At 45.5% G+C, this 141618-nt stretch overlaps 1 protein-coding gene and 1 non-coding gene across 2 annotated transcripts; one reads left to right on the top strand and one right to left on the bottom strand.

Annotated features, from left to right (window-relative positions):
* Positions 1-24389: 24389 nt before the first annotated feature.
* Positions 24390-141406, bottom strand: SLC35D4 (solute carrier family 35 member D4). Its single transcript, XM_028098421.2, has 15 exons — positions 141263-141406; positions 138226-138272; positions 130811-130888; positions 116836-116917; positions 103762-103839; positions 95784-95809; positions 93653-93704; positions 91757-91805; positions 90959-91004; positions 89824-89859; positions 85835-85869; positions 71894-71963; positions 68033-68126; positions 34945-35009; positions 24390-28193 (listed from the first exon to the last, which is right to left on the bottom strand). The coding sequence occupies exons 1-15, from the start codon at positions 141332-141334 to the stop codon at positions 28133-28135; spliced, it is 891 nt and encodes a 296-aa protein (XP_027954222.1). The 5' UTR covers positions 141335-141406; the 3' UTR covers positions 24390-28132.
* On the top strand, positions 52508-52611 carry LOC114205133 (U6 spliceosomal RNA). Its single transcript, XR_003608331.1, has one exon. It is a non-coding gene; the product is annotated as a U6 spliceosomal RNA (small nuclear RNA).
* Positions 141407-141618: the final 212 nt, after the last annotated feature.

The following is a 141618-nucleotide window of genomic DNA, read 5'->3' as shown; positions in this document are numbered from 1 at the left end:
CAGTCGCTTAACCAACTGAGCCACCCAGGCGCCCCCCACCCTCGTTTTTAACTTAAAAATTCCCCTGCTACAATTTCTGTGGTCTTCACGCAGCTGGCCCATTGTGGGGTGGTCCCTTACTGCACATAACCCACTCCGCACAGGCCCTGCCCTGCTGTTGTGGGAGAGGCGACCCTGGAGAGCCTTCCCTCCTCCTCATTACTCTCTTCTGTCCCCTTCATTCCCCCAACAGCAAAAAATAAAACTGTTTCCAGCCCCTGCTGCCGAATTGTTTCTCTCTGACATTTCTGGTTCAGGCGTGAACGGCCGGCCTCTCCCTCCGGCCGGCCTCTCCCTCCGGCTGCCTCGCTAGCTCCTCAGAGCCTGAGGCCGCCTTGCCGCCCTCGCCGGCTGCTGGAGAACATTTGAGCCAGGTAGTTTTGTTACCTGTTAATGAAATATCGGTGCATTGCTAGGGAAAGTTCTTCAAAGAAAGGGGGCTTGGAGGGGGGGGTGGCCCGAGTTCCTCTTCCGGGGAGAGGGGGGCTCTGAGAACCCTCTGGTTAAGGACGGTGCTGGCCAGGTCACAGCAGGGCCAGGTAGGAGCGCTGGCGGCCTGGGAAAGGAGGAAACATGACGACTATAAATCCCAAGTCACATGTCGTTAACGCCAACTTAAAAGGCGTCTTCCAGGAGGGCAACTGTGAGGCATAACTGAAGTAAAAAGCTATAAAAGAAAATAACCCATGAAAGGAGCGGTCTTACTGCCCAAGGAACTCACTGCAGCATGGGAGAGGGCTAATTCAGAGCCCCCCTCATAAAGGACCATTCAGACTTCTAAATAGATGTTCCAGAAAGTCTGCAAACACGGCTGGTCACGGCATGAAAACACGCCTGGCGAGTATGGCGCTGGCCTCCTCCGTCGCCTGCCGCCGTCGCCTGACTCTGAGTGTGGTCCCACCCCCAGCAGCACCTGGGGACTTGTTACCAGTGCAGAATCTGCATCTTCAGATTTCATGAAGACTTGGGTACATTAAAATCTTAGAGGCACTGTTCCTCTGAATAAGCACAAGAAATAAAGTTTTTGTCTAAAAAAACAAAAACCCCAGAGTTGTCTAAAATAGAAATGCAGAAACACTGTAAATGGTTTTTAATAACCCCCCCCCCCAAAAAATAGCACCAGTCTCTCACTGAAAGGTAGTTTTGACATTATACAGCCACCACTTCTAACATTATCTGGAAGCACCTGGCCAGAAAGATTTAAACCGGACTGAGCTATAGCTCACGTATTGTAAATCACAGCTGGTCCACAATAGATGGCCTCATCCAGGGTTGACTGGGTTCGCTGTTCAGGTGAGGCCTGTGTCCCAGGTGTCGGGCCCAGGCGGGGGAGAGTTGTAGTTGGTGGGGGACCAGGGCTGCTGAGGGCTGCACACTCATGACCTTGGAGACCTCATGAATGAGCAGTCTTCCCCTTTTGCTTTTTCACTGGGGTCCACCTACCATTTTTAAATAGGTCTTACGTTAGGTTCTGTGGGTGACAACAGGAACCCCAAGGGCCTGTCCCTGAAGGGCTTCCAGATGTTGAGGAGGGACCACTGGGAGGGTGGGGTAGAAGGCATCTTTCCCAGGTGCCATGATACTAATCTCCAGAGGGAGCTCTGAATGCAGAAGCTCGGAAGCGCAGGGCAGGCCAGATTCTCCAGCTGGGCCTGGAGCGGAGGAGTCCGAGGCAGCAGGCTGGTAAATGCTGCTCAGGAGTCAGCCTGGCACACGATGACAAGGCAGGCCAAGTTAGGGCCATCGTTTGGCCCTAGGAGTAAAGACCAAAAAGATTGGCAAGTTGAAATCAGGGACAACTTACCAAGGCACGCAGCTGGCTCCGTGAGAAGCCAGAGACACGAACTGTGATAGGCAGATAAGCCCTTGGACATTGTTGGCAGAGCTGGGAGGACGGCGTACTCACCGAGCAGATACCACACACCACACCTGTGCTGGGCACTCCGAGCACAGGTTCTTATGTATCTCTTAAACCGTAAAACTACGGATCCCACTCCCACTTGATAGCTGAAGGAACAGGCTCTGAAAAACACTTTCCTAAGAGCTCACAGTTATAAAGTAGGAAAGGCAGGCTTCAAATCCAGGTCTGATTCCAAAGCCCAACCAGCCCTCCTGCCTCAAGCTGTGGGTCACCCCAGAGAAGCTAAGAATGTGGAAGGCCTGAGCCAGCCTGACCTCAGCTGTCCCCCTCGACCTGCTGCCCGGATGGCCCCTCGGGTTAGCTGGGGCCCTCTCCCCACCCACACGGCAGCCACCGGCCCTTTCTATAGAGGAGGAAGGGATCTAGAGCTGCAAAGTCCATGGCTTTGACCTCTGGGATACGAGCAGCCTTCACAGCAGATGTGGGACACACTTCTGGGCCCTGGGAGAACATGGGCTTTTCGGAAAACATGCTTCTGCCACAGGTGAGCTAAGGGGCTTTTGTAACTAAGTGGAAGATCACGTGAAACACGCCAGTGTTGGTGGCCACCAACATTCATCCCATCAGGTTCTCATCGCTGACGTATGGGTTTTCCACTGTGTTCTAGTGATCACAAATTCCCTTTGCTTCATGACTGCACATTCCCTGGCTGCTAGTCCTCCATCAGTACGTGACCGGCAAATGCACACTCGTTTTTCTCTACGACGAGGCCAAGTACACATCCGGCAGGCAGTCCATTGGCACGAAAAGCCATAGCACCATGGAGTCCAGAGAACAGCTTAGGGATTATGAGCTGCTTGAGACATCACACCTCGGCCCCCAAATGTCCCTTGCAGAACACAGGCCTCGTCAGATGGGCACAGAGACACTTTCACGGTCACTAACTGCTACTCTCGACCACAGAGCTCAGGAGGACAGGAACTGTATCCACCACCATATCCGCAAGCACTCAGCACCGTGCGTGGTGCACAGAACTCACCAAATCATTGTTAGTCAAGTCTAATGAGCCATAATCGCAAAACAATCACCCCATCGGGTGAATGATCAATCAGGTCTCTGCTCTGGTCTTTCTCAGCTCGGACCCCACAGACCACGCCACCCAAGCCCCCTTGCCCTCCAGCTGCCACTTCGGCTCTGCCAAAGGGAGAATAAGAGCAGGAGAAGGAGGTCCAGCTCTGTGGTCCCACAGCCCAACCCCCACCCACCCAAGGGACCCTGCTAGTCCTGAGGTCACTCGGCCTCCTTGGTCCCCTAACCTGTCCACACCTTCCATAAGTCACTTCTTCACTGAACTCACTTTAATCGCCCCACCCCCCACCCTTTGCAAGGGCCAACCCCACCTGGCACACCCAGCTGGCAGACCAGAACACAGTGTTTCATCAAGCATGAGCAATTGGAAAAACAAGCATTCTAGATTTCCAAGTCACTCTGGAAACAAACAGTGGAAATTGTCCCACAAAACCATCAAGAATGAGTGAAAACAGTCAAGATCACAGGCCGTTAAAAAAAAAAAAAAAAAAGTTTGGCTTCAATGAATCTGACCATAAAAACAGCCTTCCTCAAGGTGCTGGTGGTATCCAGGCCCCCTCCCCACCAAACGGACATTCCTTTGGAACCCAAAAGTTCTTGGTCATTCCCCTCTGAGGGGCTTTGATCAATCCTAAAAGTTGACCAAAAAGAGAAAAAAAACCCAGGGGGTCCAATGGGGAGGCTGATGGCATCTTCTGCCAGAACCACTCACTTTAAAGCATTTTTGTAAAAACCCTGCGTTCCAGACCCCACCCACCAGCCCAGCCCTAGTCCTGTTGGGGTGCAGTGGGGTGAGGTGGGGGGCACTGCGTCGGTCTTCCCAAAGGTACCCCTCGGGCCTGATGGGACGGACACGGATGCTGCTCGGGCCACGAGGGATTCCAGCCCAGACAGGACATCCTAAGTTTTTAAGAGTACAACTCCAGGAGGCCCAAGGGGCCAGGCCGTTGTGTGAAGGTATAAAGAGAACAGAAATAACTGTTGGTGAGAAGCCTATGGCCCTGAGCCCTAGGACGGCTGGGATGAGGAGCAGCGGGGAGCTACATGGGTGATGATGAGGCAGAGCCCCCACGCTGCTCTCCTGGCTGAGCGGGCGCCTCCGCCGTCTCGCCCCGGAGGAGACACAGGGAGCACGGCCCTGCGGGGGCGGCCTGGGCGCCTGCTTGCCCACCCGATGCCAGCGGCTGAGCCCGTTCCTCCCGTCGGCCGGGCCAAGACGGGTCCCCCACCGGGACCAGAGGCCTCTCCTGCCTCTACGCGCTCACACAGTCACACTCACAGACGTGCTTACACACACACACACACAGCATTTGCCATCATTTTCTCAGAACCCACAAACCATCCACTGGCACACGGTCACATGAGGCAGGTGGCAGTGTGGCAGGGGGCGGGGGGCACCGATTCTGCGATCCTGTCTGCCCGGCCCCGGTCACCTGCTGTCAGCCCGAGCTGGCCTGAGAATTCCACCTTTCCAGGCAGAGGCTGTGGTATTTCACTCATGTACCCCCCGCCCCCGTGACTCGCACCCCAGGAAGCGCCCCTCCGTCCCATCCCCGTGGCTGGGTGTGCAGAGGTGCCAGCCGCCCCTCAGGGACCCGAGAGCCGGCGGGCCATGGTGATGGCCGCGGCCAGGAGGCAGCTCCCACACCTGTGGGCCCTTACTGCTGCCTTTAGCCCAAAGGACCCCCAAGTGCTGACTGCAGGATCCTGGGGAGACCAGGGGGCCTGCCCGTCTGCTCTCCCCCCGCCACGGCCCCCACCACAAAGTGGGAGTTCCACGGCTCTGGCCAAACTCACCTGCACTGATGTCCTTGTAGGGGTCCCCCTGCCAGATGGAGCTGGCTGATGGCTTCTCTCCCCCTTGTCTGCTCCCTTCTAGAGGCTTCCCACGTGCAGGCCCAGGAAGGCTCGAGCAGCGTGGGCCCGGCTGCCTGGCCTGCTAGTGTGGGCACCCCCCACCCAGTCTGGGGAAGGGCGTTGTGACAAACGGCCTAGAGCGTGGGGACATCCTGCCCCTCAGCCCCGCAGCTGCGTCTGCACAGAGCCCAGGTGCCAACTCTCACATGAAGAACCCAGGCCCCCCGTCTAGTGAATGGCTCCGCAGCCAGTGCTCATCACAACACCCCCTGCAGGAAGAGGGGCTGCCTTCTCAGCCTTCACTGCTGTCCCCCACTCCTCCCTCTCCACCCTCCTGCTGCCCAGCAGACCGCCCCAGGACACACGGAATATCGCAGGTGCATTCCATACAGCCCCAGCCCCCCAACAACAGACAGTCTGTTGCTCACCGTTATGGAGGCTGGAAGCCCAAGAGGGAGGTGTCGGCAGTGTTGGCTTCCTCTGGGGTCTCTCCCTCTGCCTCATCTTTCTTTTCTTTGCGCCTGCGCATCCCCGGCCTCTCTTTGCGGGTGTGGATTCCCTCTTCTTATAAGGACAGCCGACTGGACGAGCTCTCTCCCAGATGGGCCTCATTGACCCTTCCCTGCCTCTTTAAAGGCCCCATCTCCAAACAGGGTGACCTTCTGAACTCTGGGGGTTAGGGCTTCCACACAGCACTTTAAGGGGCACACAGTCCAGCTCAGAACACTCAGAGTGGGCATGACATGCCACCAAGCCAAGGCCATTCACACGTCCACTCAGCTTCCACACACCTGTCAGATCCAAATGCAAACAGGCTCTTTGGATGGGATGCTTCCTGCCCTCTATCCAGCCCTGCTGTCAGCTCCCAGGTGGGTTTCCTGAGGTCCTAGATTGTTCTGTGTTCTTTCTACCCCAGCCCACTTCCAGCCCCTAGTCTTCTGCTCTCAGAAAGGGTTTGCTTTCCGGGCAGCACATATACTAAAAAGAAGGGAAGGAGAGGGGAGGGAAGGAGGAGGGAGGAAGGAAAGAAAGATGGAAGGAAGGAAGGAGTGAGTTGTTTTCCTCTTCCCTACCAGGACACTCCTTAGCTTCCCAGTCTTTGCAATGCAGTCACTTTCCTCACTGGCTCATCCCCCAGTTGCCTTTGTCACAAGCTCTCCGGGCTGTCCCACACCCTGCAGTCAACCCATAGCCTGCTTTTCCTCCTTCCTGTCTAGCTGCACCTCTGCTGCACATCTGGGATCTCCTGCCCCACCCGAGCCTCAAAGCTCCCTCTGGTCCTTGGCTACCATCTCTCCTTCTGGCCCAGCAAGGGGCCTCCTGCTTCCAGACCTGTCACACAGCCCCCCTCTCCCTTTCCAGGCTTCCTCAGCATCTTAGTACACACCCCTGCCTCACAGCCACTGAACACAGATGACCTCTCTAAGCACACCGACCGTCCTACAGAGTCAATTTCGCCGAAACCTCTGGCCATCCCAAGTTTGGGAAGTCCCTTTAATTCCCAATCACCTTTTGGCGATGGGGATTTTCTGGAGCTGTCTGTGGTCATTGGAGTCCCTGAGGTCTCACTTTTAAGAGAGCTTATTTGCTCTGCAGGATTCCCAGAGTTCACATGCCACAGCAATTTGCTCTCCCCAAGTGATCTAAGAAGGTGTGCCAACTCAACCATCCTGAAAGAGCCAGCACGAGCTTTTTATTTTTGCAGAATGATTAAAATGACTCTCAGCAAGTCTCTACCCCAGTTCTAAATCAAAGCATGAGCCCCAGCTGCTGAGGACTGAATAGGAATCAGACACGAATGGAGAGGCAGAGGAGAATTAGGTATTTATTATTTAGACTTCCCCAAACGGAAACAGTTCTCTCAGTTCCAATTAAGACAAGATCTGGGCTTCTGTTGTTGCTAAAAGAAGTTTCCAGAGCCCAGGTACTATTAAGGACACATTTTCTGCTGGGAAACTAAAGATCTGACGAGTGCTTGTCAAAGGACGGTGTCCTAGTAGGACCAGATGCATCAGAATCACCTGGCATGCCTTTTAGAAATGAAAAAGCCTGGGAATTCTAGAATCTCTGGGAGCGAGATGCCGGAATCCGTATTTGCAGCAAGTTCCCCAGTGGTTCTTCTACATTTAGAAGTTTGAGAATCGTAACTGTTAGTGTGAGGGGTCACCACAAGTAACAGATGGAAGGCCAGGCTGACCCTGGCAGGCCTTCTCAAGCTTCGATACGCATGTGAGCTTGTTAAAAAGCAGATGCTGAGTCGTTGGGTCGAGGAGGGCACTCGAGATTCTAGGGACAGTGTTGCTGGGCCGCAAGTCACATTTTTAGTATTTTTAGTAGCACGGATCTGGAAAGCATGTTTCCCTTGCATTGTCTGTGTGTGTGCGCGCGCGCGCGTGCATATATTACGGTAATTAACAGCATAGCACTCTCACGTGCTTTATCTCCCCTAGTGAAATATAATGAGGCTAGTTTTAATAATGATTCTAAACCTTATTTAAACAAACCACTGCCCTCTCAAGCAGTCACTTGGTTCGCAGCGCACAGGAGTGGTTCAAAGAAAGGCTCTGATGTCAGAGGGGAAAGTTCTTGTAACGGGTGCTCTCGGCCCGTCACCAGCGAGTGAGCCAGGGCCAGGGTGGGAACCTTCCCGAGCTTCAGACCTTAGCTGTAAAATGGGGTTGACTCCGGCTTTTTCTCTCAGGAAGTGGTGAGGGGCACACCAGATAATGAATAGAAAGTATATAGGTGGCACCTGACACACAGCTGCTCTCACGCCTAGCCTCGTAGCAGTAAGTCCTGGGAGAAAGCACGTGGGGGATGCCTCGTCCAGGTCTGGCCTTGGGGGCCAGTTTGTAAGTGGGATAAGAAATCAGTCTCTTTGGATGCCTGGGTGGCTCAATCATAAGCGTCTGCCTTCGGCTCTGGTCATGGTCCCGGGGTCCTGGGATCGAGCCCTGTGTCGGGCTCCCTGCTCAGGCAGGAAGCCTGCTTCTCCCTCTCACTCCCCCTGCTTGTGTTCCTTCTCTCGCTGTGTCTCTTTCTGTCAAATAAATAAATAAAATGTTAAAAAAAATCAGTCTCCGAAAGACACCCCTTCCCCTCCATTTTGACCTGAAATACTATCATTTACTGAGCCATCACCTATTCCAGTCACTTTGGGCACCAAATGACTTCTGGCATTTTCAAGAAATAAAATCCAGCTTTGTCTAAGTCTGCTTCGTCTGCTATAACAAAAATGCCACAGCCCGGGCGGCTTGAACCACAGACGTTTCTTTCTCAGGTCTGGGGGTGGGGAAGTCCAAGATCAACGCACCTGCAGAGCTGGTGGCTGGTGAGGCCCACATCTTCTTATTGTATCTTCACGTGGCAGAGAACAAAGAGAGGGGCAAGTTCTCCTGTGGGGTTGTTTGTTTTTGTTTTTTTGAAAGAGAGAGAGAGTGTGCAGGTGAGGGGAAGGTGGGGAGGGGCAAAGGGAGAGGGAAAATCTCAAGCAGGCTCCACCCTCAGCATTCAGCCCGGAGCCCGACATACGGCCCGATCTCACGACCCCGAGATCATGACCTGAGCTGAAATCAAGAGTTGGAGGCTTAACTGACTGAGCCACCCCGGTGCCTCTCTTGTGTTTCTTCCTATAAGGGCACTAGTCCCCTCATGGGGGCTCTACCTTCATGACCCAATTACCCTCAAAGGCTCCATCTCTAAATACCATTGCACTGAGGATAAGGGTTTCAATATATGAACTTTGCAGGGACACAACAATCCAGTCCATAACAAGCCTTAAAGAGAGAAAATGGTTAATTCCAGAAGATTTGTTCCAGTGTTGCTCTGAGGGATGCCCGTGTCCTTGGAGCAATTGTGTGGCATCTGTCTTGACTGGCCCCCAGCCTCCCTTCTGCCTCCATTCTGACTGGCTGCCCTTGCGGTGGAGGTGACAGGTCCCCATAGAGAAACCCTGGCATGGAAGCCATCTATTCTTCACCTGTCTCTTCCCCCTTTCCCAACCCAGGACAGGGATAACTGTCTATCACGGCTCTGGATCATGCCTGGTATGTGTTCCAAGTAGACATTCCCCCAAAATGGTGGCAAAACTCAATCCACACATTCTTTTGGCCAGGCACTGTGCTAGGTGCTGGGGCACAGTAGTGAGGAGTAGTTACTACAGACGAGGTGACTATCTTGCTGCAGCTTACAGGCTATAGGCAAGACAGACTGTCAAATGGCTACATAACTTTGACAAGTCCTTCGGTGGAGGGGTTCATTGTGTGTTAATGAGCATCTCGTTGAGAGCTCTGACCTGGTCAAGGAAATCAGGGAAGAAGTGATTCTTGACCCAAGATAGGAAAAATGAATAGCAGTAAAATGGACAAGGCGAGAAGGAAGAGATTTTCTAGGAGGGAGAGCACATGCAAAGCCCCAGCATCAGGAGGCAGTGTGGTGTGTGGCTCTGGACCAGACCAGAGAGATAGGTAGGTTCAATGTATTAGTCAGGGTTCTCCAGAGGAACAGAACCAAGAGGGAGGATGGAGAGGTAGGTAGGTAGATAGATTGATGATAGATAGATAGATAGATAGATAGATAGATAGATAGATAGATAGGCAGGCTTATATGCCTGTGGAGGCTGAGAAGTCCCCAGATATGCAGTCAGAAAGCTGGACACCCAGGAGAGCCAAAGGTGTAAGCTCTAGTCTGAAAGCCACCAGGCTCAAGACCCAAGAAGAGTGGATCTTTCCATTTGAGTCTGAAGGCAGAAAGATCAGTGTCCCAGCTCAGACTATCGGGCAGGAGGATTTCCCTCTTACTCAGCCTTTTTGTTCTATTCAGGTCTTCGGTTGATTGGATGGGACCCAGCAACATTAGAAAGGGCAACCTGCCTTTTGAAGTCTACCAATTCAAATACTGATCTCATTCAGAAACACCCTCACAGACACACCTAGAATAATGTTTGGCCAAATGTCTGGGCACTTTATGGCCCAGTCAAGTTGATACATCAAATGAACCGTCACAATTGGACTATGAAGGGCCTTGTTGACCACGAGGAATTTATCTTTATCCTCTGGACAATATAACAACTTTAACGCATTTAAATAGGATCATGACATAAGCAGATTTGAGATTTGGAAACTAAATTCAGGCAGGAGTCTCAGGGGAAGCTCAGCAAGAAATAAGCACGGGCAAGGGCTGACCAGTCAGGAGTCTTCTGCAGTGATCAGGACATGGGGTGTCAGCTTGGGGAGTGGGTGGTGAGAGACCCCAGAGATTTTTAGGACTTGGTAGTGGATATGGGAGGAGAGGAAGAAGGAGAGGTCATGGTTGAACCCAAGTTTCTAGCCTGGACAACTACAAGGAGGGGGGTGCCCACACTAAGGTAAGAAGCACCCAAAGAGGTCCAGGAGTGGGAGGGAAGAGGGTGAGTTCAGGCTTCCATCTCGTGACAGAAGCCCTTCAGCAGGATGGAGTTTTCACCATCCTGTGAAATGTGGGACTACGTTTCCTCTCGTATCCAGGTATGGCCAAGTGTATTGGTTTTCTGTGGCTGCAGTAACAAAGTACCACAAACTGAATGACTTGACATACATTTATTGTCTCATAGCTCTGGAGCCTGGAAGTCCAAAATGGAGGTGGTGGCTAGGTCAGTTCTTTCTAGAGGCTCTGAGAGAAAATCTGTTCCATAGTTCTCTCTCAGCTTCTGATGGTGGCTGGCAATTCTTGGTGTCCCTTGGTTTGTAGAGGGATCACTCCAATCTCTGCCCCTGTCTTCACAGAGCATTCTCTCCTGTGTCTCAGTGTCTTCACATGGTCACCTTCTCCCCATGAATATCTGCATGCTCAACTTTCTAACATCTTATAAGGGCACCAGTCACGTGATTAGGACCCACCCTAAGTCAGTGTGATCTCATCGTAACTGGATTATATGTACAAAGACTCTATTTCTAAATAAGGTCACATGCATAGGTACTTATCCCTAAGATTTGAACATATCTTTTGGGGGGGATGGTAGGCAACAATCCAACCCATAATATCACATGACTGATTTTGTCTGTTTGTTTTGTCAGTGGAACATGAGTCGAAGCGATATTTCCCAGGCCAAAGCTTTTAAAACTCAGGTGTGGCTTTTACACTCCCCTTTCCCCTCCCAAAGGAGTTCAGGACATGTCACCCCAATATGTGCCACGTTGGCATACTGGTTACTTTGAGCTGAAGGCACTAGAAAAACAACAAATGCAGTGGGAAGCTTTCTCTGCACTCTCCCTACCTGCCTAAAGTTGGATCCTCCGAAAGGAGCTCGGTTGTCATAGATTCCCCTCCTGGGGAGTTTCATCAACGGGGAAGACTGACTCTCACCGCAGGAGAGGAGACTGGAAGCCAGCGCCACAGCCAGACAAGCTTTGTTACACACTGTCCCCCCTCGTCCTTCCTAAAAATCATTTCCTCTTTCCTGGGTTGTCTTTACCTCCCCCGCCTTCCTCTGTAAGACAGTATATAAGCTCTCAATTCTCACCACTTTGTTGGGGGGGGGTTGGTATTCACTTTGTTTTTTTTCTGTGATGCCCACAGGCATGTAATAGTAAAAACAAATGCACTTGTATAGTTTTCTCCTATTAATCTGCCTGTTGTCAGTTTGTTTCATAGACCCAGCTATTAAATCTAGGAGGGCAGAGGGAAAGCATTTCTTGCCTCCTCCCTATACTACCCGCTGGATAAATGCAGTGGAGTCTGAGGATACAGCAGGTGGCAGAGCAGCTGGTGGGAGGAACCGGGACCTTTGATTCACCGTGTGAGAGAAGCAACCAGCGGAGCAGGAACTCTGCTCTGGACTGGTGTACTGGAGAGGCGTAAGCTTTTACTATGCTAAGCCCCTGAAATTCGCGGGTTGGTCTGTCACAGTGCTAACTTCACTTCTACAGAGATTTTGGCCTGCAAAGGCTTGGGGACAGTCAGAGGAGATGTCATGTAGACATCGAGCTCCAAAGGCAGGTCGGGCTAGAGGCGGACGTTTCTAAATGATGTGTGCATAGACGGTAGCTGGGGCTACTCGAAGGCACGGCATTGCCACGGGAGCAAGCCTAGAGGGAGGAGGGACGCCCCAGGCCCAGGCCTGGGGGGACAATCATGTTTAATACCTGGATAGACTAGAATGAGTCTGCAAAGAAGAGAAAGAGCAGGGTGAGAGAGGTAGCAGGACTCCCGGGGCGCGTAGGCTCACGGGCACCAAGGAGCGGGAGACCCAGGCCCTGAGATGCCGTGTGTGACGAGGCTTGCAAAGGATCAACCGGATTGAAAGACGGGATGGTCGCTGAGGATGAGCACTGTTGTAGAAGGGGCTTGAGGTCAGGCTAGAGAGTGGAGGAGTGAGAAGGAGGCAAGAAGATGGCATCAGCAAGCAGAGAAAATTCTCGACGAGTTGAGTTGTGGGAGGAAGGAACTGGGGCTGAAGCTCAAAGCTGAGAACCAAAACCTTCTAGTCCACACTCAGCCTGGACGCAGAGAAGTGAAGCCACCCCTGATGCCCAGTTAGCCAACGTGGCTATTCTACTGTCTTCATTAGCATTTCTTTACTCTTTGGGGACTGTCCTCCAAGCAAATAGTGCGATTGTTTACTACAGAAACGCCCCCAAAGACCCTTCAACTCTTGAGCCTGAAGATGCTTTGAGTCCTTCCCCGGCCACCCCCACCAACCCTGGGCTGTGGGGCGGTGCTTGTGACCCAGTCCTGGACCCCCACATTGGAAGACTCACCTCAAAGCAAACTTCCAATTCTTGACGCATCCTGAGTTTGTGTTCCCAGCTCTGAAAACCACGCTGCGCTCGCTTCCCGACGGCCTGCCTGCCGCAGCAAGGCCAGTGGCTCCGTCTTATCCGTGGCCATGTTGGTATGTGGGAAGCCAGCTCCCGGCAACGGGAGGAAGAAAGAAGTCAAGTTCAGCATTTTTTTTCTTGGTTTCTGTTTTGTTGTTGTTAAGAAAGACTTGAGGGTGTTTAAAGCCAGTTGAAAAAGAGGGGTCAATTAATGAAGAGGGAGATGTGGTTAGGTTCCCGAGGTGGCAGGAGGAGCTGGAATCCAAATGAGCAGAGAAGGAGGGATTGATGCTAAGCCGGAGAGGAGGCACCCCTCAGCCATGAAAGGAAGGGGAGAGAGGTGCCGATGAGAGCTGGTTTGTGTGGATGTGATGGGAAGGTGAAGTTCTCATCTGGCAGCTTCTACTTTCCCTTCAGGAGGAGCTGAGGCCCAGCTACCCTGGAGAGGGGAGGGCAAACAAGGGGAAAGGGGTTTGGAGAGAGTGAAAGTGTTTGGAACAGTCACGGAGATCCGGGAAAGTGAACCTGCCTGAGAAAGGACCGGTTGCTTGAGTACAGAGTGCCATTTTTTTTTTTTAAAGATTTTATTTATTTATTTGAGAGAGAGAGAGAATGAGAGATAGAGAGCACGAGAGGGAAGAGGGTCAGAGGGAGAAGCAGACTCCCCGCCGAGCAGGAAGCCCGATGAGGGACTCGATCCCAGGGCTCCAGGATCATGACCTGAGCCAAAGGCAGTCGCCCAACCAACTGAGCCACCCAGGCGCCCTACAGAGTGCCATTTGAGACTGGTGTTTATGGGCGCCTGGAGAATGTAATGTACCCTGTTCTGTGACCCCTGAATGGGGACCTCTGGGGTGCCTGCATGTTCCACGCTCACCTGGATATGTAAGTGCTAATAGACGTAAAAGTCACTTTACTTTATTGCCACATACCATTTATTCCAAGTCTCCTGCCACCTAAAGCCAACCACCATGGAAAGCCATCATGGATGAGTATAAAGATATTGATAGTAATATTTACTGCTTGTCATGTGCTCCATACTGCACCATGTGCACATACATACACATACATGCTATATGTACCCAGACGCATGTACATAAATACATGGTGAATATATACACACATATCATTTACATATATATGTATCTTTTTCCCATTTAATTATTTCAACAAACCTATGAAGGGGTTCTTGTCCATGTTAAAGACAGGAGGACAGGGGCTGGGGGGCGGGGGGGGTGTTCCTCACCTCACCAGAGCCTCCCCAGGCTCTGCAGACCTCGACACAGGCAGCACTAGACCTGCCTGACCAAGGGACCCGGGGAGGGAGGTAGGGGATTCTTGATAATGGAGAATCTCCTTTGCCACAGGATAAAAATAAATTCCGTGCCTAGGACAGGGTGGAATTTTCTGTCTGGTGCCCCCCTTGTGGGCAAAGTTGATCAAAGGCAACCTGAGAGCCCCCGGGGGGAATCACACATGGTAACAAGCTGACCATACTTCCCCTTCTCCCTCCCGACTTCCTCTGCCCCCTTGGGTGCCCACAGTCTCCCAGGGCAGCTTCCCCACCTCAAGCGCCACCACTGTCCCATCTACTGGCCCCCGGTAATGTTCTATGCTGTCTTTAACTTGCCAAAAGGCCAGGGCAGTGCTAAGTTCTCAAAAAAGGGAGAGAAAAAGACCCCCTCTCCCTCTCAGTTTCACCTTTGATCCCACTGCCCATGGCCCCCAGGGTCTTCTGGAAATACTTCCTTGGACTTATGTCTGGAGCACCCTTCCCATCTCAGGCCTGAAAAACATGAGTCCCTGAGGTAGATGTGTGTGTGTGTGTGTGTGTGTGTGTGTGTGTGTGAGCATGTGTACGGTGGGGGTGTGGCAACAGTGGGTGGAAACGTAGCAATATTCTGCATTTCCCTCATCATCCTCTTTACCTCACCCACTTGTGCACACAGGCTGCCTGCAGACTTCAGGCTCCACGAGATTGCTCCGGGCCCATAGGACTGGTCTGATTCCAATTTACCTCAAGCCAGGGGCCTCTTGCTGTTAAAGCGATATATATTTGTTAAGCTTTTGGCCTCAAACTGGGTGGGGCACCTTGGGGCCACTCCAGACATATGGACCTTGCCCTCTGCGGGTTGGTGAGATAAACCTGAGGCCCATAGTGCCCTTAGAGGACCATGGCTTCCCCGTCGTACTAGAGCAGGGACAAGCTGGTGGCTCAGCGCAGAGGGAGACCGGCTGGACGCACAAGGTGGAAAGGAAAATGCAGGGCGGGGTGTCCTCATGGCCCCTGTCAGGAGCTTGGTCAGGAGGAGTGACTTGTTTTGTTTTGTGGGGAGATCTGATGAGGACACCCACACCCCAAGGTCACGGTCATGCAGCCCAGCTCTTGCAGGGGCCACGGGAGGGGGGATGGGTATTAAGGAAAGTGTTGATCCCTGGTGGGCTGCTTTTCAGATGTCTAAAAACAGAACTTGTGGTTTTGACCATAAAGAGCGGAGAGATGCAAAAGAACAAATTTATGACTCCACTTCCATGAGGTACCTAGCTTCAGCGAATTCATGCGCACAGGAAGTAGACTCGAGGTTCCCAGGGGCTGCGGGAAAGAAGGGATCGGGGTACTGTCCGTTGGGTACTGAATTTCCATCTGGGATGATGAAAAGTTCCAGAAATGACGGTGATAGTGGTACAACACTGTGAATGTACCTAATGCCACGGAAACAGACACTGAAAATGGTCAAAATAGTACATTTAATGTTAGACGTATTTTACCACAATATTTAAAGATACAAAAATAAAGAAATGGCTGAGGAGGCAAGAGACACTGTGTGGGAGCAGAACAGGCCTGGGGCAGGGTGGAGCCCAGAACCGGGCCGGAGAATATTCCAGAAGAGGACTCCAGCGTGCAGTGTGTTCAGTGCCGATATTTCAGTGTTCTTCAGCCTGCTACTCATAGCTCGGTCTCCTTGCGTTCACTCGAAGTGATGTGGAACATAGGACTCAGTTGTTCTCCATCGTTCCCCAGCCAGCATGGACCGCAGAGGCCACCCCAGCGCCCGCCAGCCCCTCCCTGCCTCGAGGCTCCGTCCTCCTTGGCCTCGGGTTGTTGCCCTGTGACTGCAGGATGCACACACTCAGCTGCAGCCCCACCCCTGCCTCCTCCTTCTGGGGTGCGGTAGCCGAAGAGATAGGGCTGGACTCGCTAATGCGGGGGGAACCACCTGATATGAACTCTGCAGGCCCCAAGGAGCTCAGGGCAGCAGTTCTTTCCAAATGTCCTTCTGCTCTGCCTCTCACTTTTTCCTTCTCCCCTGTACCCATCGTCACCTGTATTGACTACAATATCGCCGCAAACCAGGCCACCCCCAGTGGCAGCAGAATAAGCTAACAGACATTCCTGATTTCTCGTGCCCCTCGGGGTCGGTTGGACAGTTCTGCTTACCGAAGCCGAGCTCAGCGGGTCTCCGCCGGGCTCATTTAGGTGTCCGCAGCCGGCTAAGGGCAAGCTGGTCTGGGATGGCCTTGCAGGGAGGACTTAGCCCTGCTCCACGTGGTCTCTTAGCGTCCAGCAGGCAAGTCCGGGCTTGTTCTCATGGTGGAAGCTGTCAAAGAAACATGCCCTGGACAGAGTTAAACAGGCAAGGAAATCTACTCAAGACTATTGCAAGAGAGGTAAAGGTCATTGTAACGGGACAGAGACTGCACTCAACTCCGAATCCAACAGAGAGCTGGGGACGTATAGCCAGTGGGCAGGGTGAGGGAGTCAGTGGATGGAAAAATACCAGGAACTCGGTTAGGTATGGGGGAGAAGGGAGGGATGTTTGCTAAACTGGCTGGGCAGGAATCTTGCTGAGCTGAACTCAGCAGCCAAGGAAAAGGCCTGGTGGGGAGGAGGGCTCTGAGAAGAGTCCCAGAGAGCAAGTGCAAGGTACAAGGCTTCTTAAGGCCTTAGCTCAAAACTGGGACTGTCACTTCCACTGCCTTTATAAGCCAAACAAGTCCCAAGGCTGGCTCAGATGCAAGCAGTGGTGAAATGGCTCCATCGAGTTGCAAATGGCAGGGGCACAAGGAAGGGTGAACCCTGGCACCATCTTTGCAACAGATTCCCTACTGTTTTCACGGGAAGACCCTCTTCACTCACCAAGACCCTTGGGCAGAATGTATAGCCCCCAACCCTTCCCGTATTCTGACTTAGCTGGTAAGCTGGCTGAGCATGGAAGGCTTACCTGCACTAGAGGGGACAGACTGGAAGGTGCCAGAATTGGAACCGAGGCAACCGAGGGACTCATGTACTAAGGAGGTTCTCAAGGCCAAAAGAATAAGATGGGAACCTCGTGAACACAATGTGTGTAAATCAGAGACTTGGTCTTAGGGAAAAGTAAACTCTGGTTGTCAGAAGGTAAGTGGAGCCTCACACGGGGACTAGAACAAGATTTCTTTTATAGAAAATCGTAATATTAATAATCACCACCCTTCCTTGGGCATCCAATGTGTGCTAGGCATTGTGCGAAATGCTATACATTTAACTGTGCTTTGTTTTTAAATCAGCCCTGGTATTATACCCTCCATTTTTATCATTACACAAATTAAGACTCAGAGTCCAAGACCACAGAATTGGCAAGTGTAGAGGATTTAAAGAGCATTCAGGCCAACACACCCAGAACACCTTCTGAGGGCAGGCTCTGTGTAAGGCACTGAGGAACCAGTGACGAACAGACGTGGCCCTGTCTTCCAGGAGCTTACGACATCAGGGGCAGGGCAGATAGCAGGGAGGTCATTTTTATGTTGTGAGGTAACTGTGTGTATAAAGAGATCGGAGGAGAGGCATTCATTCAGGTATGTCTTGCGCCCCAGTTTTCCCACATGCCTTTCCCACTGCACCGTACGGCTCCTTGGAGGCTCTTTACATTAGGGTTGCCTTTGGCAACCTGGTAACAGAGACCGGAAATAACAAAGGAGAACTTAATTATTTTCTCCCACTTAAAACGGTTGGAGGTGGCTCCACTGTCTTGTCAGAAGCCCAAGCTCCTTCCAACTTCTGCCCCACTGTCCTTAGAACACAGTTTCCAACTTGAAGGTCGGAAGTGCCCAAGATATATGCTAGAACTCTAGCTATCATGACCTCAACCTAAGAAAGAAGCTGGAAGAAGGCAGGAGGTCTACCTCTCTGAGCTCTTTGAAGGAACTATCCCCAAGTGTCACCCACCAAATTCTGCTTACATCTCCTTGGCCTGAACCCAGTCAAATAAGCTGCATGGGCTACACAGGAGGTGTGTGTGTGGGGGGGGTGCATCTATTACCTGTATACACAGCCTCTCAACTAAAACTGATTGCTATGACTGCTATTACCAAGTGTCACGGGTTGAACTGTGGCCCCCATATAAAGGTATGTTGGAGTCCTCACCCCCAGTACCTCAGAATGTGATCTTATTTGGAGATGAGGTCTCTACAGAGGTAATCAAGTTACAATGAGGTCGTTAGGCTGGGTCCTAATCCAGAATGTCTGGTGTTCTTATAAAAAGAGGGAATTTGGACACAAAGACATGCATAGAGGGGAGACCATGTGAAGAGATACAGGGACGAGAGGCGTGGGACGGACTGCTCCCTCTCAGCCCTCAGAACCAACCCCGCCCAAACCCCATCTCTGACTTCCAGCCTCCAGCACTGTGAGGCAATACATTGTTGTTTAAGCCACTCGGTCTGTGGCACTTTGTTACTGCAGGCCTAGCAAACAAATACACTAAGGAAGAAGAAGAGATGTACATTGGGTAAGCAATTAGCCCGTTCCACACCAGCATCCTGGAGCTGTGCCTCAGAGCTCCAACACGCCACTGAGGGAAGGCCAACCGTGGGGACCCCGAGCAGGGGTGGTAGACAGGGATGGGGACGTGGGGGCTGCAGAGGAGGGAACCACCCCCAGCCCAGGCCTACAGCCCCTCTGTCCGTCAGGTCTGTTCCCCTCACCCATGGTGAGGTTACAAACAGGCCTCTACTGGGCCTCCACCAAGGCTGTGGCCAGGAAACTTGAGAAGGAAGCTCCCCATGATGCTCTCCATTCTCTGCCTCCTGATCCATGTCCTCATGTCATGTGCCCCTGAATCGGTTGTGTCAGAGTGCAAACTCCCACAACGGCCATGTTTGTTTTTCCCTTTTGCCCAGGACAGAGTGCTTGACTTAGACGAGACATGATAAGCAGTAGATAGAAACACAAACAGAAAGCACACGTTTGACTCAGTTGTACCTTCAAGACCCTCAGGGGGAACAGCAGCTGGGAGCTGAAAGCTTCAAGTGCTGCCACCTGACCTGAGAGTGGTGACCAGTCCTCCTCTCCCCTGTCCAACTTCCCCACACGCAGGAGACCCAGACCTCTGTTCCCCACACGCAGGAGACCCAGACCTCTGTTCCCCAAAGCGCAGCCAACACCAGCATGTCTTGCAATAACAGACTTGACCGAAGGCCTGAGGATCAAACGGGGCATTGCTGAAAAATAAACTGAGACCAGAGCCCCCGGGGCTCTGGAAGAGTGTTGCCCACGCCCCCTCCTGCTGCCTCTCTCCTGAGCTCCCTCACCTGCCTCCAGGTGCTGGGGGTCCCTTATTCCTAACCCCACCCCTCAGTTTTTCCACGGCCCATGTTCTCCCACCCCGGGCCGAGATGCGGCTGCTATGGAAAGCAGCCTTGGAGAGTAGTACATGAACTACTTAAAAACCTGAGTCTAACACAAAAGACCCCATATTGCATGATCCCCATTCACACGAAATCTCCAGAACAGACAAACCTGTAGATGTAGAAAGCAAACTGCCCGGTCAGCAGGAGCAGGGGAGGGAGGAATGACCATGAGTGCAGGGTTTCTTTCTGGAGTGATGAAATGTTCTCAAATTAGATAGTGTGATGGTTGCAGAATCATGTGAACATACTAAAACCCACGGAATTGTACACTTTAAATGGATACATTGTAGGGCATGTGAATTACATGGAGGTAAAGCTGCATTTTTAAAGAACAGCTCTGTCTGCTGTTCTTCTTAAAGGCTCAGGGCCTCTGTGAGGACGGGGAATGGATACAGTGACCCTTGAATGACATAGCTTTGAACTGATCAGGTCCACTTATACGTGGATTTTTTTCCAAAAAATATACCTAAAGTACTATCCATGCATTTCCTCTTCCTTACCATCTTAATAGCATTTTCTTTTCTCTAGCTTAAATTGTTATAAGAATATAGTATATAATACATATAACATACAAAATACATGTCATCAACTGTTGATGTTATCAGTAAGGCTTCTGGTCAACAGGCTATTTGTAATTAAGTTTTTGGGGAGTTAGAGGTTCTATGTGGGTTTTCGACTGTGTGGGGGGTCAGCACCCTTCTCCCCTGCATTGTACCAGGGTCAACTGTATTTGCTTTCCATCTCCGGTCACACAGAAAGTCCCTCGGAGCTGCTCCTGCCAGAACGAGGGAGATTGGGCCTCGGGGACAACCTCGATCATCCCCATGGGTGGCAGGATGTGCCCACAGCCTCACCTACGTGAGGAGCCAGGCCCACCTTCAGCAATGGAGTGCACAGAAGCACCTGTGACCAAGACCAGCCCCCGGGCATTCAGCGCGTGTGTGAAGAATGAAGGATTGAGGAGAAAATGAAGGAATGATGGACATCACTTGCCAGGGCACAGAGAGAGCCTGGACAGGCCCTGGGATTCTACCTCTGACTTAGCGTCTTCTCCCCCAGCTCCCCGTAACTTTCTGCCCCCACACACCCCCTGGCCCTGGGAACCAGGCCTGGATTAATCCCTGGCCTCCCAAGTCTCCCCTGCTCTCCCTGAGGCTCACTCGGAATGACGGTGTGAAGACAAATGGGCGCGAAGGCCCAGCCTCGCCAGCCCCGCGGACCCTTTCACACTGCAGGCCAGAAATAAATGACTCAAATGTTCCTTTTAGCTCAGGCACGTGTTGAAATGGGATTCCACTCTCAGCTGCCAAGGGCGGGGAGCTGAGGGGGTGACAGGGACGTGGCTCTTCAGACCCCTCCCCAGCAGATCCTGGATGGAGCCACACAAAGCTTTATACACCACTGTTTGTTTTACGAAGGGCAGGCCACCAAAAATCAGCTCCCTGCAGGAGCAAAGAACCCCTCATTTCACTGGGAGCTTGGGGTGTCTGCTGCCTTCTGAAAGGTTCCAGAACAGAGGGAGCCTTATGCAGTCTCCGGAATGGGCTCGGCCTCCCAGGCCGTTCGCCACCCCTGTTCAGAGGACCCAGGGGCTGCCCGGCAGGTGGCTGGCGCAGGGGCTGGGCGGTGAGCAGCACCCACCTTGCGAGAGGGCCGCCAGCGCGGGGCTCGCTCCTCTGGTTTGCTCAGAACCCAGCCATCTGGTGAGGGGGCTGAGGGGGTGGGCAATGCCCATGGACAACCCAGAGCATGGGGAGGGGCCAGGGAGACGGGTAGTGAAAACATTCTGGAGTCTGGGCTGAGGAGCAGGGAGCTTGGGGAGGTTTCCTGTCCTGTCAAAGTCTCCGATGCCTCCTCTAGAGGTCGGACCTTCAGGGCTGTAAACAGTTGATGATAGAACGTATCGGGAGCACCTGCACCCTGTAAGGAGCATCCTGGGCACTCCGAAGCCTAAGCTCTCCCATCCCAGCACCCAGCCTCCCTCCCCGGCCTCCCACAGGCTTTGGCCTTGGCCCTCGGCCGCCACTCCCTGCAGACGGTCAGACTTGCCTGCCTCCGACTGGGCTCCATCTGCTCTCTCAGGTCCGGGCCCCCTGTCCCTTGGCATGGGGAGGGCCCGCAAGCAGGGCCATGAGCTCAGGCGGCCTCCTTCAAGATCTCACACCCCCTCTAACTAGCCCCAGGGCCTCAGGGGAGTTACTCACCTTCTCTGTGGCTGCCTTCTCCTCTGCAAAACGGAGCCACTGGCAAGCCCTCCACCAGAGGCTCCTTGTGAGGACACAGGGAGATGCCTCACGAGTGGAGCACTTTGAGCAGCTCTGCTCGGCGCAGGGTCAGCCTCAGCGCGGGGCCACGCAGCACGCCAGCCCCCCAGCTGCATGCCCAAGTGTGCCTGAGATCCCGCACATCGTGGAAGAGAAATTCCTTACTACTCAGGAGATGCTCGAAGAGTCTGAGTTTCCCTTCTCGGCTTTATTTTCTTAAAGGCCCTTAAATCTCTGAAATTCCATTATTTACTCGTTTGCCGTCTGTCTCCATCACTACCAGAAAGCAAGCTTCAGGAAGGCCAAACAGCCTGAAACGTAGTGGACTCTCGATACGTTTCAGATGAACGAATGAATGAAGGAGGACTTTAGCCCAGAGTACAGATCTGCCCTGTAATGGGCTCTGGGCAAGCCTGGGACCGTCAGCTGGGGCCCTGCTCCCCGGGGCTAGAGGTCAGTTGGAGCAGTGACTCCTTCTCCTGGAGCAACAGTCTCTTCTGGGGAGGAGCTCAGAGTGCTCAGATTGGAGCCACGTAAGAGGACCAGCGTTCCAGAACCTCTGCTCTATTATCTATTGCTGTGTGACAGACTTTCCCTGAAACCTAGTGGCTTAACACAGTTTCTCATAATTTTGTGGTCAGGAATTCACGCAGGTGCGGTGGGGCTGGGTGACTCTTCTGCTCCATGTGGCATCCACTGAGGTCACCTGATGGCAGTCAGCTGGAAGATGGGCTGGTCCAGGGGGTTCAGGACAGCTTCCCTCACAGTCTGGTGGCCTGGTGTGGTGTCTAGAAGGGGGTGCTCAGTAGGGCCTGTCTACCAGAGCACCTGCACCTGGTCTCTGCAGCACAGAATCCTCAGTGTGGCCAGACTTCCGCATGTCAGCCCAGGGCTCCCAGAGCTTGTTCTAGAAGACTAAGGCAGATGCTGCAAAGTTGCTCTTGACTTGACCTTGGAAGTCATGTAGCATCACTTCCACTATGTCCTACTGGCGGAAGCAAGTCACCGAGCTAGCCAAGGTTCAAGAGAAAGGGCCAGAAACCACACAGGGGAGTGAATACCCTCAGGGTGGGGGTGTGGGCATCTTGGGAACAAGCTAGCACAGCCTCCCTCTGGGTGGGGTAGAGGTTACAGAACCTGAAGCCAGGGCAGGGCCGGGAGAAGCTCAAGAGCCTCACTCCTTACTGGCCTTCCCCGGAACAAGAATCAAAGGACCACAGACTCCCAAAGAGTCCCAACCCCTTGAGCTTCCAAATGATTCCATATTCTATTTCAGTACTTTGCCCAAGCCAGCCACTCAAGAAAGATACCACGTTCTAAGCGTTCCTAACCACCTACTGCATTCGTATGTGCTTACGTTTTCAGCCAGATCTGTAACTGTACCCGCTTTGGTGGGCCTGCAGACCAAGTGCACGGTCACCTAGGCTCCTTCAACCTTCAGACTCCGCAGCCACCAGAACATGCCAGTCCCTGAGAAACCGAGCCTGAGCACTCAGCGGTGACTGCTCGTTCTGGAAACGGTAAGAGCTATAGTTCAGATGGGAGCAGCACGACTCCCAAAGGGCTGCTGGTCACTCCAACCCCATGCAGGGAGGATCTCAGACACAGCCCGAGGGAGGAGGCTGGTGGGACCAATGGGGACACAGGGAAGGCGGCTGGGACGCAGACCATAGGCCTCACCCTTTGGTAAAGACGTGGCCTCCAGGGAGAAAGCCACAAGTGACCTCACTGATGTCAGGCATCCACACGGAAGCACTTAAGTGCAGAATGGACAACTCCCTGTAAAATGTGAGGGGCTTCCTTTCTCCTTCACAACAGAACTCTCTCGGGTGAGGGTGGACAGGCTTCATCAGAGAGACCTGGCTTCGAGCTCTCACTGGGTGACCCTGGAAAAGTTACTGAACCTCTCTGAATCTCCCTGGTAAAACAGGGGGAAATGCTGCCTGCCACACGAAATGATGTGATACGTAGAAAGTGCCCAGCACACAGCGGCCTTTGATAAGCATTCAATAACTCAGTGTCTTAGATATTGTTATGGGGTCGGTATCTCCAGCAGCTTCTGCTAACACCTCTTCTTCACCACTTCCCTGGCTCAGTGTAGGTGAACTGCTCCAGATTAGCACTGACCAACAGACACATCATGCGAGCCAAATCTATAGACTGCAGTTTTCTAGCAGGCCCATTAAAAAAGGTAAAAAGAGGGTGCCTGGGTGGCTCAGTTGGTTAAGCGACTGCCTTCGGCTCAGGTCATGATCCTGGAGTCCCGGGATCGAGTCCCACATCGGGCTCCCTGCTCGGCAGGGAGTCTGCTTCTCCCTCTGACCCACTTCCCTCTCGTGCTCTCTATCTCTCATTCTCTCTCTCAGATAAATAAATAAAATCTTTAAAAAAAAAGGTAAAAAGAAATGAGAAATTCTTTTTGATAATATGTTTTATTTAATCTAACATATCAACATATTATTTCAATCCATAACCAGTATAAAAATTATTACAAAATATTTTACATCCTTTTTTTATACTAAATCTTTCAAATCAGCATATACTTACACTTATTTACGGCACGTCTGAATTTGGATGCTTACCCTTTTGGTGCTCAATGGTCACACATGGCTACGTCGAGTCACCCTGCTGGACCGCACAGGCCCAGTAGAAGGAGCTGGGTCACCCTCCCTGTTCAGAGCTAAGTAGCCTGGATGTTGGTAGAAGTTTGGGCCTGTGTTTAAGATGCAAGAACTCTCCCCCTGGCCCCCATTCCCAAGGATAACAACTGTTTTTGCAATACTCTCCAGGCGAGTTTGAAGAGAAGAGAAAGGCAAATTACCACAAAAACAAACGGTTTATTTATTTATTTTTTCTATCCATAGCAAATTGGTAACAATACACAATTACACAGAACCTTGCCTCTCCGGATGGAAAGCATACTCTTTATTTATACAAATGAAAAAACCAAGCACCTTGGCTTTGACCTCGGGCCAGCAAGGTCATCGGGATCATCAGGACCCTGACAGGACATGGCGAAACGGATCATTTTCGACAGAAGGGAGTGCTGGTGTTACCTGGGGATTCCCACCCCCAGAGGGGCCCAGAGAGCCACAGATAATGAGAGCTAAGGAGGCTGCAGTAATCTGGGCCAGCCCCCGGATCTACAGAGCTCTGGGCTCACCTGCATTCAGAGCTGAGCATGTGAACTTGGGTATAAAACAGACGTTAAGGCTTGGGGAGAAAAAAAAAAGCCCTAGAAAAGATGGAAGCTGAAGGAAACAGAACAGTCTATTGAAGAAACACCTTATCCTCTGCCTCATGCTAGTGTCAAAGTAAGAAAAGACCTGAGACTTTAAAACAATGAAACTGGACCACTTTCTTACACCATACACAAAAATAAACTCAACACAGATTAAAGACCTAAATGTGAGACCTGAAACCATACAAATCCTAGAAGACAGCACAGGCAGTAATCATTCTGACATCAGCTGTAGCAACATTGTTCTAGCTATGTCTCCTGAGGCAAGGGAATAAAACACAAAAATAAACTAGTGGGACTACATCAAAATAAAAAGCCCTGCACCATCAACAAAGCAAAAAGACAACCTACTGAATGGGAGAAGATATTTGCAAATGATATATTCAATAGGGGTTAGTATCCAAAATTTATAAAGAATTTATACAACTCAACACCAAAAAAAGCAAATGATCTAATTAAAACAATGGGCAGAGGACCTGAACAGACATTTCTCCAAAGAAGACCTACAGATGGCCAACAGACACATGGAAAGGTGCTCAACATCACTCATCCTCAGGGAAATGCAAGTCAAAACCACTAAGAGGTATCACCTCACACCTGTCAGAATGGCTAAACTAAAGAAGACAAGAAACAAGTGCTGGTGAGGATGTGGGGAAAAAGGAACCCTCATGCACTGTTGGTGGGAATGCAAACTGCTGCAGCCACTGTGGAGAACAGTATGGAGGTTCCTCAAAAAGTTAAAAATAGAGCTACCCTATGATCCAGTAATTCCACCATTGGGTATTTACCCAGGGAAAATGAAAACACTAACTTGAAAAGACATATGCACCCCTATGTTTATTGCAGCGTTATTTACAATAGCTTTATGGGTAAAGAAAATGTGTACACACACACACAATGGAATATTAAACAGCCATAAAAAAGAGATGAGATCATGCCATGTCAGATAACGTAAATAGACCTAGAGGGTATTATGCTAAGTGAAATGTCGTCAGAGAGAGACAAATACTATATGACTCCACTTATAAACAGAATCTAAAAAAAAATGAATAAACAAAAAGCAGAATCAAAACTAGAAGTACAGAGAACAAACTGATGATTGCCAGAGAGGTTGGGGGTACAAGGTTGGGCAAAACAGGGGAAGGGGGAGAGGGAATGAGTTACGGAATGAGTAAGGCACGGCAATAAAAGGCACAGCAAAAGGAATACAGTCAATATTATAACAATGTATGGGGACAGATGGTACACTTGTGGTGAGCACAGCACAATGTATAAACTTGTCAAGTCACCAAGTTGTACACCTGAAATCAATATAATGTGTGTGTCAACTCTAGTCAAATTAAAAAATTAAAATAAAAAAATAAAAACAATGGGACTCTGGAATGCCAATTAAAAAAAATCAAATGAACAAAAATTTAAAAATCCTCAATAGAGATTCTTTTAAGAAGAGGTCTCCTTGGGGCGCCTGGGTGGCTCAGTGGGTTAAGTGTCTGCCTTCAGCTCAGGTCATGATCTCAGGGTCCTGGGATCAAGTCCCGTGTTGGGCTCCTTGCTCAGCGGGAGTCTGCTTCTCCCTCTGCCCCTTCCCCCTGCTCATGCTCTCTTTCTCTCTCAAATAAATAAATAAAATCTTAAAAAAAAAAAAAAAGAACAGGTCTCCTGGAAACCAGAGATGGGCCCATTAACTGTGCATGATTCTTTCCAGACTTAGGAATCTCCACTTGCCCTAATGGCACTTGGAAAGACAGGCTTATGATGACATTTGGCCATATGCCACTTTCCACAAAAGAAGAACTCAGTTGTACAGAGAGTTTTGTGGGGGCAAAAGAACGGCAATTCTAAACTCACTTTTCTACTTGATCCTCAGCCTCTATACAGTTTAACGCCCCAGATGAAGAACAAAAAGCAAACTGAAACAGTATCTATGTCCGGGTCACTCTGAACATCTTTACCTTAAATGACACGCAGAGACCAGGAAAAGACAAGGAAATGGATTTAAGGTACCCAAGTTCCAAATACACGAATCCATTCCCATCTGTGTCATTTTCTGTTTGTTTTTTCAACAAGCTGGAGAGAACGTGCAGGAAGAATGGCCCCTGACTGAGCTAACCTTATTCTTCACAGAGCCGAGAATGGACAGGCTCATTTCCTAGATGCTAAAGATGGTTCTCCCTCGACGCGCACGTCCAACACCGCAACCCTGGCTTCCTGCCTGGGGAAGACTCACCATGACTTCACTACCTTCTATATCTCTAAATGACCAAAACCAACACCCGGCAGAATAGTTAAGGTATTGAGAACCTGTCATGAGCAGAAATATTGGGAGTTAGACACTATTCTCTGAAACCTTCATTGTGGGTTCAGAATCAAGTTACCATTTCATGCATATTCATTCCTTTTGACTCCCCCAGAGGCAAGGTTTAGAGTTTTTTTGTTTTTTTAGGTTTAGAGTTTTAATCCAATTTTTAATCTAGCCTGAAATATATACTTCAGTGTTCAATGATTTGAAACCTCCTCTGAGCCATCAGGGAATTAAATGGATTAAAAGCTTTAAGGAATATGAATATAAATGTGTGTGCTTGTGTGTATCCATATGTTCTATGTTTGTTTCACTGTCCAGGGAGCATCAGGAATTATAATCCCTATTCCCTTTGGTGCTCATTGAGGAGCAAGTGAACCTAATAGTGGGCAAAGAAAGTGTGTACAGAATTCAACACAACACAATACACCGTCACCAAAAGGCTTCAGCACTCAATCCGGAGTAACAGTGTCCTTGCTGGTGTCTTACTTGGCTCAGAACTTTGGTTCAACCCTCATCTCTGCCCTCCTGGGGAATTCTGTCTGTGCTCGTAAGCCAGTGAGGGTAGGCTCCAGGCAAGCCCATGAGAGCAAGGGAAGGACGTCCCCAGAAGAGTCTCTAAGGTTGTAAAAACACAAAACAGAAAGTGCCAGGAAATGCCTTGAGCCCACCATCAAATAGTCAAAGCAGTGTTTGGTGACAGGTGTTTAATAAGGAGGCCTGCATATCCATCCAGGTGAGCAGAGCCATCCCTGTACAGGGGGACTACCATAGCTGAGTCTGCACCACTGGGCATGGTGTGGTCAGCAGGACCTGAGGGAGCCTCTCGGAGCAGGAAGACACAACACAGTCCATTCTCTACAGCAGCCCAGAGACCCATGGAGAGAGTTCTCCTTCATGCTGTGAGAAGCGGTGGCCTCACTGTCCCTGCTTTCTTCCCTCTAACACACTTGACAGGGAGGTCCGACGTCCAGAGGCTGTGTACCCCAGCTGGCACCTGTGAGTCGACTCTTCCTGCCCTTAGGAGCCCTTCCGCTCTGAGAAAACCAGCAAGGCCTCTCCAAGTCCACCGAGCAAGAGGCTGCAAAAAACAGCAAGAGGTCAGCTTTCCTGTCCCTTGAGCCTGGAAGCCGTGGACCCACCGAGCTGCCCAGCACCCACCTGCAGCAGGGCAAGGGATCCCTCATTCTGTGGCGGGGACTCTCTCGTCCCCCCCATCCCCCAAGCCTGCCCTGCTGCTGGGTCTGGCCCTGTAACTGCCTGGTCGTCCCAAGTGAACGCCAGAGGTGAGCCAGGAGGGGGAGTGGGCTGCAAGGTGGGGTTTGATCCTTCCCCCTGGGAAGAAGGTGGTGTGTCTCACTCATCCTGATCCAGTGGAGCTGACTGTGCTCCAGCAAATGTTCTGCCGCAGACACAGAGGGGAGAGGGTGTCCCATGTAGCCACCGGGGGCTTTCTGCTGGTGAGGGTTGATGACAGAACACCACGCAGGTATCCATAACCTTATCGTTATTGAGGTGACAGTCTCCAAACCCTGTTATTTCATTGAAACTAACAGAACATTTAGAGATGAAAATACTAAAGGCGAATCACGAATTTCCCGTCAGAGCAGAAAGAAATATGGTCAGCGATTTGAAAATGAAAAGGTAGTGGGAAAACTGCAGACGGGAAGAAGGAGGAGTTAGAATATTTTAACATGCCTCAAATTGAGTACATCCAAAGGTCTGTACATTTTCTGTTTTAAACTTCTCTGTAGACAATCTGCTGTCTGTCTGAATCCCCAGCTTCTCCCCACAAAGCCTTCTGGTCACTGGGCTGGGCCATCCCTGCAGGATTATGACGGGAGGTCCCTGGTGATGGAATGCCCTTGGTCAGAGGTGCCAAGAGCCTGTCAGTTCTACGTGTGCGACCCGTCTTCTCCCACCTCCCCCATGTACCCATACGCCACACACTCACATTTAGCGAATGGTGTCCTTATGTTTCTGACGTATGCCCGGGGTACCGACTCTATGAAACACACGGAGGCTGTGCACACTACATTCCCAGTGAGAAACGTCACCTATGTGATGACTCCAACATAAAGCTAACTTTACCGTTTGCCCCGTTCGGCACAGGAATGAACTGAGTGTGAGACTATTGAAACAATACACTGGGTTCAAACTGTGGCTCAGGCACTGATTAGCTACATGATCCCGTGCATGCTTTTCAGCTTTCGCCTCATTCGGGCCACGGGAGGTGGTCACATCCAGCAGTCTCTGTGAGGCTGAAAGGGATATACATGAAGCCATCAGCCCCCACACTTGGCCTATAATGGACAAGCGATAAAATACTATCCTGTTGACTAGTTGACCGCCGCCCACCCTGAGAGCTGACCTCCCGACTCTGCTTGAAGACTTCACATGAGGGGCACGGCCCGCTGTTGAGCAGCCGGCCACGGGGTTCAAGCCAGCCTCGATGGGCATCTTACTCATGGAAGACCCTGGGCAAATGGTACGCCCTCCAGGCGTAAGTCCTTCCTCAGACTAACCCAGCAGCTGCTTCTTACAACCTCACCTCTGAGTCCAAGTTCTGCTTTCTAGAGCACCAGAGACCAGATCTATGCCCTTACCCCCATCAACCCTAGAGAGCGGGGGACAAGCCCCAAACCACCATCCTCTCCTGTCCCTGTGACTGAAGCCTCCAGGGGAGAGCAGAGGCACTCGCCAAGCAGCCAGTCACTGGGGAAGGGGGCCAGGAGGGTGTCCCACCCCCCAGGGGAACAGCTGGGATGGAAAGGCAAAGGGCGTGAGGGGGATGTGTGCCTGATATCCGAAGCTCCAAGTTGGAATGTACTTTCTTCTTTGTACAGAAATATTAGAAATAGTGACAAGAAGCCGATAAATTCTCTTGAACGCGCATTTAACTCATAATAATGTAACTGAGGTTAGTATCTACGTTATAAGCAAAGCAAATGTCTGAGGACCTTCCTAGATCTATAATCACTGTTTACAGGATTGTTTCTGTGAGAAACTGGGGTCCAAGTTCCAAAAGACCATATTTGGAAACACGACCCATTTGTGCTGGGCCCTGGTCTAGTTCCGGGACGTGGGAGGGCCCTATCGCCTCTTCTCTTTGGATGAAGAAGTAACTGTGAAGGGGGAAGCCATTCTTCTGGTACAGAGGCTCCTTTTATGCAGATCTACTGTTCCTTTCAACATCCCTTAAGGAACACACACACATACACACACACACACACAGTCGTCTTAAACCCCTCCGGGGCAAGTGCGGAGTCATGGTGACCTGGCGCAAAGGCTGCACAGGCCCTTGGGCTGGGGAGGGGCTTATTTCTGCAACATAACCGGGGGCTCAGTCATTTCTACAGCTTCCAGTAATCCTCCTTAGTCACCAGGGAGAAGTACAGGCCATGGGCTGGCTGGTTGCCCCTTCTCCCCCCACAGCCTTAGAACAATGCCCAAGTGTAATAACCTTGCATCTCATCCGTTGGGCTTAGCTATTGCATGAAACACCAAAGCAGCTTAGTGAAGGCTCAGAAAGGAAAGGAACCTTGGTTCAGTTTACTGGCAAGAGAGCCAGGGAGGTGAGCTTTGATGTTGTTTTCTAAACAGCAGGAGAAGCTGACACAGGGTGCAAGAATCTTAACAGCATTACAACTATTTAAGTCAGAGCCTCACTGAACTGTTTGCAAGTCTTGTAATCCCCACCATTCCTGAAGTGAACACACTTCAAGCAACTAAGGCATACACATCAGGGTAGAGAGCACACCCAGCCAGAAATATTCAGCACTAGCTTCTCTTCCGGGGAAGGGGAGGTTATTCTCAGCACCCCTCCAATCCTTCTCTGTCCTCCCATCAGAAGAGGCTCAATTTTACATTCGCTACCGTGCTTATTCAAGCACCTACTGACCCCATGAGATGGGGGTCACTGTACCCTTTGCCGGCTGGAGGCCCAGTACTTCATGCAGCACCCGATACATATTTTCTCAATGAATGACGATAAATTCTTATCCTTGCTCGCCCTCCTCCCGTCTATATTCCAAACGATTTTGGCTTTTTCTCTTTTCCTCACCAAAAGATATCTGCCTAATGTACCACTCCCTTGGAGACTTGCTGAGGGACAGTTCATATTCTGATAAATTATTCTGCGTTGAGAGGTAATTAGTGATAGTTATGTAGAAAGCCCTTCTTGGCACTTTAGAGTTTTTAACTAAAGTGGAAAACTGATAAATTTCAGTCACTGTGACCCTGGCTGCACTCTGGGATGCACTTGGGGGAGTACTTCCTTCACCCCTAAATTCACTCTTCCAATAAAGGGGTTTGGGCAGTCTCCACGCAGTGTCCTGAACTTAAAGGCATGAGACATCGTTACTCAAAGATGGTATGAGACCACTTTCTAAAGACTGCTGGTGTTAGTGAGGTTTGTGCTAAGATCGAGCATGACGGTAACCCATGATCAACGGCAGGCTCCGTGAATGATTGGCAAAGGTGAGAAGTGATCACAGAATCCTCAGAACAAAGAAGTTGTGTTTTGGTTATTTGTTTTCTCTTCTTGTACCTAAACTATTGCAAAGACAAGACAGTCTCTCCTGGTCCAAAAAGGATTCAAAGAAGGGGTACCCACAACTAACTCTACTCAACAGGGACACTGCTCATAGTTCAGAATTTTTTCTTTTGTATGTCTTAGATCCCCTTTGTTGAAATTTTGGTTTAGAGGAAATTCATATCGATATATACCATAAAACTCTGTTAATTAAAAGTGAATAATTAAATATTAATCGGGATATTTAAATTCGGGGCTTGCAGTAGATTGTTTTTGTAATTAAAAACAAGGTAATTTGCTGGACAAGAGCAGTTGCTTTTAAGAAAAGACTTTAAGGGGCGCCTGGGTGGCTCAGCCGTTAAGCGTCTGCCTTTGGCTCAGGTCATGATCCCAGGGTCCTGGGATCGAGCCCCACATCGGGCTCCCTGCTCAGCAGGAAGCCTGCTTCTCCCTCTTCCTCTCCCCCTGCTTGTGTTCCCTCTCTCTCTGTCTCTCTCTCTCTGTCAAAATAAATAAAATCTTAAAAAAAAAAAGACTTTAAAAATTGACCAGCATCGGTACTTAGGTTTATAATTTTTCTTGCATACAGGAATTAGAAGGCTGGCCACGCATTTATTCAGCCCTTAGGGCTAGGTGGAAAGATGCACAGGGGCAGGACTATGGTTCCCCTCCTGGAGGAGCTCACAGCAGCAGGCAGATGGGGTGTGCACACCCACCTGTCACTCAGCATGGTGCGAGCTGATGGGGCTGTGCGCAGAGAGGGTGGGAGGGGCTGCCGAGGACCTGAATTATCTGGTCCCAAATGTCAACAGTGCTGAGGTGAAAAACCCTAATTTTATTTTATTTTAAAGATTTTTATTTATTTGAGAGAGAGAGAGAGAGAGAGATTGAGCATGAGCAGGGTGAGGAGCAGACGGAGAAGCAGGCTGCCGTATGGGCAGGGAGCCCGATGTGGGGCCCCACCCCAGGCCCCTGGAATCATGACCTGAGCCGAAGGCAGAGGATTAACCAACTGAGCCACCCAGGTGCCCCAAAAAACCCTACTTTAAGATCATGAGCTGTTCTGTGCAGCTCAAGCTGCTGCTGCCCCTGCCCCCCAGAAGGCAGATAATGATGCATCGTGCACTCATTTCCTGGATGGTGACCTCGCTGGGGCCACAGACTGTGTCGATAGCCTCAGAGCCCATCAAACACTTTTTTGTGAAATGAATGGATAAACGAGCAAATGGAGGTTGGGATGTAGCTGATACAGGGTCCGCCAGCCTGGCGTGGGGGAGGCTGTGCTGACTTCGATAGTCCATGCCCACATAAGGGGGCCGCCTCTACCTATTCCAGCAACCAGTGCCATGCGGAAGTACAGGCCCAACGTAACTGTTGGTCCCCATTTTCAAAAGAATCTGGAAATCTGGACCCTTATGGGGAAATCACCTGATTTCTCACCGTTAACTAATTTAAAATTTGCGACCCAAAAATCAAGAAACAATGACGATACAGGCAAACATGGTAGGTCCCAACAAAACAGTTCTGCGGTGCCTGCCCTTTGTGACTTCTGATCAGTCTAAGCTCCCACAAGCCAGAGGGCAGCCCCACCTGGGCCGCAGCTCCGGGAGCTGGTCACCCAGTCTCAGCCTGAGCACACCGCTATATGGCCAGTGCAGACTAGCTCTGTGCAAAAGACAGAATGTCTGAAATATGGTCTGACACTCCTCTTCTGGTGGCTCACTCTGTGGTTGGAAAATTCTTTGAGGCTGAAAACACACCATCCTTAAACTCAAGAGTTCTCAAAAATCAGGAAATTCCAAAGTCAAGGTTCCTTTTGCAATAATCACACATGCTGTTTCCTTGATTTGAGTACACACAGCCTTTCTTTCCATTTTGTGCAGGGCATACCATAAAGCTCACAGGATGTGAAAGAGCCTGGAGGCTTGGCTTCTTACAGACTGCTGCTGAGATACTCGAGCTTAGCACGTCCCCCCTGCCGGAGAGCCATCTGACTCCGCTAGTTCTCACACTCACTTCCACAACTGGGTTCTTAAAAGTTCATTCTGAAATTCTGGACAAAACAGAGTTGGTGGAGGCTCATCTGTGAGAAAGAAAACCACCGTCAAGAATCTAGACTACCACCATGAAAGTGAAGATACAGACATTTGGGGAAGAGTCTCAAGAATGTAGCAGGTATCTTGGCAGTTGGGTGTCTGGACGTCACCTGCCCGCTGTGGGTGTCAGGCCTTCCTGGAAGGACAGGTGCAGGGGAAGAAGGAGGGGGCACAGGATTAGCTCCCTGCCCCACAGCCCCAGCTCTGGTTCCAAATCACTGACTCTCACCATGGGCACCTCCTGCCTCTCCAGCCTTCCCTGTCTTCCCGGGGCCAGAGGGCCCAAACCTTCTTCCCCCCATAGCCTCACTAAGCCTCTCTGTTCTGCATAAGGTCCACGTCAGGCCAGTTCGACAGCCCTCTGATGGCCCGTCCTCTCTCCTTCCTTCGGCCCTCGCGTTTGCTGTGCATTCAGACCACGGCTCTCTTATCCCACAAATTATCTTTATGATTTCCCTGCCCCTTCGCCTCCTTGAGGGCTGAATGATGACTTATTTTGCATGCAGTAGTCACTCAATAAATATTTTTAGCTAACCGATAGAATTATATAGTATTAAAAAACCTAAGACAATGAGATCTTTTTCCTATCATTTCACTGGACATTCTTAGTTCACCATGTCAGCCCTTGAACAAGAAATAGAGCTGTCTCGCCCTGGGTAACGCTCCTTCTGTGTTGCTGTCGAATTATCTAGAAGTTCTTTATAGATGGTCATACTGGTGAGAAGAGGAATATATAGGCTAACTTCTCTTATAACTCCACTGCTGGTAAATCCTTGGTGTTTGCCTAGTCAGTCGTAAGGAGGTACATGAAGGTTATGGGACTTTGGACACACACAGGTCTGCTTTTGAATCCTCGTCCAATCATAGTAGCTATAAAATCTTGGAAAAATAACAATATATATAAAACTAGTGGTTCACCAGTAGTGCTTACGCTCATGTGGACGAGTGGCTGAAAGGTATGCGGGTGATGTTCTGTTTCTTGATCTGGGTGCTGGCTATAGTAGGTTCGGGATAATCAGTTTGTGGAAATTCATAAAATTGCATATTCATGATATATATGTACTCCTCGGAATGTATATTTACAAGTCAATAAAATATAGACCCCAAACACCCTTTCTTCAACATTTGAGAGAAAAAAAATAGTATCCTGATGAAACCCAAACAATGAATTTGTTTTTCCTCTCTCTGTGCAAAAGACTTACCATCCCACCGTTGCACTGGTCAGGGTCATATCAAACAGCAATACTGATGAGCCAGCTGTGATGACCTGCAGAAATAATTTCAACAAAAGGCCATCAGACCAGCAGGACTTGGGTAACCTTCTCCAGAGTCCTTGTTTACAAGCAGAGTTCATGTTAGTTCAGATGCCAGACATAACCCGTTTCTACTTCACGTCCTTTCCCCCCACACACTTGTTAGGCCGCTGTATTTAGTGCTCCCTCTGAGGTAAGTGTTTGGTGGAAAAAATGCTAAATCCTAGTCTATTTGGGAGGTGAGAATCTTCAAAGAAACATTTAACTTCCCAACTCTCCAAAAGAGGAGGCACATAGCCAACATCTCACCCAACTCTCTCCAGGGCAGGGAGCTAGTAAGAATATGCATTTCCATCTTGTCTCAATGTGCAGACATAATCCCCAAGGCCAGTTGTGCTCATCTACCTGTTCCCACATCCTCCAGATAAGAGGATGTCACCCTGCCTTTGCCCACAGCACCAACTCTCACCCTGTCCTTACTAATGCCCCATCTTTCTGGCCCATGATAGAAGTTTTAAGAAACCAGGTGTTTCCTGGGCGAGGGAACAATTAAATCATTAATTAATTATTTGCAGGGGCACCTGGCTGGCTCAGTTGGAGAAGCGTGTGACTCTTGATCTCAGGGTAGAGTTGGAGCCCCACGTTGGGTGCAGAGATTACTAAAAAAATAAACTTAAAAAAAATATTTGCAAATACCTAGAGGCCAAAAGAGAGGGAAGAGGTTACCCCCACATCTCTCAAAGCTAGAAATGACAGAAAAGTCTCTTCGGAATGGCAGTAATGGGACTCACACTCCTACAGTTATCACTAAACAGGCAGCACAGAGAGTGTGGGTGAACCAAAGACCCAACTTTGTTACCAGTTGGAATGCCGGCTCAGGAAAAGATGTTTTTTTCCCAGAATCCTGTATTCTAAAATCCAAGACAGCTTCCATTGGGAAGGTGAGCCTACGGACTTGCTTTCTTGCAATGGGAAGCAGAAGCAGGCTGTCGTGGGATGGGTTGCTCAGTCTGGACACCCTGGGAAATGTGAAAAGCCATCATGCTGTCCTGGAGGCCTCTTCAGGTCTCCAGTCTGGGAACCAGGCAGCAAGCAGGTGGCCAGAAGGAAGGAGAATGGTTACATGAATCTCATCCTTATTCGTGTACCATCTCAAAAAGGAGTTTGGAAATACAAACCAGGAACCTTCAGTACAGAAACTCTGCGAGGTTTCAGAACCCGTGTAATTTACCCACTTGAGGTCCCTCTCTGTTTGCTTCTTTTATGGATTTCCAGCAAAAACCCTGACAACAAAACAGACCTGTGTTGTCTTCAGGAAAAAAAATGAGGTGGCAACCAGGTCAGTGAGACAGCTGTAAAGCAGAACCCGAAGACCAAGGGGAGAGAGATTTGTCAGTGCTGGGGGGAGGGGGGCAGGATGAATGGCAGTGGATCTCCTACCCTCCCCTTGTTTCACTTAACATTATACTTAGGACATTGCATCTATGGAGGGGGCCTAAAATTTTATTAGCTTGCCACGCAACTGTCTGGTTTTGGAAACAAGGTTATACTGACCACATAAGTTAGTGCTTCTGCTTCCCTGCTTACCTTCCTATAAAGGATGAAGGTGATCTTTACTGCGGACGTTAACTCTGACTTCAACCCCTTTGGGCCTTGGCCTTCTAGTTGGGACTGGCCTTTAACGGCCACCGTCCTAATCAAATCTGCTCTTTCTCCCCGATTCAAGTTTGTCATTTTCCCTTTTTCCAAAAATGTGTTTCGTCTAGGTTTTCCAACTCAACATATCGCTATTTGGAAAAAAAATAGTTTTTTTCCTCATTTGTGCCCACTTTTATTACCTTCCCTTTTATTCTTACTTTACTGTCATTTTCTCTTTCTTTTTTTTTTTCCTTCCTTAGTCTTAACCAAAACTCAGCTTGTTAATCCCTCTTTACTTTTGCCACTTCTTGGGTATTTCCTGGGATGGAGCCAATGGGGATTTCTTAGAACTGCCGAAACAGGCTCCGTTCTACTGATGGATGGCCGTGATGTTGGCAGCTTGGCGTTAACAGAACACCTCCCTACATTTATGAAGGGCCCAAGTGGCCTTTCCTCATTCTTCACCATTGTCTTCAGGTTCTCCCCTTTTCACCAGCTCTTCACGGCCTTCTCTGATGGGCTTCGTCCCTTACTCTCTGATTGCGTCTCTCACACAGCTTTCCATCTAGCATGGGAGGCCGCCACCCCCACATGGCCTGCAGTCCTCACGGGCTGGGAGGCGCGCCTCCCTTCCTCCGAGCACCTCTCTAGCACAGGAGGAGTCCCATCTGCCGTGAGACAGACAACCGGCCTGTTTATTCCTATTAACCGCACCTTTTGCCAAGAAAAACACATCTTAAAACTTCCAAACCAGCCCTTACTTAAACTCACATTGGTTGAGTAGCCACACTGGAGCCTCGGCCATGTGCTGCTTCCTGGAAATGTTTGTACAGTCTCCTGCCTTTCTCCCGGGGCACTTTTTCAGACTTCTCTAAAGTTTTATCTCTCAATGAGCACCTTTTCGGCTGGCTGAGACACTCACTAAAATGTCACAAAGAGGTGTGTCTTATTTCTGTAATGAATGTATGGTGAAGTTGTCTACACTACGGAGCTACTGTAAAGCTCAAGAGGCCACCCCGTGATCTCTTCAGTAAGAACCATCAGTTTCTGGGGCTTCTCTACTTTCTTTTGCTTCCATTGCCAGCCCTAGCAGTCAGCACTGGAGGCATTTTCTCTCTCTCTCTCTCACACACACACGCACACACACACTCACCAAAGTTCTACCACTTCACAAAAGTCACTGCCGAAGATGGGAAGAGTAGCGGCCAACAACGCCTCGCTAAGAGGCAGACACTGGGCAGTCGGCTAGCCTGACTTGCCCACTAAGTGACTTGCACCCACACATCAACCTCACCATGTGTGAGGTTCAAATTCCTCCCTCAGCAAAGTGGAAGATTTCTATATGCCCTGGGCTGCTCAAGAACACTCAAAAGTGGGAATGATACACCTGCTCATGCCAAGGGTCCAGTCCACTTCCAGTTCCACTGAGGAACAAACAGAAGCCAGGAGTAGCTGAGGGTGCATGGCTGGGTGCAGAGTGTCCTACGCACGGTCACCTAGAGGCAGGACCTGAGAGGGGGAAGGGGCTCCCCAAGATCAAAGGTGGGGGAACTGTGACCGAGAGAGGGAGGCTCCAGGGGCCTGGGACCCTCACAGCAGGTTAGCCTCCTCTCACAGCCAGAAGCTCAAGAAAGGGCCCACACCAGCTCCATACAGCTTTTTGTTTTTTTTTAAGATTTTATTTTTTAAGTAATCTCTACACCCAACATGGGGCTCGAACTCACAACCCTGAGACCAAGAGTCGCATGCTCTACCGACTGAGCCAGCCAGGCGCCCCTTCATATGGCTTTTTTAGAAAATAAGAATCCACTGAAAGCAGGAACTCAAACAGATTTGTACACCCGTGTTCGTAGCAGTATTATTCACAATAGCCCAGATTTGGAAGCAACCCAAGTATCCATCAATGGATGAATGGATCAGCAAAATGTGGTACATTCAGCCTTTAAAAGGAAGGCAATTCAGACACATGCTACAGCATGGATGAACCTGAAAGACATACTAGGTGAAATAAGCCAGATACAGAAATACAAAATACAAATGTTGTAGGATTCCACTTATATTAGGTACCTAGAGTCATCACATTCATAGAGACAGAAAGTAGAATGGAAGTTACCAGGGCTTGGGGGGAACTGGGAGTGGGGAGTTAGTGTGAATGGGGACAGAGTTTCAGGTTTGGATGACGAAAAAGTTCTGGTGACGAATGTTAGTAAACGTGTAAACTTTTTTTTTTAAGCCTTTAAAATGGCTAAAATGTGCTCAAGAAACAGACTTTGAGTTACTCCTAGAACTTGCCATTCAAGAGACTTCAGTAGCAGCCCTTAAATAGCAATTGTTGTTCTTGCTTTCAGAAAGCATGTTTAAAAATACAAATTCTCCCCCCCAGAAGAAAGAGTCCTGTGGTCTGAGGAATGTCTCAGTCGTACACACAGATCTGAACAACAAACACCAGGACCAGCCGCGGGCTGAGGGATGCCAACAACAGCAGAGCTCAATACATCGTGCCGGCCAACGGGCCTTTGAACTTCCTGGCTTTGTCAGCGGATGTCACAACCTCTGTTATTGAAGCAGATTTTGGTATTTAAAGCAGATCAGGCTTGTTTTTTAAACATGCATTCCGATCCTAAGACAAATTTTCTGTTTGTCCAAAGTGAAAGGGGAGTGGTGGTTGGTGGGAACCTGCCAGACAATCATGCATTTAGGGGGGGATCAGAGAGTTGGGCTTGTTGTTTGTGACTGCTTTGTTGTTGTTGTTTAAACACATGCGACTTAAGAAGAAAGGGACCGAATGCAGCACAGAGAAAAGGCCTTGCACTGTCACTGCCTCAGGGACCGCCCGCACCTCCCACTTAAACTCATTGTAGTGTTTCTAACACGGTTTCACACCATCATGTTTGCTCAGCAAAGACCTTCTGCCTGGAACAACTTCACACAATTGGCCTCCCCACACTATTCCTGCTCGCTTTTGAAAATCCATTTCTAGAAAACTTCTACAGCTTTAAAAAAAAATAAAAGATTTATTTATTTTAGAGAGAGGGAGAGCGCACAAGAGCATGGGGGGGAGGGGGAGAGAGAGAGAGTGGGAGAGAGAATCCTCAAGCAGACTCCCTGCTGAGCACAGAGCTGACAAGGGGCTCGATCCCAGGACCCTGAGATCATGACCTTAGCCAAAACCAAGAGTTAGATGCTTAACCGACTGAGCGACGCAGGCGCCCCTAGAAAACTTCTATGAACCTGACCCCCCCCACCCCATCCACACATCTGGGTGGATCAGGCACCTCTTCCAGAGGCTTCCATACCCCTTGGCACTGCACGCGCCAAACTATGGAAATGTGTGGTCTCCCCCACCAGGGCCTATTATGTTCCTCTCTGTATGTTCTACAGAGACCCACACACAGTAAGTGGCCGATACACTTCACTGGAGCTGGCAAGTCACAGTCTTGTTTATTTTTAAATCCCTTTTCATACATTAGGGGCAGTTGGAAGCCAGACTGGAGAACAACAGAGACACTCTGCTGCTCCTCCTCTGTGCTTCTTTCCCCACTTACCTCCAGGAGGCTAGAAAGAGCTCCGCAGGGAGGATTCACGACTGGCTCACTCTGGCTTCAAGTCCAAACATGTCAGGAAAGATTCTGATTGTCTCCTGAACCAACTGACCATGCCTGGGGTGGGGGTGGGGGTGTGGGTGTGTGTGTGTGTGGGGGGGGAGAATAATGTAAAAACGCGGAAGTTCAACCCTGAACTTCAGGGTTGGAATGAAGGAAGGCACATTTCCCTGGAGGAAGGAGGGGAAGTGCTGGGCAGACAGAAGAAGAGATGTCTTGCATGCCCTTGCCATTAACACCACCTGGGAGCCCGTAGGAAATGCAGAGTATCAGGCCCCACTTCAGACCTACTGAACAACATCTACATTTGAACAGCCAGCCAGGTGATAGGCTTTCATATTCAGACGTGAGGAGTTCTGCTCTACACCTTCCAACTCCAGCCCTGTCTCAAGAACTACTCTGTGCAGCTGGTACGGACGGCTTGACGTGGCCACATCTCCAAGGAAAGGGAGGCTCTAACTCCTTCCCAGGCCACGGAGCAGGAGGTATATGTCAGTTTGTCCTGCAGTCCATCTGTGTTGTAGGCTCACCTATGAATGTTACTAATAGGCCTTTTTAGGGTAAAGAGTAAAACCATAAAAATTTATAAACCGAGAGCAGATTATCTCTTTTTCACCCAAGACCCAAGGAACTATTCCAAATCCACCAGACACCAACCACAGCTACGGCTGAGAACTCTATTTGGCAATTTAAAAACATTCAATTTAACCCTTACTATCAATCCTCTGATTTATTATAATGATCAGTGTAATTATTAACGACAGACAGCTCAAGCTAAACTGGGCGTGGCTATTCATAGTTTGGTATCACCTCATTCAAGTGTACAATGAGTCTTCACTCTGTCAGGTATCAGAATAATGTTTCCCATAAGCACAATGGGATCAAGAATATAGATGAGGGACAAAAGGAGATGAAGGGCATGGGAAGGAAGGATCAATTTTAAAATGAGAAAACTCCTGGGTGACTTTCAACAAACTCCTACATTTTATAGAAGAAGAGCTGAGTTAGGAAAGACGTGACATGACTATCTTGTTCAGAGATGGTAAGGGAAGAAAGTGACCACAATTTAAAGAGGACCAAAAATGTGCCAGACGTCCGCTCTGTAATGTTACATGTATGAGCTCATGTGCTCCTCCCAACATCCCTGCACAGGAGGGTGCTTAGCCCATTTTACAGGTGAAGAAACTGAAGCTCCTAGAGGTGACGTTGCTCAAGGCACAGAGTCACCACGAGGGAAGAGCTGGGACTAACTACCCAGGTCTGACTCCTGTGCCGACCCTCCCCTTCCACCTCGGGTAGCAAGCCCTCAGCGGCAGTCCTGCGGAACCCTGGGCACGTCGACCTGACTCAGCCTCTCAACCCCGGCCACACATCGGTCTCCTCTCAAAACACCCAAAAGACAAAAACTAAAGTCCTGTCCAGTACCAGTCACATTGGGCGCCTGGGTGGCTCAGTTGGTTAAGCGTCTGCCTTTGGCTCAGGTGATGATCTGGGGGTTGTGGGATCAAGCCCCACGTCCATCCGTCTGGGCTAACCATTCAGCAGGGAGCCTGCTTCTCCCTCTGCCCCTCGCCCTACCCCCGCCCCGACCGCTCGTCCTCTCTCTTTCTCTCAAATAATAAAATCTTAAAAAAAAAAAAAAAAAAGAATTCCCTAGTAATTTTCATAGGAGGGTATGGTTGAATCCCTGGTTATTGACGTATCATTAGGTTGAGTAAACGTGTCCACAAAACTGCCAAAATTCATAGAACTGCTTTGTAACATCGATGAATAGGCCAGAACCTGGCCATTTGTGGCCAGACATCATCATCCCCATCACCATTATCACCATCATCTCTGTAACTATCACTTATTGCACCGTTTTACATTCCCACCAGCAGAGTGTGGGGATTCCAATTTCTTCACATGCTTGACCTTATTGGTCTTTTTTTTACAGCCATCCTAGTGGATATGAAGTGGAATCTCATTGTGATTTTGGTTTGCATTTCCCTGGAGGCTACTGATGTTGGGTATCTTTTCATGGGGCTATTGGCCATATGTGTGTCTTCTCTAAGGAACTGTCTATTCGGATCCTTTGCCCCCTTTTAAATTGAGTTCTCTCTCTTTACTATTGACTGATAAGAGGTCTTTCTATATTCTAGATACAAGTCCCTTATCAGATATATAATTTGCTGTGGGTTGTCTTTTCATTTTCTTGATGGCGTACTTTGCAACAAAGTTTATAATTCTGATGAAGTCCCATTTATCAGTTTTTTTCTTTTGTGGCTTGTGCTTTTGGTGTCAAGGCCACATTTCAAGTAGCAAGGAATTCTAAATCACTATTCCTTCCAACACCTTAACTGACACTAAACATGTATCAGACCATTATATTGTGGTTTCCTTTTTATAGAATCTTTTATTCTACCTCCAAATATTTATATTTTACTTTAGAACATGGTCTATCTATCCAAATTATATACTACTTTCCTTGATTTACAATGAGGTTTTTTTTTTTTTAAAGATTTTATTTATTAATTTGACAGAGAGAGACACAGCAAGAGAGGGAACACAAGCAGGGGGAGTCGCAGAGGGAGAAGCAGGCTCCCCACTGAGGAGGGAGCCCGATGCGGGGCTGGATCCCAGGACCCCGGGATCATGACCTGAGCCAAAGGCAGATGCTTAAAGAATGAGCCACCCAGGCGCCCCGATTTACAATGAGTTTTAAATGTGATTTTATGGGGTGCCTGGCTGGCTCAATTGGTAAAGCATGAGACTTTTTTTTTTAAGGATTTTATTTATTTATATGTTTATTTGAGAGAGAGAGAGAGAAAGGGAGGGAGAAGCAGACTCCCTGCTGAGCAGAGACCCTGACTTGGGGCTCAATCCCAGGACCCTGAGATCATGACCTGAGCAGAAGGCAGACGCTTAACTGACTGAGCCACCCAGGCATCCCGAGCATGTGCCTCTTATCTCAGGGTTGTGAGTGCAGCCCCATGCTGGGCATAGAGATTACTTAAAAATACATACATACATACATACATACATGCGATTTTCGGAAAGATCTGGAGACCAAATAAGCACATACATTTAGTAAGGGTCTAGAAAACTCCACACAGTAAATCCCCAAATATACTCATAGTAATTTTGAACAGGTTGGTGATCAGTTCTTTAACAGGAATAAAGAAATGACTGTTGAGATTACCTCATCTCTCCCCTAAATTTCATCACTTTAAAGATGTTATTCCATTGTCTGTTGGCATTCCTAGTGACAGGGGAAATGTCAGTTACTTGCTTATCTTAAGGTAATGTCTTTTTTCTCTGGTTATTATAAGATTTTCCCTTCATCTCTGGTTTTCAACAGTTTGACTAGGATATGCCTAAGTATGGTTTTCTTTGTATTTTTTGTTTGGGGTTTGGTGAGCTTCAAGCTGCAATTGATATCTTTCGGCAGTTACGGAAACTTTTCAGCCATTATCCCTTCAAATACTGTGTCTGCCCAATCTCTCTCTTTTAGAACTGCGGTTACACATACATTGGATTTTTTGGACAATTTCCCATGTCTCTCACGCTTTCTTCTGTTCTCTCCATTCTTTTTCCCCCTTTATGTCTCACGAATCCTGCAAACTGTGTCCAGTCTACTCTTCTTGGACCAAGCCAGATCCTTAGTCCCCACCCAAAATCAGCAAGCTCCTCCCCTCCCTGCCAACCGCCTCGAAGAAAAGACCTTGTGTTATTCAGTATACCTAGGAAGGGTCCTTCCTGCTCTGGAAATTTATTTATGTGGTTCTCATTGCTTTCACCGGTCTCTGATTTGTTTTTCTTTTTTTAAGTAGGCTTCACACCTGGTGTAGAGCCCAGTGAAGGGCTTGAACTCATGACCCTGAGATCAAGACCTGAGCTGAGATCAAGAGTCAGACACTTGACTAAGCCACCCAGGTGCCCCTCTGATTTCTTTAAAAATATTATTTTTGCAATTTATTTGCTTTTCTCCCTAGTTGCTTCAGTTGAATGTTGGCCTGTCACAAAGTACAACACTCTACTCTGAAGTAAAAGGTTTCCATTTATTATATAGATAAGAAAACTGAGACCCAGAGAAATGGTAAGCTACTGGTTTTCAAACCAGGCTTGGCTAACCACTGTTTTCCTAGAGCCTCCTTGGATGTCATGGTGAGTCGAGGTGGGGAGGCTTTATTTGATTTGTTCTGAACATCTTCCTGATAGTGACAATCTTATTAACTCATTACAATTTTAATTACCTTTGTTCTTTTATCATAGTCTAGGATCATATATATCATATATGGATCCATACTCTAGGATCATACACACACACACACACACACACACCCACACCTAGGATCACACACACACACACACACACACACACACACACACACACACCCACACCTAGGATCACACACACACACACACACACACACACACCTAGGATCACACACACACACACACACACACACACACACACACACACACACACACACACACACACACACACACACACACACACACACACACCAGCCTGGGGCAACAGGACTTTCTCGAAGGCACAATCTCTTTCTCTTTCTCTCAGACAGTTTCAGGTATGATGCAACTGATGGGGATTAATAAGGCAGCTGGTGGTGAAAGCAACATTTGGGTTCTTCCTCATGATTCTCTCTGCCCATGGGGGAGGAAACTCTTCCGCCTCCTGGCCTTTCACTCTCATCAAAGTTCACTCAGATGGGAAGACTTACTCATCTTGTACGTTTACTGAAGCTCATTACACGAGTTAGGGGGATTCTAGTGCTTTACACACAAAACCCAGACTCTAAATGGTTTCTCTCTTCTTTTGAATCCAGGCAGTAAAATTCCCTGGAGTCTCTGTCTCCATCTGTTGGGGATGGGAATGGAGGATGAGGAGGAAGCCATGCCTCCTATAGGGAGCAGAAAGCCTTAAGTCTCTAAACATTTTCAACATTTCAACTCTCTTGACATTTTCAGCTCAACTTTGTTTCCCACTTGCCTACTATTCCTTGTGCATGTATTCTCTTTGTCTACACCCAAGAAGGGAAGAGGAGTGGGTAGTAGAGTTTAAGTATCAAAACTCTGAACTTTCCAACACATGCTATGTACTGAAAAGACCTGTGTGTCTGATCATTCCATCTCACTCTGGTCCTTTGCTGTAACTTCAAAAATCTGTGGCCCTTTGGACATTTTTTTCTCTTAGATTTGTAGCTTCCTGGCACAGTTGTGCAGAAGGTGTTAGCTCTTTCCCAGGCTGGGTGTCAGACTTTTCTCTTCAGTATTCACATTTCTCAAGTGGCCATATTATATGGACACTGATGTGCTATTTCCTGGTACCTCTGGAGGGCTTCTTCCTTTTACCTCTCTCTGGGCATTCCACTTCAGCTCATCCTAAAATATCTGACTTGTCTAATTTTCTATCATATACTATGTTTTTTAAGAGTCGATAAATATGCCAAGGACTGCTTCTTTGCCAAGCTGTATAAAGGGCAAAATAATGTTGTCATACTTAGAACATCCAATTGTTGAAGACGAACAGAGAATTTGAGATGACCCTAACTTTCAAACTCAATTCAGAGACAGCCTGGTGGGGAGTCAATAGATTCTTCATTCTGGTACTTTTTCTCAACTTTCTCAGTTTCATTTTATTCAGTAAATGTACTCATCTACTGACAGACTTTTTAAAATGATTGGTTTCTGCCAAAGTGATTTTTAAAATTTTGTCCTGCTGATTGAAAAGTTCTATCAGTCTCCCAAGCTAAACAGTGCTCTGTGCCTCTGGGAAGGAAGGGCATGTGGCTAAGGTGTTTAATTTTCTGAGTTGTTTTGAGTCACTCAAAGGAGAGATCTAATCTCTGCAGTTTATTTTTAGAAATGAAATAAATTGCAGCTCAAAGGAGCTTTAAATAAAAGCACCATAATTATATTTACTCCAAGGCCTGAGGATTTTTTTCATCTCCTTTTGATATGAGTTCAATTCATGACATTGTTATCCTGAGTAATAATGGATGAAAAAGAATGGATTTGCCAAAAGATACACATCCAGACCTCCTTGCAGTGTTTAAGGAAATGTAGTGCCCATTTGATGAAAACCTTTTTGCGGCTTTAAACCTGCCTCCTTCCTCAATCCCAGTTCCTGGAGGAGTATCAGGTGGGAGTAGTGAGGCCGTAACGTCATGGGCTGTGCCTTCTCCAGCTCTGGTCACAGACAGTTTTGCAAGATCTGAGAGTGAGAACTCCTGAGGAATGTACAAAGCTTATGCAAGATTCACCCCGACAGCTCAAGTCCACTTGAGGGATTTACACAAACCATGACGGCTTTCAGCTCTTGCTCTACAGCTTGGCGCACCCTGTAAATGTCAGTGAGCTCTTCTGCTATGGCCTGAACTGTGCCCCACCCCCACCCCCCAACTCGTATGTTGCAGCCCTAACGTCCAATGTGATGGTATATGGAGATGGGACCTTTGGAAGGCAACTGGGGTTAGATGGGCTCATGGTGGGGGGAAGGGCTCCTCACGATGGGCTTGGTGACCTTATGAGACCAGAGAGCTTGCTCTCTCTCTCTCTTTGCCATGTGAAGACACAGCTAGAAGGCAGCCATCTGCAACCCAAGGGGAGAGCTCCCTCCAGACACCAGCCCTGCCGGCACCTTCATCACGGACGTGCAGCCTCCAGAACCGCGAGGAATAAATGTCTGTGGCTCCAGCCGCCCAGTCTGTGGTATTTGGTAATGGCAACATGAGCTAAGACACTATTCCTTGCTCTTTTGGAGGCTTTAAAAAAGTGAAAGTTAAAAAAACAATGACTAACTGTTTCAGAAGAAGCTTTTACCGAATTAGAAGTGAAAAAGGAAAAAGGGCTTTGAGTTACTGCTGGAATGAAGCAGAGGCCAAATGACGCGCCCCGAGCCCTCCCTGGGTACCAGAGAGGAGAAAACGACAGGCCAGCACCCGCGCTCACACGCCCTCCGCAGCCTCGCTGCTTCTAGAGAGGCCACGAAGCAGATCGTTTCAGTGGGACATGTTAAGTGCCGAGATTACGGGCATACTCTGGATATTGTGGGAGCGAGCCCCACATCGAGATGGTAAGAATTATGCAGTGAGGAAGCTGGGGAAGGGCTTTCCACATAGAAGGAACAGTACCAACAAGTCAGCAAACTCGAAGCCACTGGGTGGAGCCCAAAGCCACTGGAGCACAAAGTGTGAGGTGAGGAGTGACCACCGTAAAAGCTGAGAAAAAAACAAAACAATAGCTGGGGACCCCTTTTTCCTAGCACGGTCCTAAAAAAAAATCCCATGGAAAATCCTACCCCTTAAGGACGATGGGCAGCCGGTTCGAGGACGACCGGGCGCGTCGTTTGATCGGCACGCCAGAGGTAAGCCTGCACTGGGACTCCGCGTGAGCCCACGCCGATCTCGTGAGCGTCTGCTTTTGTGCCCATGTCTGTGGGAGAGCCGGGCCAGCAGTGTCCTGGGAGTCCTGGGCATCGCAGACTCCTGAGGGACCTCAGGCAGGCCAGTCCCCTCTCTGGATTTCAGCTTTCCCCTCCATGAGAAACAAAGACATCATCTATAAAGTATTTCTCAGGGATTAAATTTTAGTCTCTCACTTAAAAAATTTTTTAAAGGGGGTGGGGGATTTTATTCATTTCCTGACTTATTCCAGTGAGAATTTTCAAGAAGCTTAAAAAGACAGTGGTTACAGACAAAATATACGGATTACAAGCGGATAAGAGAGAGGAAGTGTACACGTGCGTATCTGCCTTTGTTTCTCTCACGTACATGCCCGGAGTGGGACTGCTGCATCCTACACAGTACCTCGTTTAGCTGCAGTGTTTTCTAAGCCAGAAATGCTATGCGGCATCCTCGCCAACACTCGGTATTGTCAGTCTCTACAATTTCGGCCGTTCTGGTGGGTGTGTGGTTCCACATCAGATTTGAGGCCACTTCTGTCTCAATGCCCCGATCTCTTGCAGCTAACCTAGTCCAGGCTGAAAGCTGCCATTTCCCTCCTGAACACCCAGCCAACAATCCTTAGGACCCATACTTCTTTCTTTCTTCTTCGTTTTTTTTAAATAAACACTTGTGTAGAACTTCCAAAATGATAACTCAGGTTCTCTGAGTTCTTTGAAAAATTGAAAAAAGCACTTTGAAACCTACGGTGTCACTTGGATCTGGTCACTTTAGATTTCTCTTGATACTAGAATGGCAAAATGGAACAAAGCAGAAGCGAAGGCTCTCTATCAACCCAGATAGGCAGCTCTGAAACTGCAGCTGAACCCAAAATGCAAACAGCACTTCAAACGTTTCTCCATCTGTGAAGGAAAGGCTCATTCTTTTCAAGCAATACTATACTAGCTGATGTAAAATGCTCCACACACATTATTTCACACAATCCCTGCAACATTTCCATGACGTCATACAATGATTCCCATTTTACAGATGAGAAAACTGATACATACGAAGGCTAAGTAATCTCTCCAAGGTTACATTGCTAGAGTGGAATTCTGATCCAGGCCTTTCTGTCTCCCAAGAGCAGGGCTGTGTGTCAGTACTCTCTACTGTCTCATCAGTCTTTAAATCTCTGCTGAATAAATTTGCTGAATGTAACATGTTCCAACAGAACAACTTGAAAAAAAATTTTCAGGGAAAAGAAAAACCTCATAAGAAGCGTGAGTACAGAAACCCAGGTAGGCCTTACATAATCCGTAAACAGTCAACAGCCTGACTATAAGTTGAGGAAAAGAGGAATAACCATTACTGACTTCACAGAAGATACATCAGGACTTAATGAGATCTGAGTGGTTCACGAAGTTATAGCTCAACTCAGATACCAGGATGGGGGTGGGGAATACTTTCATGAAGAAGTATCTCCTGATCACGGACCATGGCCTCAGCTGTGGGGGATACGAGAAGACACTCCCTCAGAAAGGAGTGAACTCCTTTTCTAATTTCTTGAGAGTTCTAGCCATCCGTGAAAGACAAAACTGAGGGGCGCCCGGGTGGCTCAGTCTGTTAAGCGTCTGCCTTCGGCTCAGGTCATTATCTCAGGGTCCTGGGATCGAGCCCTGGGTCTAGGTCCCTGCTCAGCGGGGAGTCGGCTTCTCCCTCTCCCTCTGCCCCTCCCCCCGCTCATGCTCTAATAAATAAAATCTTTAAAAAAAAAGACAAAACTGATATACTCCAATGAAAAGTGACACCAAATAACCGCCAAACCCCTCCTTGCCAAAGTGCTGAACTCCCAAATCCTAACATTTTAAGGGCACACAGACGGAAGAGCTCTGAACAGCATGACCAAATGTCACAAACATTTGGCAATTTGGGATAGTAGTGTCAACGATGTTCACAGTACAATTTGTAAGGTAAGGATTTGTAAGGATGCAGGGCCCAAAGTCATGAGAACACCTCTTACTCTCACTTGAAAAAAAAATTTGTTTTCCCAGGTGAAAATCCTTTGCGGGGAGAGAGGGCAGTGCAGAGATAATAACAGGTGACTGGATCCTTGAAACCAAAGTGTTCTAATTCCAAGAAGATAAATTGAACACAGTGTGGAAAAAAAAAAGTAAAATCTTGTTTCTTTTTTGGGGGGTAGTCACTGTACAAAAGACAAACCAGAGACTTGAAAACAGTGGCCCCTAATTCCATTTTCACTAAAAAAGGTAAGAGGCACTTAAACGGTCACCAAACTCTTTGCAGTTCAAATTTTGCATCTGGAAACACATCGACCCTTTACGCATTATTTAGGCATATTTATGGAGAGCGGGGGCACTCCAGCAGGTGTTGGGGATATAACCTTGAGTAGGATATGCCCTGCCTCCCTTGTGCTCACCTGCACTAAACACCCAGGTGGCTGGCTGGGGCGGAGTGACCGGCTTGTTATGATTTTTCTAATTAGCCTGATCCTTGCCCTTATTTTTCTTCTCCTGACATGGAGGTGAGGCAAAGTGGTGGGTATTTTATTTATCAACTCTTGACTAATCACCTACCACATTCTGGGCCAAACGTGGCGTGCGCCTGGAAAACTGTGCAGAAAACACACAAAGCCCCAACTAGGGAACAATGAACGGCGTGAGGTGAGGCAGGAAAGAAACAAGATAAAACTTTCCTTGGAGAAAGATGTGGCTCGGGGGCTGCACAGGGAGCATGCCCTCCAGCCCCCAGAAGTCATACGACAAGAGGACAGATGTGGAGGTGTCGCCAGGGAGATCCTGTTCCCCTCACAACCTTCCTCCACCAACACCCCCCAGGAGGGCACAGAAACAATACAATTAACACACAGTCTAACACTAGTTGTGTTTATATGGTACCAGGCAATTCGCTGTTGACTGAAAAAAAACTTTCCTTGCTGCATATACACTGACTGGCTGGCTATTCTGGAGTCATACAAACAAGCACAACCTGCTTGTACTTAACTGCCTGGCCTTACAGTTGGACAAACACATATAAACAAAAACAACATCACCAAAAGTCTTTCACATCCACGGGTCATTCCTTTCTATCACGCGTCAAAACTCAGCTTTCCCAGAATGAACGTCTGCTCCTTCGGACTTCCCAAGAACGGTTTCATTTCATCAGGTCTGACTATGGCCGCTCATGGTCTCATGGCACAGGCAACTCACTTCTGCCCCCAGCCTGCCCTCTGGTTTGAGCACGGACAGGGTCTGAAAAGCTCTCTGCGGATGACCCTGGGCTCGGCTACACCTTAGGAAATCTAGTTTTAGCGATGCAGAGAGAGGGTCTCTAGAAGGAAACAATAAAGACATATATGCATCACAAGAGCATTATTGGGGGCGGTGGGAGGTACTTCAGGAGATATCTGCAGAATTCCACCTTTCTCTATATCTGATATGAGTGCACAGACCTGCAAAGCTGTGTACAAGATCAGCATTCGCTCAGCACTCATTTATGCAGTACTATCCCAGAGTGAACTAAGTACACATCAGTATATCCCGGACAGGCGCCTTGTAACTGTCCCCAATTAACTGGCCTTTGTGTTGCAAAAATCACTTTTAGTTATTTTAAATGACATATAAGCCTTGGAGCCAGGAAATTTATAGAAATTTGGGGTATTTCCTTAGTAAATGAACTGCTGCAAATTCATTCAGGCAGAAGTTGTGAAAGCCAGAATTGTTATCATACTTTTGCAGAAGAGAACATTGTGATGGTCAATGGCACTAAAAATAGCCCAGAAAAGAATTAGGAGCGCATAATTGGAAACAAGAAAACAACAAACTTATCCAAAATAGCAAAATGTCCTCTAGCATCACTCCCTTCCCTACGAATTGTTTTGACAATGGGAAATGGAATTTAATTTTTTTTTCTTTAATCCACAACTGTATTTCCCCTCCCATGTGCCCTCTGGGAAAACCTTATTCATAAACGAAGAATTCCCAGATAGCTAACTTCTTTGCTGACTGTTTCCATACGGCTCAACAATAACAAGGCAGCTCCCGAACGTGCCACTTCAAGTTCCTGTTGCTTCGACAGTGATGTCCTGGAAAGACATCCACAAGCTGTTTTTGTTGCCCAGCTAGAGACTGTAAAGGAAATCAGGCACTGCCTCTAGGTTTTAATTTTCCATGAAAAGTTATTCTCATTGCCATAGCTGTTTAAACTGTGAAAAAGAAAAAGGATTTAATTAGGTCATAGCCGTAATTAGATTTTTGAGCACACTCTTTCGACATAAAAGTCACTTTACAGCAGAGCTCCACTGGGTTTAATCATTTATTTTTTTTTTTTAAGATACTTGTTTTGTTTTTTTTTAAGATTTTATTTATTTATTTGAGAGAGAGAATGAGAGAGAGAGAGAGCACATGAGAGGGGAGAGGGGCAGAGGGAGAAGCAGACTCCCCGCCGAGCAGGGAGCCCGACGCGGGACTCGATCCCGGGACTCCAGGATCATGACCCGAGCCGAAGGCAGTCGCTTAACCGACTGAGCCACCCAGGCGCCCCTCATCATTTATTTTCATCAGACCATTTCTGATGCATTACGGTGCTGAATAACCACCGAAGGAGGGCACAAGGGATACTAACAGCTATACAGAAAGTGATTCCTCCCAGTGAACTTTCCAAGGTTATGGGAAGAGGGGGTGGAGTCTTAGGCTGCGAAGAGGGAAGAAATTCAAACGGTGAACTGAGGGGGCATGGGGGAGGCTCCTCTTTCCTGATTCCCTTTCCCCATGCAGGAAGTGTGGGAAGACAGTGATGGGCTCGCCACGCCCAACAGACAGTGAGGATGACAAGAATGATGAGGGTAATAAAGACAAGGAAGTACCTGTGCCCGCTTGGGCAGCATATATACTAAAATTAGAACGATACGGAGACAATTAGCATGCCCCTCCAAGGATGACATGCAAATGCATGAAGGGCTCCCTACTTTGCTGTAACTACTCGAGGTGATGGATGTTAAGTGAACTTATTACAGTGATCGTGTCACAATATATACAAATATCAAATCATTTTGTGGCGCACCTTAAGCTAATACAATGTCATATGTCAATTACATCTCAATAAAACTGGAGTGGGGGAGGAGTAATAGCAGCAACAAAGGAGGAAGAAGGAAGAGAATTAACCCTCTGTTCAGCACAGGCGCCCTAGTGAGAGCAAAATGGGATGGGCATCGTAACTCCCAGGATTTTCCCATAGTCTGCTGTGTGTGTGTGTGTGTGTGTGTGTGTGTGTGTACACGGGCACGCCAGACACTGAACCTAAGAAGTCTGACTCCTGAACCTGAAAGATGTGTTTACTTGTCACCTCCTCAGAAGTTCAAGATATGACTCGAAGCAAGCCTTGAAACTTCTGGATAAATACATCTAAAAAATTTAAGTAAAGGGTAAAAAAATTATGTTATTTAGGAGACATAAAACTTGTATGATTTCATTTAAACGACACCAAGCTGTTCCTTTTTTTTTTTAAGATTTTATTTATTTATTTGACAGAGAGAGAGAGACAGCAAGAGAGGGAACACAAGCGGGGGGAGTGGGAGAGGGAGAAGCAGGCTTCCTGCGGAGCAGGGAGCCTGATGCGGGGCTTGATCCCAGGACCCTGGGACCATGACCTGAGCCAAAGGCAGACGCTTAACCAACTGAGCCACCCAGGCGCCCCTAAGCTGTTCCTTCTTAAAAAAAAAAAAAAAAAAAAATTCTACCAGAAACAGGAAGAGGTTTATCAATGGTCTTGGAGACATTTTAAAATTCCGAACATCAGGGGCACCTGAGTGACTCAGTCGTTAAGCGTCTGCCTTCGGCTCAGGTCATGATACAGGGTCCTGGGATCAAGCCCCGCATCGGGCTCCCTGCTCCGCGGGAAGCCTGCTTCTCCCTCTCCCACTCCCCCTGCTTGTGTTCTTTCTTTCGCTGTGTCTCTGTCAAATAAATAAATAAAATCTTTAAAAAACAAACAAGTAAATAAATAAGATTGCGAACATCAAACCCTAACAGCATCTGTTGACAATGCTTTTTACAAGTTTACAAGTTCACTGTAAAACCGGCTTAATTTTACCTAGTAAACTGACATAGCCAAGACTCCTTTAAAAAGGAGAAATGTCAACATGTCATTGAAAAAAGAAAGACATTAGGCCACGTTCCCAAGATCTGGCAAAACAGCCAGAAAGGCAGTCAAAACTCAGAAAACTTCTTATCCACTTAAGAGACCTTCATAAGGGTAAATCAATGGGAGGCTGAAACTTACCAGCAGAATCTTCTCCCCTCTTTTAAGAGCGACTTCTACGTGGGAAACACAGTTGAGGATGGTGGTCGAGTTACTACACAAGGAGGTGTTGTCATAGAGAGAACTGTGAAGGCTCCCTGGCAATCCCAGCGTGTAATTAAGGCACCATCACCCAACAGCCAGCAGGGTGGGCTCCATGGAAACCAACAAACACACATTTTCACAGGCCTAGCAATTGTTCTGAATCAATGACTCTTTATATAGGTTTAAAAACATTGTGAATGGTGCATCAATTGCTTCTCTTGTTAGACAATATCTGATTAAATATGTGGGAGAGGCCTTCTTCTCATGCATGCTGAATGTCCAGTAGTGTCTAGAGTAGGCTGCCCACAGCTAAATTCACTTACCTAGAACTACAGAATATGAATGACAACTTCAGACTCCAGAAATTCCTGGTTAATTTGGTGAAAGAATTAAACTAGTAGTTGACAGGGCCAGGGACGACCTGCCCATGGCCGGCCCTCACTCTCCTAGGGCTGTGTCAGTATTATTCGATCCTCTCAGTATAGCACACATTATTATTATATTTGTTTACAGATGAGAAAATGAAGCACACATCTAGAAATGTCAGACCTGGGACTCAAAGCTAGGTCAAAATGAAGTCTTGGTCCAGGTTGATATAACTCTACGTAATAATGCTCTGTGTTTGCCTACCACATTGTCACCCTCCAGCTACCTTCACATACATTATCTCATATATTCTGCTTTTATCTTGAAACACTGAGTCCAGTTTTGGAATTGTCTAATTTTGCAATCTATTCTTCCTTGATCTTTTGTCTGCCTGCCCCACTTCTGCACCCACCACACACTCCATGTTTGAAGACTCACATAGGACCATGTCTGGGAAGGTTTCCCCATCCTCTTCCCAGACTGTGAGAGAAGCATCTTCCTAAGCAGCAATGGGAAAGGAAACCCCATTGTATAAGCATGGATTTTGACTATCCAAACTCTAAATAAAAACAGGGACAAACATTCCAATTAACCACCAGGAGCATTTACACATAATCTTCCATGAGAGAAGGCAGACTTTGGTGATAGGGATGGAAGATCCGATTGCTGAGTGGTTTCCTACTTTATTTTGAATGGGTTCTATTAAGGACTTTTAAAATCCAGTAAATGCTTAATTAAGTAGGCACTGATAATCAGTGATCTGGCTCCTCGCACATCATCATTATATATAATCCTACAATTGAGTGTACATGTCATCAGCACTTAGTCTTAAATATTAGATACATCAACACTGTCAGAAGTCACTTGAGTCATAACATTTCTGAGCTATCTGATCAAAGCCAAACAGTGAGTGCTCTTTCCTTGTTCCCCTGAAATCCCAGTCCCCTACACATGTCTCTTGGGAAAACATCATTCCCATCTATCACCGCCCTTCTACTGAGGCTCAGGAAAAAGGCTGTTTTCTCTAAAGCTAGCCTCCATACCCCTTCCATCTCCCACTGAAGCCTGTTCTCCCAACCAACTTCCCTCGTTTTTCAGCATCTCCAAATCTCTGTATAGGGTGTCTTCTCTTCTAGTTTCAAGCATGCCCAATTCCTTCTTTCCCCAGAAAAGAAGTTATTTTCACTAGATCTGGCTATCCCCCTGCCCACCACCAGTCACAGTCTCCTTCCTGCGTCTTGTGTATTCTTGGATATTTATGATCCATCTTCCACCCCCTCCCACCCTGCCCTTCTACTAAAGCTGTTTCCCCCAAGGCTAGCGAAGTCCTTGCTCTAGTCTTTTCTCAATCTGGATCTTTCTGACCTCTTGGGGGCATTTTGTTTTACTCCTTTCAACTCTTCCTTAGACTTCCCCACACGGAACTTTTGGGGCTCCCCTCGGCTATCGCTTCTCTCTCCTGCACATTATCGATCTCTGGCATCTAAGTGTCTCCCAAGCGAAGCCCTAGCCCTTTGCTCTGCTCTGCCCAAACCCTCTCACTCCCTCAGTGAGCTCATCTACTTCTTTATGCTCTTGATGCCAACTCCACTGCTCTAGGCGAAGCCCAAACAGACACGTGAACCCGAGTTCTCCCCTGCATTTCACCCCATGTTTCCAACATGAAACAGCTCCATTTAGATATTTTCTCACCATACACATCTAAAACATATTTCACCAGCTTTCCTCCCAATGTTCTTTCATAACCCGCCCCCCATTTCTGTCTGTGACGCCATGGATTTCTCATGTCCCGAGCCACAAACCTTGGAGTCTTTTGTGATCTTCCCTAGACCCAGACAACTGTCGCACACACCTTACTGCTTTAACAGATCTGAGTCTTTGTTATCTAATTTGGTATCTAATTCCTTTGTTATCTAACTCATTACACATCACACAACACTTATATGATAGATTAAATAATTACAATTTATTTTGCTTCAGACGAACAGTCACGTTGACCTTTCACCTCTACTGCCATCACTCACTACCTTGATTTGCCTCCCTTCTAAATGCTTGGAACTCATTTCCAATGCGATCTGCTGTTAGCCGGTCTCATTCAGAAGTTCACAGTGGTCTCTGGGGGCATGGCTTTTAGGGCTTCCTAATCTGTCTCTTCTGGGCCCAATTTCCCCCTCACACCTTCACACTCTCCTCCTCCTCTGGTCAAATTGATTTCCTCACGGTTCCCCAACTGCACATCCCACCTCAGGGCCCCTGCCGCTCAACCTGGAAGGCCCTCCTTCCATCTTCCCTCCTCCCAGGCAAGACGGGCTTGCAGGGGCCAGTTCGGTCTCTCCACTGCATCAGCCCACTCAGAGGTTCCCTTTTCCCAGCTCCTGAAGTCATACCACCCTGCTCAGCAATGAGCTCTAAGAGTCTCACCCTTGTCACTCTTACCTCCTCCTCTGGATTATAAGATGCCTTTGGCAAGCACTACACATACACTAATGCACTTCTTCCACCCCAGACTCCAAAAGTTTCCCTAATCAATGTTGACTGACTGACATGTCTGGGAAGAAGGCCATTCAAAGAGAGGCCATGCACTTTGATATAAGGCACTCTTCATACCACCCAGGGGGGCGCGTGGTTGGCTCAGTCAGTAGAGAATGCAATTCTTGATACGATCTCAGGGTTCTCTGAGTTCGAGTGTGATGTTGGGTGTGGAGATTACTTTAAAAAAAAAAAAAATTTTCCATTTAAGAGCACCTGGCTGGCTCCGTCGGTAGAGCATGTGACTCTTAATCTCAAGGTTGTGGGTTCGAGCCCCGTGTTAGGTGTAGAGATTGCTTAAAAATAAAATCTTAAAAAACAGTATCACCCAAACTCTAAGAATCTAGTATAACTTAAAATCCCATGGAATTAACAGCTGTTTCAGGCAGGCAGTAAATCATGACAGTGTCAGGGAAGGGACCGGGGGAGGCAAGCTAGGTATGCAACAGGTAAGGAGGCGCATGTTATTCTCTGGTGCTGACCCCACTGTGCATGGCCCTGAGAGTGAGGGCCGCCCTCATCCCAGCCCATGCACATGAAAGCTGAGACTCTATCAATCAAAAAAATAAACCAAATCAAGAGACGCATCCTAGGCAAGCTATAGAAAAATCTTTCCCAGGGCCGTAAGGAGAACAGACTAAGTAAGACTTGGCTTGCTGGTCTACCACAGACTCAGGACAATACGGCAGCAGCAACCACGGCATTAGCTTAAAGGAAAAAAGCATTCTTATGGAGGCAGCTTTGAAATGGGGAGCAAACACTGATTCTAAGGACCCTAGAGGGCCAGAGCTGCTGTCTGGGAATGCCTCTCCTCTCCTGGCTCATCCTCAACAAAAACTCACACTGGCCTCAACTGCTTCTTCCCAATGGATGCTGACAACACCAGTCAGTTTAAAGTTAACAAGGATGAGACAAGGCACTATTTGATCAAGAAAAAATTCTCACACGAGAACTTAAATCTGCTAGAAAAACCCATTAGCATACCACATCTTCCTTATATGTGTACACATTTCAATGCTTTCCTCTTAAATTCATTCACTTTTTCTTGTACCAATGCTTCACAAGTGGGAAGGGATTCCAAGATTTCATGAAGATGAAGTTAGATTTCACACACCCGAATTTATCAAACTGAAGGGAGGAATGTAAAAAGTTGCTAAATATTCTGTTATTTTTAGCTTTTTAGAATGTTTCTTAAATCCACAGATTTAAAAAAAAAAACAATAACAACAGTGGTAACAATATAAAGTGACTCAGAGGCACTTTTTTCCCACGCTGAGCTTTCTCAGACCTAAAGAAGATACTAAGATAAGAACTGGAGAGAAGCATGGATGCCTTGGAAGTGATGAAGTTCATGTGACAACTCCCAGGAAAATACCAGAGAATGGATCCATCTGGAGCAAGGAAGAAAGTACCCTTAGCCCCTTCTGAATGACGTCCCTTTCTGCGTATCTTTGAGTGTTTCCACAGAATCCAAATTCTCCTCTGGGGCCAATGGAACAACCTCTGAGTCACTTTCCGAACACGCTGGCACTCAGTAGAGTCACAATGACGTCATGGGGAAATGGTGTATTGCTAACTACAATTATGTTGTATTCAAATGTCAGCACATTTTGATGTGTAGGTGGCCCAAAGAACGGGTAAATATTCTGCCACTGAGGATAACAGAGCTTATTTTCAAACAGAAAAGAAAAAGGAGAAGAGGGGAGGGAGAAAAAGAGAAAGACTGCTTGATGTATTGAGGCTGGAAAAGACCTTAGTGGCTCATCTAATCCATCTTCCACATTTAAGGAGGATTAGCATTAAACCACAGCAGCCAATTAAAAATCCTTCCACTTCTGAATCAACTACAGAGAAGGAAATTATAAACCTCCCTCCCAGTTTAAGAGGAAAAGAAAAAATAAAATAAATAAAAAGGAGCCTCATGAAAGTAATGGCCAAACAGGCAAAGCCATACACATAGGAAAAATACCCTCCCTAGTCCTGAAAGACAAGATTTAAACACTATTCTTTGAGCACTTTGTAGCTTTGAGGGATGGTTCACATGCCATAAAATTCACCCACTGTAAATGTAAAATTCAATGATTTTTAATGAACACATTCAAGAAATTAATTTAAATGATGGTGCAACCATCACTACAACCCAGTTTTAGAACATTTCCATTACCTAAAAAAAACTTCCTTGAGCCTCTTTTAGTCAGTCTCTGCTCCAAGAAACCATCACTACGCTTTCTGTCTCCCTAAATTTGCCTTTTTTGGAAATTTCACAGAAATGGCATCATACTGTACGTATTCTTTTGCGACCGGCTTATTTCACCAAGCATAATGTTTTTGAGATTCATCCGTGGCATAGCAATGTATTAGTAGCCCGTCCCTCTTTATTACCAAATAGCATCCCATTGTATGTGCACGGCACATCTCATTTACACATTCACCAGCTGATGGACATTTAGATTGTGCACAGTTTGGGGCTACTATGAAGAAAGCTACTCTGAGTGTTCATGTTAAAGTCTTTTTGTTTTCATTTCTCTTGGGTAGATTTCTAGCAACAGAATTGCTGGGTTGTATAGTCAGTTTATGTTTAACATTGTAAGAAACTATCAAGACAGTTTTCTAAAGTGGCTAAACCATTTCACATTCCTGCCAGTAATTTGTGAGGGTCCCAGTTTCCCCACATCCTTGTCAGCACTTGATATCATCTGTATTTTTTTATTATAGCCACCCTGGTGAGTGTGTAGTGGTATCTCATCATGGTTTTAATCTGCATTTTCCTAATGACTAATGACATTGAGTTCCTTTTAATGGACTTTATGAACCATTCATATATCTCCTTTGGTGAAATGTCTATTCACATCTTTTTTCCTTTTTTAAAATTTTTTTTTTTTTAAAGATTTTATTTATTTATTTGACACACAGAGAGAGCGAGAGAGAGAGAGAGCGAGAGAGAGGGAGAGCGGCAGGCAGAGGGAGAAGCAGGCTTCCTGCATGAGCAGGGAGCCCGATGTGGGGCTCGATCCCAGGACCCTGGGATCATGGCCTGAGCTGAAGGCAGCGGTTTAACCAACTGAGCCACCCAGGTGCCCCTTTCCTTTTTTAAAATTTAAGCTTTTATTTAGATTCCAATTAGTTACCGTACAGTGTAATATTAGTTTCAGGTGTACGATGTAGTGATTCAACACTTGCATACATTATCTGGTGCTCATCACAAGTGCCCTCCTTAATCCCCATGCCCTAGTTTACCCATCCCCCTTTCACCTCGCCCCTAGTATATATCAGTTTGTTCTCTATAGTTAAGAGTCTGTTTCTTGGTTTGCCTCTCTATTTTCCCCTTTTCTCATTTGTTTTGTTTCTTACATCTCATATATGTGTGAAATCATCTTGTCTCTGTCTTCCTCTTTTTATTATAGTCTCTAGCTCCAACCATGTTGTTGCAAGTGGCAAGATATTTTTTTATGGCTGAGTAATATTCCATTATATACATATATATGTATTCACATCTTTTGACCATTTTTGGTTTTTTATTTTTTAAAACAGATTTATTTATTTATTTATTTGAGAGAGAGAGAGTGCAGGGAAGAGAGGCAGAGAGAGAGGGGGACAGAGTCTTTTTTTTTTTTTTAGCCACTAATGTTTATTGGGCCAGATGCCAGGAAGGTAGGGTATGTGCAGGGGGACAGTGTCTTAAGCAGACTCCAAGATGAGCAGGGCGCCTGACGAGGGGCTCGATCTCATGACCCTGAGATCACAACTTGAGCTGAAACCAAGAGTTGGATGCCTAACCAAATGCGCCACCCAGGTCCCCCGATCATTTTTTAATTGGGTTGTATGTAGTCTCATTGAAGTGTAAGAATTCTTAAGACATTCTAGAAACAAGTCCTTAATCAGATATATAATCTGTAAATCTTTTCTCCTAGGCTGTGGCTTTTCACTTTCTTAAACAGTGTCTTTTGACCATTAATTTGAATTGCAAAATATTTTAATTTAAATGAAGTCTAATTTATCAATTACTTTATGGCTTATGCTTTTGGTGTCATATCTAAGAACTCTTTGCTTAAACCAAGGTCAGTCAGATGTCTTCTCATGTTTTCTTCTAAGAGTCTTCTAGTTTTAGTGCCTACATTTAGGTTCATGATCCATGTTGAGTTGGTGATGTGAGATGAGGGGCTAAGTCCTTTTTTTTTTGGCTTATAGATATTTGATTGTTCCAGCACCATGTGTTGTAAAGAAAATCCTTTCCCTGTTCAATTGCCTTGGCACCTATCTTGAAAGTCAACAGACCATAAATGCCTCTCCTTATGCCAACACCATAATGTCTGGATGATTCTAGCTTTATAGTGAGTTTTCAACCCCAAATTTCTTTTTCTTTTTCAAAACTGTTTTGGCTATTGAATTTCCAAATACACTTTAGGATCAGTTTGTGAATTCGTACAAAAGCGTTTGCTGGGATTCTGACGGATTACGTTGAACCTATTGATCGACTTAGGAAGAATTTCCATCTTAACAACATTGAGTCTCTCCATTTATTGAGATCTTCTTAAATTTCTCTTAGAGAGACTTTACAGTTTTCAGTCTTGAACTTCTTTGTTAAGTTCCTACGTATTTTTTGTAATGCTATTATGAATGGACTTGTTTTCCTAATTTCATTTTTATGAACATGACTGTTACTAATACATAAAACTACAACTGATTTTTGTACATTGATCTTGTATCGTGAGACCTTGATAAATTGTTTTATTAGTTCAATTAATGTTTTTATAGATTTCTTAGGATTTTCTACATATAGGAGAATGTCATCTGTGAATACAGACAATTTAATTTCTTTCTGCTCTGGATGCCTTTTTTTTTTTTTTTTTTTTTGGCCATACCTCACTGCCCAATAGAAGTGGTGAGCACAAACATTCTTATGTTGTTCCCAATCTTAGAGGGAAAGTCTTTCACCATTTGGCGTAATGTTAACTATAGGTTTTTTCACATATGCCTTTTATCAGGTTAAGAAGATTCCCTTCTATTACTAGTGTGTTGAGAGTTTTTATCATGAATTTTGGATGTTGGATTTTATCAAATGATTTTTCTGCACCTATTGACATGGCTACATTTTTTGCTCCTTATTCTATAACTATAATGTATTATATTAATTTTCATTTGTTAAACCAACTTTGTATTCCTGATAAATATCACTTGATCATGCTATAAAATTCTTTTTATATGCTGCCATATTTGGTTTGCTACTATTTTGCTAAAGATCTGTGTTCATGAAAAATATTGATCTATAGGTTTCTTATGATTTTCTTTTGTCTGGCTTTAGTATCCAGGTAACTAACCTTATAGAATAAATTGGGTGTTATTCTCTTTCCTCTGCTTTCTAAAAGATTTTGTAAAGAAAAAATATTTCATTTAAAAATATTTGATAGAGGGATGCCTGGGTGGCTCAGTCAGTTAAGCGTCTGCCTTCGGCTCAGGTCATGATCCCGGGGTCCAGGGACTGAGTCCCACATCGGGCTCCCTGATCAACAGGGAGTCTGCTTCTCCCTCTGCCACTCCCCCACTTGTGCTCTCTCTTGCTCTCTCTCTCTCTGGCAAACAAATAAATAAAATCTTAAAAAAAAAAAGAACAAGAAAAAAACATAAAAATTAAAAAATAAAATAAAATAAAAATAAAAGTATTTGACAGAATTCATCAGTAAAGCCCATTGGGCCTGAGTTTTTCTTTGTGGAAAGATGTTTAATTACTATTTACATTTATTTACTTGTTAGAGAAGTTTATTCAGATTTTCTATTTATTCTTCAATTTTCCTAATTTGTACCTTTCTGGGACTTTGTCCATTTTCCTCTAAATTGTCTAATTTGCTGGCATAATATAAATGAAGAAAGTTATTCATAATATATAATGCTCTTAGTTTCTATAGAATCAGTAGTGATGTCCTTCATTTCATTTCTAATGTTGTGTCTTATTTTCTTAGTCATTCTGGCTAGAGGTTTGTCAATTTTGTTGGTGTTTTCAGGGAACCAACGATTTTCCTTATTATTTTTGTTTTGAATTTCATTAATTTCCACTTTAAAGTTTATCATATCCTTCCTTCTGCTTACTATGGATTTAATTTGCTCTTTTTCTAGTTTCTTAAGGTAGCAGCTCAGATTATGATTTGAGACCTTTCTTTTTTCTGATATGGGTGTTTATAGCTATAAATTTCCCTCTAAGCACTACTTTAACTGCATCTCATAAATTCTGACATATTGTGTGGTTTTATTTTCATTTGGCTCAAAATACTTTTATTTTCCCTTGTGATGTCTTCTTTGCCCCATGGGCTATTTAGAGCTATGTTATTTAATTTCCAAATAAATGGGGTTTTTTTCTAGATTTTTTTTTCTGTTGTAAATTTCTAATATAATTCTGTGACAAAAGAACATAGTTTACATGATTTCAATCTTTTTAAATTTCCTGAGACTTGTTTTGTGACCCAGCACAACATCTATACTGAAGAATGTTTCATGTGTATTTGAGAAGAATGCATCTTCTGCAGTCAGTGGGTGGAGTATCATATGTCCGTTATGACAAGTTGGTTGATAGTATTGTTCAAGTCATCTATACTTTCGATATCCTTGTTTTTCTATCTAGTTCTTCTATCAACTTTGAGAGTGCAGGATTGGCATCTCTATTATTGTTGAATAATTTATTTCTCCTTTCTATTCTGTCACTTTTTGTTTCATACATTTTGGGGTACTGTTGTTAGGTGCATATACATTTATAACTGTCATATCTTTCTAGTGTATCAATCCTTTTATCATTAACAAATGTCTTTGTTTTTCCCTAGTAATATTTCCTGTCATAAAGTCTATTTTGTCTGATTTTATTTTTTATTTATTTTTTTAAGATTTTATTTATTTGACAGAGAGGGAGAGAGAGACAGAGCACAAGCAGGGGGGAGTGGCAGGCAGAGGGAGAGGGAGAAGCACGCTCCCTGCTCAGCAGGAAGCCCAAAGTGGGGCTCGATCCCAGGACCCTGGGATCATGACCTGAGCCGAAGGCAGACGCTTAACCGTCTGAGCCATCCAGGCGCCCCTGTCTGATTTTAATATAGTCACTCTAGCTAGCTTGCTGATAAGCTACTGTTTGCATGGTGATATTTTTCCATCCTTTACTTTCATCCTATTTATGTCTTTGAATCTAAGGTGTGTCCTTTGTAGACAGCATATAGGTGTGTCTTGCTTTTTTATCCAGTCTGACAATCTTTGCTTTTTGAGTGGGATATTTAGTCTATTCACATGTAGCATAATAATTGGGGCACCTGGGTGGCTCAGTTGTTAAGCATCTGCCTTCGGCTCAGGTCATGATCCCAGGGTCCTGGGATCGAGCCCCACATCAGGCTCCCTGCTCGGCGGGAAGCCTGCTTCTGCCTCTCCCACTCCCCCTGCTTGTGTTCCCTCTCTCGCTGTGTCTCTCTCTGTCAAATAAATAAATAAATAATCTTTAAAAAAAAACATGTAATATAATGATTGATATAGAGGCTAGCAATAAATCTCTTAGTCTTTATCTGGGAATGTCTTTATTTCTCCTTCACATTTGAAGGACAGTTTTGCTGTATGTAGACTTCATGGTTGACAGACTTTTCTTTCAGCATGTTGGATATGTTATCCTATTGCCTTCTGGTTTCCATTGTTTTTGATAAGTCATCCATCGACTGTATTTTTTTTCTACACCGCTTTCCTCTTCCTCTGGAACTCTCATAACACATATGTTGATATGCTTGATGTTGTTTCACAGGTCTCTGAGCTTCTGTTCATAATTCTTCAGTTATTAAAAAATCTTTGCTCTTTAGATTGAATACTTTCTTTTGCTCCACCTTCCAGGTCACTTATTTTTCCTTCTGCCATTTAAATCTGTTGTTGAGTACCTCTAGGGAATTTTTCATTTCATTTCATTTCGGTCATTGTATTTTCCAATTACAGAATTTCCACTTGGGTCTCTTTTTTTTTAATCATCTCTCTTTATTGAGATTCTGTATTCATTGAGTCTATTAATTATTTTTTTTAAAGATTTTATTTGACAGAAAGAGACACAGTGAAAGAGGGAACACAAGCAGAGGGAGTGGGAGAGGGAGAAGCAGGCTTCCCGCTGAGCAGGGAGCCTGATGCGGGGCTCGATCCCAGGACCCTGGGATCATGACCTGAGCCGAAGGCAGACACTTAACGACTGAGCCACCCAGGTGCCCCTCTATTAATTCTTTAAACATGGTTTCCTTTAGATCTCTAAGTATATTTATTTTTTTAAAATTTTTTATTGTTATGTTAATCACCATACATTACATTAGTTTTTGATGTAGTGTTCCATGATTCACTGTTTGTGCGTAACACCCAGTGCTCCATGCAGAATGTGCCCTCTTTAATACCCATCACCAGGCTAACCCATCTTCCCACCCCCCTTCCCCTCTAGAACCCTCAGTTTGTTTTTCAGAGTCCATTGTCTCTCATGGTTCGTCTCCCCCTCCAATCTCCCCCCCTTCATTCTTCCCCTCCTGCTATCTTCTTCTTCTTTTCTTTTTTTTTTCTTAACATATATTGCATTATTTGTTTCAGAGGTACAGATCTGTGATTCAACAGTCTTGCACAATTCACAGCGCTCACCATAGCACATACCCTCCCCAATGTCTATCACCCAGCCACCCCATCCCTCCCAACCCCCCCACCCCAGCAACCCTCAGTTTCCTGATATTAAGAATTCCTCTTATCAGTGAGGTCATATGATACATGTCTTTCTCTGATTGACTTATTTCGCTCAGCATAACACCCTCCAGTTCCATCCACGTCATTGCAAATGGCAAGCTCTCATTCCTTTTGATGGCTGCATAATATTCCATTGTGTGTGTGTGTATATATATACCACATCTTCTTTATCCATTCATCTGTCAATGGACATCTTGGCTCTTTCCACAGTTTGGCTATTGTCGACATTGCTTCTAAGCGTATTTAAATAGCTGCTTTGCAGTCTTTTTCCACTAAGTCCTATGTCGGAAGACACTCAGACATAGCCCCTATTAACTGCATTTTTCCTGTGTATGGATCATGCTTTCTGGTTTCTTTGGATGCCCCTAACTTTTTTGTTGTTGAATACTGGACATATAATATAGGATAGCAACTTTGGATTCTGACTTTTCCCAGAGCACTGTTGTTGGTATTGCTGTTTTGCTTGTTTAGTAATTTGCCTGGACTAAGTCTATGAAATTAGTCTCCCATATAAGGTACAGTTGCTGATGTCCTTTACTGTTTTTTTCTTCTTTTTATTTTTAAGCTTTTTCTGGCTTTCTAGAAGTCATCCCCATTTCTGCATAGCTTAGTGTTCTAGCAAAAACTAGTCAGAGGTTTTGTTCAAACACCTTCAGCCAGAAAGGCTTCTTCTCTCTGCTTCTGACTGTGTGTGGGCTAGGGAGCACACTCAAACTTCAGGCTGAAGTTTTTCATGCCTGCCCCAGCTTTTGCTGGCTCTCTCCCATCTCCTGTGTGTGCATGCAGGCTCTGCTGGCCAGGGACATGTGGGTGTTTTGGGCACACTCCATCTCCGCTGCTCGTGCACACAGACTACGGTCAATCTGGGACACATGGAGAGCTATCAAGCCCCTGCTTGCTGTCTCATCTCCCCGAACTCCCTATTAAGTGCTCAGCTAGACCACTGGTCCATTGCTTGCCCCAAAGAGGACTGGAAATTCAAGACAGTGGAGTTACTGGCTCTTACCGATTTACCACTAACATGGCCGTTTTAACTAAAAATACTCCAAATAGAGTATTCTGGAAGCGGCAGCAAGGCTGCTGGTTTTCACAGCCTGCCCTGCTCTGGTTGAGATATCACACGGACAGAGCTGAGGAGGAGGGAATGAGAATGACCTTAGGTAAGACTGCCACAGGCTCACGTTGCTCCTACCCAGAGTTCTGCAGTTTTCAGGAACAAATGCTTGCTTTCTCAGTTTGTTGTATGCCTTTGGTCAATTTTTAGAGAGCTGAAATGGATATTTTTGACAGTCTTTTTCCAGCTTTCCAGTTACTTTCTGGGAGGAGGATTTGTCAACCTCCTCATTCCGTCACACTGGAAGTCAGTATCTCAGCCACTCTTTACATTTTACTGTAATTAGAATTATTAATGCTATTAAAAAGCAGACCTATGGAGGTGAAAATATTACTGTGAAATGTTGTTTTTGAAGAAAAATGTTTGGTTTTGTTTTCTGGGAAAAAAATCAACCAACAAACAGAGATGACTCGAGGTACGACCTTAAATGATTATTTCATTAGGTTAAATTAAGAAATCTCATTTCTTGGGGCGCCTGGGTGGCTCAGTCAGTTAAGCGTCTGCCTTCAGCTCAGGTCATGATCCCAGGGTCCTGGGGTCACGTCCCAGCAGGGAGCCTGCTTCTCCCTCTCCCTCTGCCTGCCACTCCGCCTGCTTGTGCTCTCTCTCTCCTTCTGACAAATAAAATCTTAAAAAAAAAAAAAAAGAAAGAAATCTCGTTTCTCAGAAGCAGCACATAGGGCCTTGCAACTCAACTCTTTCACAGGCACAAGAGAAATGAAAGGCTCCGCTAGAAAAAAGTTAGTCCCAAAGCATTTCAGTCACGACTGAGCATGCCACAGCTGCTTTTTCTGCTCCTTATTTTCCTACCTCTCTATCTTATGCCTCAACCATGATCATCAGATATGCAACGGGCATTCTTATAATAGTCTGTTTTCTGAAGGCTTCATCAAAGTCCTCCTACCTGGCCATTTGTCTCTTCTCCTTTCTCCACCACCCCTGACAGACTTGGGCTCTGGGCACCCTCACAGCCCCGAGGAAGGAAGAGAAGACCTGCCCCATGTACCCAGGAATCCAGTCTCATGGAACTGGAGAAGACTTAAGAGATTTCTGGAGGCCAAACCTCTCATGTTCAGATGGGAAAATTAAAGCTCAGGCAAGTTAAGGGGATTATCCCTTCCAGGAGTGTGATAAAGATTACATCATGCTGATAAAATCGGCAGAGGACCACAGAAATCGTCATCATTGAAGGATCAAGGCTCAGGGCCCATGATTGGAAATGACTTCATGAAGATCAGACCTGACATTACACATGCTCCAAAAACATTGGACATGAAGACTCCTGAGATTGATTTTTTCCCCACTCCTTCACTCTTTCTTACCTTAGCAAAGAAAATCCAGGCTGCACACTGCCCTGGGGCCATAAGGCTTTTCAGCTTCACTGTGCTGAGCATGAGAAAGAATCCTAACAATCCGCTGGAAGGAGAAAATATTCTTTTGTTAGTGAGGCTTGTCTTCCTTTTAAGCAATAGCTATTTTCTCTTACATTTTACCAGTTTCTAATTATTACAGAACCTTGTATCTCATCTGGGTTTTCTAGTGATCTCTGGATTTAAAAACCCAGGAAGCTCTAATTTTCTAAGGAGCTATGATAAGAGTTCCACTGGGTAGCGGGCCCTGGGGGAGGGAGTACAGAAACTTGGGAAGTCTCTGACTAAATCATGAAAGAAAAAAAGTGTGGAGGACAATACCTCCTGCTCTCTCCCATATTATTTCTGGAGCTTGGTGCTTGCCAAGGTAGAACTTCAACTTTTTTCAAGCAGAACAAACTGCCAGAAAAAGACTTCCAAAGCGAAACTCACCATATGGGGACAAAGGGTCTGGACTGACTCCTGGGTTCAAGGTAAGAATCTGAAGGGGGGGCTGGCTCCAGGAGCAGATGTCCCCCAAACCAGGCTGAGCTACACAGCTGTTATGCTTTGGGAATGATGCCTAAGCCCATGTGTGTGACCTGAGAGACCACGCCCCATGGGGAGTCCTAGCGATCTGGAGCAGCAAGGCACTGGCATAGGAGTGGACAGGGAAGTAGTGGTCTATGCTGGAACTATTTCTGAAAGCATCACTGTGTGGTCAAGGACAAAGCGAAGGGCACTCCAACAGAATGGTCACTCCTCCTTGCATTTGGAGGCTGGGCAATTGGGAGAGAATCCATGATAGAGGTTGACTGCTTGTCAAGCGGGGGCTTGAGTGTGACCTACTAGAAACTGAAAAGCAAGAGATATGACTGCAGTTGTACCCCAAAACACAGAAGCAGGTCCTATGAGCTGTAGCTCATTTGTACCTCCAGGGTCTCAAGTGCCACCCTGTCATCTCACCTTTATTACAGGCACTGCTGTGGGGCCCCAACTCAGATCATGAGCTCTGAGAGGGCAGGGCCCAATCTTGGGCTTCTCTGTGTGGTCCCCAACGGAGCCAAACATGGTGCCTTGGTCACAGTAGGTATGACATAAATATTTGACAGGTTTACTGAGAAGCAGGTTGGATTGAGTTAAACAGCTGTAAGGCCAAATTTCACAGAAATGTGTGCCTTCACTTCACTAGATTAGGTTAGTTCATAGCCACATTCTTGGGGCAGGACCAAGGACAGGGATGAGGATTCCCTTGCGTATCTTTCAGCTTGTTGGACCCTGATATCCTGCAAAGTTTGTTCAGATTTGCATCTGTAGTCATGGGAGGCTGGGCGGCTATGGATGAAGACAGTCAGTCATTCACACCCAAAAGGCAAGGAGGTCCAGTGGGTAAGCAGCAGGCTGGAAACTGAGTGACCTGGGTTGTGCCCACTGACCCTCGTGACCTTGACTCATCCCCCTTTTTGACCCTTTTTTTCTTGCCTCAGGTTCTGTGTTGTTAAAGCAGGAATATGCATAGTGGTCCTCATCCTATCTTAATGGAAATCAGAGACTTTCAGAACGGAAAGCCTCCCTAGCCCCAAATCTCACTTTATTAACGAGCAAACTGAGGAGCAGGCACAATCAGAATCCAGGTGTCCCGGTTCTTTCAAAGGTTTTCCACAGTGAAGATACCTTCTTGACCCAACAAAGACTGAGTGTCATGCGGCAGGTGCCCGCAGCCACTGCGAGGTTGGGAGCGGGAAAGTAAGGTGGCCGGCGCTCCAGAGCTCCTGCTGGTGGCATCCACCCCTGCCTCCAGGGAGGTAACAACTTTATAGGTGCCTGTGCTGCCTCCCATACCCCCTCCCCTCCGATTCCCCCCGCCACCTCCAGCCAGAGGAAGGGCATGATTCCATGTCCCCTTTCCCCTCAGCACAGACTCTGCTAGAACAGAGCCACTCCCAGTCTGTGCCCAACACGCTTGGGAAAGCATCCATGACTCCTTCCCATCCCTTGACTGGTATGTCTTTGAATCGTCTCCAAATTACTCACGGGTCCCTCTCTTTCTCCTTCCACACGCAGCTCTTCTACCCCTCGCTGTGGAGGCAGACCTTAAAAGCAATGGGAGGATCCCAGAAGTAAAAGAGCCCGGGTTCCCCGTTAATGTTTCTCTGGGTCATGGCTACCACCGTCCCCTCGGGCCTCCATGACTCCTTCTGAGTTCCTCCAGGGCCTCTGAAGGTGACAACACTTAGTCTGAGATATGGCCGTGGAGGAATCATGAGATGATGTGGGGAAAACAGATACATTCTTAAAAGAGGTCAAGCTTCATACTGCAGCCGGGGGTTAGGGGTGGGTAGAACGTAAGAGATTCCTAGCAATTCAAGCAACAATTGCCAAATCTTTAAAGTATAAAACCCTGATTTTTCATGCTGGGTTGCAAGAAAGTTGCAGATTAAAAGGGGCAGAAATGTAGCTAGACTATCGCCCCAAAAAGCCAGCATCAACGGGCTATGAACTATGGTCTCTGTTTCAAAGAACTGAGCGACAATTGTACTCCCCTCCGCACCGTGTTTGCTGGTGCTGCCAAAAAGCCTGACCCAAAGGGAAACAAGTCCACGGACACCAGAGGAGCACTAACACTCATGCCACCCGAGCCTAGCTAATGGGCAGCCCACAAGGCCTGACCAAACTGACAGGAACTGGGAAGACGAATTCTGTCAGTATCCTCCTGAAAGTTAGCTGAGGATGATAAGTGCCATTCTGAGGCTCCAATGCAAAAGCAAACTGTACAATATTGATTTTTTTTTTGTCCTAACACACCCCTATCAGAAACAGTTCAGAGCCACACACCAGCTTTTTGACTGTAAAGAACCACTGCCCCACAAGGTACCACCTTTTATGTGCGGGAAGAAGTGGTCTGGCTTAGCAATGGCTCATGGTCTGTGGACATTTTAGTTAATTATAGTCAAACTGAGCAGATAATAGTAATGGCCATCATTTACTAGGCCAGGCGAGATGCTTGGAGCTTACACACGTTATTTAGTATACGTGATCAGCCAGGAGGGGTATTATCTTTCCACTTTACAGATGAGGAAACTCGACTAAAGCTCGGGAGAACCAGGATAGCTTGCCCAAAGAACCAACACATTAGCAAGCAGCAAGGCTCGCACTCAACCCAAGACTGGGCTGATAGGGTGGGAAACCCTATCAGAACACACACCTCGAGACTATCTACAGAAGCCTTTCCATTTCTCAGCACGAGAAAGTCAAGCAACGTGGGAATCATGGCTAGAAAGGAGTAGAGGGTGGGTCTGAACTCTATGTATATGTACCCATCTCATTGGTCTCAGTACCTCCCAAGGCCACGTAGTAAAGGTCACTTTGTTGTCTAGATGTCGCCTAGTCACTGGTTTCCAAAACCTGTTTTTCAGGGCCTCAGGATTTAGTCAAGGTTTTTGGGAGGGCGCCCTTTAGGGACAAAGCAGGGGCCAAGGAGGAAGCTGAACGGGTGCAATTCTGGACCCAAATCTTCCCTTGAACTGAACCTGATGCATCATTTTATACACTGAAGTTCTGTTTAGGAATGGCTTGTGGAGAGAAAAACAGTGCAGGGTTCTTGGCTCTTCTGCCCTTTCCAAAGAACTTCTGTAGGACACAGGTCCCCCAGGCCCCAGGCCAGCCCTGAGCACCTAAGGATGTGGATGACAACCCGTGGATGGTCGAGGGAGCAGCTTCCTGGCCCGGCCACCACTCTCTTCTGCCCTCATCTGGATAACCAACCGGCAGTGACCCTGGAGTTGATGAAGACAGACAAATTAATAGGGCCAGGGGTTTATGGGTTAAGCTTACCTGGCACAGCAGCTGCCATGGAATCTGTAGAAATACAGGAATGGGAAGTCCGGGACGCTGATGAGATCACCTAAGGGGCATAGCAACGGTGAGACAATGGGTCCCCACACGCCCCATCCCCAGCGGCCCAGGGAAACACAGGCGAGGGTCTTTAGCACAGCCATCTGAGCACTGAGCTGCCCGGCACTGAATTCCCTCTGCCATCCCCAGGGTTTCTGTGTTAGCAGCATCATTTTAAAATAATAGGGTGATGATCCATAATGCCCAGTTAGCAAGAATCTGCCCTGCACGGGGCCCTACGCTAAAAGCTCTATGTACGACATCTCTTTCAGTCCTTGTAATAACTCTCTGGTGTTTTAGTATCCCCATTTAACTGGTGCTCAGAGAAGTTAAAGGATGTGTCTAGGATTGCACAACTCTTGAACTGGGAAGCCGGAATGTACACGCCCCAGTCACTCCAAACCCTACAATCTTTCCTCATCACCCGGCAGCCATCCCTGCCCAAGGCAGAGTGTAGGAAAAAAAGAATCTTTTTTTTTTTAAACATTATTCTATTCTTTTCTGCTTTATGTCTAAAAAAAGATTGTGAATGCATGCCTCTGACATCTTTTTTTCATTTGGTGTTTAATTACTGCACAAATGGCGCAGGGGCCAGACCGACCAAGCTTACTCATTTGGGTTTAAGGTCCAAAGGGTACATTTATTTCTAGTGAAGTAAATTCATTCTTTTAGTTCCACTTGGTGCAAGAGGAAATAATCACACATATTGGCTGCTTCCCTCTCTGGAATTTGAACTTGGTCACAAACAAGAAGTCAGGAGATTAAAAAAGCAGAAAGCCTTCCAAAAATGTCCAGAGAAAAGGAATTAAGCATTTCCACAGCAGATAGCCTAATCCTCCCATATCTGGAGTTTCTGAGACTCAGGAGGAGCCAGACCTTCGGACCCCCAGGCCTCAGTCTGTCTCCCAGATCCGGATGGACCGGAGCAAGAAAGGCTGATCTTCCTAAGTTATAGGGACTCACAGTGTGCTACCTGCATGTGCAACATACAGTTGGTAATTCCTTCATCACTGCACTTATAATGAAGAGGGTTAGAACAAGACACAACGGGCTGCTACCCTTCCTCAGAGACCGAACTGATTTCAATTAATTCAACCACCTCTTGGGAAGGAAAGGCCTGAATTTCATCTCCTTAGAGGGTTTTTTTTTTTATCACGACTATTGTTTTGTTTTGTTTCGTTTGTGCATATATGCGTGTGCTTAACTACAAAGGGGGAGGGTCTCTTGGGATCTGGTTTTCGTGCAGCCCAACCAGAGGTTCAGAGCTCTCGCTTTCTTCCTGCCACGACTCCCCTGACCGCTTCCACTGTCTACGCGGGCCGGCGCTGGTGGAGGGGTTTTGCAAATGACATCATCAGGCTCAGTGCGGGAAGAGCATGATTTCTGCGGGAGGCCCTTTCCGCACAGAAGTGACAGTGAGGTAACCCGGGGGCATCCCAGCCCCAGAGGGCGGCCAGAGCCGCCCCCCCATGCAGGTGGGCAAAGTGACAGTCCATGCAGGGTTTCGCCCTCTCTGGCCGCTGTGGTTCTTGGCCCCCTTCCAGTGTCCCTCTCAGTGCGAGGGCACTGGCCGTACAGTCCGTGTGGTGAGGAGGAAGGGCAGAGAGGAGATGAGCTAAGTGCAGGACCTCGAGATTCCTCGGGCACTGCTCCTCTCTGCACCCAGGCTCTCATCAGAACAGGGTTCGCGGGGCACTGGCAGCCTTCCCAACCCAGCGTGGGCTGCGGGGGGGGGGGGGCTCTGACGAGCCATGGGGTGGTGTGAGGCGGGCTGGAAGGCAGGAAGATGAAGGAAAAACATCACAGTCCTAGGGAATTTACCGGTTACGTGATCACCTTCACCGAAACCCTGAAAACGGAGCCTATAAATTCCTGACAGAGAGAACGGCTCACCATTTATCTTTGAGCCATTTCTAAGCCTACACGTTTCCCACACAGTACTTAGTTGACGCTATGCCTGTCTCTCCTTGTGTAACCACCAAGTCCCTGAGCGGAGGGACTCTGCCTCACTCATCTCATATCCAGGGCGTTGGGATCACCCCCGGCATAGGCTAAACCAGCAGTATACCTGAAAGCACCTAAATCTTCTTGCTTCCCCTGCAGAGAACATTCCCCTTTCCAGCTGGCTCTGCTGGTCCTTCATTTCAAATGTGCCCCAAATGCTTCCCCTCTGATGCTGGCAGCCTGGCTCCTCTCTTCCCCCAGTTCTTCAATAAGGAGGGTGCACGCCAACCTCTACCCGGCAGAGGTTAATGACCATGCCACCGATGGCCCCGATGACAAGGCAGCGTGTGGCTGGCTGGCCCAAACCCGTGAGAACTCAGTCCAGGAACCTGAAAAATTGGTAAGGGTGCTCAGAAGACAATGCTCCTGCACCAGCTATCAGGGAATGCACAATTTCAGCACAAATTACGTAGCCCAACAGTCGTGAATGTGTTTTGTGGCAGCAACACGCAGCCTTCTACAACACAGTCCTCGTTAGGCCTTTGCTTTCCTCTTCAGTTTTTACTTAAATTGCAGTTAGTTAAGACACAGTGTCATATTCGTTTCGGGTGGACAGACAGTGATTGGACACTTCCAGGCATCACCCGGTGCTCGTCACAGCATGACCCTTTCTGCTGACATTTCTGAGTGAGGGAGTGAATCCAATTTCTCTGAAGATCAAGGCATGAAATTCCCACGGTGAAGAGTGTGGTCCAATCTTACCACATTCAAGACTAACTGATATCTGAACATAAAGAAAACTTCCTCTCACCAGATTTTAGCCCTGGGAACCAGCAGGAAAATGGAAGGTCAGTTCCAAGAAGTAATCAGCGTTACTTCTTTGTCTCACACATGAGTACACACCAGGTGACATGGTCATTTCTGGGTCCAGTTCCTGTGGGTCCCTCTGCTCGCTGGGTCCCTGAAATTCTCCCTCTTGAACACACAACAGAAGGGGCCTGATACAAAGATGAAATGCAAACTTGCAAACAGAGGAAGAATTTCTCTTCTCTACTAGTGCTTAAAATGGTCCAAGGGGAAGCAAGGTTCCAAGGTTCTTGAAGCCTCTATGTGAATCATGAGGTTGAACGACAAGAGGGGGAGGTAGATTCTATCCACCAAGGAGCAAATGCAGTGCTCGAAGAGGGAAATGTGGCAGGGTCTGCACTCAGGATAAAGAGAACTATCTACCTGATCCTTACCACCATCTCCCAATGCACTCCCAAGCCTGGGACCCAAAGGGCCATATCTGCCTCTACAGAAACACTTATCTTTCTAGTCACTCAGGAATAGTGAGAAGGGCAGCTTGGTCAAGAGCACTATCAAGAAACCATGCAGACTAGCTAAAATAAGACTGAACACCAAGGGCGCCTGGGTGGCTCAGTTGGTTAAGCGACTGCCTTCGGCTCAGGTCACGATCCTAGAGTCCCGGGATCGAGTCCCACATCAGGCTCCCTGCTCAGCAGGGAGTCTGCTTCTCCCTCTGACCCTCTTCCCTCTCGTGCTCTCTATCTCTCATTCTCTCTCTCTCAAATAAAAAATTAAAAAAAAAAAAAAAGACTGAAGACCAAATGTTAGTAACAATGTGGAGGAACTGGAACTCTCAGACATTGCTGAGTAGGAATGTAAAATGGTATAAACGCTTTAGGAAAGTGGCACTTTCTTAAAAGTTAAATGTACATCTATTCTAAGACACAGAAATTCTATTCCTAGGGTATTCATCCATGAGACATGAAAACCTAAGTCCACAAAAAATTCTTGTATAAGAATGTTCGTGGGGGGGAGGCACCTGGCTGGCTCAGTTGGTAAAGTGTGTGACTCTTTTTTTTTTTTTTTTAAAGATTTTATTAATTTATTTGACGGAGAGAGACAGTGAGAGAGAGAGAGTAGGGGGAGTGGGAGAGGGAGAAGCAGGCTTCCGCCGAGCATGGAGCCCAATATGGGGCTCAATCCCAGGACCCTGGGATCATGACCTGAGCCGAAGGCAGACGCTTAACCGACTGAGCCACCCAGGCGCCCCTAAAGTGTGTGACTCTTGATCTCAGGGTTATAGGTTCGAGCCCCATATTGGGTGTATAGATTACGTAAAAATAAAATCTTTAAAAAGAAATTTAAAAAAGAACATTCATGGAAGCTTTATTCATAACAGCTAAAAACTGGAAACAGTGCAAGTGAACATCAGCAGGTGAATGGATAAACAAAAGGTGGTATGTTCAGACACTAGCACCCTACTCAGTAATAGAAGGGAATCAATTAGTGAAACAGACAACAACCTGGATGAATCTCAGAACACTACACTGAATGAAGAGCCAGACACAAAGGAACACTTGCTGTGTGCTTCCACTTATACGAGGCTCTAGGATAAACAGAATTTAACTATGGTAACAGAAATCAGATCTGTGGTGGCTTTGGTGGTGGATGAGAAGTGAATAATGAGAAAGGGGCATGAGGAAACTTTCTATAGTGACAGAAATGGTCTGTATCTTCAAGGCAGTGTAAGCTACACAGGTGTATACCTTTGTCAAAATTGATCAAGCCGTACACATAAGATAGGTGCAATTCATATACATAAATTATACCTCAATAATTTTTTTTTGAGAGAGAGAGTGTGCACATGCAAGCGGGGGTGGGGGGGGAGAAGGGGCAGAGTGAGAGGTAGAAAGAGAATCTTAAGCTGACTCCATGCTCAGCGTGGAGTCTGACATGGAGCTCGATCTCACGACCCTGAGATCATGACCTGAGCTGAAATCAAGAGTTGGACACTTGGGGCACCTGGGTGGCTCAGTCAGTTAAGCGTCTGCCTTTGGCTCAGGTCAAGATCCCAGGGTCCTGAGATCAAGTCCCCCATCAGGCTCCCTGCTCAGCGGGGGCCTGCTTCTCTATCTGCCTACCGTTCCCCCTGCTGTGCTCTCTCCTCTCTCTCTCTCTCACAAATAAATAAAATCTTAAAAAAAAAAAAAGAGTTGGATACTTAACCAACTGAGCCACCCAGGCACCCCTATTCCTCAATTTTTTAATGTTTTAAAAGTATAGGGCTACTGAAAGGGGTCCTCTAAGCAAAGAGAGAGCCTAAAAGTAACATAGACCAGAAAGGAACACAGACAATATACAGTACAGTCACCTTACAGGCAATACAATGGCACTAAATTCATATCTTTCAATAGTTACCCTGAATGTAAATGGGCTAAATGCCCCAATCAAAAGACACAGCCTATCAGATTGGATAAAAAAAACAAGACCCATAGATATGTTGTCTGCAAGAGATTCATTTTAGATACAAAGACACCCCCAGATTGAAAGTGAGGGGGTGGAAAATCATTTACCATGCTAATGGACACCAAAAGAAAGCTGGGGTGGCAATCCTTATATCAGACAAATTAGATTTTAAACCAAAGACTGTAATAAGAGATGAGGAAGGACACTATATCCTACTTAAAGGGTCTATCCAACAAGAAGATCTAACAATTGTAAATATCTATACCCCTAATATGAGAGCAGCCAATTATATAAGCCAATTATTAACAAAAGCAAAGAAACACATGGACAACAATACAGTAATAGTGGGGGACTTTAACACCCCCCTCACTGAAATGGACAGATCATCTAAGCAAAAGATCAACAAGGAAATAAGGACTTTAAATTACACATTGGACCAAATGGACTTCACAGATATATTCAGAACATTCCATCCCAAAGCAAGAGAACACACATTCTTCTCCAGTGCCCATGGAACATTCTCCAGAAGAGATCACATCCTAGGTCACAAATCAGGTCTCAACTGGCACCAAAAATTGGGATCATTCCCTGCATATTTTCGGACCACAGTGCTTTGAAACTAGAACTCAATCACAAGAGGAAAGTCGGAAAGAACTCAAATACATGGAGGCTAAAGAGCATCCTACTAAAGAATGAATGGGTCAACCAGGAAATTAAAGAAGAATTAAAAAAATTCATGGAAACAAATGAAAATGAAAACACAACTGTTCAGAATCTTTGGGATGCAGCAAAGGCAGTCCTGAGAGGAAAGTATATAGCAATACAAGCCTTTCTCAAGAAACAAGAAAGGTCTTAAATACACAACCTAACCTTACACCTAAAGGAGCTGGAGAAAAGAACAGCAAATAAAGCCTAAACTCAGCAGGAGAAGAGAAATAGTAAAGATCAGAGCAGAAATCAATGAAATAGAAACCGAAAGAACAGTAGAACAGATCAGTGAAACTAGGAGCTGGTTCTTTGAAAGAATTAACAAGATTGATAAACCCCTGGCCAGACATATCAAAAAGAAAAGAGAAATGACCCAAATAAATAAAATCATGAATGAAAGAGAAGAGATCACAACCAACACCAAAGAAATACAATTATAAGAACATACTATGAGCTAATATATGCCAGCAAATTAGATAATCTGGAAGAAATAGATGCATTCCTAGAGATGTATAAACTACCAAACTTCCTGAACCAGGAAGAAATAGAAAACCTGAATAGACCCATAACCAGGAAGGAAATTGAAGCAGTAATCAAAAATCTCCCAACAAACAAGAGCCCAGGGGCAGATGGCTTCCCAGGGGAATTCTACGAAAGATTTAAAGAAGAATTAATACCTATCCTTCTGAAACTGTTCCAAAAAAGAGAAAATGGAAGGAAAACTTCCAAACTAATTTTATGAGGCCAGCATTACCTTGATCCCCAAATCAGACAAAGACCCCAACAAAAAGGAGAATTACAGACCAATATCCCTGATGAACATGGATGCAAAAATTCTCACCAAAATACTAGCCAATAGGATCCAACAGTACATTAAAAGGTTATTCACCACGATCAAGTGGGATTTATTCCTGGGCTGCAAGGTTGGTTCAACATCCACAAATCAATCAATGTGATACAATACATTAATAAAGGAAAGAACAAGAACCATATGATCCTCTCAATAGACACAGAAAAAGCATTTGACAAAGTACAGCATCCTTTCTTGATTAAAATGCTTCAGAGTGTAGGGATACAGGATACATACCTCAATACCATAAAAGCCATCCATGAAAAACCCACAGTGAATATCATTCTCAATGGGAAAAACTGAGAGCTTTCCCTGTAAGGTCAGGAACACGGCAGGGATGTCCACTATCACCACTGCTATTCAACATAGTACTAGAAGTCCTAGCCACAGCAATCAGACAACAAAAGGAAATAAAAGGCATCCAAACTGGCAAAGAAGAAGTCAAACTCTCACTCTTTGCAGATATGATACTTTGTGTGAAAAACCTAAAAGACTCCACCCCAAAACAGCCAGAACTCATACAGGAATTCAGTAAAGTGGCAGGATATAAAATCAATGCACAGAAATCAGTTGCATTTATATACACCAACAACAAGACAGAAGAAAGAGAAATTAAGGAGTCGATCCCATTTACAATCGCACCCAAAACCATAAGATACCTAGGAATAAATCTAATCAAAGAGGCAAAGAATCTGTGCTCAGAAAACTATAAATTACTCATGAAAGAAATTGAAGAAGACACAAAGAAATGGAAAAATGTTCCATGCTCATGGATTGGAAGAACAAATATTGTGAAGATGTCAATGCTACCTAGGGCAATCTACACATTCAACGCAATCCCTATGAAAATACCATCCACTTTTTTCAAAGAAATGGAACAAATAATCCTAAAATTTGTATGGAACCAGAAAAGACCCCGAATAGCCAGAGGAATGTTGAAAAAGAAAAGCAAAGCTGGCGGCATCACAATCCCGGTCTTCAAGCTCTATTACAAAGCTGTAATCATCAAGACAGTATGGTACTGGCACAAAAACAGACACATAGATCAATGGAACAAAATAAAGAGCCCAGAAATGGACCTTCAACTCTAAGGTCAACTAATCTTCAACAAAGCAGGAAATAATGTCCAATGGAAAAAAGACAGTCTCTTCAAAAAATGGTGTTGGGAAAATTGGACAGCCACATGCAGAAGAATGAAACGGGACCATTTCCTTACACCACACACAAAAATAGACTCAAAATGGATGAAAGACCTAAATGTGAGACAGGAGTCCATCAAAATCCTAAAGGAGAATACAGGCAGCAACCTCTTCGACCTCAGCCGCAGCAACTTCTTCCTGGAAACATTGCCAAAGGCAAGGGAAGCAAGGGCAAAAATGAACTATTGGGACTTCATCAAGATAAAAAGCTTTTGCACAGCAAAAGAAACAGTCAACAAAACCAAAAGACAACCGACAGGATGGGAAAAGATATTTGCAAATGACATATCAGATAAAGGGCTAGTATCCAAAATCTATAAAGAACTTATTAAACTCAACACCCAAAGAACAAATGATCCAATCAAGAAATGGGCAGAAGACAGGAACAGACATTTTTCCAAAGAAGACATCCAATGGCCAACAGACACATGAAAAAGTGCTCCACATCGCTCGGCATCAGGGAAATCCAAATCAAAACCTCAATGAGATACCACCTCACACCAGTCAGAATGGCTAAAATTAACAAGTCAGGAAACCGACAGATGTTGGCAGAGATGCAGAGAAAGGGGAACCCTCCTACACAGTTGGTGGGAATGCAAGCTGGTGCAGCCACTCTGGAAAACAGTACGGAGGTTCCTCAAAAAGTTGAAAATAGAGCTACCATACGATCCAGCAAATTGCACTACTGGGTATTTACCCCAAAGATACAAATGTAGTGATCCAAAGGGGTATGTGCACCCTGATGTTTATAGCAGCAATGTCCACAATAGACAAACTATGGAAAGAGCCAAGATGTCCATCGACAGATGAATGGATAAAGAAGATGTGGTGTATATATATATATATATATATATACACACACACACACACACACACACACACACACACACACACAATAGAATATTATGCAGCCATCAAAAGGAATGAAATCTTGGGCACCTGGGTGGCTCAGTCGTTAAGTGTCTGCCTTCGGCTCAGGTCATGGTCTCAGGGTCCTGGGATCGAGTCCCACATCAGGCTCCCTGCTCCGCGAGAGGCCTGCTTCTCCCTCTCCCACTCCCCCTGCTTGTGTTCCTGTTCTCACTGTCTCTGTCTCTGTCAAATAAATAAATAAAATCTTTAAAAAAAAAAAAGGAATGAAATCTTGCCATTTGCAACGATATGGATGGAACTGGAGGGTATTATGCTGAGCGAAATAAGTCAGTCAGAGAAAGACATGTATCATATGACCTCACTGATATGAGGAATTCTTAATCTCAGGAAACAAACTGAGGGTTGCTAGAGTGATAGGGGGTGGGAGGGATGGGGTGGCTGGGTGACAGACATTGGGGAGGGTATGTGCTATGGTGAGTGCTGTGAATTGTACAAGACTGTTGAATCACAGACCTGTACCTCTGAAACAAATAATACATTATATGTTAAAAAAAGAAGAAGAAGAAGAAGAAGAAGAAGAAAGCAGGAAGGGAAAAATGAAGGGGGGGAAATTGGAGGGGGAGACGAACCATGAGAGACTATGGACTCTGAGAAACAAACCGAGGGTTCTAGAGGGGAGGGAGGTGAGGGGATGGGTTAGCCTGGTGATGGGTATTAAAGAGGGCACGCACTGCATGGAGCACTGGGTGTTATACCCAAACAATGAATCATGGAACACTACATCAAAAACTAATGATGTAATGTATGGTGATTCACATAACATAACAAAAAAATAAATAATGTAAAATAATTAATTGATTAATTAATTAAAGTACTACTAAATAATTAAGAGACAAGTGAAAAAAAGAAGAGGTGAAAAGAAACCGAAAGGAATAAAGCCCTGCTTTAAAATGTCAGCAATTGTGGGGCATCTGGCTGGCTCAGCGGGTAGAGCATGTGACTCCTGATCTCAGGGTTGTGAGTTTGAATTCCACATTGGGTGTAGAGATTACTTAAATAAATAAAACTTTAAGAAATTTTAAAAAATAAAATGCCACCAATTGTTAATAGATCCTTCATAAAAACACTGCACCCATGAGTCCTGAGGACTTACTGTGTCTTAACTGGTGCAGGTGTGGGGAATCAGGAACATGTTCTCCCTGATACTCAGGCCCTGCCATGGACATTCTAGATGGAAAGTGTAATAATCAAGTGGGAAAGACTAAGGATTGTTCTAACTTAAAAACAGGCTAGACTACCCATGGGTCCAATGAGAAAGCTAACAAATTGGAAGGAGCTGTCCTATCACAGCAGTCCTCAAATACTTCTGGAGAAGAGAGATTTTCCTCCAGTGTTTTATTTGCTTAAACTTTGTAATTGTATTCCGCTATGAGAAAATATCATCAGGACCCATCAAAGAGTTGAGGGTAATTGACTTAGGTTTATAAAGCCGAGAAAAACTGATCCTCCAGTACTCTTCTAGACTCTGAGCTTCCATCATCTCAGGAATCTCATCTTTACTGTTCCTGAATGCTCTTTGAAGCAAAAAGGCAGTGCTTACAGTTGCTCTGGTTGTGCACTGCACAATTTCAAAGCAGAGCACTTTAGCTAGATCACGACTGTAATGTGGCAGCCCTGAGAGTTTCTAAAAGTTAAAGCTGATCAAAATTTACACAGTCTCTTTTCATGTGGATTTCACAAGCAGCTTCCCTATTCTAGTCAGGATTGTTTTGCTACTCAACATTCCTGATCCAAACAGGCCCTTAAGGACCAGCCTGTTGATAGTAAGGTTTCAAGTCAAAGGCACTCCACTGACCAGAGGTGAAAAGAAAAACACCCATATACGTCTTTAAGGCCCCTTGGCACACAATTTGTAAAAGTTCTAAGAAAGCGACCAACAGGATCACAGTGACCACACGCAGAGCACCTTCATACACACAGAAGTAGGTGTGATTTTACAGTGTTTCCCTGGGATGCTCGTGGGTTAGAAGCTGGACTTGGTGCTGGTACAGATGAAAATCTTCAGCTTCTTCTGGAAGGTTGCCACCAGTTTGTACAGAGCCCCACACCCACCTTCACCAGGGCTGCTGCTGGAGTCTGCTATGATGGCTGCTGAGGCCTGAAGGCCTACCTGAACCCTACAGCTTTGGGGAGCTGGGAGCCTCAGCCACCTACAGCAAGGGAGGCCACGGCTACCTCAGCTATTGCCACCAGGGTCACAGCCAGTCTCACAGGCCAGCAAAATCCTTCTCAGGAGCCCATCTTTGTTTACCTGGTCTCTTCAGAGACAATCATCTCAGCGACCTGAAAACTGCAACACAACAAACCTGCATCCAGGAGTCCTTCCACAGAAGTGTACCCAGTCTCTCTCTGATGAACCCCACAGGCTTTACAACTCCCTGAGCTGCCCACCACAGACATATCAATCATTCACCATACCAAGCGATCAAAGCCTGCAGAAGGAATGGGACTAAGCATCTGATGTCCATTCTTGTTTTTTAATATAATCTGAAGGAAAATTAATCTTTGTAAACATCTTTTTCTGGTATAACTGAGTTCCGAACAAGTTCTCAAATAAGAATGATTTTTTTTATCCCCTATACATTTTTTTGAGAGAGAGAGAGAGTGGGAGGAAGGGTAGAGAGAGAAGTAAAGAGAGAGAATCTTAAGCAGGCTCCAAGTTCAGCACAGAGCCCAGTGTAAGGCTTGATCTCACCACCCTGAGATCATGACCTGAGCCAAAATCAAGAATCAGATGCCTAACGACTGAGCCACCCAGGTGCCCCATGTCCCCTATACATTTTTAAAAATTCAGTGGTTTTTAGCATATTAAGAGTTGTACAACCATCATCATTACCAATTTCCAGAACATTTCATCACCTCAAAAAGAATCTGGGGCCTATCTTAAATTACTCTTCTGCCCAGGCCATTCTACGACCATAGGCTATTGACCACTTTGTGTGCCCAGAGAGTAAGTAAGTGCCCAAGATATTCTTGCATTGGCCTAAAAGTTTAGCAATAAGTCAGGGTAAAATGTGGGAATGCTGGCCAAACTATATATACTATTGCCAGCAACCCTGTGCTCAGAAACTGGTAGAAAAATGCCCCTCAAACCAAAAGGAGCTCCAGGGGAGCCTGGGTGGCTCAGTCAGTTAAGCATCTGATTCTTGATCTCGGCTCAGGTCATGATCTCAGGATTGTGAGCTCAAGCCCCGCATCACGCTCTGAGCTGAGCATGGAGCCTGCTTAAGATTCTCTCTCTCTCTCCCCCTCTGCCCCTCCCCTTCTCCCTTGCATGTGTGCACGAACGCATGTTCTCTCTTTCAAAAACAAAACAAAGTAAAAACAAAAACCAAGAGAAGCTCCAAAAAGAAATTTAATAAAATCGTATAAAATTATTCACTCACTCAGAAGACTTTATAATAAAGTGTAGAATCCCTAAAAAAGAAGCATTTAAAAAAGAAAAACCTGGGAGAAGGGTCAGGACCTAAACTCCGGTGTCTCTGCTACACACCTCCCCTCCACCATCTTGGCCACATCCCTTAACTGCTATTGGCTTCAATTTCCTCATTTGTAAAAGGTGGTGGCAACTTGGATAATCACTAAGATTCCTTCCAGCTCTGAGAATTATGAGTAACAAACGAACAAGCATCACCTCTTAGATGAAAGGCAGAGTGATTTATTTAGGTGAGGATTTGTCACCCAAATCCACCACTAATCAGTCAGGGAGCAAAGGAGCATGCAAATCAAAGCTTTTCCAAAGGCTCTGAACAAAACACAGTTGCAAGGGGGAGGGTGCTTCGGGGGCTCGTGAATATCTCTTGGGTGGCAACCACCTGACTGCATGAAAGAATGACAAGAGGCACACTCAAAGGCAGACAAGCAGCAGCTTGGGTGAGCAGAAACAGGTAGGGTTCACACCATGGGCGTCATATGATTTTTATTTTACAAAGGATAGGTTTTCAACACGAGAGTGCAGAGGGCACTCAGCAGCAAACCTTACAGTCGGAAGATAACCCCAGGCTGTGGGAATGGGCAGAAAATAGCAGACGTGCATCAGTGTGGGCAAGTGTAGAATAATGCTCTGAGAAAAAAGTAATTCACATTATCCTCATGAGACACGGGTTCAGATGAGTCATATACAAACCAGAAACACTCCGTCACTATCGACAGTTTTCTCAGGAGACTAGTTCAAATAATCCGAAGCAGCTAAAGGTGCCAACAGAAAGCGCTCATTGTTTTGGGCACAACAGGAACTAGAAAGGGCTTTAGAAATAACCCAGGTCACCTTTCTCATTTTAACTGAGACTCTGAGGGCTTGGGAAATGCCTTATGCCCAGCAAATGGCCAACAAACATGAGTTTGAAGGAGACTGACCAATAAAATGTGTAGTTCCAGCCATACCGCATGCAGATACTATTTTGTTATATTTGGCATCAACTTCAAAACCTTTCAGAGTAAAAAACCACAAAGGAACAGAGTATTGTGGGCAATTCCTGAATCCGAAAAACAACTCTAGAGTAACCGAGGCAGCCAACAGGGCAAAGGTAAGCTTTAAAACTCGACTTCCTTAATCTGCAATTATGAATATTGCATGATCACATATGATAAAAATGTGTGAAAGGATGTCAGTCAGCAGTAGGGTGAATCTGAACTTTTTCACCAAATCCTTTTACACTAGGATTGAAGCAATTCTGGATGTTTGAAGAAGGAACTTTAGAAGAGGAGAAGGCAAGCACTAGTTTATCCAGCAGATAACAAGCCTGTCTGGACAGCTGAGGCCGCACCAGATGAAAACACAGATGTCAAAATTTAAGAAGGGGTAAGTATAAATTCATGGGCGATAAATCCACAATGGGTCATTGAGATCAGTTTCAAGTACGTGGACAATGCCTAACCCCAGTGCTTCCATCCTGGAAGGCAAATCACTCTCCTATAAAATGTCCCTCAGAGATGCAACTGGGTCAGAGCACTGGGTTGAATGGGCAATATAAAACAAGCAAACTGACTTACCTGTGGGATGGGATGCAAGTGCCAGGAGCACCACACTGAAAATGAAACAGCAGAGCAGTGAGGAAGTCTTCCCAGCACTGAGGGAACAGCAACATACAATTCTGTCCATTCTGCTCGGAAACAGTGAAATTTGCCTAAGAGCAGATTAGCTGCACCAAATGGTCTCACTCATCAGTGAGAGGGTGAGATCTCCTGAGATGCCTCAGGTTTTAGCAAGAGGGTTGACCGCACCCGTGATGGGCCAAGGACCCACACCCCACCCCCAGGCCAGCTGTGTGGCCATCACCACACCTAATTTGCCAAGAGTACGAGTAAGCTAAACAAAGCCAACTTGGAATTACAGATCAGCTGCAACCGAAAAGCCAGCTGTCGAGTGTGAGCTAAATCTGTCTGCCATAAAATTAACTCTGTAGAAGGTAAGCTAAATTTCCAAGAAGACATCCCACAGAATGATCCATCCCATCCACCATGTGCCTGGAAACTACCTGGACTGATTTGCAATGGAAGCCGAAAAGGATGAGGAGAAGGAGGAGTGTTCCTCTGATGCTGGCTATGTTGGTCCTTCCTCTCCAGAAGCTTCTCCCATCTCCCAGTACCCGCCCACCACGCCTTCACACTGCCCTGGCCCACCTTCTACACCTTTTCCATCACGACTCCATGCCATGCAGGCAGCTATCTGGTTAGAGGTTAGGAATACAACTTTTTATCCAAGGATAGGAGGGGATTTTTTTATTTTTAATGCTAGACAGCCTACTCTGGTTCTTAATGCTGGCTGAACACCAGAATGGCCAACACCCTGGCTAGAATCTCTAAGGGCAAGATCCAAGCTTCAGTTGTTTTCCTTTGTTACAGCCCCAGGGTGCTCTAAAGGGCACCGGGATGGAGAACCACCAAAGTCTCTAGTTGGTGACATTATAGGCGGTGTGGGGGACAGTTTGAACGGGGAAGGCACTGTTAGCTTGACAGCCCTGCCCCCTCCCTGCTCCGGGGTTAAATCCTTGCACCATTTCTGTTTTTCTCAATCTCTTCCTTTGCTCTGCCCCTCAAGTACTGGTTCTCCGATGACTCAGAGGAGCGGTGTCATGCAAAGAGGCAGGAGGTGAGGAGGGTCAGGAGAGAGGCAATGAAGGAGAGCCATGTGTTAGGTCATTCAGAAGTTGTAGGTTTGTAAGACAGGCCTTACAGGTAGCTACAAAAAATATGCACACTACAAACTAACCTGGAGATGTTCTGTCCTTTGCTTGCCATCTCTTCTTTCTTTGGCAAACACAGACCCTGTACAATACTCCATTATGTTATCTCACTGGATCCCCTTTTGGTTATAACTCCTATGGCAGGATAGAAGAGGCCCCTTTCCATCCCAAAGTATCTCCCAGAGCTTGCCATGGTACCCCAAATCCCATCATTGGCATCATCCCAAAGGGTGTCTCCGAAATAAAATATTAGGGGATAAAAATAAGAAGAAATAATTAAATGAAAGAGTTGATCCTCTAATCCCTGTTTGAGTTTTGCAAATATAGTGGCATACCACTCCTAATTCCTATGCTGTGACCTCCTATAGGGCAAGAACCATATTTTATTCCTCCTGGATCCCAAGTGTCTAGCAGGGCCACACATACAGTAGGCGCCGCATATGTGTTTGGAATTGTAATTACTCGCCTCCAGGAGTATTTGTGGTGGGCAGTATAGAGAAGTATACCTATTTGTGGTGGGCAGAAGAGAAGTATACCTTGAAGCCCCCTATATTTCTAAGACTATATGCGACATGTAAACTCTATAGAAGAACTTACACTCCTATAAAAGGCATATGATAACAGATCGACAGCAGATTTTTAAAATGCATTCAACAGCTGTTTATTGAATGTCTGCTCAGTGCCAGATTCTGTTCTAATTTGGGGATATGGCAATGAACAAAACAGAAAACCTTCCTCTACTTCCTATATAGGAAATATAAAGGGGAAATAGGAGAAAAATATGTTCTCCACAGGCTGAAGTCAACAAAGTTATACCCCAGACAGATCGCGTGTCTATTTCCTTTTGACACACACACACACACACACACACACACACACACACACACACACACACACACAGTTTCATCTGCAAAATGGGGGGTGGAGTAGCAGCAGGGAACAGATGATAATTTTCCATTTAATATTTAATAATGTCTGCTTGTGTTAAAAGGAAATGGTGTTGGGCATGTATCCCGTAATATTCATTCCTTATAAATTACCTAAATTTCTTAAAATGCTGGTAAAGGCCGTATCATTGTTAGACATTCCATTTATTTTCAGCCCCAGATCCAACCCCCTCCTTTATTCCTTCCTTCATCCTTTCCGGTCTGCCTCGGGCCTTAGACCTCTGTTTATATGAGAAACACCAGAAGTCAGGGTCAGGGAGCAAATACACCCTCAAGAAAATAGGAGTATGTGCCAAAGTACAGACCCGCTCAACTACCGGCTTCCCTCAAAAAAAAGCAGGATCAAACCAGTTCTTGGCCCTGGCAGCTGCTGCACTGATCCGAGGGACCCCTCAGTGTCCTGTGCCCAGGGGAAATCGAGAAGCAGCCCTCACTCTAACTCACACATCTTCATCACAGGGACTGAAAGAAGACTCGGGAACAGAATCATGGCTTTAGCCAGTGTGTAGATGCCCAGCCAGGAAGACTTGAGCACCGGGCTCAGCCCGGGGTGGGTGGGGGGAACCGGGCTGGCAGGAGGATGAGTCGGGGGTCACAGAGGCTCACTTTTCCATCCCCTTATTCCTTTGCTGCTCGAGTGGACTCTAAGTTCTATGGAGAAAAAGAACTGCCCCAAGTGTTCTGATGTCATGGGAACATGTTAAACATCCAGAGCCTTCTTCATTTTCAGAAACATCTCTTGAAAAGGCAGCTGGTGTGTCCGGGCAGAGTGGAACTAATGATTGTTTTCAGCGGAGTACAAAAGAGGCCTACAGCCATGCCTGTGGTGGATCCTTTTGAAAAGGCATTTTAATAAACTAAGACATTTATGAGCTTTATCTGCAGATGGAGAATACAGCTCATGTTGAATGTTTAAGATGAACTTCCTGCAGAAATCAGCATGGCTAAGTGCTGAGTGGCACATCCCCAGCCTCGGTCACCTTTGCAAGCGTTGCTGCATTAGGGCAAACTTGGGCTCCCAGCGGCAGATCTCACCCTTCTTTCCCTCTCAGCTAGGTCCCGCGGTGTACACTCAGAGACCACAAAACTCCAAGAACACTCCCAGCTATTCTATTTAGCAGAAAGAGCCCTATTCTTTGCTTGGCTGGGGGCAAGGGTATGAATGGCAGTGCATATACCATATTTAAATGTTATAAATCAAACCTCAAACTTCATCCTACCTCAGTAAATATACCTTCAAAAAACCTGGAAGTCTAGGTTAGAATTTAGAATTCTTGGAGTCCCTGGAGCTTCATGTCAGAATGTGGCAGCATGGACAGATCCAACCTCTGGCTCCTGGCTCCCAGTGAGCCCCCTTCTCTCTCCACCCCAGGCTCCATCCTGCACACTGAAGCCTCATACACTTGTGTGTGGACAAATCAGCATGCAAGTCCACTCTCCTGCAAGTCCTCTCCCACTAACAGTCTGTCTTCGGACACTCCTTGGGTCTAGGAATGAGTTAGGAAGTCGAGCTCAGAACCACCTGAGCAGGGAATTCTAGGTCCCAGGCTAGAAGGGAGGGTGTGGGCCCTGGGAAGAAATGTCCCCTTAACCTTACAGATCCACAACCCATGGGGAGAGGCATGGCCTTCTGAAGTGTGGAGCCAGAAAGAGGTCCCTTTTGTCTGGTCTACGGACAGAACCACTATTTGGTTTTCTCAACTTCTAGTCGTCCCACAAATTATTTAGCTTGCCTTTCTGGTAGGCACATTGGCTCAGAGCTCTCTAATCAAAATATTATTGGGAAATAAAAATCCGTTAGTTCTAGAAATATATGAGTTGTTCTTTGAAAATGTAAGTTATATTTTACCTGAACATATAGTTTAAGTACTGCTGGTCAATGTCGCTAAGGAATGAGAAAAAAAAAAAGATAAAACATGTGAAATAATAGAAGTGTTTTACATACACAAAAAAGTCATTATATTCTAATAATTATATCTATGGTTAAGTTTCTACATTTAAAAATTGTCAATAAATGGTATGAAGGGTACTTTATATTCAAAACTTGTTCCTGGCTCATTTTTAAGAAAACACTTCCTAGTTAATAGTAATCACACACATTTTCACCTATGACGGATTATCTCTGCGTGTACATTTGCCACCAGGAAAGGAGAGTCAACTCTCTCAGGCCATTGGACTGGCTCCTAAGGCCACCATATTTGACAGATAAAAATACAGGTCACCCAAATACATCTGGATCTCAGATAAAGAATCATGTTCAAGTATATTCCAAATATTGCATGGGCCATAATTACACTAAAAAAAGGATTCACTACTTACCTGAAATTCAAATTTAACTGGGCACCCTGTATTTTATCTGGCAACTCCACTGGCTTCTAGCTGCACAAACACTTCATTAAAAGAACAAAAGGTGTTCTAAGGGACCTAAAGTCACAGTCTCCAAGTGTATAATCTTCTCCCAGGGGTCCTTCTGGCGGCCCCCAAAACCCAGAGGCCAGGGGACCAGTCCAGGGCCTCTGACCTCCCAGCTGCAGGCCAACCCATGCCGGGACTCCTGTCTCTTTCATTGACATTTGCTAAGGCTGGTCCCTTGACTGCACAACAGGGGCCTCATTTTACCCCAGCACAGAGCTCGTGACTGGGGAACCTCTGAGTCTAAACAAAGTCAAGTTAGGAAGGAGCTGAGTAAACAAGAAAAAAGAGTTGGCCTCTGAGCTGCAAGAAATAAACTGGGGCCCCAAAGCCTCGGGTCACATTTTTATAAAAATGTTCTCTAAAAAGCTGTCCCTGAAGGAAGGGGGCAGAGGCTCCCCTGCTCTTCTCCCACTGCTGACGGCGGGTAGGATACGGTGCTGGTGGATCCCGCCTGCAAGGGCCCAACAGCAGGAGAGACGGCTCTGGGGGCCCCAGGCACGCTCACGACACCGTGGGTCTCACCCCTTGGCTTGAACGAAACAACAACCCACCCCACTTGAAAAGTTTACCTTAGCGCATTGGGTTTCCGGGCCTTCTGCAATATCTCATAAGCCCCTGAAAACGAAGCCGCGCATGTTACTGGCACAGGACGTTCCACGTGAATCAGCACAGGCGAGCGCCGCTCCTCCCCCGAGGAGCACCCCCGGCCGACAGGGGGCGACAACAACACTCTGGAGGGAGTCCAGGATGCGAGCGCAGTAATCCCCTGCGATGACCAGTCAATACAGAGAGTGCTGGGCCAGGAGGGCTCGTGATCAGCAGAAGGATACAACGCACAGGAAGCTTTCGGCTTCCTTTGCAGGGTGCGCAGGAGAAAGGAACACGCTGCATTTCTGAATCGTGTGTAACCAAGTCAGGGCCCTGCTCTCCCCCTAAGACTACAGACGGGAAAACACTGAACGAATGATTGGAAATAAAGTCAGATGGCCCTTGTATTTCCCCTGCGTCCATTTCTTTGGGTATGCTGCTGAAGGACACTGTTTTGTTAAACACAAACTTCTGGATCTCTTCTCACCATTTTTAGAGAAGATCAGCCAGCGTTTCTCAAGTAGACTTGAGCAAGCATGGCTAGAGCCATGGTGAGTTAATTAATGTTTGTCAAGAAAAAGAGAAGACTATATCAGAAATGGGAACATTTGAGGAAAACTCCAAAACAGGAAAGTCAGATCAGAAAATGCCCATTTAAGTTTAACCTTGACACCTTGTCTGTAATCTTCCTATTGTTCAGGGTCACCGAAAAGTGGATATATAATGAGGTCTAAATAATAAGCCTCAATTATTTAAGTAAGCATTCTTTTAAAACTTACCTACGCAGAGTAAGTGAATTACAGCCCAGAAATATCCACCAGGATCAAACTGTAACACAGGATTTAAAAAATATAATAATAAAACGGCTATAAGTAGAGCCAAATGGGATCCAGCATGGCAATCAGAAACCCTAAATGTCGGTGCACGGTGCCAACCCAGGGTGCCACAACAGGACTCTGGGGCCTTTGGCCAGTCCATCCTCATTTCTCACCCCGATGCCTATGACATCTTCCTAATAGGGCTCTCTGCCTCCAGCACCCTTTTTCCTGTTCTCCACACTACCCTCACTGTCTCTAAAAGACTAATTGGATGGTGTCACCTACTGCTTAAAATCATTCAACAGTCCCCCAGTGATTTTCAGGATAAAATCCAAACTCATGGCACCCGACGATCTCTAGGACAAGCCCCTGTCAAGCCCATCAGTCCTATCTACAACACCCCTTCCAGAGAAAGAACTTGCACTTCCCCAAGCCCGGATGCTTCCCCCCACCAACACGGTTGAGGGGCGTTCCCTCTCTTCTTCCCTTCCTTATTTTTCTGCGCAGAAGTTTATCTCATCTGCCACACTCTATTTCATGTATCACCTGTCTCTTTCTCCACCATTCCCTAGCCTGTAAATTCCAAGACAGGAATTTGCCCCTGTGCAAAAGTGAGTAAGTGCTCACTAAAGCTGAATCACAGAAAGGCAGGACACCTCCACGACTGTGCCCACACCTGCTTTCTTCTCCTGGCCATCTGGTCCTCTCCCTCCAAGATTTAAGTCCAGAGAGCAGAGTCTGGCTTTAGCATCAGAAAGATCTGGTGTAAAATCTGAAACCCCCACTTACTCATTAGCTGGTGACCTTTGGGGCCTCGTTATTCTTTAGCTATGCAATGGAGACAATAAGAGTCCCTCTCCTTGTGAAACTGTGAGATTTTAAATAAAATAAGGCACATGAAGCATTGGCCCAGAGCCTGGCACATAGCTAGCTCCCTATAATTGTTAGCTCCTCCTATTTCCCCGGTCCCCGAGTCTTCATAGGTGCCACATGGCGTCCCCTATCTCCCCACGACAGAGCCCCGGCCTCCCCATGTTATAATTATGTTTCTTGTCTGTCCTCCTCTCCTTTGTTCTGCCTGGACTCCGACTTCTGCCTGGATGAGGACAATTCTTCTTTGTGTCCCCAGAGCCTGGCTCAGTGCCTGACACTTGATGGGGATTTAATAACTGCTAGGGGAGAAGAGAGAGAAAACAGAAAACAGCGAGACTGCTACTGGAGGGGTAAGGGGGTGGGTCCTCAGGGCCTAATAAGGAAAAACTCAGGATAACTAAGTGAAAATCACTCTGCAGATGAGGCCCTCGGGATGAGAGGGAAAATCTACATCACCTCAATGCACGAGGCTAGAGCAACTCGGGCTGGGGCTCGTGGGTCCTCCAAGCGCATACAGAGGGCCGACGGCAGCCACCACGGTGCCCAGAGGCCAGAGCTCGCCCGGGCTGCTGCAGCCCTGGGGAGAAGGCAAAGGCCTGCAGAAGGGGTACTGACATGGCCACGAGGCACCCAGCCTAGAAGCTTTTTTTTTTTTTTTTTTAGATTTTATTTATTTGACAGAGACAGAGCAAGAGAGGGAACACAAGCAGGGGGAGTGGGAGAGTGAGAAAGAAGCAGGCCTCCCGCGGAGCAGGGAGCCCGATGCGGGGCTCGGTCCCAAGACCCTGGGATCATGACCTGAACTGAAGGCAGACGCTTAACGACTGAGCGACCCAGGCGCTCTGCCTGGAAGCTTTTAAATGCCTTTGCACAGGCTGGGGTTCTTCTGATTCCTGAAGGAAGGACTAAGAAGTTCTGCTCATACGTGCAGGCTTCGGAGAGTAAAAGACACTTGGAAGGCAAAATGAGAGCCCTTGAACTTACCTGGGGGTCGTTGAAGGGAAGGCATCCTGCAGCAGCCAGGAGGAAGAGAGCACTGTGCAAAGAGATAAAACAGGCAGCTTCACTTTTCAACATCAAAGCGTTGCCCGGAGAGTGTGGGGGTTGAAACACATCGAGTGGAGTGAGCACGGGGCCAAGACCCTGCAAGACCCCACCCCGTGCCCCTGTTCCTCCTCGAGAACCTCACTACCTATGCAGTTTTCAACTGGGTGCTCCACCGGGGACCAGAGAGTTCCCTCCCTGGGGCTCAGCTGGCCTTGTCCCCAGATATGGGCACTCGCAGGACATTTGCAAAACCATGGCTGGCTCGCTCGAGAAAAACAGGATGCCCGTGAAACAGGTTATAAGAAATTTTTTAAACTGCAGATCCCCAAAAATACACTAGTGGAAAACTGGGTAATCAGATTGCAGTTCTACCACTTAGGAAAAAGAAAACGCCATGGAAAGCATGTTAAAATCTTTTGCACTTCACCTTCACCAAATGATCAAGCTTAACAGCTCCAATGATGGGACAGGTGTATGTCATATGCCTCCTAATATGATGTACTAAGAAGGGCACGTCACTCACGTGGCATTCCTGCCAAATATGCATAACCCACCTAGCATGGCCAGTGGAACCGGGATGGGGGAATCCCCAGAGCTGGGACCTCACAGCCCTGGGGCGGTCAGCGTGACACGGGTCATCCTGGGGCACAGGAAGGTCCTCCGCTCCAGCCCGCCCTCCTTCTACAGCCTCGCCAACTTTGAAGGCACACACACACATGGCCTCAAGAAGACTCCAAGGCCCCAGACTGTCAAAGGACTCAGAGGCAAAGGGTGGGGTGAGCGGAGGTAGGCGGGTAGAAGCGTTTCTGGGACTGCACAGGATCAGGCAGGTTTTAGGTGGGAGGAGAGGACAACCCTAATAGCTTTGGTCTACCTACAGTAGAAGGCTTTCTAGGATATAGGGCGCTTCCCCATCCACAGGCAATGAATGTTACTGGTCCTCTCAAACAGAGAGCCCCTCGGGGCTGAGAGGAGATGGGGGACAGCCAGGTGGGCGACAGCACTTGGTTTCCCACCAAACTTGGCCTTGAGCAATACCTGATTATATCAGGTATTAGTGGGCTTTAATGCCTCTTTAATACCTGCTAATCTTTTAAACAAGACGATGAGTCCTAACAGTGTTGTGTTTTGTTTTTTTTCCAAGTAGCCGTCTGTAATCAAGGCAAAAAAAGAGATTGGATGAAAGCCCAGAAATATTTGAAACAAAAGGTCCTAAATCCATGTGTCAAAGCATTTCTGTTGGTTTTCTATCATCAAGACTGAGCTTCAGAGCTATGGCTGCAGAGGCCAGAAGCAGCCAGAGAACAGGGTTACAGGTTGGCACCCAGGGGGGCCCAGGGGATCGGCCTGAGAGTCCAGCCGGGCTCGTGTTTCAGCCAAGGGAACGAGGCAGGAAGGGCTAGGAAGCCTGCCCTTCATCACCTTGCTGTGGCCCAAGACCACGACTCCGATCCCTCATCTTGCAGCCAGTGTTTGCTCCACCGTGGGAATCAAAAAAACCCAATCAACTGCAAACACGATTTTAAACATTTTAAGTCCTTTTTCGTGTTTTCCATTTTCCTTCTCCCATCAGTATTGCACAACTCTTAGTGAACTTTTGGGCTTCAGTGACTGAAATCTAGCACGGGTTATTTTCCCCTTAGGAACAGAATATTTCAGGGGAAAAAAAAACCACGAGAGAGAAAGAGATAGTAAAATTTAGAAGAAGACACAAAATAGGGGTATATAACTATAATAAATTCTGTCAACTCTCAAATAGGCATCTCCAACAGCTTATCATCATTTAAAATCAGGTTAAGTCTTCTATTTTAGAGGGCTGTGGTTTGCTGTTTTTTTTTTTAACTTACCTACAGATCTTTTTTATTTTTTTAAAGATTTTATTTTATTTATTTGACAGAGAGAGAGAACGCAAGAGAGAGAGCACAAGCAGGGGGAGTGGGAGAGGGAGAAGCAGGCTTCCTGCGGAGCCGGGAGCCCGACGCGGGGCTCGATCCCAGGACCCTGGGCTCATGACCTGAGTCGAAGGCAGACATTTAATGACCGAGCCACCCGGTGCCCCTAAACTTACCTACAGATCTTTGCAGGAGAAGTTTTCTGTATGAAAATAAAGAGACTTACAGTTAGTCTTTATAAGTCCTCTTTTTCCCCTTAAAAGAAAATATTTAGATCAAGAGGCAAATAAAGGTTGAATAAGCTTATTGGGGGCTTAAGAGCTGGCTGCACCTCTGTATTTCTGGAGGCCTTTTCTGCTTGGACTACACAAAGGATGACTCAGAGGTCCAGAGCTGAGTCACTTGGGCAAAGCACTCTGGGTGTGCGGTTTTACTACCCTCACCCCTGGAACTGGGTTTACCCACAAAACCCCAAAATGATGCCAGGGCCAAGCCTTCAAATATCTTACATGCCAAGAAAGGGAGAGAGAGAGGAATTGATGAGACCTGTGGAAGAAGAGAAATCAAGCTCTCATTCAACTTCTATTCCAGTCTGCTTCCTTATGTTTGCCTTTCACTGATCCAGCTCTGACTCTGAGCAGGGCTGTAAGTTCTCTGGGATGATGTATAAATGAAGAAACAGGAAAAAGGAGAAGGGACAGTTGACTCCACCTCTAGGGAGAGAGAAAGGGCAGACTGGGGAAATCTAAACTTGGCTGAAATCTAAACTCCCTGAAATGAAGAAATTCTAATGCAGGTCCTACCTTTATCCTCTCCTTTTTATTAGTCATTTTTTTTTATTTTAAAGATTTTATTTATTTATTTATTTATTTAGAGAGTGAGAGCAGGAGCCGAGGGGGGGGCGGTGGCAGAGGGAAAGGGAGAAAGAGAACCTCAAGCAGACTCTGCACCTAGCCCAGAAGGGGCTCCATCTCACAACTCTGAGATCATGACCTGAGCCAAAACGAAGAGTTGCATGCTCAATCAACTGAGCCGCCCAGGCGGCCCATTGTTTTTATTAGTCATTTTAAGGGAGTTAGTCCTTTGCACTCAGGTATAAAGTTCTAGCAGGAAGAAGCACAGAAGTTTCTGTATTTGATAGAGGAAATAACAGATTAATTCTGGACATTTCAAAGGATTACTTTGCTAGTTGGGGACAAACTACAGCTTTTCGACTCCAGTTCTTGAAAGTGAAGTATGAACATATTGTTTAAAAATGAAGCACTCAAAAGATACAAACTTCCAGTTATAAAAGTAAGTCTTGGGGATGTCATGTTCAGCATAGCATGGTGACTAGAGTTACTAATACCATACTGTAGATTTAAAAGTTGCTCAGAGAGTAGATCTTGAAAGTATTCATGACAAGAAAAAAAAATCTGTATAACTACATATGGTGACGGATGCTAGCTAGACTTACGGTGATCATTTGCAAGATATATAAATATCAAGCCATTATGTTGGACACCTGAAATGAATATGTTATACGTCAATCATATCTCTGTTTTTTTAGAAATGTGAAGACTGACAAGGTAACATGGTTTGTTATGAAGGCTATCCTCAGTTTGCATGCATTACTAAATAATCCAGTTTGCGTTGTTTTAATAAATAGATCCTATTTGCGGGCAAAGTAGTGGCTTGCCAGAGCCTTCCCTCTCATCTCCATGGAACCTGCCTCAGCTGGCCACACCAACCTTGACTCCACTGCCACCTGGTGGGGACACATCCCTTCAGTACAGAAAGGATGACCCAAAAAGGTGACCTGGCTCAGGGCACCTGGAGAAGTGCCCCCATCATGGGAAAATGTGTCACTGCAAGCTTCTGGGCTCAGGGTAATCAACATCTCAACAGTTTGGCGGAAAAATAGGAACAGACAGGACAGAGGAAGAGTATGTCCCAGCTGTTCCATGAGTAGTAACAGGTGCATCCAGCAACTGTCTGGCGGCTTCCGTCACAGGGCAGCAAATCCACACAGTGCTCTAAACAGTTTGCCCATTCCACAGAGGAGAGGGTGCTTTTTATTTTAAATGCCTCTGGCTAGAGGAGTCAGAACCTGAGATATGGGGATTAGAACAAGCAATAAATGCATTAGTGAGCTCTGCTTCCCAGGGCTCCAAAAACAACTCAGGAGTTAATGTCAGACGTTCACCTTTTGAGGCTCCTCAGTCCGAAAGTCACCCAGGCATAAGTCCTAGTGATATCTCAGTGTTCTGAGTGGGTCAGTATAACTTCCCAAAAGTCATATCGCCAAAAATAACAATAAATAGCTAACATTACGGGTGGTCAGCTAACTTACTCGGAGGACTACTTTGTGCCGGTGTTGTTCTAACCCCTCTACGTGGATTGACTTATTTCATTATGGGTTAAGTCTCAGGTTATATGCTACAGATGTGGACACCAAGGCACGGAGAAATTAGCTAAGCTGCCCAAGCTCCCAAGGTCTGGGCTCAGGCAATCTAGCTCCAGAGCCTGACCTTTCATGATGCTATTCTGCCACAACCAGCCCGCCAGTCCTGCAGGACACCCCGCCAGCCCTTTCAGACTACTACCTTCATCTGCTGCTTCCTCTGCCTGCCTGGAGTGCCCTTTCTCCCTGCACTTTGAAAATTCCTACCATCCGCAGGACTGGGTTCAAATCTTGCCCTTGGCCCTTCCAAGCAGACTTACCAGTGGTCACCCCAGTCCACCCACACCCCTGTTCCAGCCCATATAACATTCTATGGGCATCCCAGAGTTTATGTGTTGGCTCCTCCATTCAGCTGAGCTCTGTGAGGGTGATCAGTGTGTCCAGTTTAGCTCCATAGCTGCAGGCCTAGCCAGACGTTTGATACACAGTGTAGACTTAAGAAATGCTGAACAAACGAACAAAAGAATGAAGAGCAGCATTCTAATGTTCAACTGTGACAAGTCTATCTGCAAGGTAGTGAGACCAATTCCACAAGCCACACATTACCTTAGAGTCAAATTACGTGTGCATGTGTTTGCGCATGCATGCACAAAGTACTGTGGGAGGTGAGAGTGAACCACAGCTCCAGACAGAGTTTATCCTTAAAACCTGGGAACAAGGTCACGAGGAGGTCAACCTTCCTCTCCAGAGTGGAGTCTGGTGAAACCGACACAAACTGGACAAAAGAGGTCTCACTGTGAGTCACAGGTAAAGTCTAAGAGGTGTCACATAGCTGTGCTCCTGGTAATATCTGGTCACTCTGTCGAGGCTCCAAGTGAAATGATCAGGAAACTGAATCATGCGGGAACAGATCACAGCCAATCTTTAATCTTTATCACAGAGAAGATTTTAATGCCAACCTACTAGAAACCACCTATAAGTCTAGAAACAGGGATTGGGCAACACATCATATTCCATGTGGAGTGGAATGAGGACACGAATAGAGATTCCTGACAAACTGATCAATGGAAAATAGGATATATTCTATTATCTGTGTAAGAATGTCTATATACGTGCATTGAAAAAAAGTCTGACAGAATAGAATAATATCCTGTGCGAAGTAGGATCACAGCTGATTTCTGGGACTTTCTTCCTCTGCATATTCTACAACTTACTATTGTTTATTACACTCATAAAGGAAAGAAGCATTTTTTAAAATGATACTAAGTAAGTATGTAATTCATACCACTGTTTCCTTATTTGCCCTGACAAGAAAGGATATTGTTTATAAAGGAAATAATCAACAAAACTAAAAGACAACCTACTGACTGGGAGAAGATATTTGCAAATGATGTATCTGATAAAAGGTTAGTATCCAAAATATATAAACTCAACAATATTATACAACTCAACACTCAAAAAACAAATAATCTGATTAAGAGTGGGCAGAAGTCATGGACAGACATTTCTCAAAGAAGACATATAGATGGCCCTACAGACACATGAGAAGATGCTCAACATCACTCATCATCAGGGAAATGCAAATCAAAACCACAATGAGGTATCACCTCACACTTGTCAGAAAGGCTGAAATCAACAACACAAGAAACAACAAGTGTTGGCAAGGATGTGGAGAAAAAGGAGCCCTCGTGCTTCTCTGATAGGAATGCAGACTGGTGCAGACACTGTGGACAACGGTATGGAGGTTCCTCAAAAAAAATTAAAAATAGAATTACTCTATGATCCAGTAATTCTACTAAGTATTTACCCAAAGAATATGAAAACACCAACTCGAAAAGATACATGCAACCCCATGCTTATTGCAGCATTATTTACAATAGCCAAATTATGAAAGCAGCCCAACTACCCATTGACAGATAAACGGATAAAGAAGTGGTACATATACATACAATGGAATGCTGCTGAGCCAAAGAAAAGAATGAAATCTTGCCATTTGTGACAACACGGATGGAGCTAGAGAGTGTAATGCTAAATGAAATCAGTCAGAGAAGGACAGATGCCATATGTATAAATTAAGAAACAAAAAAACAAACGTAGAAAAAAAGATAAAGCAAAAAACAGACCTTAACTATAGAGAACAAACTGAGGGGAGGTGGTGAGGGGATGGGGGAAATGGGTGATGGAAATGAAGAGCACACTTCTCATGATGAGCACTGAGCAATGTATAGAGTTGCTGAATCACCATATTGTACACCTGAAACTAATATAACGCCGTATGTTAACTGTACTGGAATTAAAATTAAAAAAAAAAGAAATGATGTTGTTTAGTGTTAGGGATGAAATGGAGATGAAGATTCAAAATATTTTGGTATTTATCCAATTTCTTCCAAGGACAGGTCCTCTCAGCCTGGAAGTCTGGCCCCTGGTCTCTGCCTGATGGAAATACCCGCGAAGGCACTCTAACCTGTTTCTTATACTCAGCCTCACCTCTGTGATCCAACTGGTCCATCAGGAAGCAATACCCTATAGAGATGCCTGGATCTCTTGCCCAGACCAGGTAAATCTTCATTTTCAATTCACAACAGAAGCATCCACTGTGTAGATAAGAAGCATGAGTCCATCTCCCAGAAGCTGAGCAGCTCTTGGGGAGTGGCTGAACTTCAGTGACTAGTTAGTGAATATTCAGCTTGGCAGTGGTTCTGGGACTGGATTTTGGGGCTACGAAGACAACCATGTGGTCCCTGCCAAGAGGGGGCTCAGAGGAAGCAGACAGAGACCCAGGGAAACTCCTACCGCATTTCATTGAACCTCTGATGCCACCGAGTATAAAATCCCCCCCCATTCTTTATATATTACTAAGAAAGAAAGCGTTTGACCAGGGCACACCATTGATTACAGAAGCATTCTGACTGCAGATAGTGAATATGTTTTTTCAACGTGAGAAAAAGCAGTACGTGTTAGAATTGATGAAATATGGAAATCACAAGGTGGTGTGCTAAGTAAAATGTCAGGGAGAGGTCTCATGCTCCTTGAGGTGTCAGAGGTGTCAAGCTCCAGCTGCATGCAGACCAGCCTAAAATACCAAGGGCCTCCCTCGTGAGACCTCAAGAGTCGCCACCACCCCCTCTCTCACCTCCTGCAGTCCTGTCTCCTCCACAGACAGCTGGATGAACTGTCAGCACTGTAAATCTGATCGGTCCGTCTGGGCTTTCACACCCAACCCTGGCCTCCCACTGCACTCAGCATACACGCCAAACTCCCAGGTCAGCCTCAAAGGCTCATCCTAAGTCTCCAGCCTCATCCTAAGCCCTCCTCTCTTATCAAGCACCAGCCGCACTGGCCCAAAGTGACTCCTGCCAAGTCCCTTCCTACATCTGGTCCTTTGCGTCTGCTGCTTCCCCTTCCTGGCCCCACCTGGTGAACTCCTGCTCAGCCTTTGTCTGTGGTTAAATGTCACTTCCCCATAGTGGCCTCTCTGTCCGTACAGTCCAGCAGGTGGGTGTCATGATTTGCTCAGCTGATGCTCCATAGGAGTAGCCCAGAGCAGCGGGACCATGCCCCTGCCTCACTACTGTAGACCCAGAGCCTGGCATGGTGGGTGTGTATACAGGTACGTAAAATATTCAGAATGAATGAGTGGGTGCTTGAAGAGGTTCTCTGACAGATCAGAGAAAAGAACACATCACGGCATGGTCTAGGAAAAATGAGAAGTTTGGTTGGGGCTGGATTTTCTAAAACCTGAGAGGGGTATGGCACCTTTGCATGCCTCCATGCAGGTCATGGGCAGCCCCCATGTCCGTGGGGGGACATGATCAGATCCATTTCAGAAGGTTGCTTGGGTGCAGTGTGGAGGAAGGGGAGCATTGGGAGGGGCAGGGAAACCAGCCAGGCACACGGCACATCGGGCAGGCGAAGGCAGGTGATGGCGTGCACAGAACACGATAACCATCTAAGCCAGGACCGCTCGGCCCAGGCCCTACTTGGCGGCCCAAGGGTTCAGGGGAGCAAGACCTCATTCGGCCCCTAACCAGGTAGCCCTGAAAAAAGAATGAGGACCTGAGCCAAGGTGGCAGCAGAGTGAGGACAGAGAGGAGGGGACAGATTCAGACATAGGGTGTGGGGGGAAGGAAGACCAGAGCAGAACTCTCAGGGGACCCCTATGTTTCTGACTTGGGTGGTGATGACCAGAATCAGGATCACCACGTAAGAAGCAGGTTGTGAAAACAGAGCAGTCCCAGTTTGGTCCCTCTGTATTTCATATGCCCGGGAGACAGCTGCGGGGAGAGCCAGAGGCAGCAACCACAGGGGTCTGAGCTCAAGAGAGAGGTCTGGGCTGGATATGGGGCACAGGAGTCCCCGGGGAACTGAGGGGGATGCTGCCACGGGCGTGGATGAGACTGTCCAGAAAGTGTGTGCGTGGGAACAAAGGGCACCTGACACAGAGCCCTGGGAGACCCTGTAGGGCAGACGAAGGAAGGGGGAAGAGCCGGAGACTGGGGAAGAGAATCAGCAGGTCACGGGGGCCAAGAGACTCAAGGGAAGGCAGCGGTGAACCTGGTGACGAATGGTGTAAAAGGCCAACAGAGTCGCATCAATGCAGGCCCCAGTGACTTCAGCCAGAGCAACTTCAGGGTAATGGTGGGGGCAGGAGCAGGCTGCAGGCGAGAAGGCCACAAGGCCATGGACAGCTCTGAAGCCAACCCTCCCTCAGGCACTGTGCTGGGGGAGGGCAAGGATGCGGTGGGGCAGGGGTGGAGGGGTGCACAGGCGAGGGAGCCCGCTGGCATGGTTTCAGAAACAGCCTTCCAGAGCTGGGGTAGGGTGAGCGAGTCTCCCAGGGCCTGCTCCGTCCTTGGGGGCCTGAGAACACGGAGAGTGTCTGTGGGCTGAGGGAAGAAAGGCAGCAGAGACGGAGAGAGGTTAGCTCTCCAGGCCAGAAGAGGCAGTCAGTCCATGGGATGACAGGGCGCACAGGTGTGCGGAGGGGCCTCGGCCATGGGAAGGACACCTCTCTCTCCTGCACACCTGTAAGAAGTGAGCTGCCTGAATGACCAACTAGCCTCTCTAGTTGAAAAGTTCCAGATTTCGAAACCATTTCGAAAGGGCAGATTTCATTAGAAAGAAAGAACTCCCAAGAGAGGAACCAAATTAAAACCACCACTAATAGTGTTAATAAATATAGCAAACATGTACAGAGCACCTACTCTGTGCCAGAAACCGCTGGATACACTTCACACGGGTGCCTCGCTGTGTCCTCCCAACAACTGTAGGAGCTGGGTGTCATTACCATCCCCCTTTCCCAGGGGGAGGCACAGAAGGTGAAGACACTTGCTCCAACTGGTGTGACGCAGAGCTGGGCTTGGGAAGCAAAGGGAACTCGCCCAGGGTGGGCTGATGCTCCCAGCACCCTATGCAAGGCTCTGCGATACGTTTCCCCGCGGCCCTGGGATGAGCTGCGGGCGGGAAGGCTGCCCCCCACCACCCCTCCTCGGCCCACAGTAAACTCCTCCTTGTATCCCAAGGTGCTCACTCTGCCCTGAGCTGCAGCTGAGCACCGTTCAGATCCACGAGCATCCCCACATAAGCCTGATGAACCGAAGGGATGTCGAAAACATGATCCTTGAAATGAGGGATGACTGCCAGGCAGTCATGACCACTGTCAGGAAACAGATGGCAAGACAAGGTAGACACTAATTTGGGCCATAAGAAAAGGTGCATCTTTGAAATTTAAAGCAAGGGAAGCGAAACTAGCATTTTGCATTACCATTTACCTCTTTCCGAAAACACATCTGGTGCCCACAGAGGATAACTTCAGCTACATTATGCAAAGTGAGAAACACAGGAATGGCCTGAAAGAAAACAGAATGTAATAAGCATGAAAATGTTTTCTTTGATCCCATAATTACATAATACTTGATTTCTGCTTAAAAATAACGATCCGTGGGAACTTCTGGCATCCACATTTACAATCCTCTCCAGCAAAAACTCTTCCGCATGGATTAGTGCTCTCTGTTGTAGTATTATTCTTGGCAAGGCGGACGTAGAGGCTCAACACATATTTATTAAGCACCTACTGCATGTCAGGCACCGCGCCAGATGCAGGAAACACATCCCGTGCCCAGGGTGGATATGTGATAGGGAGACTGTCCCTATCGAGGTAAGAGCTCTCGTGGGATATGCAAAAAGGCGCACCTACCCCACGTGGGCAGAGGAAGTGAGGTCCAGAGGCTAAATGAGAACGGAATGACAAACGGGAGTGTGCCAAACCAGAGGAGGCAGAGGGTGCTGCAGTCCAGGTGAAAGTGAACCCACTCCTCCGGGAACAGGGGTGGGGGTAGGGGTGGGGCTGAGCAGCAGACCGTGAAGCGAGAAGCTGGGGAGAGGTCATCAGGCCATATCAGAGTCAGGACAGTGCCAAGAGCCAAGGAGCCGCTGAAGAGTTTCAAGGCAGTGACATGATTTGATCTGCATGTTTAAAGGAACTTGGGCTCCCAGTAGAGGACAGAAGGCAGAGACGGCTGGGAAAGTCTAGGGCTGTGGCAGACTGAAAAATGGGCCCCTGCAAGACAGTCACACTCTAATCCCCAGGACCTGTGAATGTCACCCAACATGGCAAAAAGGGGTCTTTGCAATTGTGATTAAGTGCAGAACTTGAGGTGGGGAGTTTGCTCTGGGTTATCTGGGGAGGCCCTAAATGCAAACACATGTATTTGTCAGAGAAAGAGATCTGACACACACAGAGGGGGAAGCGACATGACCACAGAGCCAGGGACTGCAGTGATGCAGCCACAAGCCAAGAAATGCTAGCAGCCGCCAGAAGCTGCAGGAGCCAAGGACTTGGATTCTCCCCCAGAGCCTCCGGAGCGCGCTGTAGCCCCTGCTCCCACACCCTGATTTGGGCACAATAATGCTGATTTCAGACTTCTGGTCTCCACAACTGAAGAGAATAAGTTTCTGCTGCTTTAAGCCACCTGATGTGTGGTCATTTGGTACAGGGGCCATGGGAAGCTAATACAAGGAATGGCAAGACTGCAGCCTAAACTTGGTAGTGGCAATGAAAATGCAGTGTTCACAGTAAGGAAATATTTAGGAGACTGAACTGAGGTAAATATCTGAATAACCAGGATCAACTGTGGAACAACAACAATAACAAAAAAACGGGAGGGGGATAAAGATATTAAAAAAACCCTAATACTCCAGAGAGTTATTAAGTTACATTTACGATCACTAGGTTATTCGCTAAGAATGGCTGTCTCTCCTAATTTGGTGGCTAATCTTGACCCAATGAGCAGGAAGGATTAAAGGGCATGGGATTTTGTTATGGTCTCTGTTGTTGATGATGATGGCAATATTTCCTGAAAGACAGAAAAAGACCGAGCACAGGTGAAACCAAGCAGAGGCAAACCTTAGTTTGCTCCTCTGTATGGGGGTAACAATAGCTACGACCCAGAGCACCTGGGAGGAATGACAGAAGTAGCTAAAGGACCTAGATGAGTGGTTCGGGAGCTCTGCGTGAAAGATGGTCAGTTTTAACATGTGGCCCACCCTCAGCAGCCTTGACAGAGGACCCTGAGCAGGGAAACTGTTCCAGCTTGGAGGACCCACTTAAGATCATGCTGCTCGCCTACTTCCAGATGGATCTATTCTTTATCTTTTCGGAGCATATATTTTTACCTTGTTTTTAAAACTCATAACTTTGTAGCTCTGCCCTATTTTAGTATTTTGTTCTAACTTGCACTGTTTTATTTCTTTTGGAGTTCTTGCATTCCATTTTCCTGCCTTTGTAACGTTTTCTACTCTTAATTTATCTTTCACCAAAAGTGCAACTCAAACTGTTTTTTTCCTTTTAAAATTATACTTTATAAAAATAAATAATAATAAACCATACTTTAAAATTAAACAATCCAATTAAAAATGGGCAGATGACATGAACAGACATTTCTCTAAAGACCTACAGATGGCCACAGACACATGAAAAGACACTCAACATCACTCATCATCAGGGAAATGCAAATCAGAACTACGATGAGATACCACCTCACACCTGTCAGAATGGCTAAACTCAAGAAGACAAGAAACAACAGGTGTTGGCGAGGATGTAGAGAAAAAGGAAACCTCGTGCACTGTTGTTGGGAATGCAAACTGGTGCAGCCACTGTGGAAAACAGTACCGAGGTGCCTCAAAAAGTTAACAATAGAATTGCTCTATGATCCAGCCATCACACTACTGGGTATTTACCCAAAAAATACAAAAACATTAATTCAAAGAGACATATGCACCCCAATGTTTATAGCAGCATTATTTACAATAGCTAAATTATGGAAGCAGCCTAAGTGCCCATTGATAGATGACTAGATAAAGAGGTGGTGTATATATATACAATGGAATATTATTCAGCCATCAAAAAGAATGAAATCTTGTCATTTGCAACAACACGGATGGAGCTAGAGAGTATAATGCTAAGGGAGATAAGTCAGTCAGAGAGACAAATACCATGATTTCACTCACATGTGGAATTTAAGAAACAAAACAAAGGGTGAAAAAAGAGAGACAAACCTAGAATCAGACTCTTAACTACAAAGAACAAACTAATGGTTACCAGAGGGGAGGTGGGGGCAGGGGATGAGGGAAATAGGTGATGGAGATTAAGGAGTGCACCTGTAATGAGCACCAGCTGATGTATGGGATTGTTGAATCACTACATCGTCCACCTGAAACTAATACAACATGGTATGTTGACCACACTGGAATTAAAATAAAAAAAAGTGAAGTTAAAAAAAATCATACTTTATTTTTATTATTTCCTAATTTTTTCATTTATCTTTTGTGCTTTTTATTCCTCTTAAATTTTTATATTTTGAATTAATTTTTATGTGTTTTAAGATCATTAAAGAGATTTTTTTTCACTGGCTTTATCCATTAGGCCTATGTTTGGCAAACTTAGGGCCTGGCCTTCCAGTTCTTGGCTTAAGAAGATAGAAAAAAAAATCTTTTTTTTTTTTTAAAGTTTTTATTTATTTATTTGAGAGAGAGAATGAGATAGAGAGAGAGCATGAGAGGGGAGAGGGTCAGAGGGAGAAACAGAATCCCTGCTGAGCAGGGAGCCCGATGTGGGACTCGATCCCGGGACTCCAGGATCATGACCTGAGCCGAAGGCAGTCGCTTAACCAACTGAGCCACCCAGGCGCCCGATAGAAAAAAAAATCTTGGACAGGTTAATTATGTATACATGAAAATGAATACAAAAGGGTGACTTGGATGTTATTTATTTAAAATTAAGACCTTTTTAAAAACGCTTTTGCCTCCTTGACTATAAAGCCAGTAAGGAGACCAGATTTAGGAACTCTAGACCCTAACTCCAGACCTCAAAGAGGCTAATTTTCTCAATTTTAATAAACTGTGACTAGGTTTTCAATCTCCCTAGGCCCTGCTCTGATCACATTCTGGAAAAGGATCTATCGATACACAGAGAATTGGTTTTCAAGTACACTAATGAGAGCTACCAACAATGTGTTGGACACAGTGCTAATTATTTTAATTGCGTTCTCTTATTTAAATCTCCTTCCAATAACTCAATTAGTGGGCGCTATTACCTTGATTTATAGAAAGGAGCCTAATACTTAGAAGATGAGGCAACTTGCTGAGTGCTCACGGCTGGCTCGGGGCCAAGAGCTGTGGCTCCCATCCAGGCTTCTCTAACTGTAGAGTCCATGCTCCTAACCTCGATACCATGATACCCCAATTACAGCAAGTCCCCCAGGGTAACCTTCCTGGCCCTACAACTGTCCACAAAGTCCAGTAGGACTGGTGTGTTCCAAATCCCACCAGTCTGCTTCCTCCAGTAAGAACACTGGTATGACCTAAACTACATGAACTCAGTAAACTCTGTGACATGTTTTAAAGGATAGTTTCCATTTCTGCTTTAACAAATTTAAATCTGGATTTCTCAAGCCATTTTTCCACTGAGAAGCTAGCAGGTTTCAGAAACAGTAATTCTACAATTGACGATCTCAGCCTCCATAGAGATCTATGAAAAACAACTATTAACGCAGTTCGCAAACTTTAATTACTGATTTTTCTTGGCCTCTAACTCTGTACAAGTCCCAGTCTGTGAACTGTGCTATCCATTCAGGAGACCCTCGAGTGATTGATTCTTTTAGAAAACCTGCCTTTTAAAGAAAACAAAGACAGAAAACCTGCCCTTTGTTATCTTATGGAGTGAGGCTCAGCAGTACTTATGTCAAATCAGACAAAAGTTCTGAGAAATTCTAATAGCCATGATAATAACTAAGATATATTGAATGCTTATTATGTGCTAGCTGCTATTCTAACTGCTTTTGCATACCTCATTGTCATAACTCTATGAAGTAGATACTATTAACATCCCCACTATGCAGATGAGATAATGAAGGAATATATTTTGGTTCTCTTTTTTAACCTGCCTCTTGATAATCTGAAAACCACTTTTAGAAAATCTATATACTTACTTGCTGCTAAAGAGAACAGAAACATAAGTATGTTCTTCCACGTTGTCAGGGCTCTAGGAATGGCCTCAACCACCTGGTTGAGGTCCTACCATCTTTCATCAGGAAAAATGGTCAAGATCAACTACTATAAAGCCCATATCATCATTTTTAACACAAAATGTAATTAATCAAATTCAACTACACTGCAGGCCAATTCATTTAGTTACTTAGGGGCACAGTTTGCAACTAATTTTTCTTAGACTGCATTAGCTTAAAATTCCAACATCTTACCATGTACCATTGGACATTTTTCTCTGGTTGTGAAGAGAAGTTGGTATCTAGTACTTAAAATTTTTCATTATTCTCATGCTTTCCAGAATGGAAATTTTGAGGCTTTGTTATTTGTTCAGGTGTTGGGCCTGAGTTAGAACAGTTGTCTATGGAAAATCCTGGCCCTGTCCATAGGCACGGTCTTGGGTCACTCCGCAGACACTGACGCCTCCCTTTTCCAAGCAGAGTCCTGGGTCAGCTTCTTAATTTTGGTTAAAGAATGTCAATCCTATCTTCGTTTTGGGTGATTTTTCAATATGTAGGTGTGGGCTTAATCTACAAGAGAGAATAATTGCACTCCAGGCCTGACCTGTTGGCTACCCAATTTTTATCAAAAGCATGCACGCGGGAAACAGTATTTCTGGAGGGTTGCCTGAGGGCAGCCCGTGAAGGGAGCCAGATACGCAGAGTAGCAGTTTTAGGCCCAGACAACTGCTCCTATTGAACTTTTCTATTTTATCATGCATCCAGAAATGCTCTAAGAACCCTAGGAAACCAGGTTGTCACTGTGTTTGTTATAAGGGTGTTATTAAAGACCCTACCTCACTAGGTGGCCCAGCCTACATTTTTTGAGGACTCAGAACCTGAAAGCAAGGAAGCTTTGCTCTTCTTCAGCTATGACCTCACTCTTGTTTTTCTTGCAACTTTTTAAATCTGAAGATCACTGACACACAATGTTACATTAGTTTTGGGTGTACAACATAGTGAGTCAACACTGCTATGTTATGCTCCGCCTAACAGGTGTAGCAATGACCTCTGCTCTTATCTTACAAGCATGAGAGTCCTGTAACTTCTTTATTTTTTATTTTTAAAAAGATTTTATTTATTTATTTGAGAGACAGAGAGAGAGAACCCACATGAGCAGGGGGAGGGGCAGACGGAGAAGCAGATTCCCCAAGTCTTGTAACTTTTTTATTTGCCTACAGAATGCCAAAAATTGAATTCAGGCCCCGACTGCATTATTTTGTAGGATATTACAGCATAAATTTCTATGTGCTAAGTCTCTCTGTGGCCTCATCTAGTTCTTCGGTTATTCTGTACCTAGATTTCTTGTAAAATTCTGTTCATAAAAAAATGTCTGTTTTGGGGCGCCTGGGTGGCTCAGTCAGTCAAGCATTTGCCCCTTGATCTCAGCTCAGGTCTTGATCTCAGGGTTGTGAGTTCAGGCCCTGTGTTGGGTTCCATGCTGGGTGTGGAGCCTACTTAAAAAAATGTCTATCTTATTTTAATTATTCTTTTAAGCCACCACCCATCCTTTGTGGAAGATGGTGAGGTATTCGAATAAGTATATGTCCATATCCATGAATACATTCATAAGTTGACTTGCGTGAGTTAAATTTAAGTGTTTATTTACATTAATCTTACGATTCTGTCATTACATGCAAAGCCCTTGAGTGCAGAGGACCAGACTCCCCTCTTAGCAATGTTATCTCCAGGATGAGTTTGGAGGCCATCTCTGTCGTTCATTTGTTCATCACCTAAAGTAGCTGGCCTGTGTCTTATGGACCTTACTGTGACATTTTAAAAAATACCAGGGGTTCTTCCACCTTGATGGTGAGATGCCTGGGCATAAGAAAAGGTTCAGGGGATGGCAGCTTGTTCCAGCTCATTTCATTTTGGAGCATAAATGTACAGGCCCGAACAGAGGACAAACTGGCCTACTCTCAGTGAATTGTTCTTTTTCTCATACTTTTTACCCAGGTGCATAGAAATGAATGAGTTAAACCAAATGTACATATTCTACGGTGCCCAAAAGAATTCTGAGCAAAGCAAATGAGAACCTGTTATCATCCCCTCCTCTTCATATAATCCTCAAGAAAACCTCTATCAGAGTCCAGGGTTTGTTTGTTTGTTTGTTTTTAATAAATACTTTTAAATTGAGGTAAAATATACACATAAAATTTACCATTTTAACCATTTTTAGCTGTACAGTTCAGTGGTATTAAGTACATTCACAGTGTTGTGCAACTATCACCACCAGAACGCTTTCAATTTGCAAAATTCAAACACTGTCCCCATTAAATACTAACTCCTCATTCTCTCCTCCCTCCAGTCCCTGGCAAGCACCATTCTGCTTTCTGCCTCTATGATTCTGACTACTCTAAGCACCTCACAGATGTGGAATCAGACAGTATTTGTCCTTTCGTGACTGGCTCATTTCACTTAACACGATGTCCTCAAAGTTCATCCACGGTGTCACATGTGTCAGAATTGCCTTCCTTCTTAAGGTTAAATAATATTCCATGGCATGCATTTGCCACATTTTGTTTATCCATTCCCCGATCCGTGGACACTTGGGTTGCTTCCAACTTTTGGCTATTGTAAATAATGCTACCATGAACACAGGGGTACAAATATCTGTTCAACTCCGTGCTTTCAATTTTTTGGGGGGTATAAGCCCAGAAGTGAAATTGCTGGATCATACAGTAAGTTTATTTTTAATTTTTTGAGGAACCATCCTAGTGTTTTCTAGAGCAGTTGCACCAGTTTAGATTCCCAACTATGGTGCCCAACGGTTCCAATTTCTCCACATCCTTCCCAACACTGGTTATTTTCTGGTTTTTTGAGGACAGCCATCCTAATGGGTATGAAGTAGTATCTCCTTATGGTTTTGATTTGCATTTCCCTAATGATTAATGATGCTGAGCATATTTTCCTGGGCTTATCAGCCATCTGTATATCTTCTTTGAAGAAGTGTCTATTCGAGTCTGTTGGCCATTTTTGAATTAGGTTGGTTTTCGTTGTTGAGTTGAGGACTTATCTCTATATTCTGGATATTAATCCCCGCTGAATGACAAAACTAAAACAATTTAGTAACAAGTTTGATGCCCTTTATTCAAGGGAAAACAACTCTTGCATTGGAAGAGTATGGTGCCCCAGAAGCAGTGGAGCCCTCCTCCCAAGGGGTGCTGGACAAGACTGAGTTTTATGAAGCATGAGAAGTGGCAACAGGGAAAAGCTTTGATTGGCTGGGATGGCATAGCTGGCCTTCTTTAGGATGATCAAGGAACAAGGAAGTAAGCATAGATCCCAGAGTTGCCTTGGCGTTTTGGGATTGGTTGTCTGGATGTACTGTGTTTCTGGTCAAGTGGGGCATTTCCAGGAATGCTAAAGTTTGCTTTCCTGATGTAGCACCCCAGAGAGGAGGAGCTCCATCTTGGGCCTAAAATTTTATTTCCACATCCCTTATCAGATAAATGATTTGCAAATACTTTCTCCCATTCAGTGGGTTGCTTTTTTACTCTGTTGATAGTGGCCTTTGGTACACCAAAGTTTTACATTTTGATGAAGTCCAATTTATCTATTTTTTTCTTTTGTTGCCTGTGTCTTTGGTGTTGTATCCAAGAAATCATTGCCAAATCTAATGTCGTAAAGTTTTCCCCTCAGAGCTGTTTTAATAAGTCATTTTATAAGGGTTATGGAGAACGTCATCTTTAAAAATTTATTTTTTTACTTATTATTTTAGAGAAAGAGAGAGCGGGGGGGTGCTGAGGGAGAGAATCCCAAGCAGACTCTCCACTGAGTGCAGAGCCTCGATCTCATGAGCCTGAGATCATGACCTAAGCCGAAATCGAGTCAGATACTTAACTGACTAAACCACCCAGGCACCCTGAGAATGTCATCTTTAGATGGAGCAAGAAGATAACTAAAATCCTGAGGGAGGGTTTACTCTTTTGCCACTGAGCCTACACCTTAAAGAGTAATCCTTGCAAATGGACTCTAGCGAGCTCTGGTAAGAAAACAACATAAAAGAGAGCTGCCTCAAATGAGCAGTAACAGTGAACATAAGAGGAAGAGTCTCCATTTTACATCAACAATGACATTCTTTTCCTTTGCAGATCCAAGTTCCTTTATGTAATATTCGAGCCAAACAAATGGGGAGGGGACTCATGGGCTCCAGTTTGCCTAACTAATTTGCTCCATCTGGGTCTAATTATCCATGTGCGTTTCCTCACCAACACCCCATCCAATCTCCATCGCAACGTGCGGAGTGAATGTCATGCCCGTGGAAGACAAACCCTGACAAGCAGATAGGGAAGGACCAAGATCAAAGAGCTGGGTGAGAAATCAAGAGCAGTCCTGTCAAGATGCCTTAACTTGGATTTGCAGAGTCCTGCAACGATGGACCCTGGCTTCCGAAGCAAGAAAACATGGTTTGAGCGGCCAGATCACCAACACCAGGATGGCCTCTCACTGGCAAGCTCACTAATGTCTGACTTTGCACATCTGTTCTAAACACTCACCAGCACAGGCTTTGAGACAATCCTGTCTAGCTGACCAGGCTTCGGCTGGGAAATTACAACAAGAGTATTAATGACCGGTCGAGGTTGTACTGACCCTCCAAAGACTGACACTCACGCCATCAGAACCATCATCACTGACCTTATTCAGCATAGGATAGCTGGAGAAGCTGACCCAAATTAGCCCAAGTAGAAGGGACAGCAAATACACGGTTCCTCTCCACTCCCCACAGCCCAGTCCTCATGGGCTGATCTCCCCTGGTTGATGTGATTTAGGGAGGAAAAAGGGTAACTTTTGGAGGTGAACTGTTGTGGTTGGATAGGCTTGGGTTTGCACCTCCGCTTTAACATTTATGCGTTGTTGACCTTGGCCAAATAATTTGGATCTCAGTTTTCTCATCTGTAAGTGGGAGTAATTAAGTCTGACTTCATATGTCATGAAGAGGGGCGATGGAAAGTGCCTGGCACATACTAACACCTCAAGGTCAGGAACCATCTCTTATTTGTCTTTAAGCACCTAGCACATAGTAGATCCCTGATAAATATTTGCTGAATGGATAGCCCCAAGAATAACCCCCTTCCCTTAACTCTGTACATCATTTGGTTGTGAGGTGGAAAATTCAGTAAAGAATTTTCCCTGCTGCGCCTTTACAGAGTTAAATCTGCTTCCTCTTAGGAGTTGCACATCAGAAGAAGAGAGCTTCAAAATCTTGTCAGATAAAGGAGGGCTTTATGGAGCAGAACTCCCTCGAAAGTGTTCTGCATAACAATACACCCACGGCTTTTAACGGAGCACTTTCCCCCAATTCCTTGTGGATTCATTAAACTGACAGCTTGGCACCAGCATATTGATGCCTGTTTTCTATCTAACACAAGCTGTATGAGTGCCTCGTGTTTAACACACTCTATAAATTTGTAAGCAACTATGTAAAAACAAAAAACTCAGAAAACAAAGAAAAGATGCTGGGTTGTTATTTCACTCAGAAACAATAATGAGTGTCTCTTTTCTATACTCCTCCCACTCTAATTGGGTATATTTGGGTTTGGGTTGTTTTCCTTTGTTCAAAGAGTTTGAATTGCAGCAGCTTCTTCTTACCCTTTAAAGAAGGCTGTGCCCTAGGCCAGGGCCACTGATAGTACCAGTCCTCCCCCAAAATAAGGAGCTCAAGCCAGAAGGTAAATCAGGGCACTGCTTCCTTCTTCAAAAAGTCTTGCTATGAAAAAAAAAAAACGTCAGCTCAACTAAACAGTGTGTTTAGTGCCAAAGTTGATATACACTCTGGCACAATCTCCTTATGGACAACTAACAGAGCTCACAGACTGACACCACCATGTGTGGATCACCCTCTGAGAAGCAGTGTTCTTGGTTACAGAACTCCCCATCTGCCTGAGAATGTACTGGACTGACCTTTACAATGGACTTCTGAGGGATTTTAGGCTACCTAGTAACCTTAGCCCTTCTTTTGGTGAAGCATCCCAATATCAAGGATCTGCCACCCCCTCTCTCAGTCTATGGGATCCAGACAGGGATCCTGTCTGAGCAGGGCTGGCCAAACAGTGCTCCGAGTCTCTGCAGCCACAGTGAATGGTCCGGGAACACCCGTATCCAGGGACGACCAATCAGCATAATTCCATCTTCCTAGTGAGCTTTCAGACCTGGGAAGGGCAGTGGCCCTACTGGTGTATTCAGAGTGAATCCTGAGGTTCCTGCAGGAGCTACAAGGAAGAGTCTCTTTCCATTACACTTCATGTTTAAGGATGTGAGCCTAGAGTCAACAACACCCATGAGGGGAGAGCCTGGCTGTGAAATGGAGCAAAGACAAGAGCGGAACTAAAAGAGAGACAGAAACTGGGTTCTGAGAATGTCATTGGAACCTCTGGATCAAGCCATGCCTGATCTACAGCTTTTCAATTCTGTGAACTAGTTCATTTCCTTTTTGCTTAGACTAGTTTATGAGCTTTCTGTAACTTGTAACTAAACGAGTCTAAAGTTCCGCCTGACTACTCTACCCTGGGCTATTCTAAAATCCACATACGCTGGCCCTAAGGAGACAAATCTGAAAAGGCAAAAGGTCTGGAGTCAGAGGAGCTACCACGAGCTGGGGCTAGAGGCAGGTTACCAAGACTTTCCACACCTGAGTTCCTTCCTCTGTCAGCTGATTAACATCTGCTTCATCCGCTGCCTGTCAGGTGACTGAGAATCACATAAAAAGATACAGAGGAAATCACTATGGAAACATACAGAAAAAGCACTGTACAAACAAAAAATGTTATTATTAGCACAACAATAGTTATTCAAACTTCAAAATTATGGCGTCTATAACTATCCAGATCCTATAGGAAATTTTCAAAGCCTCTGAACAAGAATACATTGTTTTTCAAACGAACGAACATAGGGGGTGAAAAGAAGAGAGGCAAACCAAGAAACAGACTCTTAACTGTAGAGAACACACTGCTGGTTACCAGAGGGAAGGGGGATGGGGGGATGGGTTCTATTGGTGATGGGGATTAAGTAAGGCACCTGTTGTGACGAGCACCGGGTGTTGTATGAAGTGTTGAATCACTACATTCTACACCTGAAACTAATATTACACTGTATGTTAACTAACTGGAATTTGAATTAAAACTTAAAAAAAAAGAATGCATTGTTAATTTATTAACACCCGTATTCTGCTATACGAGGGGGAGCGCCCTCTGCAGGCCAGCAGGTGTAAAGCGAGGCAGCAGACACGGAAGCCGACAGAAAGAAGGGGCAGCTGGAAGCCAGTGCAGGTCTCAGGTTCTGGGCTGAGCACCAATATGTGCTGTGGGTCATTTCTTGGGCCCACCCAGGACGTTTCTCCCCCATTGGACACATCATCCCAATGACTCAAGCTTATGAATCATGAAAGAAAAATTATGATTTAATCACCACTAGTAACTCTCAACTGCTATTTTGCAAACTTCGTGGTTGTCCTAACAATAATACTGTTGTGCGGGTAGGCAGATTTCGTGTTTGTTTTAATGTTTTCATATCTGAGACTGAAGGGACCAACATAACAACAGACTTTCCATAAAAAGACTGAAGAGTTCCATAAATTTTGCACTTTTCCAAAGGTCAGAACACAATCATTTTATGATAGATAAAGACAGTACAAGCAGGGGACAAGACAGAAAGAGGCATTACTGACTTTTAAACCTCGTTCTGAGTCCCTCGTCAATGGCCGTATCAATGGATTCTCTTTTGATGGAAAAAATAACTAAATTTTTATATTTTCATATAACATAACCGGAAGAAGTTTATTCTTTACAGTTCCCTCCTTTGAGGAGCTCAAACGGGCCGCTGGGGTGGGAGAACAGGGGGACACTTGTTTTATTAGTGTCCCCACAGACTGGGTACCAACGCTGTGCCAGGCATGTACATTGCTACTGAGCCCAGCACCCCCCAGTCCACATCACCAATGGGCAGGGTTACAGTTCCTCAGAAGCAAGGAGTAGGCTGAGCCCGCTCTCCCTGCTCCCGAGGACAGCCTGCATTCAGGCAGAGTGGACTGGCCCTGTCTGTGTCAGCCTCCATAAAGATCACCTCTCTCTCTCCCTGCGTCTCCATCTATGCCTCTTCATCTTGTAAAACAAGTTGGCCCGACCCTGTTACCTGGTTATCCTCAATTCAGGGAGAGGGGTAAAAGGCCCCACGTTGTTCTCCAATCTAGCTGTACCATTATGAAAGCTGATGTTGTGTCCCCTACTGATTCAAGGTGCAGTAAGTTAAAAAGCAAAGGGGAGGAGGAAAGAGAAACTGTCTCTCTAAAAAGTCTCTAACACTTACCAGTTTGGATAATGCTCTGGAACCAGCATAGATTATACCCACAAACAGCACCGAAGCAGGAAGCCACGCTGAAACATCAGATCTGGGAAGAGGGAAAGAGGCCATCATATTTCTGTCATTTCCTGTCCAAAAGACATAGTTGGGAGGCATGACCCTTTGGATGCACCAAATACAACGACGGTGCTTGTCTAATATCTCTGAGCGACCCGTGAAGTGTGATGCGTCTGTGTCCACTAAGAGTGAGGGAGGCTGACAGAACCATCCAGCCACCCTGCCTGTTCCCCAGGCCACAACGGGGCGAGACAAGCTGGAGATGGAAGACAGCTTCCTGCAGTTTGGGAAAGAGAACAGATCTGATTTTTTTTTTTTAAGGGGCAGTGAACATTATTCTTTGGATTTTAAGAAGCCAGAAGCTTTGAACTCATGCTGAATTATTAAAAATGTAAAAAGACTATTTACCTAGGCAATGTATCAAATGGCTCCATGGAACCACAACAAAAGGAAGAAAGTGTCAAAGGACAGAATTTTAAAAAGAATGCCAGAACTGTGGGCGCCTGGGTGGCTCAGTTGGTTAAGCGACTGCCTTCGGCTCAGCTCATGATCCTGGAGTCCCGGGATCGAGTCCCGCATCAGGCTCCCTGCTCAGCAGGAAGTCTGCTTCTCCCTCTGACCCTCTTCCCTCTCATGCTCTCTATCTCTCATTCTCTCTCTCTCAAATAAATAAATAAAATCTTTAAAATAAATAAATAAATAAAAAGAATGCCAGAACTCAAGCTGGGTGGCCATGTGCTGACGTTTTCCACCGTTAACCTGGAATCTCTAAGGACTTCTGAAGGGTGCATTTCTTTGATTCATTTGTGGCCACACCCAAAACTGCTTTTTCTCAATGCAGTTTAGAATCTTGCTCTCTTCAAGAAAAGCAAAATCCCGGTTTTTACATAGAGCACCAATCACTTGCTGCCCCCATCCGTCACCAACATATTCGGTCCACTAATGTCAGTTCCCTAAAGTTATTCTAATAATAGATAGAAATAAATGAGAGCGTTCCAGCAGAATTCAACATAATAATCCCAGATAACTCAATGAACTGCTCTCCTGGGATGGTGCCTGCTCAAGAAATGTTCTTTGTTAACTTTATTAGCACGGGCAGGCGCTCCATCGGTGATCAGACCTGCTTTTGTAAGCTCCCTAGTGAACCTGGTGTTAAAATGTCTCTAGTCTCGAGTGAGGCTTCCAAACCCTACTTCCTGAATATATTCATTCAACAAATATTTACAGCAATTTGCAAGGTGTTGACAGCACCAGAATTATTATTAACAGCAGCATCATAGTTAACATTTATTGAGCACTTGCTACAAACGAGGCACTATGCTAAATGTTTTCTATGCTGTGTCTTTAAAAAATCTGCACAACACAGGGCGCCTGGGTGGCTCAGCTGGTAAGTGTCTGACTCTAGATCTCAGCTCAGGTCTTGATCTCAGGCCCGTGAGTTCAAGCCCCATGCTGGGCTCCACACGGGGCATGGAGCTGGCTTAAAATAAATAAATAAATAAAATCTGTACAATGACCTTATGAAGAAAATATTATTATTATTATCCCCATTGTGCAAATGAGAAAACTGAGGCATAAAGAGTTTAAATAACGTGCCTGTGGTCAGAAGAGCTGGTAATGACAAAGGCAGAATTTGAATTCAGGTCATCTGACTTTTAAAGCCCTAGCTTTAAGTCACCTTTCCTACTTTGCCCTCAAGGACCTCAGGATGTAATGGGAGACACTGACCTATACATAAATAAGCTGCAAACATAGCATGATTTTGCTCTCTTAGCAGACCAAGCAGCTAATTACCTGAGGAATATTCTCTGTTCTTCCTGGTCCTGCTGCAATCACAGATGTCTGCCCTCGCACCCAAAAAGTGAACAGAGAAAGGAAGATGCCATTCTCCATCCTAATGGGCCAAGCAGAACATCAAAGCAATTGCTATTCTTCTAGGAAAGGGCTTTCCCATTAGACATCAAGCTCACAAGGGTCAAGGGAGACAGGATTCAGGCCCCTGGCCCGCTGAGCACCAGAAGGCAGCCCACACCGCAGGGAGCACAGGGGAGGAGGGAAGGAGGGCAGTGCGTGACATAGCAGGGTGCCCAGCTGCCGCAGGCCCAGTACTCTGGGGCGCGAGCTCATTGAGGCCCCAGGCATTTGTGCTCTGTTCCCTCTTAAACAAAGAAAATGCCTGTCCAGTCGTATGCTCCAAGAGACATCGGGGCATCTGAGTGACCATGGATGTGAAAAAGAAAACATGGCTAGAGGACACCTTGTATCTTTACCCTCTACCCTAAACACAAAGAAATTACTTTAACTGGGGCACCTGGGTGGCTCAGTCGGTTAAGCGTCTGGCTTCGGCTCAGGTCATGATCCCAGGGCACTGGGATCAAGCCCCGAGCATTGGTCTCCCTGCTCAGCTTGCTTCTCCCTTTCCCTCTGCTGCTCCCACCCCCTCCACTTGTACTTTCTCTCCCTCTCCCTCTCGTTCGCTCTCTCTCAAATAAATAAATCTTTTTAAAAAAAATTATTTTAACTATAAAAAATAAACACAGATTTAGTTGGACCAAAGAGACTTCTGGGAAATGTTACAGAGCAGCTGTGTGAGCATTTGGATCCGAGCATGGCACTGTGACCCAGGCACGGGAGCTTGTGTTCTCCACAATCATGTCACTCAGGGCCCACCTTCTAAGTGGACAGAGCCAAAGCACCATGCACCGATGGTGGAAATTTTGACACCTGCAGGAGCAGCTGGATGCCTGACCCTGTCTTGGCCCTCAGGAGCTCTTCTCAGAGACAGCTGTCTCCCTCCTCCACACATCAACAAAAAAGTATAGCTGCTATTGAGAAGAATAAATATGAATCACTGGGGACAGTGCTGCCAAAACAGATACGGGCAAAATCAGTGTGAAAGGATTGGGGGGGGGATAATTAAAAATCAAGAAGAATTCTGCATTCATATTGTTCCAAAGTATCAAAGTTCTCATTCCACTGAAAATCACAGGGTATTCGTTAGATGTAGTTGATGCAAGAAAACACTCAAGGGAACCCAGTAGACAATCCGTATGCCAAGAAAAAGCCTTCCCATGAGATTTGCAAATGAATGCACATTTATACATCTTAAGTCAAAATAGATTGTTTCATCCAAAAATGATTTATCTTTCAATTAACCCATTAATGATCAGAGTCAGATAATATATAATATATATATTATTAATGTGTCTCCCACCTCTCAAATAAACTGTAAGTTTCACAAAGGTGGGAGCCATGCGTGTTTTGCTCATATAAATAAATGTCAAATATTACACAGATGAAGGTTTTAAGGAAACTAAAGGACTAAGATGCACCCTAAGGGCATCTGATCTAGTCAGTGAGGATAGGGAAACCTTCCTCTAATAAGTGACATTTGAGATAAAACTCAAAGTTAAAGTGGGTACAGGGGGTGGGGTAGAGAAGCAGAAGGGACCCAACATTCCCCTCTCTCCTTGTTCTGTTACTCAAAGCAATAAAAGTCTCTTAAGGTTCAGTAAGATTCTGTCACAAGTTTGTTCTTCTCTAACTCTTCATTCCCAAATTCTTTGCAACACTGATCTCACTTAATTTATACACCAGCAGGAGAATCGGGCAAACAGAATGGCAGTCACAGGAGAGCACACTGTGTCACTCCCTCCCAGAGAGAACGTGCCCCAAGGAGTCTAGTCCGATGACAGGTGAACAGCATTTGAAGAACTGTTTATACTTGCTGCTTTAGGAATCAGACTTGGGCTCTCTGGCTTACAGGGTTTTCCACGACTATCAGTTCCTGTGCTATCGTAACATGGACAGGTCAGACCTTCCAACGGTTACCTGGGGCAAATAAAATGCAAGACAACTGAGTTTTCCATGCTTTTCCAGGTTGTGTGGAGACAAGGTGGGAACAGGGACTACAAGAGTAGTGCTTTTTTGTGCTTTTGCCATCTCTTGAAATATTTGTTTTTTTAAAGATTTATTTATATGAGAGAGAGCGCGCACGCAAGCACAAGCGGGGGGAAGGGCAGAGGGAGAGGGAGACAGAATCCCAAGCAGACTCCCAGGGGAGTCTGATGTGGGGCTCGATCCCAGGACCCTGAGATCATGACCTGAGCTAGAACAAGGAGTCGGTTGCTCAAACGACTGAGCCACCCAGGGGCCTCTTAAAATACTTTTTTAAAAAACATTTCTTCAGGACAAAATGAAACTATAATTTTAAAATCTGAGTTAATTCTGCTAAAATGGAGGATTATTTTCCAGGGAGATACAGCAATAAGTGATGGAAATTATACCTGGTTCTGGGCACTGAGGAGTATAACCTTATAACATGCACATGGTTACCCAAATCCTTGGGAATTATAATCAGCTCTCTTCACTGCCAAGGAATGTTTCAGCAGTTAGCTAACTTTAGCCAAGAGCTCTAAGAGATGGACAAACTTCACACATTTCCCTGGACTGTGCCCTTTCCATCTAGGGCTGGAAGTATCTAGGGGTCACCTAGGTCACTAGGCATGGGGGCAGAGGAAGGATGCACAAGTCCAGAGCAGTGCATGGCACAACAACACTCAATAAATGTTCTGGGTTTTGCTACACATAACTCCAAAGACAGAAGCCACTATGGAAGATTTATAGATCCACCTACATGAAATGCACTGGCCAAAAAACACCATAAAGAAAATCAAGAGCTAGGGTGCCTGGGTGGCTCAGTCGTTAAGCATCTGCCTTCGGCTTAGGTCATGATCTCAGGGTCCTGGGATCGAGCCCCGAGCATCGGGCTCCCTGCTCAGCGGGAAGCCTGCTTCTCCCTCTCCCACTCCCCCTGCTTGTGTTCCCTCTCTCTCTGTCTCTCTCTCTGTCAAATAAATAAAATCTTAAAAAAAAAAATCAAGAGATGATTAATGACCTAGGAAAAACTACAGGCAACATATAAAACAGGCTGGAATTTCATGTTCTTAATGTATAATGAATGTTTACAATTCAATAAGAAAAAAAAATCAGCTCCACAAAAGAAAAATAGTCAGTGGGCAAAACCAAGTATTTGTGTGTGTGAGTGTGTGTGTGTATTTCTTTCTCTCACACAGCACACGTAAGAAATACAATAGCCAATAAACATATGAAAAGTTATACATATATATATACACATACACACTACTTGGCTATACTTCTCAAAAGCTTTAAAAATATGCATACTCTATGGGTGCCTGGGTGGCTCAGTTGGTTAAGCGACTGCCTTCGGCTCAGGTCATGATCCCGGAGTCCCGGAATCGAGTCCCTCATCGGGCTCCCTGCTCGGCGAGGAGCCTGCTTCTCCCTCTGGCCCTCCCCTCTCTCATGTACTCTCTCTCTCTCTCTCATTCTCGCTCTCCCAAATAAATAAATAAATCTTTAAAAAATATGCATACTCTATACAACAGTTAAAGGTAGTTAGCCACAATGACGTTTTCATTTGCAAGGAAAATAAAACTGCATTCTGGCCTCACCGTTGGTCATCAAGTATGCCAAGCACCTCAGGGTTTACTATTGCCTCCCCGCCCAGAACCCTCTCCCTCCAGACACCTGCATGGCTCACTCTCTCACATATTCAGACCTCTGCTCAAAAGTCATCTTATCCATGAACAAGGAACAACCTCCCCACCCCCACCCACTAGAACACACTCAGGCACACACACAGACATGCCTACTCCCCTACCTGGCTTCATTTTTCTCTACACTTACTGCCATCTGACACATCATATACTTCCATTTTCCTTTGTTTCTTGTCCATCTATCTCAACGAGAAGGTATGCTCTATGAGGGCAAGGATTTTTGTCTGTTTTGTTCACTGTGCACCCCTCCCCCCACCAAGAACAATGTCTGGTATATCTGCTAGACACTCAAATATTTGCTGAAGCAATCATCATGTATTACTTTGTAACTTAAAAAAAAAGATTTTCCCTTCTTTCTCTAGATGGATATAAGGGGAAAAACAACAGCCACAAACACACCAGAAAACTCAAGGCATGACCCTAATTCACATTTCTTCCTATGCTTTTCTGAAGCCCTTCAGAGACTTTGCTCTGAACAGAATTGCTAGTGCTTAGAGCTACTAGGTTTTTAAGGGCAGGGATGAAAGTAAAAAATACCTGCATCCTGCCATTTGCCTCTTTGAAATGGCCCTAATGGGAATTCTAACAATAAACAATAAACATTTCTAATAATCAAGTTGTAACCTCTAACTGGGACAAAGGAAAACTAACTGCAGTGAAAAACAAACCAACATGTTTTCTTCAAAAGACATGAAATCAGAAACATGGCATGGAGGCAGTCATTTTGTTTTCTATAATAATTTATCTCGTTTTCTTATTAAAAAGGCATACCTATCCATGCTAGAAAATTTTCAAAATACAGGTAATCAAGAAAAACATTACAATGACCATCCCACTACCCAAAGATAACCACTGTTACTACCTTGCTAAGTCTACCCTCCAAAGAGTGCCCATATGCACGTATATGAACACGCAGTGAAAATGGGATCCTACCAAACGCGAACGCATTGTTCCATAATCTGCTTAACATCTTTCTGTGTCAAAAAATCATCACCGATTTATCACTAATTGAGTAATAGCCTATTGCTGGACATAGAAATGAATCCTCTTTTTACTATTCTAATGCTGTAAGAGTTATCCTTGAATACACTCTTTTCATATTCATGTTTTTGCAGTGGAATTGCTGTTCAAAGATCCATGCATCAAAGTGCAGAACTGGTTATGAAATCGCCTTCCAGAGAACTTACCCTGACTCTACCCTCTGCTATGGGCTACATGCTTGTATTCCCCCAAAATTCAGATGTTGACATCTGAAACCCAGCGTGTTGTATTTGGAGGTGGGGCCTCTGGGAGGTAATAAGGTCATGAGGGTGGAGCCCTCATGATGGGATTAGTGCCCTTTAAAAGAGACAGACCTTGCTTTCTCTCTCTCTCTCTCTCTTTTTCTTTCTCCCTCCCTCCCTCTCCCTCTCCACAGTGAAGGATACAAGAAGACAGACCAGAAGAGGTCCTCGCCAGAACCTAACCATGCTGGCACCCTGATCCCGGACCTCCCAACCTCGAGAACTATGAGAAATCAATGTCTGCTGTTTAAGCCACCCAATCTCTGGTATTTTTGTTATAGCAGCCTGAGCTTAGATTATTTATATATTTTTAATATATATAAAATTTATATGTTTATATATAATCTATACATATAGATTATATATTTTATTTATATATTTATTACATATTATATAATATATAGGTATTTATATAAATAAATAGATATATATTTATTATATATATTTCCTAAATAGTTATTATATAAACACATACTATATGTTCATATATAAATAAATATATATCTATATAAATATATTATATATAATACATATTTAATATATAATATTTATATAATACATATTTGTATATTTATAAGTACATACTTATTTTTATATAATATATATACTCTTCCACTGCAACTCTAAGATTCTACAAAAACCAAATACCTGCACATTAGGAACAAACCAGGCACATTTTCTCCATCTATAATTTATAAGGTGGCACCATCTGGGCCTCCCATGCTCGTTTAGTCTTTCCTTGTCCTATGTGCCAACAAAGGAGGCAAGCTGGAATTAAATCCTGAGGTGGTCCTGGAAGAATCTCGGGTCTCTGTGGTACGAGGACCTCTGAGGAGCTGCTGAGCCAGTGAGTGTGTGTATCTGTGTGCATAGGGAGGGATCTCATGGCAACTCCTCGGGGGAAAGGACTATTTGCCACGGGGTCTGGTTTGAAAACTGTGGTGATAACATAGCTTTTCTTACATGATTTGTAAGCACAAGTATTGCATCTTGTTTGAGTCGTGGGCTTGTTTGTTTTCTTGCTGGTGCACTCTCCGGTCTCTAAGAACCCTGATGAATAAAGCATTTTACAAGCAGCTAACAATAGTCTGTTGCCATGAATTATAAAACTGTCGTTATCAAGATGAAGGCTAATTAAATTAAATCACTTGTTTTTCAAATAGAGCATGCATTACGGAAGGAGCATCTGCTCCCTCAAAACATTCAGAAGTTTGTCTGTTCATGGGTGCCTGAAGGGCTCCTGGAGCCAAGTTCTTGAAAACTCTCTGCATTATGCTGACACCTAGTGGAACTAAAAACAGTTTCCAAACAAAAAATACCAAGCCACCAAGAGTCCAGCGTTCATGAAGACTATTGGAATTGCCTAAAGCAGTAACACCTCACAACTGTAGAGTCAAATTTGCTTTATAGTTTACAAGGACTTCTCCATTTCTGCTCCTCCTCCTTCCTCCTCTTCTTCTTTTGACTTCTACATATATTAACTCCCTACTTACAGCAGATGCCTAGATTTCATTTGTTGGGGTCCATTATTGGTAGATGTGGTCCTCCAAGAATCTTACTCACTATTCTCCCTCTTTCCTCCTATTCTTAGACCTTTCCTCCTTCATTCTTCATTCTTCCTCGGACTCACAGAGGGTCAACTCCCTTGACAAAGTTCAGCCCTAATATTACTTGAACTCAAGAACCCTATGATGATACTGTTTTTCACAAGGCATAACTTAGAACAAGAGTCAGCAAACTATAGCCCAGGGGCCAAATACCACCTGTACCGTATTACTATAATGTATGCTTTAAACCTCTTACAATTTAATTTGATAATTATACCTCAATAAAGCTGAAAAAAAAAAATCCTGTCCTTCTACCATCCCTGGCCTCATGGACTCTTCTCCTGAGAACTACCATAATCACCACACCAACACCAATCAGATTTTATTCAATATTATGTCTCTTCAGTGGTTCTCCATATGTTTCCTGAAAATGCTTTGAAAGCTGGTTTTATTACTCCCAAAAAGTCATTCCTACATATCTACATAAAGCAATCCTCTGGAGAAAAAAAAAAAAAACAATAACAGGAAAAAATATCAAAAACACAAGAATTTGAGTGTTAACTTTCCTCAGTGGGCAAAGGTAACTGTTTGTCAAACTATAAGAGTCACTCAAAATGAAATGCCAACACATTAAAACATATTTGAGAAATTCCAAACACCAGTAGCTTTGATGAAGACGAACTATCTCACTTAAAAACAAATAATCAATCATAAAAAGAACTATCCTAATTGATTTGCTCACTGTTCATTTCTTTAGGGACAGGGCTGAGTTAATTTGGAGATTTTATCAAAGAAATTGTTTATGGTTCTCCAGCAAAGATCCTCAATGGAAAATTTAGGAGTGGGGCTTCCTTCTTCATCTGTTAGAAACCTCTAGTCACGAGGCACCTGGATGGCTCAGATGGTTAAGCATCTGCCATCGGATCAGGTCACGATCCCAGGGTCCTGGGATCAAGCCCCATGTTGGGCTCCTTGCTCAGCGGGGAACCTGCTTCTCCCTCTCCCTCTGCCCCCCATTCATGCTTGCTCTCTCTCTCTCTCAAATAAATAAATAAAATCTTAAAAAAAAAAAAGAAACCCTAGTCACAAAGGTATCGTGACACAGAATTATTAACTTAGAACTTCTCATACTTGAAAACTTGGGAGTTAAAAATTTGCTGTCTTAGGTATAGGGAACAAAAAGTAGTAAGTACATTAAAAAGTACCTTCCAGATGTCTTTATTTAAACATGTAGTCTGGTAATAAAGGAACCAGAGGATGGTGTGTAAAGTCTCCAATGAAATCACACCTGATTCTATAAGCAATGGTTCGAGAATCTAGTAAAGAACGCCATGGTCTCTCTGGCAGATGTCCGGTCACAGTGCTCTGGATCACATTCTGGAAACAAATAGCCTACAGCACAGGACTTCAACATCTACTAGAAAAATCACATCGACGTTCGGCAATGGTTTGGCCATGGCAGTAGCTGCCATATAAGGACAAACCAGTGCCTAAAAACCAGGGCTCTCTTCCCCGAGACAGAAGGCCTCAGGGCATTGCCCAACCCTTGGTGATAACTGGTTGCTGAGTAAAACTCTTGGAGAAGATTGATCCCATCGGGTCACTCAATGGAGTTAACACATGACATGGCCGTGACTGACCAACACAGCAGATATGGCCTCTCTGCGGAGTAGGAAATGTGGTGCCAAGTTCTGTGACCTGGTTTTTTGTTTTGTTTCGTTTTTTAAAGATTTTATTTATTTATTTCACAGAAAGCGAGAGCAAGAACACAAGCAGGGGGAGTGGGAGAGGGAGAAGCAGGCTTCCCGCGGAGAAGGGAGCCCAATGTGGGGCTCCATCCCAGGACCCTGGGATCAAGACCCGAGCCAGAGGCAGACATTTAACAACTGAGCCACCCAGGCACACCATCTGTGACCGGTTTTAAGAGGGAATCTGGGATTCTGCTGTGCTCCAGGCTATCAGGAGGCTAAATGAGCTCTCCTGGCATATGTTATTAAATACTGATTTGGAGACCACCCACCAGCCCCACTGGTACAATCCCCACTCCACAATGACCTCAGGGACTCCAAGCTGTCTGCCTGCTGCTGTTTCCATTTTTAGGAGAAAACTACTAAATCTACTGGATCACTTCCTCCAGGGAAAGAACCTGAGAATTTTTTACTTTACCCAGTTCTATGAGTCATTCTTCCTTCCCCTCCCCAAAAGGCAGAAAAAGAATTCTGTCAATGGATGGACGGATAAACAAACATAAAATGGAATATTATTCAGCCTCAAAGAGGAAGGAGATCTTAACACTTGCGACAATTCTGAGGATGTTATGTTAAGTGAAATAACAAGTCACAAAAGGACAAATACTGTATGCTTCCACTTAAGTGAGTTACCTAGAGTAGGCAAATTCATAGAAATGAAAAGTAGAACAGTGGTTACCGGGGGCTGGAGGGAGGGAAGGCAGGATGGAGAGTTACTGTTTGTTATGGAATTTCTGTTTGGGATGATGGAAAAGTTCTGCAAATGGATGGTGGTGATGGTTGCACAACATTGCGAATGCACTTAATGCCACTGAATTGTACACTTAAAAACTGTTTAAAAATGGTAAATTTTATATTACGTATATTTTTCCACAGAACTTTTTTAAAAAGATTTTATTTATTTATTTATTTATTTATTTGAGAGAGAGAGAATGAGAGAAAGCACGAGAGGGAAGAGGGTCAGAGGGAGAAGCAGACTCCCCGCTGAGCGGGGAGTCCGATACAGGACTCGATCCTAGGACTCCAGGATCATGACCTGAGCCCAAGGCAGTCGCTCAACCAACTGAGCCACCCAGGCGCCCTAGAAATTTTTTTAAGTATGACCAATAGCATAGCTTTTAATGAAACATGGCTAAAGTAATGTTTTGGGGTTTGGGGGTTTTTTATTTTTTGTTTTTTTTAGAGAGAGTATTATTAGTTTCAGAGATAGAGTTCAGCGATTCATCAGTCATATAACACCCAGCGCTCATTACATCACGTGCCCTCCTTAATGTCCATCACCCAGTTACCCCCTCCCCCCAGTTCCATCCTCTCCAGCAACCCTCAGTTTGTTTCCTATGATTAAGAGTCTCTTATGGTTTGTCTCCCTCTGTGATTTTATTTTTCCCTCCCTTCCCCTATGACCCTCTGTTTTGTTTCTTAAATCCACATATGAGTGAAATCATATGATAACTGTCTTTCTCTGATTGACTTACTTCACTTAGCATAATACCCTGTAGTTCCATCCACGTTGTTGTAAATGGCAAGATTTCGTTTTGTTTTTTTTTTTTTTGATGGCTGAGTAGTATTCCATTGAATATATATCCCACATCTTCTTTATCCATTCATCTGTTGATGGACATCTGGGTTCTTTCCACAGTTTTGCTGTTGTGGACATTGCTGCTATAAACAATGGGGTACAGGTGCCCCTTTGGATCAGTACATTTGTATTATTTAAAAGACTATTATGAAGTAAATAATTCACATCAGAAATTAGAAGATATTATCAGGAACACTGTAAACAGAGTGGAGGACCCATGTTGATGAGCACCAGTGGACCCCAGTCCCCAATCTGACAGTTCCTTCATTCTAGTCCAGTCTCTTGCCTCTGTGAAGGAATAAACTGAACCATTTGGAATCAGGATGCTTCATTATTTAACTAAATATTAGAACTATCACAGGCCTTGTGGATTCAGGGCACTATTTGTTTAAATGAAGACCCAGTTCTCACTGAACCATCCACCGTAACAGTGGAGTATAAAGTAAACCCTCTGCTTAATATCACATATAAAATCCCAAAAGCGGGCGCCTGGGTGGCTCAGTTGGTTAAGCGACTGCCTTCGGCTCAGGTCATGATCCTGGAGTCCCGGGATCGAGTCCTGCATCAGGCTCCCTGCTCAGCAGAGAGTCTGCTTCTCCCTCTGACCCTCTTCCCTCTTGTGCTATCTCTCATTCTCTCCCTCTCACATAAATAAATAAAATCTTTAAAAAAATAAAAAATAAAAAAATAAAATCCCAAAAGCATCTTTATTTTATGAAGGTGAGGATATTATACAGGTGAAGGTCAATGACCTGATCATTCAATAGGGCTGTTTGTCTTGTCCATATAAAGCTTGACTTCATTTGCTTTTCATTTTGTGCATCACTGGCATGATGTCCTGGAAGAATCATAACAGTTTATCTAGGTGAGGCAGGAGTGGATAGCCAATTCAGATTATAATTTTGGCTGAAAAATGTCACGGTCTTTGAGATTTCTTTCAAATCTAGTCAATAAGTTGTCTTAATAGATTCGTAACAACTAATTTAATGTGTGATGTGAAATGGACCCTGGATCAGAATCGGAGGGGGAGGAACGTAATAAGGGATATTATTGAGAAAACTGGAAAAATATGAATTTAGTCTGGAGACGAGATAATAGTATTACATCAATATTAATTTCCTCATTTTGATTACTGAGCTGTAGTCATGTAAGAAAATGTCCTTGCGGGGCACCTGCATAGCTCAGTTGGTTAAGTGACTGCCTTTGGCTCAGGTCATGATCCTGGGGTCCTGGAATCGAGCCCCACTTCAGGCTCCTTGCTCAGCAGGAGTCTGCTTCTCCCTCTCCCACTGCCTGCTAGTCTACCTGCCTATGCTCAATCTCTGTGTGTCAAATAAGCAAATAAAATATTAAAAGAAAAGAAAAGAAAGTGTCCTTGCTCTTAGAAAATACACATGAAAGGGGCACCTGGGGGCGCAGTTGATTGGGCGATCAACTCCTGGTTTTGGCTCAGGTGGTGATCTCAGGGTCGTGAGATTGAGCCCCACATTGGGCTTTGTGCTCAGCATGGAGTCTGCTTGAGATTCTCCCTCACCCTCTGCCACTCCCACTTGTGCATTCCTGTGCCCTCTCAAGTAAATAAGTAAATCTTGAAAAAAAAAAAAAAGAAAATACAAACTAAAGGATTTAGAAGTAAAGAAAAGAGGCATTTTACTCTCAAATCTGCAACTTACTCTGATATAGTTCAGGAAAAAAAAATATATCTCAAGAGCAAATGGTGGGAGAGGCGTGGTAAAGTAATAATTGAGGAACATGAGTAAAGGGTATGGAAGTTCTTTGTACTATTTCTAACTGTTCTGTAAAGTAGTAAATAATTTCAAAATTAAAAATTTACCAAAAACATTTAAGTTGATTTAGAAACTCATTCACCATGCTCCCATGATCTATAACAAAGCCCAATTAATACAGTGTTATAAATTATGTATCTTGATTAATCTTAATATTATTTTAGTAATCTATTTAGTATCTAGTAACCAGGAAAACACTCCTTGAGTTCTATATGATTATAAAAGCACTAAAATCTCAAGGTTAGAAGGGAACTAAGAAGAAAAAAAAAAAAAAGAAGGGAACTAAGAGATGAAGCAACTCAAATAAACATCCATGTTTCCCAAAGTAACACCAGAAGTTAAATAATGTGAAAAGAATGCAGGGTATGAATCATGAATCAAGCAAGAAGAGGTTGTTCTACCTTGAACTGCCGTGGATCTCGGCCCAGCCCAGTTTCCATGACACATGAAGCAAAAGTCCACCAATCAATGTCTGCCACCTGAAAAGAATACATGCCAATGTGAATTTGAGAGAGTGCTATGGTCTCAAACACCATCCAGCCCCAGCAGACCCAATGGCTGATGTAAATATACACACCCAAGCCTTCCTACATCTCTTTTCTCCCATTCTCTCCTAACTGGTTTCCCAGTGCCCAGACCCCTCCTTCTCAACCTGTACTATTCTCGAGTCCAGCTGTACTGTTCAGTGCTGACACTGATATTCTTCTCTTCTTATGCTAGACTTTTCCCCGAACAATCTCACCCACAGTCCCCACTTCTCCCATTGCCCCGCACTTGATGATTCCCAAATCCCTGTGCTCACCCGGATACTGCCACCTTGATACCCTACAAGCTCCCAATGATAATTTGCCTAAAACATTACCTTGAGCTTCCCTTCCCCATCCTGATCTACTGCCCCATCCCTAACCGGCCAAACCAGAGCCCAGATGTCATCCTAGCTCTTCCTCCTCAGTCACCTCCCTCATCTGCTCACAAAATCCTACTGCACGTAATCCCCGAACAGTTCTCAAGTGCCATACCTTCTCTTTCCCATACCTTCTGCCTCTGCCTAATGCAGACTCCCCTTGTGGTACACCTGAACCGAGCATCAGTCCCCTAACTGGTGTCCCTATCCCCAGGAGGGTCCCACAACATCCATTCTCTACCTGCAGCCACAGGGCTTGTTCTAGAATGCAAACTTAACTTTGCCACTCGCTCATTTTAAAAACGGTTGATTCTTCCCAGGTGGCCGGCAGCAACTCCCAATCTCCTCTGCCATGACACACTGGGGGCCACGTAGCTCATGTGAGACGCACTTCCTCAGCATGCAGAGCACAGGGGGGACCAGGCTGTGAATTACGCACCCCTGCCCCTCCCACGGCACAAAGCACAGCAAAGTTCAAAATGAGTGAGAGGCTACTACAGGCATGACTTCCCCTCGTTTTACTCTAATTGCTTTATTTTAGGTGAGCCATTCATAGACTTCAAAACCTTATTTTATGACTTGAGACACCTCACCTCGGAAGTGATTACAACACACTCGTGGGTTGTGACATAACAGTGGAGAACTGCTGGCCTCCAGGATAAAGTCACTTGCATGTGACACACAAGCCTTCCCATACTTGCAGTCTCCCCTTTCCAGGACCAGCTCCCGTCCATCTGCCATGGGCAGCGACATTCCAGCCATGCTGAACCTCCCACAGCCTCGGGAATGTGCCAGGTCATCCCATACTTTTAAGAGTTTCCATGTGCTACCCTCTTGACCCATCACATTCTCCCATCTCCTTGTGTGTTGGCGAACACCTGCTCATCCTGTAAGATCCAGCTTTTACGCCTCCTTTGTGAAACCTTCTCTAACCCGGCCAAGCAGAGCAGACAGATATGGGTCATGCCCTCCAACAGCGTAATCTAGACCAGTGGCACTCAACCATATGTTCCCCCCCAGGTGACATTTGGCAGTACCTAGAGACATTTTTGGTTGTTATAACTGGAGGTGGGGGAAGGGAGGGTGGCAACTGGCATCTAGTGAGTCGTAGCCAGGGATGCTGCCAAAATATCTTACAATGTGCAGGACAGCCCCATAACAAAGGGTTACCCAGCTCAAAATGTCAATAGTAATTTGAGAGATGACAGTGGCCCGTGAAGGGGCAATTTGGATGAAGAAGGTGGACGGATTCTGAAGATGTTTAGGAGGTCCTGGTGGTTAACTAGATGTCAGGGATGAAGGAGACAAAGGAATCAACTCCCACGTTTCTGGGAGTTCTTCAGTTGTGCAACTGGATGGAAGGTACCATTCACTGCAAGTAAATTTAAGGGACAGGCAGGAGAGAAAAGAAAGCTGTATGAGGGCAGGGATCTTTGCTTTCTCCACTGATGTACCTCTCATGTCTAAAACAGTGCCTGGCACACAGTATGCACCCAATAAGGATTTGTAGAATGAGCTACTCTGCCCAACTGTGTACCTCCTACGTGCCAGGCATTGTTCTAAGCACTGGGGATAGATACTCCAGTGATAAAAGAGATTAAAAACAAATTCTTCCATTTGTAGACCTTACAATCTGTTGGAGGAGGGACATTCAGTCTGACCCATCCACAGATACACAGGGGAAAAGGCAATCCAGATGTAGAGATCCTCCTTTCGCACCTAAGTTCCCTAAGTCTCTCTACCTGGAGAGAACTGCAAGACAGTCAGGACCAGAAAATGATTCCTATCCACTAAAAGAGAAAACAACATCCCAGCTTTATTGACGGAAATACAGTGGTTCCCCCCCGTTACTTGTGGGAGATCATTTTAAGACCCTCGGGGATGCCTGAAACTGCAGATAGTGCCGAACCAAATATATGTTGTGTTTTTTCCTACACGTACATACCTATGATAAAGTTTAATTTATAAATTAGGCCCCGTAGGAGATTAACAACAATAACCAATAATAAAACAGAACAATTATAACAATATGCTGTAATAAAAGTTATGTGAATGTGGTTTCTCTCTCAAAATCTCTGTACTCACCCGTCTTCTCACGATGCTGCAAGATGATAAATGCCTAGATGGTGAGGTGAAGTGAGGTGAATGAGGTAGGCATTCTGACATACCCGGAGGCTACCACTCACCTCTGACAAGTCAGGGGAGAATCATCTATTTCCAGAGAGAACTGACCATGGGTGACCAAAACCGCAGAAAGCAAAACCATGGATAAGGGGGGACTACTGTATATGTAATCATAAACAATATTTTTTTAAGTTTTGTTATGAAATATTAGGGAGAAACTTGACAAGGTCATTCTGAATTTCACCTGAAATAATATACTGGTGATACTATAAAGAACAAAAATCCAGGGGCACCTGGGTGGCTCAGTCGTTGGGTGTCTGCCTTCGGCTCGGGTCATGATCCCAGGGTCCTGGGATCGAGCCCCGCATCGGGCTCCTTGCTCGGCAGGAGGCCTGCTTCTCCCTCTCCCATTCCCCCTGCTTGTGTTCCCTCTCTCGCTGTGTTTCTCTCTGTCAAGTAAATAAATAAAATCTTTTAAAAAAAATATTTAAAAATTTAAAAAATTTAAAAAAAAAGAACAAAAATCCAAAAGTATAAAAAAGGAAGTGCTTTCTTTAAAGTCTTCTTCCCTTGCCTGTTCACTCTCTGCACAGCTTTCACCTTTCTATAGGTAACCACTCTTGGTAGTTTCTTCACCTTTTTTTATTTTTATTTACTAATTTTTTTAAGATTTTTATTTATTTATTTGTCAGAGAGAGAGAGCACAAGCAGGGGGAGTAGCAGGCAGATGGAGAAGCGGGTTCCCCGCTGAGCATGGAGCCCGATGTGGGGCTCGATCCCAGGACCCTGGGATCATGACCTGAGCCAAAGTTAGTCGCTTAACCGACTGAGCCACCCAGGTGCCCCTTCACCTTTTTTTAAATAAGGAAAACATACACACACATTTCTACACGATGGTATTGTACCACTGTTACAGACTTGCTTTTGTCCCCCATTAAATGCATTTTGAAAACCTTTTCATTTCAATACCTGAGAGTGTCATTATTTTTTGTCATTTGAATAATATTCCATTAAGGCTATAATATAATTTATTTAATGGGTTCTGTAGAGATGAAAATCAAGTTGTTTAAAAATGCTTGCTGTCACAGAGCTGCAATGTTTCCCATGTATGTCTTCGTACATATTTCATTTACAAATTGCAAGTAAACCTCTCAAATAAATCCCTGGAAGTGGAATTGCAGAATTGAAGGATTCACACTGTTGCAATAGTGTTACATATTGCCAAAGTGTCACTCACAGATACTGTACCAATTTGCCACCCCAGATCCACGTAGGAGAGCACCTGTTTTCTACATCTTCACCAATGTTGTGTTACCAAATTCTGAAATTTTATTTTGCAAATCTTATAGGCAAAAGAGGATTTTTCAATTTGATTTTAATTATATTTTTCTTATGAGTGAAGAATTATTTGTAAATAGAGATTTTTGGTTTTGACATTAAATTCTAGCTTTAGGGGCACCTGGGTGGCTCAGTCAGTTAAGCAGCTACCTTCGACTCAGGTCATGATCTAGGGGTCCTGGGACTGGATCCTACCTTGGGTTCCCTGCTTAGCGAGGAGTCTGCCTCCCCCTCTCCCTCTGCCCCTCTACACCGCTCTCTCGCTCTCGCTCACTCTCTCTCTCAAATAAATAAATAAAATTTAAAAAATTAAAATAAAATCTAGCTTTAGGGCACTAAGATTGTATAATTGTTACTTTGGTCAAATTATTGTTTGTTTTATTCATAGTGATTATTCCCTGGGCATTTGAGAAGAGGGTATAGTTTCTATTTTAAAGATGCAGGGTTTGATATTTACTTGTTAATTGTATTATTTAGCTTATATATATATACATACACACATACACACACATGGACACTAGCTTTTTGTTTGTCCAACTGAATGTCATGGAAAAATAGTGGCAAATTTGTCTCCCATTAATTGTATGTTTCTATGTATTCCTGATATTTCTGCCCCACTGTCTGGCTGGTAGATATTCATCACTATTTTATTTTCATTTTGAACGGCACACTCCAACATGTCTTTTCATAACATTTATAACGTGTCTTTTCATTTTGAACTGCGTGCTTTATTTAGCATCATAACACATCTTTCTTCATATGTTTAGTCCTTTTTGTCCTGAACCTTGTCTGGCAAAGATCATGACCCCTGCTCTTTTGTTTGCATTTGTATAATCTTAAAAAAAAAAAAAAAAAAAAAAGAATGAGGGATGTCCTGCTCTATGACATATTTAAATGCTATAATAATTAAAACAATTTAGCACTAGCCCCTTTTCATAAAAATTGACAAATACTCAAAAATAGACCCTAGAAAAATAACTTTATATATGATATTAACAACCCAAAGGCAAAAGGAAGGGTTATACAATAAAATATAAAATATAGAGCTAGTATATGAGGCTCAGTCAGTGGAGCATGCAACTCTTGATCTTGGCATTGTGAATTCGAGCCCTGCATTGGGCTCCATGCTCAGCATGGAGTCTGCTTGAGATTCTCTCTCCCTCACCCTCTGCTCCTCACACTTATGCTCTCTTTCTCTTTCTCTCAAATAAATAAATAAACCTTTTTAAAAAAAACATAGGGGTAGTATAAATGAAACTAGGGGAGGGATGATTTCCTCACATTACACATTTAAATAAATGGACAATGATTAAAAATTGAATAAAGCTTTAATGAAATGTAGGTAAATATCTACATGAGCTTGTGATGGAGAAGAATAAACATTAAAGCAATGGTACCAATCACAATCATCAATATTTGTCCACTATAAAAATAAAACAATTTTTTAAAGATTTTATGTATTTATATGGGAGAGAGACAGAGAGAGAGAGCAAGCATAAGCAGGGGGAGGGGCAGAGGAAGAGGGAGAAGCAGGCTCCCCACTGAGCAGGGGGCCTGATGCAGGGCTGGATCCCAGGACCCTGAGATCATGACCTGAGCCAAAGGTAGACACCCAACCGACTGAGCCACCCAAGCACCCTAAAACGACTATTTTTTTAAAAGCTTGAGTGGTGCAGTCAGTTAAGCATCCAATTCTTGGTTTCAGCTCAGGTCGTGATCTTGGGATTGTGAAATTGAGCCCTGTGTGAGGCTCCGCACTCAGCACAGAGTCGGCTTGAGTTTCTCTTTCCTTTCTCTGTTCCTCTCTCCCACGCTCACACTTTCTTTCTCTCTCTAAAATAAATAAATCTTAACTAACTAAATTAATTAATTAAATAAAAAGCTTGAGTGGGGAAAAGGTGAGGAAGGGAAATGTGAGTGCCAGAGCACTCTATGCTGCTTCTACAACATCTCCACTATGACCTAGCTCCACACCCCTTTTTCCTCATCTCTTTTTTCTAAGAATGGCATTCTTCAATCATAAGACCACATGCTAGGTTTATCTGTAGTTCTTTCTGCTGCTTCCGTCTTACGTCTGAGCAATAAATTCTCTATGACCTCACTTAAAAATATATTTAAGTAATTAAAATAAGTATGAACAAAATGAAAAGGCAAAGGACAAACTGCAAAAAAAGAAATTTCTAATAAACATGATGGACAAGTGGTTGGCATTCTTAAAATACGAAGAAGTCATTAAATTAATAAGAAAGATACTAAAACCCCAGTAAAAATAAAAGGGAAAAGGCACAAGTAGACAATTCACTGATAAAAGCAATATAAGTGGGTAACACACATAAGAAAACAGTCCAGCTACATGAAAAATGTAAGACAAAACAATGTGATACCATTTGGGGCTCATGCATCAGAGAGAGGAGAAAAACAGTCATGGTTTGAGTACAGTATTATAGAAACTTTGTCACAGACGATGTAAATTGGTAACACATTTCTGAAAAAGAATTTAATATTCAGGAGGAATACTAAAGAAGTTCATATTCTTTAACTGAAATTTCCTTTTTTTTTTTAAGGTTTTATTCATTTGAGACACAGAGATAGAGAGAGAGAGAGAGAGAGCATGAGCAGGGAGAGAGGCAGAGGGAGAGGGAGAAGCAGGCTCCCCGCTGAGCAGGGAACCCAATGTGGGGCTCGATCCCAGGACCCTGGGATCATGACCCGAGCTGAAGGCAGACGCTTAACCATCTGAACCACCCACGCGCCCCTAACTGAAATTCCTTCTTACATAGGAATCTATCCCAAAGAAATAGCTAGAAATTTGACAGATTTGAATATAAAAAATGTCTGATAACATTGTTGTTTTTATGCCCCCAAAATGGGACACAATTTAAATGCCCATTAATAGAATGGCTAAATAAATTACCGTATGTCTATTTCATAAAAAAAAAAAAAATCCATGTAGTCATTAAAATATTTTATTTTTTTAAAGATTTTATTTATTTATTTGAGAGAGAGAGAGAATGAGAGATAGAGAGCATGAGAGGGAAGAGGGTCAGAGGGAGAAGCAGACTCCCCGCTGAGCAGGGAGCCCGACACAGGACTCGATCCCAGGACTCCAGGATCATGACCTGAGCCGAAGGCAATCGCTTAACCAACTGAGCCACCCAGGTGCCCTATTTTATTTTTTTAAAGATTTATTTATTTGAGAGAGAGAGAAAGCACTCGAGCAGGGGAGGGGGAGAGGGAGAGAAAGAATCTCAAGCAGACTCCCTGCTGAACTCAGAGCCCAAAGTGGGGCTCGATCTCACGATCCTGAGATCATGACCTGAGCAGAAATCAAGAGTCAGAAGCTTAACCTACTGAGCCACCCAGGCACCCCAAAAATATTTTAAAGAACAGCTAATGATGCTGGTTGGACATGTCCAACAAATGTGTATAAAGAGCATAAAAGATACTCACCCTTGGAATAATGTAGGGTAGGTAAATTTCAAGACAGACAGGACATACTGAAAAACAAATACCAGATTAGTGGACATTTTCAAATTGATTGTATAATCAAAGAAATCCCTACTGAAGAAACATAAATACACTCAAGTTTCAAAAAGGCTTTTATCCTTCCCCCCAAAAATCACACATTGGGCAAAAATTTAAAAAAAGAAAGACCTTCCAAGTCATACTAAAAAGAGCAGGTCTATTTTTCCCCAGTATTGTCAGAAGCCTGACCACCCATCGGTCAGGAAATGGAACTGGGATCATCAGCAAATTGGGATGCACAGCAGCTGGGTGTGATGCTGTGGAGGTCCAACCACTCAAGCCTCTTTCCAGACTCCAGAAGTGCCATGTTGGAACCACAGCAACTGTTGAAAACTGGACTTAAGTCTCTTTTCTCAGGGTATCCACCTTATCTACTGTCCAATTTACCTAAAAATCCAACCCCCCTTCTTTGTTTCTCTTTAAGCAAGAACTGCACCCTAGTCTTTATTTCCTTCATTTTTCTTCAATTTGGGGGAATTTGGCTTTTGCATTCTGAAGATCTTTTTTTTTTTAACTAATTCTGCTGAGGCATCATAATTTTTTCTGTGCTTTAGCATTTTAAGGATTTTGTAAAACCAACCCGACTAAGGTCAACATGTATTTCTATTATGTCTTTTAAACACTTCAGGAATGAGCGGACTGTGTTTTGTCTTTCTGGGTATCTTTTTCTATTTTTCCTACTATTGAACACTAAGAATTTTTGTAAAGTTTAACAGCCATTAAAGGCTGTAGGTAAGGACTCTACTGATTCTTCACATGATCTAGAAAACAGAGTGGACTGGTAGTGGGCAAAGTTACATACTTATTTTTTCCCATGGGTTAACCTACACATAGGCCTCCTCGTATGAGCTCCTAAATGTCACAATTACAGCTAACAGCTGTGCTCTGATCTGTATTCACTAAGAGATGGACCTTCTTCTTCTCTGAAATCAATTTATTCACATAATTCCATATGCTCCTCCCCACTTTTCCCTGATATTTTCATTCTACATTTTTTTTAAGACTTTTATTTATTTATTGAGAGAGAGAGAGAATGGTAGAGACAGAGCATGAGAGTGAAGAAGGTCAGAGGGAGAAGGAGACTCCCCGCCAAGCAGGGAGCCCGATGCGGGACTTGATCCTGGGACTCCAGGATCATGACCTGAGCCGAAGGCAGTCGCCTAACCAACTGAGCCACCCAGGCACCCCCTGATATTTTCATTCTAAAACAGAGATAGAGAAAGGATAAAGTGAGCATCTGGGCCATGTGCTACATCACCCTTAATAACCTTCATGAAGATAGTAAATATTTATTTAGTTTATTGTGTGCTGAGCTTTGTCGTAGAAACTGGGAGGGAGACAAAGTGCTGAAGCTCTTACTTCACCTGGCTAAAGAAGACTGAAAAAAGAAATCTCTGACAAATGGAATCTAAGTCCTAATACTTATTCTTTCAGCAATTCTTCACGTCACTGAAAAGGGTTGCTTTTTGGTGGAACAGCAGCGAGTGCTTCTCAAAGAAAAAAAGGGAGCAATCTGGGAGCCTTTGAAAGGAGAAAAGACGTGGAGTTTGTCTCCAGGCTGAAGGCTTAATAGCTGTAAGGGGAAGAAGGACAAGTGGCTGCCTTGGGCCCTAAGCCTGGTTACTGCCAGAACCGCCCACACGCTGGAGCAACATGCCACTCAGACTAGATCAACACTTGCTGTTCAAACTAAAATCAACCATTTTTTAACACAAGAAGCAATAAGACTAAAACAGACAAGATTTTTTTGAATGAATTTTCTTTTTACAAACAGAGGGAAATAGTCTGAGGAAGAAACTATACTGAGAAATAAGAAAATTTTAAAAAATTAGCACAGAGTCTTCTAAAAACTGGAAGAGAGGAACCTGTCCTGTAAACACAAAATAATCTTCACTAATTCAAAAGAAAATTCAGGAGCGCCTGGGTGGCTCAGTCATTAAGCGTCTGCCTTCGGCTCCTGGGATCAAGCCCCACATCGAGCCCCACATCAGGCTCCCTGCTCAGTGGGAAGCCTGCTTCTCCCTCTCCCACTCCCCCTGCTTGTGTTCCCTCTCTCACTGTGTTGCTCTCTATCAAATAAATAAATAAAATCTTTTAAAAGAAAGCAAGAAAAAAAATTCATTTGGAGAGGCTATATGCTGGGGAGGGCCACTACACACCTCTTTTCTCATTTGGCCCTGACTTGGTCCAAGCCAACCTGGTCTGGAGGCCAAAAGGAAGCATAACTGTCCTGGTTGAAACAGTGGCATAGTCTAAGAGTTACAAAGTCCCTACCAGAGTCCCACTGTGAAGGACTACCTCTCCCACCCCTACCAGGAAGGTACTATGTATGGATCTTTAAAGGCCCATCACCAGAACTAAAAATCAACTGGACAGGGGGAAGGAGGGTTCTGGCACATCCTCTGAGCACACTTAAGACAGCCACTCACATTAAGAGAGAAGGTATAGGGAAATGCTATTTGTTAATAGTTTTTTTTTTTTTCCAGAGAGCAAGAGGGGTTTGGTGTTTTGGGGGGGCAATGGAGACCCCCCCCCACGGTAGGAGAAGGTGGTCCGGGGCCTGGCATCACCACTTTGTCTTGGTTTCCAGCCCAATGTCCAGGACAGGAGGTGATGCCCCACTCTAGCTCACAGCGGTCCAACATTTCCCTGCATGGTACCAAATCCAAGGCCAGTTTCCCCCTCCCAACAAAATAAAAAACATGGTACCATTGCTTTTCTGCCTCTTCATAAAAAGGGTTTCATGACATTACTTTAAATAAAATTAACTTGATATTTTATTTTCAAAAATAATTCCACGAATTCTATTTCTAAATAAGGATTCCCTACAGAGTCAGCTTCCTCTCCACCACCATCAGGAAAAATCAGATAAACAGCTGGAGGCTGCATCTGTTCCACGGACGATTTGGGGACCCAGATCTACCACGTGCAATCATCGCCGCCCCGCGCCCGCCCCCCTCACCTTGTTCGTGAGGTAAGAAGCCAGGTAGCAGGTACAAAAGGTGAGGCCCACCAGGCATCTCCTCACGCACATCGGTCAGCCCGCGCCCCTTCCCGGGGACCCCGGGGGAGCTCCGCGACAGCCTCCGGGAGCCGGGCCACCGCCTCTGCTGCCAGGACAGCCACGTGGCTCCAAGCTCGGCCAATCGGCGCGGGGACCGCCCCCCCCCCCCCCGCGCCTGCCTCTTAAAGGTACCCGGCCTGCGCTGGTTCCGCAGCTGCCCTGTGGGCAAGCGGCGTCCGGCTGCAGGGGGAGGTCGGGGGAGAAATTAGATCGCCCTGCAGGGGCTGCGACCACCTGTGGAGAAAGGGCGGACA

This window comes from Eumetopias jubatus, unplaced genomic scaffold (genome assembly GCF_037043125.1).
Source record: "Eumetopias jubatus isolate StellerSeaLion01/CBP00866 unplaced genomic scaffold, mEumJub1_p1.0 scaffold_16, whole genome shotgun sequence".
In the NCBI taxonomy this organism is placed as follows: Eukaryota; Metazoa; Chordata; class Mammalia; order Carnivora; family Otariidae; genus Eumetopias; species Eumetopias jubatus.
Note: the sequence above shows the minus strand (reverse complement) of the source record. Positions and strands in the feature narration are given on the sequence as shown.

What these genes read in the sequence shown, in the direction of transcription:
- SLC35D4 (XM_028098421.2), bottom strand. Translation starts at nt 141,334, where the DNA reads ATGTGCGTGAGGAGATGCCTGGTGGGCCTCACCTTTTGTACCTGCTAC. An exon ending in CCAGAGCATTATCCAAACTG is followed by an intron (nt 103,840 to 116,835) that starts GTAAGTGTTAGA and finishes GTTTTCTTTCAG; the next exon opens with GCCATTCCTGTGTTTCTCAC. An exon ending in CGGAAACCCAATGCGCTAAG is followed by an intron (nt 89,860 to 90,958) that starts GTAAACTTTTCA and finishes CTCATTCCTTAG; the next exon opens with CGACATTGACCAGCAGTACT.